The sequence below is a fragment of the Physcomitrium patens genome, chromosome 2 (assembly GCF_059467195.1).
Source record: "Physcomitrium patens ecotype Gransden chromosome 2, ASM5946719v1, whole genome shotgun sequence".
Classification (NCBI taxonomy): Eukaryota; Viridiplantae; Streptophyta; class Bryopsida; order Funariales; family Funariaceae; genus Physcomitrium; species Physcomitrium patens.
In genome coordinates this window covers 183896-325235 of record NC_143411.1, presented here as the reverse complement: position 1 = coordinate 325235, position 141340 = coordinate 183896, and the positions used below count along the sequence as shown (strand labels likewise).

The following is a 141340-nucleotide window of genomic DNA, read 5'->3' as shown; positions in this document are numbered from 1 at the left end:
CATCACCTTAAATGTATAGGAACAATACTGGTACTAAGTCACAAAGCTAGGTTCCTAAAGTAATTGCTGCAGTCTTATTACAAGAATGTCGGCTTGTTTGTCATTTAACAACCACTTATTTACATTGCTTTGGAAACATTAGTTCATATTAAATTAACTCTTGTTACCAATTAATTAATTAATCATCATTTTTTTGTTTTTTATTTTTTAAACAGCCATAATTCTTTCTTAAGATTCTAATTATGAGTATTACAACTAAAAAAAATTCAAGTCCATTCTATCTAACAAGATTGTTGTTTGTTTGTAAAAGATTCTCTAATTTTAATATATTAAAAGTAAGAACTGAAGATTTGGTTTTATACCACCTAAACAATTAGTGGAGTCTTAAATTGTTGAAGTTTAGAATTGATTCAATAAGAAACAAAGCCACATTTATTTGTGGAACACAATGGTCTTTAAGTGGATAATAAATCCAAAGGCAGTTGCAAAAATTAGAAGTAATAAAGCAAAGGATGTAATTTGATTGTTGCAACTTGATTGCAACAAATCCAGAATCCAAGATCTAGTGCAATAATTAACACAATGCCAAACACCTCTTGTCAAATATTAGGATTATTTAGCCTTCTGCTTTTAGGTTTGCGAGAGGAACAAACACCAGCTTCAATTTCATATTTTTTTATATAGCCACCAACAAGAATAAAATGATAATAATTTTGAATATCGAGAATGGAACACTCATAGATCAATCTAGAACCACTCCAAGTGCAACTCATAGCAATCAAAGAAAGTCGATGCATTCAATAATATGCCACAACAACAAGTCCTTTGCAATCTATAATACTCAATATTCTAATGTCTCAATGCATTTAATTTAAGTGTAGAAAATTCATTTAGAAGGTGATTAGTTTTATTTATAGGAAAAAAATATATAATATTAATACATTTATAAATTTGAATGGAAGTCAAAATAGGAGATTGTTTTTTTAAATAGATTATTTAAGCTTTGAGGGTATTACCTTTTAGGATACATATTTGACTCTATAATGGTTCAAAGAAGATATTAGAAGAAGGTAAGGAAAAGGTTCTGACATCAAGTGAAGCTTCTTTAGCCTAGAGTGAAGAAGGAGTTGTGACAAGGTGTCAAGGACATGAACTAAAAGAATATGCATAAACTAATGAAATTCGTATCAAAGAAAAAGTGTCAAAATATAAATAAGAAAATATGTATATTAAAAAGAAATTAGAATGGCTTATTATTAAAAGATAAGAAAATTTAAGACTCTTGAATCTAGACTAGAAATAAAAAAAGAATTGACAAGAGTGAAGAAGGCTTTACTCTTCTCTCTATATATACTATGTAATTAAGAGCTACATAGCAATGTTCTATAGGACCTCCAACATGTGTTGACTTTATAGGACATATGCGTTGACTTATAAGGTAAGTTTTTTTATATGTGTGTCACATAATTAGCTTGTTCTTCAAGTTATCAACATGTGTGGCACATGGTTAACTTATTGACAAAGTTTTTAATATAAAAGTCAACAATGGACACCTATAAAGTCAAAGGAGCATCTATAAAGCTTTTAAGAAGCTCCCTTAGAAGATATTATAGAATTAACTTACTTTTACTAACTTCTATCTACTTCTACATATTTATACAAGTAATTACTAGCTTACATGTGTATGTCTGTGACATTACCTCCCCTTCTAGGGACAAGTTCCACAAGAAGTGGTCATCATATGTTAAAAAAATCTATGATGTGACAAATTGTATTTGCCACATACTTAGAACTTTGTTCTCTTCGAAGATGGTTGATAAGGCCTCTCAACCATCGATAGTATTTCATACAAAGGAAGAAAGACTACCATGTTATTTGATCATTATTAAGGCCTTCATAACTTCCTTCAAATAAAACATTTAGAACACTATCAGAAATTGTTTCTACTTCTAATAAAATTACCAAACATCGAGAGTCTCTTCCAAGGTTGTCATACCAAACGCATTGTATCTCACCATTTATTCAGGGAAAAACATGTAATTCTTAAGGATCTTCATCTTGATTGCATCATCTTGAAGGTTGTGACAATCGCAATGTCTTGTCTGATAAGTCAACAAATGAAGGCTCTTCAATCGAATCCATTGGTTGTTGGTTCTCCATGTCTTTAGCATCACAAATACAAAGAAGCTACAAGCAAGGATTAAAAGTAGAATGTTATCTTACCTAAATCTTATTTCTTTTATAAAAAAGGTCTTCATTTTGATTTTGATGGATGTTATCGATAAAAAGCCTCCACCTTCTCTGCTGTATTTATAAGATTCTTTGTTGGCTCCCATGTACATTCACTAATATTGTATCTACACCAATGAATAAGATATTCCAATTTATTTTAGTGTTGCCTTGAGTCTAAGACTTTTTCTACTTCAAATTCTTCATTATTATTCACTTCTATAGGAAGAAGTGGCACTTATCTTCTTCTTAGTAAGTCCACTATCTTATATTATTCAAGAAGAGATACGTGGAATATTGGATGTATTTTTATTGGCTTCGATAGGTATAAATGATATGCAATTAGATTGATTTGTGTACAAATAGGAAATGGTCTAAGACTACAATAGTCCAACTTGTCATAAGCACGAGTAGTCTTAATATTGCAACAAAGTAACCATACCTTATCACCTACATGGAATGGTGGTTGTTAATCAACTTTGTTTGTCAATCAATTTGAAGATGGAATGTCAAAGATAATTTTATATCTACTTTTAGAATCTTAAAAAGAATTCACCAAAATCTTGATACAAACTGAATTCTCCTATCTGATATAATATCCTTGGGTAATCCATGATAGCAATAGATGTTGTCAAGAAAGAATTTTGTTATTTTTTCACCTGCAATAGATTTTGTATATAGTACAAGATGTACCATTTTGGTAAAACGATCTACTATCATGAATATAGAGTCATAAGAACCTAAGATTAAAAGATTCATGATAAAAATCCATAGAAACAAAAGACTATGGTTGTTTTGAAATGGATAATGGTTGAAGAAGTCCATAAGGTAGATGATGCACAATTTTTGATCTTGAACAAACACCACATGACTGAAAAAAGTCTTTTACACACTTCCACATTTGTAGCCACTAAAAGTCTCTAGATATAAGCTCCAAATTCTTGTTGTATCCAAAATGTCCTACTATTAGAAAGTCGTGACATGCTTTAAGAATATATAATGGTAATTTTTTTTTTGAAATATATAATTGACCTTTAAAATAGAATAGGTTATTTTTGAACTCAAACTTAGAAGTATCTTAGGACTTAAAAGAAGGATTCTTGATATTGTGTACAAGAGGATCAAAAGACATATTTGATTAGATTTGATTTTCAAAGGCAAATCAATAGTCAATATTGATTTCATTACTCTAAGATGAAAATGCTTTAGCTTTAAGAGAATCATTCTTTGTTGATCAAAAGTTGTATCTCTTTCTTTTAGTAAAAGATAAGAACATTCAAAAAGGGCGTCTGACAAACCTTATTATTTTTCGGATTGATATGTGATCTTGAAATCAAATCTTAATAAAGATATGTTCTAATGGGCTTGGCGATAATTTAAAACACATGCTGACATGAAGTACTCAAGATTTTTATGGTCCGTATATATAGTGACTGGATTGGAAGTGCCTTCTAGATGATGATGCCATTCTTGAAATGAATCTATAATTACAAGAAGCTCTTTGTTGTAGATTTCATAATTCATCTTATTTGCTGAAATATTTTTGGAATGAAAAGTGATTGGGTGAAATTTATCGTTTGTTTCCATTTGTAATAATACGGCATCCAAAGTAAAGTCTGATGTATTTATTTCTATAAAAAAATGCCTTAGAAAATTTTATGTGATACAAGATTGGTGCAGAAATAAAGGCTGACTTCAAAGCTTCAAAAGATGCTTCAGCTTCTTTGCTCCACTCAAGTTTGTCTTTGCAAGTCAAACATATAAGTGGATTTTCAAATAAAGAGAAGTCTTTGATAAAGATCCAATAATAGTTAGCAAAGCCCAAAAAATATGAGACATCTCTTATTATTTTTGGAATCTTCTAATTCATAATAGTTTGAATTTTTTTAGGATCCATCATAAGTACACCATTTGAAATGATGTATCTTATGAAGTCAAATTGAGTAGTGTGGAATACATACTTTTCTATCTTAGCATAGAATCTTACATCTCTTAATTTTTATAACACATGACAAATATGAAGTTTATATTCATCTATGTTTTTAGAATAGATCAAAATATCATTCAGATAATAGACAACAAAATTGTCTAAAAACTCTCAAAAAACATCATTCATTAAATGTTGAAAAGCTTTCAATGCATTTGTAAGTCTAAAAGGCATGATGTTGTATTCAAAATGTCCATACCTAGTTTGAAATGCAAGCTTCCATTCATCTCCTTCTTTAATATGTACTAGATTATATAATCTCTATAGATCTATTTTTGTGTAGATCTGAGCTTGATTCAGTTGATTGAAAAGTGTAGATATCAAAGATAGATGATACCTATTCTTGATGGTGATCTTATTGAGTCTTCAATAATCAATACACATCCGCAATGATCTAACTTTCTTCTTCACAAATAAGATTGGAGCTTCTGCTGGTCATTTGGAATGGCATATGAAATTTTTAGCCAAATTTTCTTCAATATATTCCTTGAGCTCAACCAATTCATTTTGTGATAAACTATAAATTGGTCCAAATGGCAGTTGTGCTCCTTCTTGAAGGTCAATTGAATAGTCATAAGAACAATATTCTAGAAGAGTATCCACATTCTTCTTCTCAAATAAATCTTAAAATTCTTAATATTGCCTAGGAATGTCTTTTGAAGTCTTTGCATTATTAGAAAGAAGTGTGGCATAGATGACACAAGGTGATCTTTTTTTTGCAGCATGCAAGAAAGTTCTTGCACATACAAACTTATGTTTAATTGTACTAGACTTATGACTTTCTACTGGATTAATTTCACTCTTAATTATACTTTTAGAGAAGTCAAGAGTATGAGAAATCCAACCTATGCAAGGATTATACTTTTCTAACTATAATAAACCTAAAATGAATGGATTAAATGAAGATCTAATTATATTAAAGATTACGCAATTATTATGATCATTTATTGCTACATCTGTAGGAAGTGTTTTATGAGTAATATCTCCAGGAGACAATGGATGACCATCTAAGACTTCTACATGAATAAGTTTAGTTTTTTATACTAATAGTATTTTATGACTTTTAACAAATTCTTTGTGTAAGGAACAAGCTGAGGCTCCCGAATCTTTCAACACAAAGGCTTTATAATTATTAGGTCCTAAATACACATCTATTATAAAACAAAGAGAGGGTTTTGAAAAGAAAAAAGGACCTTCATTAAAAATTGTATAAGATTCTAGTCACATAATTTTTATTGTAGCTAGATAAATTTACTTTTTGATACATTGTCTTCTATGATAATTCTGCTCCTTATTTTGTGGTTTTGTCCCTTCTTTGAACAATGCTCAATAGTGTGTTTAGGTTCTCTATAATATAAGCACAATCCTTCTTGATGGAGTCAAGTCTTTTCTTACTCAGTAAGAGGTTTAAAATGTACCACATTAATTTTCATATCTTCTACTTCTAAATGTATATGCTGAGGAGATGTTGATATTACCTTCGAATTATAATAATGTTGAGGCCTACTTGTGTGACTTTCATATTGAAATTTAAAAAGTCAATTGTCATACTTCACAGCAAAATCAATTACTTCATTCAATGTTTGAAGATCAAGTAAGTTGAATATCAATTTCTTTACTTCATACTGTAAATCATAGAAAAATTCGCTAATAAGTGTAGCATCATCTTCCTTGATATTAGTTACAAGTTGTCAAAACTATGAAGCATATAATGTTATAAATTGATTGTCTTGTCATAAAAAATGGATCTTATTGGTTGTAACATGATTTGCATCATATTTTCCATACGTGGATCAAAATTTTGTCAAAAATGCCTTCAGATTATTCAATATTAGATCTCATCGTTCAAGAAAAGATGAAAACTATGATAGTATTGAATTTAAAAGAAGTATACTAATGAATCTAACTTGTGATCCTATAATTGGATAGCTTTGAAGTTAAAGTTCAATAACAAATTGTACTTGATTGATAAATTCTCAAAATTTGGATCTTACACCATCAAACTTCTTGGACAAGACAACTCTTGGTTCTCTAATACTTAAAGGATGTTCTATTGTGAGTAGAGGGATATGATTTGGTACAAATATTGAAGCAACTCTAATCATCTCTATATCTTTACTTCTTGCCATTATTGTTGATCTTTGTGGTAGTAAGCTAAGTTGATATATTGCTGTCGTACTGTAAATGCTTACAGTATGTAAAAATTAGTTAAAACATATTATATGTTGATAAATCTAGATGTGTGTTAGAGTGGCTAGTAGATTAAATTAAAAAGAATTGGTATAAGAAACTTTACTTTGTTTCTTTATTTCTTTTGATTTTGACATTAAATATATATTGTTAGGGACATAGTCCTTAGAACCTTCTAGAGACAAGCTTCTAGAACCTTCTAGAAGCAAGTCTCTGGAACCTTCTAGATGCTTCTTAGTTGGTAGAAGATGTTAGGGACATAGTCCTTAGAACCTTCTAGAGATAAGTTTCTAGAACCTTCTAGAAGCAAGTCTCTGGAACCTTCTAGAAGAAATCTCTGGAACCTTTTAGAAGCTTCTTAGTTGATAGAAGTTGCTTGAGAAGCTTTCTAAATAGGAGTATATATTGGAATCGAGGCTGAAGAGTTCTTCAGTCTCGACAACACATCTCTTGGAGCTCTAGCTCACCTCTCTGGTGTTGTTCTTATATTCATCTGATTAATCTAATTCTTGCCAGTTCTTCTTGAACTTTTTGGTAGATATCAAGTCTGTATTCTATGTCCGTGACAGTTTGTCGAGACTTCACTCACCTCAGATATCAGAGCTAGTTTCTTCTTTGTTAGAGTGTGGATTACCCCTTTGCTTGGAAGTGTACTAGCACTTTAGAGGTTGTGGATTATCCTCCTCTAAACTGATACTTCTTTTATTACAATATTGGAGTCTTATTCTTCTTGGAGAGAGTGGATTACCCCTTTTCTTGAAGCTCTTAAGGCATTTTAGAGGTTGCGGAGTACCCTCCTCTAAACCAATATTGTCTTCTTGTAGAGTCATTTTTGTCCTTCTCTTAGAATGGTTGGGGGCCAAGACATTAGTATGATAGAAAGTTCAGAGTCCAAGTTAGATGCTATCATGAATGCCCTCGCTACGTTATCGCAAAGAACTACAGAGATTGAAGGAGTCGTGGCAAGGCTTCATAATGATGGAGCATCTGGGATGGCACAATCTAGGTTGCACCAGCCTCAAACTTCTACACTTGGAGAAGCAGCTTTACCTCAGGTTCGACAAGCACCACTGGTTCTACAACATAAGGAACCTTGAGTTAGCCTTCCGAACAAGTTCGATGGTACACATTCCAAGTTTCGAGGATTCGTCAACCAAATCAGGTTGATAACAGTTTTACAGCCCGAACGCTATCCAACGGAGGAGTCACGTGTTAGACTTGTTAGAACCTTACTTACAGGGCAAGCTCTATCATGGTTTGCTCCTTTGTTCGAGAAACGATCGTCCATACTAAACAAATTTAAAACCTTTTTGGAGGCATTTGCGGAAGCATTTGGTGAACACGACAAGGTTCGATGGGCTACAACAAAGATCCGGTCACTACGACAAGGGATGCGTTATACATCAATCTATGCATCGGACTTCAAGCAATTAGCATGCGACATCAATTGGGACGAAGAAGTGTTGATGAGTCAATTCTATTGGGGTTTAAGGGATGATGTGAAGGATTTGCTGTTAACTCTTCCTGATCCGTAAACGCTCAACGAAGCTATTAGCCAAGCTGTGAAGTGTAATAATCGCTTATTCCAACATCACCAAGATCAACGTTCAAGACAACATATGGTTTGCCACACCCCAACTATGTCGACAAGCAGCGTGAATTCACATTCAGAGGTAGAAGACATGCAAATTGATGCGGTACGTGTCAAATCTCTTACTCTAGAAGAAAAAAAGCGGCATATGGAGGAAGGTCTATGCTTATATTGCGGTGAAGAAGGCCACAAAGTTGGAAACTGCCCCAAGAAGCAAAATCGACGTATTATCAAGATTAGGGGCGAGTTTATTTAGGAAAACGAGGATGCCCAGTCACAATAGGAACCGCACGGCTGGACAGTGAAATATCGCAACAACAATCAGATTCCTTTCTTTCCGCTCAACCTGCCCTTTGTTTTACAATCCTTTTGCTTATTGGCCCTCAGAAACTGAGAACCTTAGCATTATTAGATTCAGGAGCATCTGCTTGTTTCTTAGACGAAGAATTTGCAAAGCGTCATAAGATCCCTTTAGTACAAAAATCCAAATCTGTCTACGTTGAGGTCATAGATGGACGACCTTTATTGTCTGGTAGTGTCACCCATGAATCAGAACCTATAGAAGTGATGTTTAAGGACCATAGTAGTCACATTATTTTTAATATTATTAGAATCCCATCAAATCCTATTATTTTTGGTCTTTCCTGGTTGGAAAAGCATAACCCATCCATAGATTGGAAGTTGCGAAAGATGACCTTTCCCACAAAACCACCCAAGAGCAAGCCTAGTAGAAAATCCCGAATAGAGAAATCCTTATTTATTGGAGCAAGAGCGTTTATAAGATTGTCCAAGGGAGGCACACCATTTGTCATTTATGTGGCTCCAACTACCGGGGAGAAGATCTCGACAGCAAGTATACCGGAGCAGTATAAGGATTTTAAAGACGTGTTTCAAAAAAAAAATATCGACATGCTACTGGAATATAGACCATATGATTGCGCCATAGACTTACAAGAAGAAGCACAACCACCTTTTGGCCCAATCTACAATCTATCGCAAATAGAGTTGGCAGAGTTGCGGAAGTACATCGACGAGAATCTAGCCAAGAATTTCATCCGTCATTCAAAATCATCAGTTGGAGCACCCATCTTATTTGTGAAGAAGAAAGATGGCTCGTTGCGGATGTGCGTGGACTATTGAGGCCTCAACAAGGTAACAAAAAAGAATCGTTACCCGTTACACTTGATTTCTGGTCTCTTAAAACAACTTGGACGTGCAAGGATCTTTACAAAAATTGATCTAAGGGAAGCTTACAATCTCGTATGAATCAAGGAAGGAGATGAGTGGAAGATAGCGTTCCATACAAGGTATGGCTATTTTGAATATAATGTCATGCCCTTTGGTCTTACCAACGCTCCAGCGGTCTTTCAATATATGATGAATGATATTTTTCGAGAGTACCTTGATGATTTTGTTGTCATCTATTTGGATGATATTTTGACATTCTCCAAAAATGAGGAAGAGCATGAAAAATATGTTCGTTTGGTATTGGAGAAACTACGCGAGTGAGGACTATATGCCAACTTAGAGAAGTGTTTATTTCACCAAATAGAGATGGAGTTTCTGGGATTCGTTGCGACTACGGAAGGCTTGAAGATGGACCCCAAGAAGGTAGAAGCAATAGTGTCCTGGGAGGTTCCGAAGACGGTTAGAGATGTACAATGCTTTCTTAGTTTTGCCAACTTCTATCGGATCTTTATCAAGAATTACTCTCAAGTTGCTGCTCCTCTCACTCGGTTGACATGCAAGGATAAGCTGGAATGAGGACCTCTAGCAGAGAAGGCATTTCAAAACCTGAAGACTGCATTTACTACGGCTCCAATCTTGGTACATCCAGACTTTACAAAGGCCTTCTATTTAGAAACTGATGCTTCGGATTTTGCTTTAGGAGCTGTACTTTCACAAATGGGAGAAGACAAGAAGCTCCATCCGATTGCATTCTATTCTCGAAAGTTCTCTGCTGCTGAAATCAATTATGAGATCCACGATAAGAAACTTCTTGCTATAGTGGATTCTTTCCAAGAATGGCATCACTTTCTTGAAGGAGCTGTACATCCAGTGACCGTATATACAGATCACAAGAATTTGGAGTATTTCATGTCGGCTTGAGTTCTAAATCGACGTCAAGTTTGATGGAGTATGTTGCTATCTAGGTTCGATTTTATTATCACTTATCAACCTAGAAAGCAGCAAGGACTATCTGATGCCTTATCAAGGAGATCGTATCTTGTACCAAAGGCTAGAAAAGCAGCATTTGATCAACAATGTATGACATTGTTGAAGCCAGAGCAATTTTAGCTTTGCGCTACTATTATGCCAATTGATGCTGACTTCCTGAATCAAGTACGTGTCGTAATATTGAAGATTTAGTAGCCATTGATATTAAGCAACGTTGTCGTATTACGTGCTTTTCTGCTCCAGAACACGCCGGGTGTCTGGCTGTAGAAGGTAGTATGGAGATTCGTCGATAGTCAAGCAATCTATCAGTTTTGACTGCAAGAATATAAACGACTGCAACAATGTACCGTAAATCTATACGGATGCTCTTCGACTGCTTGTCGAAGTCCTTTTTGTCCCAGCTGGTAGGTCTCTAGACGTTACAGAGAATCCCGAACAATCCAAACTGTTAATCTTCAATACCGCTTTGTACTTACGATCTTATATCCACTGACTGTCTTGTTAGATTAACCCAATAAATTTCATTCACTCCGCATACTCAATCCTATAGACGCCCTTTTAATCCTTCAATCACAGACGTAATTCGATTTCACAAAACAGTCAAGAGTATTCAAACCCACTTCATTAAAAATCTCGATTCACCATTACAATACTGCCTTCAGCAGCGATTGCCTCAGTCTTCCCAAAACTCTACGAAGAAGAAAAATCCAAATTCTCTGTCTTTCCTTCCATGACCCGAAGCATGAAGCTCCTCTCTCTAATCCCTTTGATCTTCAAAAACTTCCAATGAAAACTGAACTAGTAACCTTGCAAAAGCTTGAAAACTAGCTCCCCCCGATTCCCAGAGAAAAAAAAAACCCCCCTCTTCAAAACTATATCCTCCCTAACCTTCTCCTCTGCATTTCTTCAATCTACCGTCTTAGATCCGAAATTGGCTCCCACCGTCAAGCTTGGATCCAAAATTGGCTCTCGCCGTTGTCGTGTTGTAACACGAGTATACAGTGAAAATAAAAAGAAAGGAGAATTTTATTAATATTCAGTTACCTCGAATATTGGGAGCATCGACCAACTCCAGTACAAATACTGAGTGGTCAAGTTCAGTCACTCCGTTACAGTCAGCCGGGGCATACTGAAATGCTCCATTCGATTCCAATAACGGGAGTCAGCAGGAAGAGAAGGACCAATTCACACGAGGGGTTCAAGGAGCCAATTGGATCCAATTTCGATAATCCAATCCGGGTCCTCTTATCCAATATGAGACCTGAATTGGCCGGTCAATCCAATGCAGTCTAATGACGGGAAATCCAGGTCTTACTACGGGTCTTAGCCAATCTGATGCGAGGACCAATTTGACCCAATTATGGGAACATCCAGGTTACTACGGGCATCTTTCCCAATATAGGACCTGAATTGGTCGGGCGACTCAATGTGGTTCCGATTACGGGGTTCGATTTTGTTTCAGGCTGTCCTGTTCTCTGTGCCGTTTCACGGAACGTTGTTTTCGGTAAATGGATTTCTTAAAGGTAAAAACGGAGGAGAAAGCTTGACGGCGAGAGCCAATTTCGGATCCAAGCTTGAGGTGGGAGCCAATTCCGGATCTAAGACAGAAGATTGAAGAAATTAGAGGATAAGGTTAGGGAGGATATAGTTTTGAGGGGGGAGGTTTTTTTTCTTTCAGGGAATCGGGGGGGGGGGGAGTTTTTTCAAGCTTTTGCAAGGTTACCAGTTCGGTTTCATTAGAAATTTTTGAAGATCAAGGGAATTAGAGAGAGGAGCTTCATGCTTCGGGTCGGGGAAGGAAAGACATAGAATTTGGATTTTTCTTCTTCGTAGAGTTTTGGGAAGACTGAGGCAATCGCTGCTGAAGTCAGTGTTGTAATGGTGAATCGAGATTTTTAAATGAAGTGGGTTTGAATACTCTTGACTGTTTTGTAAAATCGAGTTACGTCTGTGATTGAAGGATTAAAGGGGTGTCTATAGGATTGAGTATGCGGAGTGAATGAAATTTATTGGGTTAATCTAACAGGACAGTCAGTGGATACAAGATCGTAAGTACAAAGCGGTATTGAAGATTAACAGATTGGGTAGTTCGGGGTTCTCTGTAACGTCTAGAGACCTATCGGTTGGGGCAAAAAAAGGCTTTGACAAGCAGTCAAATCGCATCCGTATAGATTTACGATACATTGTTGCAGTCGTTTATATTCCAGTAGTCAAAAACTGATAGACTGCTTGACTATCGGTGAATCTCCATACTACCTTCTACAGCCAGACGCCCGGCGCGTTCTCGAGCAGGAAAGCACGTAATATGACATAAGTGGTGAACCCGACGTGAAAGCTTGAGGTAGAAGGTATTGGATTTCGGTTGATTTTATCTTTATTTTTATGGAAAACGAAAATAAAAATTTGGAAGGATTTTTGGGAGAAGTTTCTGGTGGGGAGTCTTCTAAAGGACAAGGTATGCACATGGATCCGTCTATTGCTAGTTTGTTTCAAGCCTTCTCATTGTCAATGCAGCAACAGCAAAGCAATGATCGAAAGGAAGCTTTGGCAACCAAAGCATTATAAGCAGTGGTCAATAAAATTGATCAATTTGATGGGAGGAATATTTCAAGGTATTTAAGATGTTATGTTCGTGAAATGGAATTAAATCGGATTTCTGAGAAGAAAATGGTTGCACTATTTGGACTTGCCACGATACCGGAGATAAGGAACCACATTACATCGATTACGGATCGTTGTGGGAATTCATGGGAGGATTTTTTATATGCATTGAAAGACGAATATTTCTTGGAAGATGCTGATCGCGTTACTAAGAAGCTGTTTCTGGGATGGATTGAACGGCCCAATAAGAATTTGCAAGCAACAGAGCTACTAAGGGAATTTGAGAGGCAGTACTTTCAATTATTGAAGGTAGAAAAATTGACATTGGAGCCGAACAAAGTTGATCTATTTCTTCAAGCTGCTGATGGGGAATTGCAAGAGAAATTAGAACCCCTTCTTGAAGACAAAGAAGAAGATGAAGGATTGACAACGAAGTGGAAGAACGTTGAAGATGCGGTGGGGTTGCTTACAAAAAAAGAAAGGAGGAAGGATAGGAGCAATATTCCAAAAACAGTACAAGCACCCAAAGCTCCAATACGTACAACACCACCAACAATGCCTACAGTTCAACCTTCGACATCCTTGTCAAAGAAAGCAGATATGGGTATGGAAGAAATTATACGAGGAATGCGAGATCTTCAAATCAAATTGGCAAGACTTGAAGAGAATACTTCTATAAACAATTCGAAGAATGTTTCAAAACAAGGATATGTACAAAGATGCATTTGGTGTGATGATGCTTCACACACTAGAAAAGATTGTAATGAATTTAATAATATGATACGACAGGGAATTATTTGCTGGAAAGATGGAAAGATAGCATTGAAAGATAAGGAGGATCTTCTTCAAACCAATTTTGGCAAGGGAGGAATGAGAGCATTGGTTCAAGATTACTTAAAAGAGCATGAAACAATAGTACGAGAAAGTACAAGTTATGGTGCTAGAGTAGATGATGAAATTGGTGGAAGTACGGAAACTACTGAGTTTTGGGCTTCTGCCGTTTCTACAATGCAAGAAGGAAAATTACCTCAAGAAGCGTTATTGAGAACTGCAGCTACAATACGAGGAAGAACAGGTTGGGAGGATCCTGTTGAGTCTCTTTCAGTTCATGCATATATTGCTAAGAGCCAACATGAAGCTTTGATGGAAGAAAAAAGACGAGGAAATTTTGATGATACTAGAGAAGGAAATTCTTTTAAGAGGCAAACTCGAGGAGACAAGGCTCGGGAGGCAGCTTCACAAAAATTGCCTGTAAAAGATACCTCAGCATCACTGGGAGAAAAAACAATGGAGACAAAAGATAAGGGCAAATCAATTGCTTATAAGCTACTTTCTGACATTGAAGCAGCAACAAATTTGAAAGGGGTGTTGGAAGAACGTATATTAAACGCTAAGGTGGAATTCACATTGAAAGAAGTCTTGGAAATTGCAAAGAAGGAGTTTCATGATGTTATCATTGACAGCATTAAGCGAAAGAGGCAATTAATGAGCGAAACTGGAATGAGTCATGCTATTGATGCAAGAATATATAGAGATGAAGAAGAGGTTGATATTGGTTACAAGCAACCAACAAATGAAAAGAATGGATATAATCAGCGAGTACATTTCGAAGATTCTAGTGATAAGGAAATGAAAACTTTGAGCCATTATACTCGAAAGCATTGGGTAAGGGCAACTACTGAGGTATTGGTGAAGGTAGGAGATATAGAAGAACCAATAGTTGCTTTGGTGGACCATGGTTCTGAAATAAATCTCATGTCTAAAGATCTTTATAAGAAGCAAAAATGGCCAATTGATATGGAACATGGATGGGCAATACGAGCAGCTAATAACACACGAGGCGAATTATATGGAGCTTGTCTAGATGTCAAAATTCGGATTGGGGATGTTGCGACGGAGCAACATTTCTTCGTTCAAGATACAACGTCTTATCCGTTGATTTTAGGACAACCTTATATCACGGCAATACGGATGGAAACAAAGGTACTTGACGATGGTTGTGCTTATGCAAGGGTACGGAGCGAAGATGGGAGGAAAGCTGTACAATTTCTAACAGTACATCCTAACCATGAATGGAATCGAGATAGGTTGAGGGAGAAACCATTGTCAAAGATTGTTGAAGGATTTAAGGATTTTGGGGAGGTACCACTGTAAAGCGAGATTATAGAGGTACAAAAGAGGAGGTACTCTCGCGAGATGAAGGTGCCTTTGATGCGAGTTTTATTGGTATATTGGAGAATGGAAATATTATGTATAAGAAAGTTGATGATTTTAAAAGAAAAGAAAGAAAAAGATTATATGATATTGAAGGACAGTTATGCAAGATAGGTACATTATAAGATGATGAGAGGATTTTGGGTGTTTATGAAGAAAATGAACTGGAAGATTCATTGGAATTGATTACATCTATTGGGTTAGGAGATAATGATAAGATTGTTGAGATTCATTCGAGAGAGGTTTATACCATGCTTGAATCTTTTCAAGCACCAGAAGTCACAGTAGAGACGAGATATAAAACGGCAGATAAGAAGGTAAAGCCTGTTGCCGGACCATTACCAGAGGATTCTAAAGAACAAATGGGAGAAGCATCAAAAGAAGCAAGTTTAAGAGATCCAATGAGTATTAGACATCAGTTTACTAAAGAGACTTTTGAAGAATTGAAGATTGGTTCTGATGGTTCTTTATTGCCGGAGGAAATTACTTGCTTCAAAAAGATGTTGGCTAAACAAGGTAGATCGTTTGCCTTCGAATCTCATGAAATTGGGTGTGTGGATCCAAATATTATAACACCTATGGTTATCTTCACTGTACCGCATGTACCTTGGAATCTAAGACCGATTCCAGTACCGAGGACACATTTACCTAAATTGGTGGAACTATTGAAAGAAAAGATAAAGATGAAAATATTAGAACCTTCATTTGCGCCGTATTCTAGTCGATGGTTTACGGTACCTAAGAAGAATAGGTCACTACGGTTTATTCAAGATATGCAGCCGGTGAATGCTGTAACTGTCAGGAATGCAGGAATTGGACCTATTGTGGATGAATTTGCTGAGGCATTTGCTGGAAGGGCGATCTATTCAATGGGTGATTTGTATTCAGGTTATGATCAATTTCAACTTGTCGAAGGAAGTAGAGATATGACAACGATGAGAACACTGCTTGGATTGGTTAGAATGTGCACTCTTCCTCAAGACACGACCAACTCAGTTGTGCATATGATGAATGGGATGAATAAGGTATTGAGAGATTTTATTCCGGAAAAGACTATGCCTTTTCTGGATGATGTTCCTATAAAAGGGTGCAGAGAAGGAGACAAGGATGAAACTTTAGATACGAGGGGATGTCACAGATATGTTGTTGATCATATACAAGATTGTGAAAAGATTTTAACTCGGCTTGGAGAAGTTCATCTTACATTATCGGGTATGAAGTCCGTATTTGGAGTGCGAGAGGTTGTAATTATTGGACATTTATGCGGATCTTACGGAAGAAAACCAGATCCGACTAAAGTTGATGCAATTGGAAGGATGAAAGAGGATTGTGGTTCTTTAACAGAGGTTCGCAGGTTTTTGGGTGCATGTGTATTTTATCGAATCTGGATCCCTCATTTTGCTCACATAGCGGATCCATTATATGAATTGTTACGCAAGGATTACCGATTTGAATGGAAAGAAAGGCATATTCAGACAATGCAAAGATTGAAGAAATTATTGATGTCACCTCCAATATTGAGGAAGGTTGATTATAAGTGCAATAGACTAGTGATTCTTACTGTGGACGCTAGTCCAATTGCCATTGGATGGGCTATGGGTCAAGATGATTCAAATGGGAGTCGATTTGCAGTTCGATTTGGGGCTAAAGTTTTAAGTATTCGTCAACGTGCATATTCGCAAGTCAAAAGAGAACTTTGGGGAGTCGTTTCGGCTATGAAAGCTGAAAAGGACTATTTGATTGGGGCAGTAGTAGTAATTGAAACAAATTGCTTGCCATTGCTTGGAATGATTATTAACTGTTCAACGCCAGATATTGCAATGTTGAGATGGATTGCTTATATTAAGTCACTAAATCCAGAATTTAAGCATATCATTGGAAAGGACAATTTAGTAGCAGACATGCTATCTCGAGCAAGATACGAGAGGGAGGACGAAATGGTTGAAGACATTGATGATGTCGGATTGAAATTCTATTCAATATCAAATCTCAACGGAGAAGACAAGCTATTTCTTGAAGAATCTTATGAAGGAGAATTATTGGATATTGGTCATTATTTGAATACCTTGTCTAAGCAGGGGAATTGGCCTACAGAAAAATTCAAACAAATAAGAAAAAAAGCATATGGATTTTTACTTCGAGATGGATTCTTATGGAAAAGACCGAAGAAAGGAATTGGGATGCCACAACGAGTGATAGGCAAAAGGAAAGAAAAACTAAAAATATTAAAGGAGTTTCATGATAGTTTATGGGCACGGCATAGAGGAATCTGGGCTCCTTTTGCTAAACTCAAGGAACGGTATTGGTGAAAAAATTTGTATCGAGATGTGCTCTCATTTGTTGAGTCATGTGAAATCTGTCAATCATATTCTAATATCCGACACCGAGATGGACTTCATCCTACATATCCTCTGGCTATTCATTTTAAATGGGTTGTTGATTTGGTTATTATGCCGGTTGGGTTATGGCAGATGAGATATTTGGTTTTAACTCGTGAAGATTTATCAAATCAAGTAGAAGGAAGAGTATTGAGGACAAAATCTACAGAGGGGATTTGTAGGTTTTTGCTTGAAGATGTCATTTGCCATTACGGGTACGTACGAAAAATCACTGCAGATCGTGGAGAATTAAATGCACAAGAAGCTCGTAAGTTCTTTGAAAAAATGTGGAGTTAAACTATCACTGACTACTGCTTATAATCCGGAAGGGAATGCGAAAAGCGAACGCGGTCACCCGCCGATTGTGAAAGCATTGGTTAAAGCTTGTAATGGGAAAGTTAAAGAGTGGCCACGGCTTTTGTCATTTGCATTATGGGCTGATCGAACAACACATAGTTCGGTGATAGGATATATGCCAGTAGAACTTATGACAGGTCAAAAACCAATTATGCCGATTGAAGAAAAGGTACTTACTTGGAGTATGCTACCATGGGAAGATGGATTGACAAGAGAAGAACTTCTGGCTATTAGGATTCGACAATTAGAGTAAAGAACGGAAGATGTCCAGATAGCATTGGAAAGGTTAAAAAGAGCAAGGTTACAAAACAAGGCGCGATTCGATAAGCAACATCGATTGAGACCAAAAGCAATCGAGGAAGGTGACTGGGTACTTGTTTATGACAATAGTCTGGATAATCAACATAGTACTTTGTGGAAATTTTCAAAACGTTGGTTTGGACCATATGTTGTAACAACAGTTCATGATAATGCGACTTTCTCGTTACGGGAGTTAGATGGTACCAAATTGAAAATACCAATTGCAGGAAAGCGAGTAAAAATATTTAAACGAAGACACGCAGAGATGAATATGGAAGACCTTATGTCACGGACATACATATAATTACCTATATGAATAGATAAAAGTATGTAAAAGTAGATAAAAGTAGGTTAATTGTGTAATATCTTCTAGAGAAGCTTCTTAGAAGCTTCATAGACGCTGCTTTGACTTTATAGGAGTCTATAGTTGACTTTTAGGTTAGAAACTTGGTCAACAAGTTAGCCATGTGCCACACATGTTGGAAGCTTAAAGAACAAGCTAACTACGTGGTCCATCCATAGAAAACTTGCCTTGCAAGCAAAGGCATGTGGCCTAGAAAGTCAACATATATTGGAGGTCTTATAGAACATCGCCACGTGGCTTCTAGTTAGATAGTATATATAGAGGCAAGAGTGAAGCCCTCTTCACTCTTGTCAACTCCTTTCTTGCTTCTAGTCTAAGTTTCAAGGGTCTCTAGTTTTCTTGTATTTTGGCAATAGCCATTCCAGTTTCTTTCTTAATATACATATTTCTATTTTGTCCTATTTCTTTTTGAGAAAAGTCTCACTTACTCTTTAGCTTTCATCGAGTTCTTGTCCTTGACAGATTGACAAGAGTACACTTACAATATCAGAGCTTTGTCTTTTCTTGATTAAGAGTGGATTACCCCTTTTTCTTGATAAGACATAAGCGCATTAGAAGTTGCGGATTACCCTCTTTTAAACTGATATTGTTCTTAGTATTTTCTTTGTTATCAATTCCTCTCTTCTATTTGTTTTGAGCGTTATTAGACATCTTCTCTTTTCTAAGTGCTACTATGGCAGAGCTTGTTGAAATGAAGAGTGCAATGGCACAGATGCAAGAGCAATTGAGGGAGTTAATGCTTGCGATGCATCAACTCAATTTACCACCACAAGGAGCAACAAGAATGGTAGGAAGTGAAGATATAGAGATGATTGGGGCTGCTTCAACATCTACACCAAACCATGTCCCTTCTCCCAGAATGGAACACCCTTCGAGTGTTAGAGAACCGAGAGTTGCCTTGCCCGAGAAGTTTGATGGTACCAGATCCAAGTTTCGAGGATTCATCAATCAGGTCCAACTAGTAATTGAACTTCAACCCCAGAGCTATCCAACTCCAGGGTCACAAGTTAGATTCATTGGTACACTCCTTTCAGGTTCAGCATTGTCATGGTTTTCATCTTTTCTTGAACGACGAGATCCAATATTGGATAATCTGGAGGCTTTTTTGGCGGAGTTTCGATCCATGTTTGGAGAACATGATGCAATTCGTGTTGCAACCAACAAGATCCGTATTTTGCGACAAGGCAATCGATCAGTAACATTATATGCTTCGCAATTTCGACAACTTGCAACTGATATCAAGTGGGATGATGCCGCACTTGTGAGTCAATTTCTCTACGGATTACAATATGAGGTAAAGAAATTGATGCTTAATTTACCTGATCCTCAAACATTGAGTCAAGCAATTGACTTTGCTGTGAAGTGCGACAATCGACTTTTTGAATTTCGATCCGAGAGTCGTACAAGTGGGCCTCAACGTTACTACAATTCAATGGCAACACCGACGTCTCCTCAACACATACCTTCGGAAGTAGAGGATATGCAAATTGATGCGGTACGTTTCAAACCTCTTACTGAGCAAGAAAAGTCTCGTCGTCGACAAGGAGGATTGTGCTTATATTGTGGAGAACCTAAGCACACTGCTCAACATTGTCCAAAGAAGCGACGTAACTACAAAATGAGGAGTACGACTGTGAAAGAAGACAGTATGTCGGAAAACGAGTACGTCCAGCTACAATAGGGACCGTGCGGCTGGAATCTTGTACAACTTCTAATGAAGGTCCTATCCTCTCCTCAGAACCATCTCCTTGTTTTATAATAGATGTGCGTTTAGGACCTAATAATTACAAAGCCTCTGCCTTGATAGATTCAGGAGCCTCAGCTTGTTTTTTAGATGAAGAATTTGCTAGATGTCATAGAATATCATTAATACAAAAAACTAAACCTGTACACGTAGAAGTTATAGATGGTCGTCCGTTGTCTTCTGGAGATGTAACTCACGAAACACTTCCTGTAGATGTAGTAATAAATGGTCATAGTAGTTGCGTAATTTTTAATATAATTAGATCTCCCTCTAATCCAGTAATTTTAGGCTTATCATGGTTAGAAAAGTATAATCCTCGAATAGATTGGATTTCTCGTAAACTTGATTTTCCTCGGAGCATTAGTAACAGTTCTATTAATCAAGTAAAAAACCATGAGTCTAGTATAGAAAAACCCGCACTTATAGGTGCAAAAGCGTTTATACACGCAGCAAAAGAAGGATCAACTTTTGCTATTTATGCTGCACCTATTTCTGAAAGCGTAAAGACTTCAAGTGGCATTCCAAGTCAATATCAGGATTATCAAGACGTTTTTGAGAAAAAGAATGCAGATATTCTTCCTGAGCATCGCCCATACGATTGTTCAATCGATCTCAAGGAAGGAACTCAGCCACCATTTGGACCAATTTACAGTTTATCGCAAGATGAGTTGGCTGAACTCAAGACATATATTGACGAGAATTTAGCGAAGAATTTCATACGTCATTCAAAATCTCCAGCAGGAGCTCCAATTTTATTCGTAAAGAAAAAAGATGGATCTTTACGAATGTGTGTTGACTATCGAGGACTCAACAAGATCACAATCAAGAACAGGTATCCATTACCTTTGATATCAGGACTCCTTGACCAGTTAAATCAAGCTAAGATCTATACAAAAATAGATCTAAGAGGAGCATATAATCTAGTACGGATCAAAGAAGGAGATGAATGGAAGACTGCGTTTCGAACCAGGTACGGACACTTTGAATACAATGTCATGCCTTTTGGACTCACGAATGCACCAGCTGCTTTTCAACATCTCATGAATGATGTATTTCGTGAATTCTTAGACAATTTTGTCGTCTGCTATCTAGACGATATCCTGATCTATTCCAAGAACGTTGAAGAACATGAAATACATGTTCGTCAAGTATTACAAAAACTTAGAGATGCAGGATTGTACGCCAAGATGGAAAAGTGTGTATTTCACACTACTCAAGTTGACTTTTTAGGATACATCATTTCAAATGATGGTCTCATGATGGATTCTAAGAAAGTCCAAACAATCATGGATTGGAAGATTCCAAAGACTGTAAGAGATGTCCAATGTTTCTTGGGATTTGCCAATTACTATCGGATCTTCATCAAAGACTTCTCACGAGTTGCAGCTCCACTTACACGCTTGACTAGTAAAGATAAATTTCAATGGAATCAAGAAGCGGAAGCAGCATTTGAAGCCTTGAAGACATCGTTTGTCTCTGCACCAGTCTTATATCGTGTTGACTTTTCCAAGGTATTTTTTATGGAAACAGACGCATCGGATTTTGCCTTGGGTGCAGTTTTATCACAAATGGGAACAGATGACAAACTTCATCCGATAGCTTTTCATTCAAGAAAATTCTCAGCAGCCGAGATCAATTATGAGATCCACGATAAAGAACTTCTTGCGATCGTGGATTCCTTTCAAGAATGGCGTCATTATCTAGAAGGCGCTTCTAGTCCAGTCACTGTGTATACAGATCACAAGAACCTCGAGTATTTCATGTCAGCACGCGTGTTGAATCGTCGTCAAGCTCGTTGGAGTATGTCTTTGTCAAGATTCGACTTCATTATCACTTATCGGCCAGGAAAACAACAAGGTTTGTCCGATGCCCTGTCTAGACGTTCTTATTTTGCACCAAAAGAAGGAGATGCAGCTTTTGAGCAACAAAGAACGGTCCTCTTGAAACCGGAGCAATTTCATCTCCGAGCAGTGAAATCAACATTGACTGTTGATTCAACTTTTCTCAAGCAAATCCAGTCCAGTATGTCCTCAGACCCTCTTGTTCATGATATCGAGAATAATTCTTCCAAGTCTCATGATTCTTCTAAGTTCGAGTTCAAGAATAATCTATTATATTTTGAAGGACGCCTATATGTTCCAGAAGGAAAAGCACGTTTGCGTGTTCTTCAAGCACGTCATGACTTTCCAGCAGCAGGGCACTTTGGATATAATAAGACTCTGGAACTCATATCAAGAGATTTTTGGTGGCCACAAATGTGGAAGTCAGTCAAAGACTTTGTACAATCATGTGATATTTGTTCAAGATCAAAAATTCCTCGACATCGACCTTACGGACTTCTTCAGCCATTACCTATACCAGAACAACCATGGTCTTCTGTTTCTATGGATTTCATCACAGATCTTCCAAACTCAAGATCTTATGATTCTATATTTGTGATAGTAGATCGTTTCACCAAGATGGCACATTTTATGCCATGTACAAAATCTATCACAGGTGAAGAAACAGCTAAGCTTTTCATTGATAATATCTATCGCTATCATGGATTACCTAAAGATATCATATCGGATAGGGGAACTCAATTTGTGTCGAGATTCTGGAGGACTCTTTTCAAGATTTTAAAAGTGGACATAAAGCTATCTTCAGCTTTCCATCCTCAAACTGATGGACAAACAGAGCGCGTAAACCAAGTCTTGGAACAGTATTTAAGGTGTACCATCAACTACCAACAAGATGATTGGACAAACCTTCTGCCATTGGCAGAGTTTGCTTATAATAATACGGTACATTCCTCCACGCAACAAACACCTTTCTTTGCCAATTATGGCTATCATCCACGACTTGATACTTTTGATTTTTCAAAAGTTGATAATCCTGCAGCAGAAGATATGGCAAATCGGTTGTCAGAGTTACATGCAATAATGAAGGCGCAGTTGAAGAAAGCTCAAGAACGACAAAAGATAAATGCAGATGTATATCGTAAAGAGCAACCACAACTCAACGTGGGTGATAAGGTATGGCTACTTCGTCGCAATATCAAGACCACTCGACCTTGTGACAAATTGGACTATCGTAGGCTTGGCCCCTTTTCTGTTTCTGAACAGATCAACCCAGTTGCATATCGGTTACATCTACCGGAGTCAATGAAGATCCATCCTGTATTCCACGTGTCTCTTCTTGAACCATATAAGACAGTGGATATACAAGGAAGAAGACAAATGCCACCGCCTCCTATAGAAGTAGATAATAATGAAGAATTTGAGGTGGAAGAGATATTAGACTCAAGGCGGTGCCGAAATAAGCTAGAATATCTTGTTCATTGGCGCGGATATGATATTAGTGAGCGCACATGGGAGCCATCCAGGAATCTAGCAAATGCATCAGCTAAAGTCAAAGTTTTTCATCAACGACATCCATCAAAACCAAGATGAAAACCTCTCTTATAAAAGAGACAAGATTGAGGCAAGATAACATTCAAATTCCTATCCTTGTTTGTAACTTCTTTGCATTTGTGACGCTAATTAGATGGAGAGCCAACAACCAGCGGATTCAACTCAAGAACCTTCGTTTGTTGACTTACCGGATGAGACATTACGATTGTCACAACCTTCAAGACGACGCAACCGAGATGAAGATCCTCAAGAACGACATGTTCTTCCTCGAATAGATGGTGAGATACAACGCGTTTGGTATCACGACCTTGGAAGAGATTCTCGATGTTTGGTGATATTATTGGAGATAGAAACGACTCCTGATGGTGTTTCAAATGTATTATTTGAAGGAAGTTATGAAGGCCTCAACAGTGATCAAATAACAGGGTGGTCTTCTCGCCCTGGAATGGGACACTATCGATGGCTAAGAGGACCCATCAACTATCTTCGAAGAGAACAAAGATCAGAGTATGTAGCAAATACAATTCGCCGCATATTAGATTTTCTCAATATATAATCACCGCTCCTCGTGGAACTCGTCCCTAGAAGGGGGGGTAATGTCACGGACATACATATAATTACCTATATGAATAGATAAAAGTATGTAAAAGTAGATAAAAGTAGGTTAATTGTGTAATATCTTCTAGAGAAGCTTCTTAGAAGCTTCATAGACGCTGCTTTGACTTTATAGGAGTCTATAGTTGACTTTTAGGTTAGAAACTTGGTCAACAAGTTAGCCATGTGCCACACATGTTGGAAGCTTAAAGAACAAGCTAACTACGTGGTCCATCCATAGAAAACTTGCCTTGCAAGCAAAGGCATGTGGCCTAGAAAGTCAACATATATTGGAGGTCTTATAGAACATCGCCACGTGGCTTCTAGTTAGATAGTATATATAGAGGCAAGAGTGAAGCCCTCTTCACTCTTGTCAACTCCTTTCTTGCTTCTAGTCTAAGTTTCAAGGGTCTCTAGTTTTCTTGTATTTTGGCAATAGCCATTCCAGTTTCTTTCTTAATATACATATTTCTATTTTGTCCTATTTCTTTTTGAGAAAAGTCTCACTTACTCTTTAGCTTTCATCGAGTTCTTGTCCTTGACACCTTAATGAAGGTACAGAGATTCCGCAGCAAGAAGATGAAAGTGATTTGGATAATGAAGGTGACGAAGACGAACTGGACAAAGACGTAGGGGATATATTCTGAATCAAACCGCAATTGGATAAATTGGTGCATACCGGAGGATGCACAGGTTCAGAGGGGGTGGATGTCGTGTTGTAACAAGAGTATACAGTGAAAATAAAAAGAAAGGAGAATTTTATTAATATTCAGTTACCTCGAATATTGGGAGCATCGACCAACTCCAGTACAAATACTGAGTGGTCAGGTTCAGTCACTCCGTTACAGTCAGCCGGGGCATACTGAAATGCTCCATTCGATTCCAATAATGGGAGTCAGCAGGAAGAGAAGGACCAATTCACACGACGGGTTCGAGGAGCCAATTGGATCCAATTTCGATAATCCAATCCGGGTCCTCTTATCCAATATGAGACCTGAATTGGCCAGTCAACCCAATGCAGTCTAATTACGGGAAATCCAAGTCTTACTACGGATCTTAGCCAATGTGACGGTGTCGTATTAGGTGCTTTCCTGCTCGAGAACGCGCCGGGCGTCTGGCTGTAGAAGGTAGTATGGAGATTCACCGATAGTCAAGCAGTCTATCAGTTTTTGACTGTTGGAATATAAACGATTGCAACAATGTATCGTAAATCTATACGGATGCTCTTCGACTGCTTGTCAAAGTCTTTTTTTTGCCCCAGCCGATAGGTCTCTAGACGTTACAGAGAACCCCGAACAACCCAAACTGTTAATCTTCAATACCCCTTTGTACTTACGATCTTGTATCCACTGACTGTCCTGTTAGATTAACTCAATAAATTTCATTCACTCCGTATACTCAATCCTATAGACACCCCTTTAATCCTTCAATCACAGACGTAACTCGATTTTATAAAATAGTCAAGAGTATTCAAACCCACTTCATTTAAAAATCTCGATTCACTATTACAACACTGACTTCAGCAGCGATTGCCTCAATCTTCCCAAAACTCTATGAAGAAGAAAAATCCAAATTCTATGTCTTTCCTTCCCCGATCCGAAGCATGAAGCTCCTCTTTCTAATTCCCTTGATCTTCAAAAACCTCCAATGAAACCGATTTGGTAACCTTGCAAAAGCTTGAAAAAACTCCCCCCCCCCCTCCCGATTCCCTCAAAGAAGAAAAACCTCCCCCCTTAAAACTATATCCCCCCTAACCTTATCCTCTGAATTTCTTCAATCTTCCGTCTTAGATCCGGAATTGGCTCCCACCTCAAGCTTGGATCCAAAATTGGCTATTGCCGTCAAACTTTCTCCTCCGTTTTTACCTTTAAGAAATCCATTTACTGAAAACAACGTTCCCTGAAACGGCACAGAGAACAGGACAGCCTGAAACAGAATCGAACCCCGTAATCGGGACCACATTGAGTCGCCCGACCAATTCAGGTCCTATATTGGGAAAGATGCCCGTAGTAACCTGGATGTTCCCATAATTGGGTCAAATTGGTCCTCGCGTCAGATTGGCTAAGACCCGTAGTAAGACCTGGATTTCCCTTAATTAGACTGTATTGGGTTGACCGGGTAATTCAGGTCTCATATTGGATAAGAGGACCCGGATTGGATTATCGAAATTGGATCCAATTGGCTCCTCGAACCCGTCGTGTGAATTGGTCCTTCTCTTTCTGCTGACTCCCGTTATTGGAATCGAATGGAGCATTTCAGTATGCCCCGGCTGACTGTAACGGAGTGACTGAACCTGACCACTCAGTATTTGTACTGGAGTTGGTCGATGCTCCCAATATTCGAGGTAACTGAATATTAATAAAATTCTCCTTTCTTTTTATTTTCACTGTATACTCTTGTTACAACACGACATTCACCCCCTCTGAACCTGTGCATCCTCCGGTATGCACCAATTTATCCAATTGCGGTTTGATTCAGAATATATCCCCTACGTCTTTGTCCAGTTCGTCTTCGTCACCTTCATTATCCAAATCACTTTCATCTTCTTGCTGCGGAATCTCTGTACCTTCATTAAGGTCTTCCATATTCATCTCTGCGTGTCTTCGTTTAAATATTTTTACTCGCTTTCCTGCAATTGGTATTTTCAATTTGGTACCATCTAACTCCCGTAACGAGAAAGTCGCATTATCATGAACTGTTGTTACAACATATGGTCCAAACCAACGTTTTGAAAATTTCCACAAAGTACTATGTTGATTATCCAGACTATTGTCATAAACAAGTACCCAGTCACCTTCCTCGATTGCTTTTGGTCTCAATCGATGTTGCTTATCGAATCGCGCCTTGTTTTGTAACCTTGCTCTTTTTAACCTTTCCAATGCTATCTGGACATCTTCCGTTCTTTACTCTAATTGTCGAATCCTAATAGCCAGAAGTTCTTCTCTTGTCAATCCATCTTCCCATGGTAGCATACTCCAAGTAAGTACCTTTTCTTCAATCGGCATAATTGGTTTTTGACCTGTCATAAGTTCTACTGGCATATATCCTATCACCGAACTATGTGTTGTTCGATCAGCCCATAATGCAAATGACAAAAGCCGTGGCCACTCTTTAACTTTCCCATTACAAGCTTTAACCAATGCTTTCACAATCGGCGGGTGACCGCGTTCGCTTTTCGCATTCCCTTCCGGATTATAAGCAGTAGTCAGTGATAGTTTAACTCCACATTTTTTCAAAGAACTTACGAGCTTCTTGTGCATTTAATTCTCCACGATCTGCAGTGATTTTTCGTACGTACCCGTAATGGCAAATGACATCTTCAAGCAAAAACCTACAAATCCCCTCTGTAGATTTTGTCCTCAATACTCTTCCTTCTACTTGATTTGATAAATCTTCACGAGTTAAAACCAAATATCTCATCTGCCATAACCCAACCGGCATAATAACCAAATCAACAACCCATTTAAAATGAATAGCCAGAGGATATGTAGGATGAAGTCCATCTCGGTGTCGGATATTAGAATATGATTGACAGATTTCACATGACTCAACAAATGAGAGCACATCTCGATACAAATTTTTTCACCAATACCGTTCCTTGAGTTTAGCAAAAGGAGCCCAGATTCCTCTATGCCGTGCCCATAAACTATCATGAAACTCCTTTAATATTTTTAGTTTTTCTTTCCTTTTGCCTATCACTCGTTGTGGCATCCCAATTCCTTTCTTCGGTCTTTTCCATAAGAATCCATCTCGAAGTAAAAATCCATATGCTTTTTTTCTTATTTGTTTGAATTTTTCTGTAGGCCAATTCCCCTGCTTAGACAAGGTATTCAAATAATGACCAATATCCAATAATTCTCCTTCATAAGATTCTTCAAGAAATAGCTTGTCTTCTCCGTTGAGATTTGATATTGAATAGAATTTCAATCCGACATCATCAATGTCTTCAACCATTTCGTCCTCCCTCTCGTATCTTGCTCGAGATAGCATGTCTGCTACTAAATTGTCCTTTCCAATGATATGCTTAAATTCTGGATTTAGTGACTTAATATAAGCAATCCATCTCAACATTGCAATATCTGGCGTTGAACAGTTAATAATCATTCCAAGCAATGGCAAGCAATTTGTTTCAATTACTACTACTGCCCCAATCAAATAGTCCTTTTCAGCTTTCATAGCCGAAACGACTCCCCAAAGTTCTCTTTTGACTTGCGAATATGCACGTTGACGAATACTTAAAACTTTAGCCCCAAATCGAACTGCAAATCGACTCCCATTTGAATCATCTTGACCCATAGCCCATCCAATGGCAATTGGACTAGCGTCCACAGTAAGAATCACTAGTCTATTGCACTTATAATCAACCTTCCTCAATATTGGAGGTGACATCAATAATTTCTTCAATCTTTGCATTGTCTGAATATGCCTTTCTTTCCATTCAAATCGGTAATCCTTGCGTAACAATTCATATAATGGATCCGCTATGTGAGCAAAATGAGGGATCCAGATTCGATAAAATACACATGCACCCAAAAACCTGCGAACCTCTGTTAAAGAACCACAATCCTCTTTCATCCTTCCAATTGCATCAACTTTAGTCGGATCTGGTTTTCTTCCGTAAGATCCGCATAAATGTCCAATAATTACAACCTCTCGCACTCCAAATACGGACTTCATACCCGATAATGTAAGATGAACTTCTCCAAGCCGAGTTAAAATCTTTTCACAATCTTGTATATGATCAACAACATATCTGTGACATCCCCTCGTATCTAAAGTTTCATCCTTGTCTCCTTCTCTGCACCCTTTTATAGGAACATCATCCAAAAAAGGCATAGTCTTTTCCGGAATAAAATCTCTCAATACCTTATTCATCCCATTCATCATATGCACAACTGAGTTGGTCGCGCCTTGAGGAAGAGTGCACATTCTAACCAATCCAAGCAGTGTTCTCATCGTTGTCATATCTCTACTTCCTTCGACAAGTTGAAATTGATCATAACCTGAATACAAATCACCCATTGAATAGATCGCCCTTCCAGCAAATGCCTCAGCAAATTCATCCACAATAGGTCCAATTCCTGCATTCCTGACAGTTACAGCATTCACCGGCTGCATATCTTGAATAAACCGTAGTGACCTATTCTTCTTAGGTACCGTAAACCATCGACTAGAATACGGCGCAAATGAAGGTTCTAATATTTTCATCTTTATCTTTTCTTTCAATAGTTCCACCAATTTAGGTAAATGTGTCCTCGGTACTGGAATCGGTCTTAGATTCCAAGGTACATGCGGTACAGTGAAGATAACCATAGGTGTTATAATATTTGGATCCACACACCCAATTTCATGAGATTCGAAGGCAAACGATCTACCTTGTTTAGCCAACATCTTTTTGAAGCAAGTAATTTCCTCCGGTAATAGAGAACCATCAGAACCAATCTTCAATTCTTCAAAAGTCTCTTTAGTAAACTGATGTCTAATACTCATTGGATCTCTTAAACTTGCTTCTTTTGATGCTTCTCCCATTTGTTCTTTAGAATCCTCTGGTAATGGTCCGGCAACAGGCTTTACCTTCTTATCTGCCGTTTTATATCTCGTCTCTACTGTGACTTCTGGTGCTTGAAAAGATTCAAGCATGGTATAAACCTCTCTCGAATGAATCTCAATAATCTTATCATTATCTCCTAACCCAATAGATGTAATCAATTCCAATGAATCTTCCAGTTCATTTTCTTCATAAACACCCAAAATCCTCTCATCATCTTATAATGTACCTATCTTGCATAACTGTCCTTCAATATCATATAATCTTTTTCTTTCTTTTCTTTTAAAATCATCAACTTTCTTATACATAATATTTCCATTCTCCAATATACCAATAAAACTCGCATCAAAGGCACCTTCATCTCGCGAGAGTACCTCCTCTTTTGTACCTCCATAATCTCGCTTTACAGTGGTACCTCCCCAAAATCCTTAAATCCTTCAACAATCTTTGACAATGGTTTCTCCCTCAACCTATCTCGATTCCATTCATGGTTAGGATGTACTGTTAGAAATTGTACAGCTTTCCTCCCATCTTCGCTCCGTACCCTTGCATAAGCACAACCATCGTCAAGTACCTTTGTTTCCATCCGTATTGTCGTGATATAAGGTTGTCCTAAAATCAACGGATAAGACGTTGTATCTTGAACGAAGAAATGTTGCTCCGTCGCAACATCCCCAATCCGAATTTTGACATCTAGACAAGCTCCATATAATTCGCCTCGTGTGTTATTAGCTGCTTGTATTGCCCATCCATGTTCCATATCAATTGGCCATTTTTGCTTCTTATAAAGATCTTTAGACATGAGATTTATTTCAGAACCATGGTCCACCAAAGCAACTATTGGTTCTTCTATATCTCCTACCTTCACCAATACCTCAGTAGTTGCCCTTACCCAATGCTTTCGAGTATAATGGCTCAAAGTTTCCATTTCCTTATCACTAAAATCTTCGAAATGTACTCGCTGATTATATCCATTCTTTTCATTTGTTGGTTGCTTGTAACCAATATCAACCTCTTCTTCATCTCTATATATTCTTGCATCAATAGCATGACTCATTCCAGTTTCGCTCATTAATTGCCTCTTTCGCTTAATGCTGTCAATGATAACATCATGAAACTCCTTCTTTGCAATTTCCAAGACTTCTTTCAATGTGAATTCCACCTTAGCGTTTAATATACGTTCTTCCAACACCCCTTTCAAATTTGTTGCTGCTTCAATGTCAGAAAGTAGCTTATAAGCAATTGATTTGCCCTTATCTTTTGTCTCCATTGTTTTTTCTCCCAGTGATGCTGAGGTATCTTTTACAGGCAATTTTTGTGAAGCTGCCTCCCGAGCCTTGTCTCCTCGAGTTTGCCTCTTAAAAGAATTTCCTTCTCTAGTATCATCAAAATTTCCTCGTCTTTTTTCTTCCATCAAAGCTTCATGTTGGCTCTTAGCAATATATGCATGAACTGAAAGAGACTCAACAGGATCCTCCCAACCTGTTCTTCCTCGTATTGTAGCTGCAGTTCTCAATAACGCTTCTCGAGGTAATTTTCCTTCTTGCATTGTAGAAACGGCAGAAGCCCAAAACTCAGTAGTTTCCATACTTCCACCAATTTCATCATCTACTCTAGCACCATAACTTGTACTTTCTCGTACTATTGTTTCATGCTCTTTTAAGTAATCTTGAACCAATGCTCTCATTCCTCCCCTGCCAAAATTGGTTTGAAGAAGATCCTCCTTATCTTTCAATGCTATCTTTCCATCTTTCCAGCAAATAATTCCCTGTCGTATCATATTATTAAATTCATTACAATCTTTTCTAGTGTGTGAAGCATCATCACACCAAATGCATCTTTGTACATATCCTTGTTTTGAAACATTCTTCGAATTGTTTATAGAAGTATTCTCTTCAAGTCTTGCCAATTTGATTTGAAGATCTCGCATTCCTCGTATAATTTCTTCCATACCCATATCTGCTTTCTTTGACAAGGATGTCGAAGGTTGAACTGTAGGCATTGTTGGTGGTGTTGTACGTATTGGAGCTTTGGGTGCTTGTACTGTTTTTGGAATATTGCTCCTATCCTTCCTCCTTTCTTTTTTTGTAAGCAACCCCACCGCATCTTCAACGTTCTTCCACTTCGTTGTCAATCCTTCATCTTCTTCTTTGTCTTCAAGAAGGGGTTCTAATTTCTCTTGCAATTCCCCATCAGCAGCTTGAAGAAATAGATCAACTTTGTTCGGCTCCAATGTCAATTTTTCTACCTTCAATAATTGAAAGTACTACCTCTCAAATTCCCTTAGTAGCTCTGTTGCTTGCAAATTCTTATTGGGCCGTTCAATCCATCCCAGAAACAGCTTCTTAGTAACGCGATCAGCATCTTCCAAGAAATATTCGTCTTTCAATGCATATAAAAAATCCTCCCATGAATTCCCACAACGATCCGTAATCGATGTAATGTGGTCTCTTATCTCTGGTATCGTGGCAAGTCCAAATAGTGCAACCATTTTCTTCTCAGAAATCTGATTTAATTCTATTTTACGAACATAACATCTTAAATACCTTGAAATATTCCTCCCATCAAATTGATCAATTTTATTGACCACTGCTTATAATGCTTTGGTTGCCAAAGCTTCCTTTCGATCATTGCTTTGCTGTTGCTGCATTGACAATGAGAAGGCTTGAAACAAACTAGCAATAGACGGATCCATGTGCATACCTTGTCCTTTAAAAGGCTCCCCACCAGAAACTCCTCCCAAAAATCCTTCCAGATTTTTATTTTCGTTTTCCATAAAAATAAAGATAAAATCAATCGAAATCCAATACCTTCTACCTCAAGCTTTCACGTCGGGTTCACCACTTTTTGTCGTATTACGTGCTTCCTTCCTGCTGGAGAACGCGCCGGGCATCTGGCTGTAGAAGGTAGTATGGAGATTCGTCGATAGTCAAGCAGTCTATCAGTTTTGACTGCTGGAATATAAACGACTGCAACAATGTACCATAAATCTATACGGATGCTCTTCGACTGCTTGTCGAAGTCCTTTTTATCCCAGCCGGTAGGTCTCTAGACGTTATAGAGAACCCCGAACAATCCAAACTGTTAATCTTCAATACCGCTTTGTACTTACGATCTTGTATCTACTGACTGTCTTATTAGATTAATCCAATAAGTTTCATTCACTCCGCATACTCAATCCTATAGACGCCCTTTTAATCCTTCAATCACAGACATAACTCGATTTCACAAAACAGTCAAGAGTATTCAAACTCACTTCATTAAAAATCTCGATTCACCATTACAATACTGCCTTCAACAGCGATTGCTTTAGCCTTCCTAAAACTCTACGAAGAAGAAAAATCCAAATTCTCTGTCTTTCCTTCCCCGACCCGAAGCATGAAGCTCCTCTCTCTAATCCCTTTGATCTTCAAAAACCTCCAATGAAAACCGAACTAGTAACCTTGCAAAAGCTTGAAAACTAGCTCACCCCCGATTCCTAGAGAAAAAAAAAACCCCCCTCTTCAAAACTATATCCTCCCTAACCTTCTCCTCTGAATTTCTTCAATCTTCCGTCTTAGATCCGGAATTGGCTCCCACCGTCAAGCTTGGATCTAAAATTGGCTCTCGCCGTCAGATTGACTAAGACCCGTAGTAAGACCTGGATTTCCCGTAATTAGACTGCATTGGGTTGACCGGCTAATTCAGGTCTCATATTGGATAAGAGGACCCAGATTGGATTCTCGAAATTGGATCCAATTGGCTCTTCAAACCCGTCGTGTGAATTGGTCCTTCTCTTCCTGCTGACTCCCGTTATTGGAATCGAACGGAGCATTTCAATATGCCCCGGCTGACTGTAACGGAGTGACTGAACCTGACCACTCAGTATTTGCACTGGAGTTGGTCTATACTCCGAATATTCGAGGTAACTGAATATTAATAAAATTTCCCTTTCTTTTTATTTTCACTGTATACTCATGTTACAACACGACATCGTACCAATGACGACAAGTTCAAGGTGGAGAGAGATCTTTTATACTTTGAAGAGCGGTTGTATATCCCAAAAGGACAAGCACGACTCCAAGTTCTTCAATCTCTCCGCGATTTTCTAGCTGCGAGACATTTTGGATTCAACAAGACCTTGGAACTTATTTCTCGAGATTTTTGGTGGCTCCAAATGTGGAAGGATGTGAAAGATTTTGTCCTCTCCTGTGACATCTGTTCAAGATCCAAGAATCCTCGGCATCGCCCTTATGGACTCCTACAGCCATTGCCAATTTCACGTCGACCATGGTCTTCAATTTCCATGGACTTCATCACGGACCTGCTATCATCGAACTCATTTGACAGCATCTTTATCGTGGTAGATCGGCTTACAAAAATGGCACACTTTGTTCCTTGCAAGAAGACATCGTCCAGTGAAGTCACAGCAAGGCTCTTTCTCGATAATGTGTATCGATATCATGGACTACCAGATGATATCGTATCAGATCGAGGAACCCAGTTCGTATCAAAGTTTTAGAGATCTCTCTTTGAGATACTGAAGGTGGATATCAAGCTTTCTTCGGCTTTTCATCCTCAAACTGACGATCAAATGGAACAGATGAACTAAGTCTTGGAACAATACTTATGATGCAGCATCAACTATCAGCAAGACGATTGGACCACATATCTGTCGTTAGCTGAGTTTGCATATAACAACACCCTCCATGCGTCGACTCAATACACACCATTCTTCTCCAACTATGGGTATCATCCAAAGCTTGATTTATTGAGTCCATCAACAAATAACAATCCAGCAGCTGAAGGATTTGCGCAACAACTATCAGAGCTTCAAAATACGTTGAAGCTTCAATTACAATCCGCTCAAGAATCCTACAAGGCGTCTGCAGATAGATTTCAAAATCAAACACCTACTTTCAAAATTGGAGATAAAGCATGGCTTCTTCAACGGAATATCAAGACCAAGCAACTATGTGATAAGTTGGACTATCGAAGATTGGAACCATTTATCATCCAAAAGCAAATCAATCCAGTGGCATACCGTTTGGAATTACCAGTTTCTATGAAGGTACATCCAGTCTTTCATGTTTCTTTATTAGAGCCTTATCGAGAGTCATCTTTTCCTGAAAGAGTGCAATGTCCGCCACTTAGTATTGAGATCGAGAACCACGAGGAATACGAGGTTGAAAAGGTGCTAGATTCTTGGCGAAGGTGGGACAAGTTGGAGTATCTTGTTCATTGGTGCGGCTACGACATTAATGAGCGAACGTGGGAGCCAGCTGAAAATCTCGCCAATGCGCCATAAAAAGAACATGAATTTCATCAACAACATCCTCCTAAACCTAAGTCGATTCGACAATAGCTTCTTTCTGAAGCTTGCTCACCTAAGAATATAAGAAAGGGGGAGAGCACCACCAAAATTCGTAGTTGATGTAGTTATTTTCTCCAAGATAAAATAGAATTTTTTCAGTAGCCATAGTTTGGTCTTCTGATATAGATAGCCAAGAGATAGATACTATGCAAGTCAGATTATCTCAACCAACTAGTTCACGAAGGCGACCCAGAGATGAAGAACCACCTGCACCACGACGACGACGGAGGATACCAAGTAACCGATCACTGGTGATTGTATTTGAGTTCGAGCTTGCTTACGATGGTCAACCAGAAGGCATATTTGCAGGACAATTTTACAATGAAGATACGGAAGTTCATGCTTGGTCAGAAGTTGAAAGAGTGGGCCACTACCATTGGCTTCAAGGACAATGAATCACTTACCTTGTGAACAACAGTTGGGGTTCATAGCAGACGTTATGCGATAGATCTTCATTTTCTTGCGTTGGTACTGATTGACAACAACATTGCTTCTCAGAGACCTCGAAGCTAAAGGAGGGGGTGATGTTACGGACATAGTCCTTAGAACCTTCTAGAGACAAATTTCTAGAACCTTCTAGAGACAAGCTTCTAGAACCTTCTAGAAGCAAGTCTCTAGAACCTTCTAGAAGCTTCTTAGTTGATAGAAGTTGCTTGAGAAGCTTCCTAAATAGGAGTATATATTGGAATCGAGGCTGAAGAGTTCTTCAGTCTCGACAATACATCTCATTGCTCTAGCTCACCTCTCTGGTGTTGTTCTTGTATTCATATGATTAATCTAGTTCTTGCCAGTTCTTCTTGAACTTCTCGGTAGATATCAAGTCTGTATTCTGTGTCCGTGACATATATATATAGGACCTAAATGATTAGTATGAAGCCTTGGGAGAAGGTAGAAGCCTAAAGATGAAGATTTAAACTAATAGGAGGTTAATTGAGAGGGATGAAACCAAGGCATGGTTGGATGAAGGTAGAAATAAGGATCTTCATCCCCATTGGTCGAAATCCATGCCCAATGGGCTTTTAGGAGGCTACCCGCGACCTTGATAAAGGTTTCGGCGACTTAAAAGAGACCATTAGGAAATCAAAAGCAAGGGTTGTAAGTTTTAGGATTTTGGCTACAATTTTTGTGCAAATTTTATAGGGTTTCAAGTTAGGATGAATAAGTTATAGCCGTTTGAAGTTAAGGTGTTAATTTGAGACCTATTGTTACTCTTTTGAGTTTAAGAGGAGTCTTACGGAAGCTTTTGGAGATCAAAAGGTGCGGCTGCAACGGCAACTTCAAGACATACATCTTTTGCGAAGGAAATTTTTCATTTGGAGTTTACATGAAGGAGTTATAGGGAGTTAAAGACAGCACATTCAAATCAAAGGCAGTAAGTGAACGGTTTTGTTCAAAGTAGTGTTAGGAGCCATAACTTGAGTTTTCAAACGAAATTTTGGCTCAAACTTTGGAAGAATGTAAAAATTTGTGTTAAAAAGCTATTTATATAAGTTTCGTAGCATTTTGACTTATGATTTATGAGATATGAAGAAAATTGCACGGGGGTATATAAAGATTAGGGTTTGAAGCGACTGTTAGGGTTTTGAAGATATCTCAAGATCCGCGACGAATTTGCGGTTGAAATTTGTTGTAAAAATTAATAACAACATATCAGTACTTCATGTAAATTTTGATCTTTTTGGATGGTTGGATCAAGAGTTATAAGGTGTTGAGATTTGGGAGAATTTTCACACAAGGATATACAAGGTTTTAGAGTACTTCTACCATATTTTGGATGTTGTTGGTTATTTAAGACTTAAGTATTTGGTGTAATAGTCCTGAAAGGAAAACTTATATATAAAAAATTAGGATTTCTTTATTTTAAGCTTGATTGAGCAATTAGTGACAGCCAAAAGCCCAGCGCTTTCTAGAGGCAAAACCTCTCTACCTCGACATCTTGGTGCTTCCACTGAGAGTGCCTTAAGGCACTAATTTCCTCAATAAGTTAAAATGGGAGATGAAAATCTACAGTTTGGATTATCAAGATGTGTAGGTGCCCATGATTTATTCAGGGCATTTGCTGAATTTATGGAGGAAAGGCAACAGTTGCATAGAGAAGATAGGAGCACCACTAAGGCCTTATAAGTTGTGGTGGACAAGATTGGGAGATTTGATGGAAGGAATATCACCAAGTTCTTAAGGATTTACATATGTAAAATGGAGGTGCATCAAGTTCCAAAAATAAAGATGATTACTACCTTTGATTTGGCAGTGATACCAGAAATAAGGGAAAAAATGCAAGAGTTGCATGTAGAGGCTATGTTATGGAAGAAATTTGAAGAACTGTTGAAAGATGAATTTTTTGAGGAGGATTCAGAAAGAATGACAAGACAAACTTTTTTGGAGTAGATTGAGCAAAGGCCAGGGAATCAATTTGCTCCAAATGAATTAATCAGTGAATTTGAAAATAAGTTTGGATAATTACCATGACGAGAGAAGCAACTATTAGAAATAATGAAAACTGAGTTATTCTTGTAAGCAGCTGATGAATATTTGGAAGACAAGCTTCTCTTTTATCTGGCAGACAAGACATCTGAGAGTGGTTTTACAAATAATTGGAAGGTAGTAAAAGAGACAGTGGGACTTTTGGCTAAACAACAGAAGATTAAGGCTCATGGTTTAATATCAAGATTGGAGTCAATGCCTACATCTCAAAATCTAGTGCCACTTCAAAGAGTAATAAAGACTGTTAAGGATGACACTCTTGAAGAATTAATTAAGGGTATATGAGATTTGAAGGTAGAAATGACAGAGTTGAAGAAATCCTAGATGGGGCAAACATCAAAGAATAATGTCATACAAGAAAAAAGAGCTGAAGCTATCAAAAAAATGATTGAGTGGAATGATCCAGTTGATGCTATTAGTATTAAAGTATATTTATGAAAAAATAAATGTCATGATGATTTGCATGATGCTATGGTTGAAGAAAAAAGAGGTAGAGCTATTCATGAAGAAGATGTTATTGAGCCTGAAAATAAGAGGAGGTCTCCAAGTAATCAAGAAGCTTATGAAGTGCAAAAGCTAGTGAAGGTGTTTTCTTCTACTTATCCTAGAGATATATCAATATCAAAAGAATGGTGGGAGAAAGACAAAGAGAAGGAGAAAGATGAGACATGGAAATCCAAAGTTGAAGCTATTATAGTGGAGGCATTGGATACTCATACAATGGAAGAAGAAAAAGAAGAAGAAAAAGAAGAAGAAGAAATTGGCCAAGTATCTACTCTTATGTGTGATCCTATGATTAATGATGGCTATAAAGAAGAGCAAAAAATTGGCTCTAGTGAGGCTCAAGAAGAAGTTGAAGAAATAGAAGAGTTTTTCAATGGAAAAATGAAAAATGAGGTTTTACAAATATTTACTGGAATAAATATGAGTAATACGGGAGTTGTTATGGATACAATATGTATCCAAAATCAAGGTGAATTTGAATATGGAGAAGCGCAAGGCTTAACAAAAGGAGCCCAGACCATCCAAATTCAAGAATTCATGGTTGAAGAAATATCAAATGAAAAGATGGTTCACAAGGATACAAAGGTACTTATTTATGCTCATAACTATAACATTAAGTGTCGTAAAGAAAGGAAGATGGATTATTATCATTTATTTTGGAAAAAAGTGAAGCTTAGAGAGCTTGAAGATATGATTTTATCTTTGATTATTCATGACTCTAAGAAAAAAATCATGTTTATGAGACTTTTTGATAGGAGAAAATGGTCTATTGATATCAACAAAAAATAGATATTGAGAGTTTCAAATAATATGGAAGATATGTGAATAGAGGGTTTTAATGGTACTTTAGAATACCAATATGACACATAGAAGAAATTTGCTTAAAGACAATTTGAGTTATACATAGTTGCAACAATGCAACATAATGAAACATATATATTTTGAGAATTAGATGGTACAATGTTGAAGATATCTATAGTTGGAAAGAGGATCAAGGCATTTAAGAGAAGAGATGGCAGATTTATTTCAAGTGATCTTCCAAATTTTAAAACATTTGGTTTAGATTAAGTGGAAGATGGAAAAGAAATGGAAATAATGAAGCAAACAGAGATGGTCAGATTGGCACATGCCGGAGGATGTGCAGGTTTGGAGGGGGTGGATGTCATACTGTAAATGCTTACAGTATGTAAAAATTAGTTAAAACATATTATATGTTGATAAATCTAGATGTGTGTTAGAGTGGCTAGTAGATTAAATTAAAAAGAGTTGGTATAAGAAACTTTACTTTGTTTCTTTATTTCTTTTGATTTTGACATTAAATATATATATAGGACCTAAATGTTTAGTATGAAGCCTTGGGAGAAGGTAGAAGCCTAAAGATGAAGATTTAAACTAATAGGAGGTTAATTGAGAGGGATGAAACCAAGGCATGGTTGGATGAAGGTAGAAATAAGGATCTTCATCCCCATTGGTCGAAATCCATGCCCAATGGGCTTTTAGGAGGCTACCCTCGACCTTGATAAAGGTTTCGGCGACTTAAAAGAGGCCATTAGGAAATCAAAAGCAAGGGTTGTAAATTTTAGGATTTTGGCTACAATTTTTGTGCAAATTTTATAGGGTTTCAAGTTAGGATGAATAAGTTATAGCCGTTTGAAGTTAAGGTGTTAATTTGAGACCTACTGTTACTCTTTTGAGTTTAAGAGGAGTCTTACGGAAGCTTTTGGAGATCGGAAGGTGCGGCTGCAAGGGCAACTTCAAGACATACATCTTTTGCGAAGGAAATTTTTCATTTGGAGTTTACATGAAGGAGTTATAGGGAGTTAAAGACAGTGCATTCAAATCAAAGGCAGTAAGTGAATGGTTTTGTTCAAAGTAGTGTTAGGAGCCATAACTTGAGTTTTCGAACAAAATTTTGGCTCAAACTTTGGAAGAATGTAAAAATTTGTGTTAAAAAGCTATTTATATAAGTTTCGTAGCATTTTGACTTATGATTTGTGAGATATGAAGAAAATTGCACGGGGGTATATAAAGATTAGGGTTTGAAGCGACTGTTAGGGTTTTGAAGATATCTCAAGATCCGCGACGAATTTGCGGTTGAAATTTGTTGTAAAAATTAATAACAACATATCAGTACTTCATGTAAATTTTGATCTTTTTGGACGGTTGGATCAAGAGTTATAAGGTGTTGAGATTTGGGAGAATTTTCACACAAGGATATACAAGGTTTTAGAGTACTTCTACCATATTTTGGGTGTTGTTGGTTATTTAAGACTTAAGTATTTGGTGTAATTGTCTTGAAAGGAAAACTTATATATAAAAATTAGGGTTTCCTTATTTTAAGCTTGATTGAGCAATTAGTGACAGCCAGAAGCCCAGCACTTTCTAGAGGCAAAACCTCTCTACCCCGACATCGCAAGCATCAACTCCCTCAATTGTTCTTATATTTGTACCATTGCACTCTTCATTTTAATAAGCTTTGCCATAATAATACTCAAAAAAATATATCTAATACTACTTAAGACAAGTAGAAGAAAGGGCTTGAAGACAAAGAAAATATTAAGAATAATATCAGTTTAGAAGAGGATAATCTATAACTTCTAATGTACTTATGTCTTATCATAAAAAAGAGATAATCCACTCTTAATTAAGACAAGACAAAGTTGTGATATTGTAAGTATACTCTTGTCAATTTGTCAAGGATATGAACTAGAAGATCATGCATAAATCAATGAAATCTGTATCAAAGAAAAAGTGACAAAATAGAAATAAAGAAATATGTATATTAAAAAAAACTATAATGACTTATTGCCAAAAGATAAGAAAACTTGAGACTCTTGAATCTAGATCAGAAGCAAGAAAAGAATTGACAAGAGTGAAGAAGACTTCATTCTTATCTCTATATATACTATCTAATTAGGGACTACGTGGCAATATTCTATACAACCTCCAATATTTGTTAACTTTGTAGGATACATTGTCACGGACACAAAAATTATCACGCTCACAGAAATACAAGCTTGAGATCTAACAAGAAGTTCAAGAAGAACTGGCAAGAACTAGATTAATCAGATGAATAGAAGAACAACACCAAAGAGGTGAGCTAGAGCTCCAAGAGATGTGTTGTCGAGACTGAAGAACTCTTCAGCCTCGATTCCAATATATACTCCTATTTAAAAAACTTCTCAAGTAACTTCCACCAACTAAGAAGCTTCTAGAAGGTTCCAGAGACTTGCTTCTAGAAGGTTCTAGAAACTTGTCTCTAAAAGGTTCTAAGGACTATGTCCCTAACATCATCCCTTCCTTTAGCTTCGAGGTCTCTGAGAAGTAATGTTATTGTTAATCAGTACCAACGTAAGAAAATGAAGATCTGTCGCATAATGTTTGCTATGAATCCCAACTGTTGTTCAAGAGGCAAGTGGTTCATCGGCCCTTGACGCCAACGGTAGTGGCCCACGTCTTCGATTTTTGACCAAGCATGAACTTTCGTGTCTTCATTGTGAAATTGTCCTGCAAACATGCCTTTTGGCTGACCATCGTAAGCAGGCTCAAACTCAAATACAATCACCAATGATCAGTTACTCGATATCCTCTATCATTGTAGTGGTATAGGCGGTTCTTCATCTCGGGGTTGCCTTCGTGAGCTAGTCGATTGAGATAATCTGACTGGCATAGTATCTATCTCTTGGCTATCCATATCAGAAGACCAAACTATGGCTATTGAAAAAATTCTATTTTATCTTGGAGAAAATAACTACATCAACTACTAGTTTTGGTGGTGCTCTCCTCCTTTCTTATATTCTTGGGTGAACAAGCTTTAGAAGGAAACTATCGTCAAACCAACTTAGATTTATGAGGATGTTGTTGATGAAACTCCTGTACCTTTTGCGGCGCATTGGCGAGATTTTCAGCTCATTCCCACATTTGCTCATTAATATCGTAGCCGCACCAATGAACAAGATATTCTAACTTGTTCCACCTTCATCGTGAATCCAGCCTCTTTTCGACCTCGTATTCCTCATGGTTCTCGATCTTAATACTAGGTAGCGGACATTGCACTCTTCTAGAAAAAGACGACTCTCGATAAGGCTCCAACAAAGAAACATAAAAGATTGGAGGTACCTTCATAGAAGCCGATAATTCCAGACGGTATGCCACTGGATTGATTTACTTCTGGATGATAAATGGTCCCAATCTTTGATAGTCCAACTTATCACATAATCGCTTAGTTTTGATATTCCATCAAAGAAGCCATGCTTTATCTCCAATTTTGAAAGTAAGTGCTTGATTCCAAAATCTATCTGCAGACGCCTTGTAGGATTCTTGAGCGAATTGTAATTGAAGCTTCAACGTAGTTTAAAGCTCTGATAGTTGCTTCACAAATCTTTCAACTACTAGATTGTTATTTATTGATGAACTCAATAAATCAAGCTTCAGATGATACCCATAGTTGGAAAAGAATGGTGTATATTGAGTCGACGCATGGAGGATATTGTTATATGCAAACTCAGCTAGCGACAGATATGTGGTCCAATCGTCTTGCTGACAGTTGATGTTGCATCGTAAGTATTGTTCCAAGACTTGGTTCATCCGTTCCATTTGGCCATCACTTTGAGGATGAAAAAGCCAAAGAAAGCTTGATATCCACCTTCAGTATCTCGAAAAGAGATCTCCAAAACTTTGATACAAATTGGGTTCCTTGATCTCATATGATATCACATGGTAGTCCATGATATCAATACACATTATCAAGAAAGAGCCTTGCTGTGACTTCACTGGACGATGTCTTCTTGCAAGGGACAAAGTGCGCCATCTTTGTAAGCCGATCTACCATGACAAAGATGCTATCAAATGAGTTCGATGATGGGAGGTCCATGATGAAGTCCATGGAAACTGAAGACCATGGTCGACATGAAATCAACAATGGCTATAGGAGTCCATAAGGGCGATGCCGAGGATTCTTAGATCTTGAATAAATGTCACAGGAGAGGACAAAATCTTTCACATCCTTCCACATTTGGGGCCACCAAAAATCTCGAGTAATAAGCTCCAAGGTCTTGTTGAATCCAAAATGTCCCACAACTGGTAAATCGTGGCAAGATTGAAGAGCCCAGAGTCGTGCTGGTCTTTTTGGAATATACAAATACTCCTTAAAGTATAAAAGATCTCCCTCCACCTTGAACTTTTTGTCATTGGCATGCTGCTTGATATCAATGGCAACTAAATCTTCAATGGTCACGACACGTACCTGGTTCAGGAAGTCAACATCAATTGGCACAATAATAGCGCAAAGCCAAAATTGCTTTGGCTTCAACAACGTTATACATTGTTGATTAGACGCTGCTTCTCTAGCCTTTGGTATAAGATATAATCTCCTTGATAAGGCATCGGATAGTCCTTGCTGCTTTTTAGGTCGATAAGTGATAACAAAATCGAACCTAGATAGCAACATACTCCACCGAGCTTGACGTCGATTTAGAACTCAAGCTGACATGAAATACTCCAAATTCTTGTGATCCATATATACGGTCACTGGGTGTATAGCTCCTTCAAGAAAGTGACATCATTCTTAGAAAGAATCTACTATAGCAAGAAGTTTCTTATCGCGGATCTTATAATTGATTTCAGCAGCAGAGAACTTTTGAGAATAGAATGCAACCGGATGGAGCTTCTTGTCTTCTCCCATTTATGAAAGTATAGCTCCTAAACCAAAATCTGAAGCATCAGTTTTTGAATAGAAGGCCTTTGTAAAGTATAGATGTATCAAGATTGGAGCCATAGTAAATGCCAAATGGTGTGCCTTCCTTAGACGATCTTACAAACGCTCTTGCTTCAATGAATAAGGATTTTTCTATTCGAGGTTTTCTACTAGACTTACTTTTGGATGGTTTTGTGAGAAAGGTCATCTTCTGCAACCTCCAATCTATGGATGGATTATACTTTTCCAACCAGGAAAGACCAAGAATAATAAGATTTGATGGGGTTCTAATAATATTAAAAATAATATGACTACTATGGCACTTAAACGTCACTTCTATAGGTTCTAGTTCATGGGTGATACTACCAGACAATAAAGGCCGCTCATCTATGACCTCAACGTGGACAGGTTTGGATTTTTGTACTAAAAGGATCTTATGACGCTTTACAAATTCTTCGTCTAAGAAACAAGCAGATGCTCCTGAATCTAATAATGCTAAGGTTCTCAATTTCTGAGGGCCAATAAGCAAAGGAATTGTAAAACAAAGGGCAGGTTGAACGGAAAGAAAGAAACCTGGTTGTTGTTGCGATATTTCATTGTCCAGCTGCATGGTTCCTATTGTGGCTAGACATCCTTGTTTTCCTGAACAAATGTACCCTTGGTCCTAACAATGCATCGATTTTGCTTCTTGGCACAGTTTCCAACTTTGTGACCTTCTTCACCGCAATATAAGCATAGACCTTCCTCCATATGTCACTTTTTTTCTTCTAAAGTAAGGGATTTGACACGTACTGCATGAATTTGCATGTCTTCGACATCTGAATGTGAATTCACGTTGCTTGCCAATATAATTGGGGCGTGGCAAACCATATGTTGTCTTGAGCGTTGGTCTTAGCGACGTTGAAATAGGTAATTATCGCACTTCACAGCTTGGCTAATAGCTTCGTTGAGCGTTCATGGATCAGAAAGAGTTAACAGTAAATCCTTCACATGGTCCCTTAAACCCCAATAGAATTGACTCATCAATGCTTCTTCGTCTCAATTGATGTCACATGTTAATTGCTTGAAATCCGATGCATAGACTCATATAGAGTGCATCTCTTGTCATAGTGACCGGATCTTTGTTGTAGCCCATCAAACCTTGTCGTGTTCACCAAATATTTTTGCAAATGCCTCTAAAAAGGTTTCAAAGTTGTTTAGTATAGACGATCGTTTCTCAAACAAAGGAGCAAACCATGATAGAGCTTGCCCTGTAAGTAAGGTTTCAACAAGTCCAACACGTGACTCCTCCGTTGGATAGCGTTCGGGCTGTAAAACTGTTATCAACCTGATTTGATTGACGAATCCTCGAAACTTGAAATGTGTACCATCGAACTTGTCCAAAAGGCTAACTTGGGGCTCTTTATGTTATAGAACCAGCGGTGCTCGTCGAACCTGAGGCAAAGTTATTTCTCCAAGTACAAAAGTTTGAGGCTGATGCAACCTAGATTGTGCCATCCCAAATGCTCCATCATTATGAAGCATTGCCACGACTCCTTCAATCTCTGCAGTTCTTTGCAATAATGTAGCGAGGGCATTCATGATAGCATTCAACTTGGACTCCGAACTTTCCGTCATACTAATGTCTTGGCCTCCGACCATTCTAAGAGAAGGACAGAAATGACTCTATAAGAAGACAATATTGGTTTAGAAGAGGGTACTCTGCAACCTCTAAAATGCCTTAAGAGTTTCAAAAAAAGAGGTAATTCACTCTCTCCAAGAAGAATAAGCCTCCAATATTATAACAAAAGAAGTATCAGTTTAGAGGATGGTAATCCGCAACCTCTAAAATGCTACTACACCTTCAAGCAGAGAGGTAATCCACACTCTAACGAGGAAGAAACTAGCTCTGATATCTGAAGTGAGTTCAGTCTCGACAAACTGTCACGGACACAAAAATTGTCACGGTCATAGAAATATAGGCTCGAGATCTAACAAATAGTTCAAGAAGAACTAGCAAGAACTAGATTAATCAGATGAATATAAGAACAACACCAGGGAGGTGAGCTAGAGCTCCAAAAGATGTATTATCGAGACTGAAGAAGTCTTCAGCCTCGATTCCAATATATACTCCTATTTAAGAAACTTCTCAAGTAACTTCCACCAACTAGGAAGCTTCTAGAAGGTTCCAGAGACTTGCTTCTAGAAGATTCTAGAAACTTGTCTCTAAAAGGTTCTAAGGACTATGTTCCTAACATCTTCTACCAACTAGGAAGCTTCTCAAGCAACTTCTATCAACTAGGAAGCTTCTAGAAGGTTCTAGAGACTTGCTTCTAGAAGGTTCTAGAAACTTGCCTCTAAAACGTTCTAAGGACTATATCCCTAACACACATGCCAAGGCAAGTTTTTCTATATGTGTGCCACATAATTAGCTTGTCATTCAAGCTACTAACATGTGTGGTACATGATTAACTTGTTGACTAAGTTTTTAACCTAAAAATCAATAATAGATACTTATAAAGTCAAAGTAGTGTCTATGAAGCTTTTAGAAAGTTTTCTTAGAAGATATTATAGAATCAACTTACTTTTATCTATTTCTATCTACTTCTACATATTTATACATATAATTATTGGCATACATGTATATATCTGTGACACAAGAAAAATCCATGCAAATTTTTGAGAAGATGTTTGTTGAAGACAATTAAGCAATAAGATTCAAGACTAATTCAAGTTTTTTCATGCCATTAACTAGGTTTTCATCTTTTTGTTTTGAAATTTTGAAGGAAGTTAAATCTTGTTGTTGGCTTTTTAATAAGCTTTTATACACAAGAAAGAGAGTTGTAATAAAAGTGATCAAAGCTAATTTGTAGATATGGATTTTGAGGGTTGTGGCTATAGCAAGCAATTAACTTTTTTTTTGGTTTGGCTCTCATTTCTTTTGAAATTTCTTTATTAACTTTAATATTTTGAAGTTTATAGCTTGAATTGAGCTCAATGAGCTTAATTTTGTCTAGATTGAATTAGCAATAAGTAAGGTATAGGTATTTTAGTAAAAAGAGGTTTGAATTTAAAATTAGAGTTAGAGGTTGGATGCATCTTGGTACAAAAAAGGAATTAATCTAAAAATTATACTTAGACTTTGGATTACCTTTTTATATTTTAATTAATTTGAGACAACATTATGCTTTTTTGCAATCCACTTACAATTAAAGATCCCATATTTTTTATTAGGAGGCTCACCCTCTTAACATTGTACCATAATTGATGATGCCATAGCTTCCATAAGGTATACCTTATTAAGGCCATAAAAAAATGACTGATTGTCATCAATATAAGATCTAGAATTTTTAGTAGATTTGGTACTAATTGCTCGATTCAAATAATATCGAATTCTATTCTGAGCTATCTTGGGAGCTTTTATTGTCATTATCTCCTTGAGGCAATTAAAAACTGATAATGTCATTAAAACCAGTGCAAAGTCAATTGAAATGCCAACAGTAAATATTTAGAATCATGAATTATATGACAAAGGTGATCAAATTATTAATCAAGAATATATTGATTGACAAGTAATTTAATAGGAAAAGTAGACATTTGCTTCATAACAAAATAAAAATAATATCTAAATTGGAGTAAACAATGAATATTTTGAACGTCTATAAGAAGAAACAATTTTTGAAGAAGTTGATTATAGGAATGATCCATCAGCAATTACAGAAGGTAACATTTTGAATAATATTGTTCAAAAAAACTAAAAACCTAGTCATGATATTAGAAAGATAAATCTGCAAAAATCAGAAAGAATAAAGAAACCAAATATAGGATTATAAGATTACATTTGGACAATAGAAAAACATGAAAAATAGAAATCCAAAAAATTATGAAGCAATAAATTCTAAAGAGTAAAATGAGGAAATCTAACAAAAAATAAGTACAATCATTAGAAATAATACATGGGATTTAATCAATCAACTAGATGGAATCAAACCAATTGATTCAAAATAGGTATTTTAAGCTAAAATAGACAATAAAAGAAATGTTAAAATATATATATATATATATATATATATATAAAATAAATAAATAAATAAAAACTAGTACTAAGAAGAGATTTTTAAAAATCAAACATTGAATATTTTGAGACATTTTTTCTTGTGGTAAAATGGACAACTATAAGATGTGTTGTAGCACTTATTACTAGAAGAAAATGGAAAATTAGACATTTTGATATCAAAAATACATTTTTAAATGGCATTCTTGAAGAAGAAATATTTATAAAAATTCTTGATGGATGGAAAAATGAAAGCGCAAAAAGAAAAGTATGTAAAATGAAGAAAGCTATATATGGACTTAAACAAGCTCTAAGAGCTTGGTATTCAAGAATAAGTAGTTATTTGAAAAAAACAAAATATCAACAAAAGTAATGAAGATTATAATTTATATTATTCTATTCAAAACAAAAAATATACTTTATTATTTTTATATGTTGATGACTTCTTATTAATAAGAGATGATTATATGAATATTGACAAAATTCAAAAATATTTACAAATGAATATGAAATAACCTTTTTGGATAATATACACACTTATTTAGAAGTAAAGTTTTTATTTATTAAATAAAGAATCTAGATGCATTAAACATAATATATTATAAATTTATTGAAAAGTTTTGGAGTGGAAAATTAAAAATTTGTATCTATATCAATGAATATAAGAATTAAACTTAATAAAGACATGAAGCCTCTACTATGTGATGCTACTTATTATCAATCTTTGATTGGGAGTTTAATTCATCTACAAATAATCAAATTAAATATAATATTTGTAATATACTACTACTCAAGAAATATGAATTGACTACAAGAAGCACATCTTATGGCAGCGAAAAATATTTTAAAATATCTTAAAGGAACAATGAATTGTAGAATTTTTTTTTGAGCTAATGATGAAGAAGAATTACAAACTTATGCTGATGTAGATTTTACTAAAAAATTAGTAAGATAGTTGTTATATAAATTCGAATAATCACCTATTCATTAGAGTGGTAACTTACAAGAAATTGTTATATTATCAATAACAAAAGTGAAATAGAAATTTGTTGCTTTCAAAGACTACTCATAGAATTATAAAAACAAGAAAACAAACCAACTAAACTTTTTAGTAATAACATGAGTTGTATAAAACTTGCAAACAACCCTATAATGCACTCAAGAACAAAACACATAGAGTTGCAACATCATTACATAAGAGAGAAGATGTACAAGCAAAGTATTGAAGTTCAATTTATTCCAAGTAAATATCAACTTGATAATATCTTTACAAAACCACTTAGTGGATTTACTTATCAGCAAAATAAACAAATGGAAGGGCTGCTCCAGATTTTCTACAAATAAGAGTATCTATAGAAACAATTTATATTTTGAAAAGAGGAAAACTAGAGTTGAGGGAGAGTGTTGAAAGATATCAAAGCAACCACTAGTTTTGTTCAAATTAGTCTATTCAAGGATGAATTACTAGATTGTCAAAAAAAAATTTAAAATTGTAGTCAACATAGCATGAGCTGTCAAGATAAACATGAGATAAAATTAAAATCTACTACATGTGTTAAACTGGATTTGATGTATAAATATAGTTCACAAACAAGGTGAATACACTTCCTCAGTAGAAAATATTCTACAGTCTTTCGGCCTTTAAAGAATGTTCTAAATACTAAACCTTGAACTCTTCCCATTCCACTGGATCTAGCTTCCCATGAACGATATACCACCTCTCTGAACTTTAGGCATTCACACACGCACAATCTCGAATGATTAAAAACAAAAACTTTTACGCAGCAATTACATCCTCCAGTCATTTTCACAACTACGAGATGAAGGTGGCTCCTTGAAAATGTGGAAATGGCATATAACACCACAATTCCTACTTTATTTAACAGATAACCCTCAATCTAAAAATATCTGTCGGAGAAGATCTTTCGCCTTCAATTTCCAGAAAAGGAGAGTAACAATATTCTCCGAGAGTGGGAGAGCAAACCAGCAGTGGACAGTAGAATATGGTGAAGCTTCGCAAACCTCTTGCGAACCACCTGAAGTTTTTTGTCCTATTTTGTAACTCCCACAATGTTTTTGCAGATGTAACTTGTGCTGGACTTGACGGTTGAGTGTGATACAATCTATCCTTCGGCGCAAAAGGTCCGATTGAGCCTCGCTTTTGCCACACAGATTCTCTTCGTCGAGACATTCAGTGACGTGTAATACCAATAATACTAATATCCGGTGACGTGTAATACCGAAAATGTGTGTTGTAAAGATCCCACCCACAGATCGATCGACTTTTCCAACACTGAAAGTGCCCAGAGGAAACAAGTCTAAACAGACATTACAAGGTCTCCTCCCTTAACCTATTTAGACAGAACGATAGCAATTACAATATATAAAAAATATACATTTAAATACCGTTTGTAGTAATCCACCTTCATTGGGCACGATCCCCAGGACATCCTGCCAACTCGGTACACAACTTTCCAGTGTAGGAAGTGTGGCAAATTTGCAATGTGGATCACCTCTACAAGTCTCCTTTTACCTCGATCCTTGTGCAACTACATCTTGATGATCAACTGATGCGTGACTATATATATATATATATATATATATACACAAATGTAGATATATAATTCATGTCCCTTCCAGAAAAGCGCATCGGTAATATTTCAACAAGTTTGAAGGAAACCAGAGAGTGTAGTGAATGCCGGCAGGGCCGTGGGTTTGCAGTATTGACAAGGTCTTACGATTTCTCGATCCCAAAACGTACGAGTGCCCCCAACATCTGCACTCTAAAGGCCAGATGGTTGCGAAGGCGTTTTAGTTTCGGCTGCAATCGAGGGATAATGGACAGATTCCTGAGACTGGATGCTGCATATGTACAACAACCCACCACCATTTCACTTGAAGGCTGTTGATAGAGAATCTGAAGCACTGGTGGTCCCAGTCAATGACGCCCAGCTGCTGCGCAACGTATTACTAGTAGCTGACTCTGACCAGTGCGAGTCTTTCAGGAATGTATGGGCAAAAAAGAGACTGTGGGCGTCTGTTCACTTTGCGAGTAAGTACCTGAATTTTGCAGGCTCCTCCCCCTCCCTCCCTCCCGATGCGGCGCTTCGTCTCCATACTTTGCAGCTCCTGGGGCGAGCAGCTGCACAGTAAGCCTGAAGCTTTTGACCCACCTTTCGAAACAGCAGAGAGGTAATTCCCGGGATTGAGGCCATTGCACGTCAGGCATGCAACACTGGCCTTGACTGAGGAGGGAGGGAGGGATCAGGAGCACAATCGTACCAAGTTGCTGTGTCGACAAAGACCAGCTGGTGATGGTAGCCACGAAGAAGAAGGAGGAGCAGAAGACGATGACGATGAGGACCACAAGACTGTCTGTATTCTAGCACCTGCTCCCTCCCAACGTTCCTTCAGACCAAGTCTTGTGAAACGGCTCTGTTTTTTTCTTTTTCTTTTTTGTGGATTTGAACCATTTGAATGCCTTCTTGTTAAGGCACGTTACCACTTATCTAATACTAGGATGTCATGTGCCATGTATATTGAGCCTGGATTGTTTCTACAAGTTTTTTGAGGTTTTTAAAAATTGTTTTACAATGTTTATGAAAAACTTTTACTCACTTCTTTTAGAAATTTGGTAAGTAGAATTTAGTACGGAACCTTTGCCAGAAGCTTTTGCTGTAAATCTTCTTCAATTAATCTTTATAACAGTTTGTGTAATAAGTTCTTCAAAGCTTAAACAATAGTATTCTGACTTTGCAAATGGTATAAATATAGAAAGTAAAAAGTAATTTTTAGTCTAGATGTTGTTTTAATATATCTTTTTAATTACATGCCTAAGGAGTCTTTTATTCTTTGACGTTATAATTAATTTTCTTGAACTGCATATCTACATATAATAAAATGGCCAAACATCAAACTTTACAAACAAAATGACTAAAGACATTTCATGTATTATGAGTTATTACAAATGCAATTTATCACTTTGCAAATCTGGTAATTGTTAATTCGAAATAATAATGTATATATTTATATACTAACACAAAAACATAAAAAATGAAAAACAAAATTCAAAGACATGTGTATACAGGTACAATTCTCATGTTTGTAATAACTGTTAGTGTAGTTTTTATAACATATAATATCAATTCTCTTAATATTATAAAAATTATTATTACTCCAATACATGAATATTTAAAATAACCACAAAATAGTAATATTTAACTTTATTAAAAAATTAATAAATTTTTATTAATATTTTCAAGACTTATCTTATTATTACAAGTGTGGTATGGTTCTTAATTGGATTTTTTAAAGAGAAAATTTTATCTTTAATAAGAAAAACTTTGTGCATTTTCTAAATATTAATGCTAATATTCAATGTTAGGAATATGTTTGATGATTTTTTTATTTTATTTTATTTTATTTTTAGTGAAAATACTAATAAACAATTAAATCTATTGCAACTTTTTAGACAATGTAAAGTGCACATTGTGCATACTTATGGAACTGTAAGCAATTCCAAGCATGTTACGTCTTTGAAGTACATGATAAGACGTTAAAAGAATAAACAACTTTAAAGCACATTTATGAAGAAATTAGATTGTATTTGGGTGGACATGATTCCAATCTTTGGAAGCTATCTTCTACATGAAATGAGAAAAAAAGTTATAATAAAAATATGAAAGTATAAAAAGGCTTTTAGAAAAAAACATGTTGCTTTAGGAATCATTAATATTTTTTTTGTTGATTTTTTGCTTTACTTCTTCTTTTTTAACCGAATTGAGATGATGCACACTTTTCGAGGCTTGAGGTCATTTCGTACGTTGCAGTGACTTGACATCGATTCCATAAATGTAATCACATTATTTTGCACACACTATACAACAAAAATGTAAGTACAGTTGCAAATGTGAAGTGTTTCAAAACAGTTGGTGAAACTCAAAGAAAAGAAGATATAAAACAATCCATTAACCAGGGGACCTGTTAGAGTCATAGAAAATTCAAGTTCATTCGTATTTGCACATAACGTGTCCGGTGAGTTGCGATTGAGCAAATCATGGTAGAAGAAATTAACGCATAATGCTGAAAGACAATTCGATGTGATAAGATCATGGTATTCACGGATTCCAGGTTCAAAATGAATCCAGTGCTATCAGAGCAGGTTATTTGAGAACGCAATTATCGGTCTGTCTTTATTATACAACTTACCAAAAACAGTCATGTCATCCTAGTAATCTACCATTTGATGAGAGATCCAAACAAGAAATGCTGCATAATTGGTACTTTCTCAAGAACTTCCGCTTTGTACATCTTGAGCATGCCGCTATTCACCTTGTTCCATGTTGCCACTGCACTAATATCATCTATGATTGGAGAGTGCTCAGCCAACACACCCTTCTTCACCTTCTTCACAAACTGCACACATCCAAGATACAGATATTCATGTGAGAAATTCTCAAGAATATCTGCGTTGTGTATAGATTTGGGTTTCATGTATTTGTGATCCTTCAGCTGCGCTGACCCAAAAATGAAGGGAAGAAAATGATAGTCGTCCAAACCCCACACTCCATGTGATCCTGCGAGATTCAACACATTCTACACTGTCAGCATACTCAAATGGCCAAACATCAAACTGTTTTAAACAGAGAATGAACATTACCAAAAATCTCACAAAAAACGGAACCTGACAAAGATTAACTCCAGTCCAATGAGATGAATACTATGATTCAGCGAAACCACCCTCTCATCTTGCAAGACGCCTAAAAATATTGTTTTTCTACGTCGTATTGCTACAGATTTACTGACAAAACACAAGAGTAAGCAATCGTTCACGTCCTTTAGACCAACAATATGTCAGTGGAGTGAGCAAGAAGCTGGACATCGGTGTCCTGTACAACACCAAAGAAGCATAGTCTGCACATTTGGTTCAAGTTGTACACCGAACCCAGGGACAAGAACACCTCTTTTGCGGCAGATAGAAGCTTTCTTGTAGACATTTGATTAGATATGTTTAATGTCATGTGATTGGTTATCTTCTCTGAACAAGCATTGCAGTGACGGTACAAAATGCATTAACTGACTGTTGAAGCAACGACATGGTATACCCCAACAAGAGGTCGCTATAGAGTGCAACTTCATGATTCAAGAGCTCCCAGGCTGTGGTTTCTGGATCATCAAACTCCGGGAAAATAAATATGCTGAGGGACGATTTGAATACCAGCTGGCTCAAGCCAATAGGTGGTCTGTAACTTGCGCATGAGGTCCAAATACTTGACGAAGACGCGTGCAACAAGAGCCTGATAGTCGTCCTCATTCACTAACCCTAATCTTGCCAGACAGAGAAGCCACGCCGCGAAGTTGGTCTCATGACCAGTACCATAATCGATCCTTGTTGCGTTTCCGAAGCTGTCAGCAAAGTAAGGAAAAAGCTCCACTACACCCTCCTTCAAATCCTCTGGGAGAATTCGAACCATCAACCCGGGCCCTCGCTCCTCCAGCCATGTCTGCCACTCTCGAAACACGGGGTTTCCATACCTAGCGGGCTGCTGCTTAGGAGGCAATTGATCAATCCACGAGGACATCTCTTCTAATATATTACAAAGTGTTTTGATCAAGGGAGACTCGCGGCAGTAGTCTGACAGCTTCTTCCCTTCCATTGAAGCGCTCAATCCTGCAATAAACCCTAAAAATATTTTCCCTGCTTCCGATTTGTGAAAGTGCTCGATGTCGCTTGGATTATTTATTCGCTTCCTAGGAACTTGAAATGCAATTGGAGGCTGCACAACAGGCACAGGACGTGGTTGCGGCACTGGCGCAAGCGCAGCTAGAGTCATTTGCGGAGCAGGGTTAGGATTGTGCCCCATGTCTGGATGTGACACAGGTGGTGGCATTGACAAAGGGGCAGGCATTCGCATTTGGTCCATTTGAGGAGACGGGGACGGCCACTGAAAACAACTCTCCCCAGAAGCGAAATCTACACTACTGGTGCTCCGCTGCTCAGAATCATTCGAAATCCTGCGAGATTGGTAGCGAAAATCACATCTGAGGCACTGGAACAATCAGGAGCCCTAATAAATCACAGAATCCGCTTCAGTGACGCGTGCACTGAAAATCTTGAGCACGCACAAATCTCTTCCGCTTCCAATCCAAATCCTGCCACTTCTACAAAAAACTGGAATCCACCCAAGTCATGTTACAAGCATGAAAACTCGAAAATTTTCCACACTCCGAGAAAACGAAACTAAACCCAAGTGCAGAGAAGATCAATCACCGTAGGAGCACCGAAAAAAAAACAAACAATCAAACCCCCAAATTGCGATCACAATTCCCAAAAAAACACGAAGAAACTGGGCACAACGCTACTTGTCCTCCCCTCTCCTTGCCATGGAGCCACTTGGTGTCCGCTCCTAACGGATGGTATTCATCCTCTTTCTTCCTTTCGTTCAAAGGCGTGGATGGATGATAAGTGGCCCACAGGGCGGCACTGACCCTTGGAGTCGGTGGTTTCTGCTGTTGATGAGTTTTATTATTGAGTTTGATGATTATGTTTTCTTCAATTGAGTTCAAAATTTTAAATTATTTAAAAATAAAATCGTCTCCGAAATAATTCTTTACAACTTTAACTATGAGTGGACGATTGTGAGTTGTTTTTGCCTTGCATAGGTATTTAAAATGTAAAAAACAAATTAGTATTAGTGGTGTGGTGGGTGAATGTTAAAAAGTTTTTATGAGATTAAACATCAATTGAGGGTTTTGATAGAATAGGTGTGTAAATTCAAAAGGAAATCATGAATGATGGTGTGGGTTTTAGTTACTAAAAAAATAAAAAATACAAAATATATATATATATATATTGTATGCATATAACATACATGCAAAACATGTCTTCAGACATATTGTTTAGTAATGAGATCCAGTTTATTTTATTGTTGATTGAATTGAAATTGTGTATAGTTTTTGACATTGGATGATGTGGTTGCTGATTAATAATGAGGTGATTTGGTTGAAAAGTTTTTTTCCATTTCTTTTTTAAAATTTCATCAAATTTAATTAGAATTAGAATTTTTGAACTTTTAACCAGAAAAACTTAATGATCTGGTAAAAGGACATGTATATAAAAATCTACAAATATAAATATATATATATATATATATATATACACGGAAATGTTAAATAGAAAATTTTATTTTTATGATGGTTAGGATGGATAAGTTAATTTAGCAAAAGCCTGGGTCTATTTAACAGTCTCCTATATGTAAAGGGCACTAATTCTACACTGTTGAATTAAGATTTTTTTATTAGATCCACCACATGCCTCTTTATTCAGACATTTATAAAAAATATCAAATTTATTTTAATTAATTTTTTCTATTGTTTAGATTATAAAAAATTAAATCTCAAAATAAAATCTTCAAAACATCAAATTAAAAGGCTAATAATTTGAACTTTTAACAAAAACATTAGGTGTAAAAATGATGTAAAATAAGAATAAAAACCAATAAATGTTGGGAAATAAAAATATATATATGATAAAAATTTACTAATCATATTTAAGAAAGTATGGCATTCCTTCGCATCATTGTTATTTTATTGTTATTACTCTAATGTACAAAATATGAATTTCTTTAATACACAATAAATCCTCCCGCGGTTCATCATTCATCACACGAGGAACCGCATTCATCCAAGATTGCGATGAATTCCTTCTTCTTGAACGAGGGGCGAATACTCCAGAGGAACGGCATTCATCCGCAGGGAGAGGGAACTGCGAGGACAAGGCTGTCCAGACGCTGCCAAGCTCAATTGCGACATCGAGAGAGGAGGTCGCGCTGCTTTTTTCTGAATCACTGGATCGCCATCGCCAGATAATCGAATTGCTGCTGCAACCCGGCCAGCCAAGCAGATCATTGTTGGGGAGTCCTAAGAAAGTTTTGAGCTTCTATGGTGGATTTGAGCTCATGCGGTGCTCATTCTGGTGAGTGGCGGTGAATCTTTTCTATACTTTAGGGGAATTGAGCGGGGACTTAAATGTTTTTTTGCATTGAATTGAAGTGCACGAGGTTTTCAGGTTTCTAGGTAGAGCGAGGTTGGTTGGTTTTCATTCCAGCTATGTGGGTTCATTTGTGGGTTGAGGTTAACTCAGGTTTTAGACTTGTTTTAAGGGTTCGTTTTTGGGAGAACATGGAGTTTATAACGAGGTTTTGGATGGTTGGTGGCCTAGGTCATGTTAGCGAACGGTTAGAAGAGGTTTTGAGGTTTCGGAGTAGTTTGGAGGAGGGAGGCTATGGCCCCGAAGTGAGATTGGCTGCATTAATTGCAAGTGTGGATGGATGCGTTCTTATTTTCCAAGTGTGGTGTAGTGCAGTGCTGGAGCAGATTCTTTCCCCTCCGTTCTACGCAGCTTAGATTCACAACCTTGTTCCGGGTGCCATATTCTAGAGAATTTTCTGGGGAAAATAACAAACACTCCTCTCTGGGTAGAAGAGATTTGAATAGACACGACCGGTTCAGCATTTAGGGTTGAGGATTCTATTTCTACGGAGCGCTTGTGCAGTCCGATTTAAGGTGGAAGGCCAGGGGGTTAAAATTTATGCTAGCGTTATTGGTGTGACTAGTGTACTTTAAATATAAGGTTGGGCTCTGAATCGTCGAGAAGTTAAAGCATGGCTCAACTAGTAGAGGACTGGTACAAGCAAATGCCCATCATCACGCGCTCGTATCTCACTTTGTCTGTGCTCACCACCGCTGGATGTGCTTTGGAGGTACTCTCACTTTCTGTTTCTATTAATTGTTAGATAGAGTTAAGATGTTTAAACCCAGGAGTTGTCTTGTTCGTGTCTCAGATATTCCCTCGTAGCGTAGCTAAATGCTGGTTTTCTCGAGGATTTCATGGCCAATTCATGCCCATTAGACATCAATGCTCATTGGAGCTGTATGAGGTAGTTTTGACTGCTCATGCACTCGCAGTGGCGTTTACTTACTGCTTGGACTACTTGTATGCAAATGATAGCACTCGATCCTAATAATGTAAGAGAGGAGATTCAAGCCGTTTAAAGATCAATACTCGAGGGATCCCTTCCCGACTGGTTTTTGAAGGCTTTCTTATCATGGAACTGCACTGAATGGTGGAATTGTGACGAGGCAGCTGAGTTTGCTTTGCTGCAATTGTGATGAGGCATTCATCACACATGTGGATGAACGTGTTTTAAGTGCAGAGAACGTGGAGTGTAAAAAGACAGCATTTTAATGATGTGTGCGGACTTTGCACAGGTTATTTCAGCATATGATGTGTACTTGAATTCCACCTTGATCATACACGATTATCAAGTCTGGAGACTCATCACCAATTTCTTTTACTTTGGCAAACTTGGTATTTACCTTCAAGTGTTCGCAATTGTTGCATTTATTATATTTTGTACCCCCACCACTGTCATCTCTTAAGATTGTGTTAGTACTGTTGCACAATGTGCTCTTTAGCGTATTGACATGGTGCCCTTGCAGATTTGGACTTCCTTTTCCACATGTTCTTTCTGGCAAGGTATTGTAAACTTTTGGAAGAGACATCATTTCGTGGTCGCACAGCAGATTTCTTCTTTATGCTCCTCTTTGGTGGAACTTTACTCACCATTTATGTAGTGGGTGGCGGCATGCTCACATTTGCTGCTCCATTTGCGGATATACTTTTCTTGAGCAACTCCCTCACTTTCATGATGGTATGCGCTTACAACCCATGAGTATGTGGCAGAATAGTTGTTCAGGTGGTGCTGTTTAAGAACTACGTCTTCTATTAAGCGTATCCTCATCGTAAATTTCTTAGAACGAAATTATATAATTACTTGTTCATTATTTTATTTTTTAAAAATAAACTCTTCCGACCTTCTAGTTCAATTGATGGTCGTCCCGGTTGATGGTGGAATTAGTCTGTTCTGTAGGAGACATTTGCAAGATTGATAATGTAACTGGGATGACAGGTTTATGTATGGAGTAAGCGCAATCCTCACGTGCAAATGAGCTTTCTTGGTCTTTTCAGTTTCACTGCTCCCTACTTGCCTTGGGTCAGCTACTTTTCTGACCTAGCAGATTCTGGTGCTTTTTGTGTACTACATAGAGGCAGATTAGAAACGGTTTTGATGCTGACATGGTCAATTAGGATGTTCAACTGAGAAATCTGGTAATGAGTAATCTTGATTTAGATTTTGTTCCAAATTTTGTATATCTTCTGCATACTGTGTAGTTTCCCCTTGCCTGCTGTTCGTTGATGTTTGTGGCGGGGTTTGCAGGTTCTTTTGGGATTTTCAGTTATGGTTGGAAGCAGCCCGTGGGTGGACCTTTTGGTAAGTTCGTATATTTTTATTAGTTTTCCAAGTTTTTTCCTGAGTGCTGTAGATGAAGAATTTGCATCATGGTACGCATTTTGCATCCGACAGGAACTTCTCTCTCTCTCTCTCTCTCTCTCTCTCTCGCTCGCTCTCCAGGCTTGTGGCTAGATCTCTATTTTTATGAGTTTACAAGATTGGTTCTGAGAGCATTTGCTGGCTATTCAGGGAATGGCTGCAGGACATGCGTATTTCTTTTTGGAAGATGTATACCCTTTGATGACTGGGCGTCGAATTTTGAAGACTCCTGGCATCATAAAAGCGCTCTTTCCCGAAGAAACAGTTATGGTAGCAAGGCCTGCTCCTCCAGCAGCCTGGGGAGCAGCCCCTTTGGCACCTCACATGGATTAAATCTTTTACGGATTCTTTGTCAAAGTGTCCAACTTCCTTTGTGACGGTTTACATGTATCGCACGGGATTTCTGTACGCTAACTGTGGATTTAACCTATATGGTTCCATTGGTACCGTCGTTCCAACCAAATTTGCCAATACGTCTTTGGCCCCTGCATTTACTATTATTATTTTTCCACCAGGATGAAACCATCCCTAGAGAGTGTTGATCTAGTGTTCACAAGCACGTGCTTGCTTTGGAATGTATGGAAAGTAAGATAATAATACCTCCATAATAACTTTACCAAAGTCTGAAGGTGTTTTTGTAGTGTTTCTTGTCTGTGTATTGCACGAGCAATTGGTTTTTTTTGTGGTCGCTGAGGGCGATGGGTAATAACCGCCGAACCCCCTGTTCTCCTGGTCACCTGAGCCAACATTCAAGCCTGATAAACCCCCCTCCTTGCCAAAGCTACAATGGTTTTTACCACATGGTTTGGCGTCGAGGAAGAGGAAGAAAACTCAACACCGAGGAACAAACATAACTACACACAGAACCTCATGAAAACTGTGGGTGGGGGCCAAGGCAAAGACAACCCAGTGGCCAGTGAGAGACTGACTGACTGAGAGAGTGATCATCGAAATTGTCATGACATGGCTCATTCTGCTGCTTCTGCTCTCTTTTAAATCCCTTTTTGGTTTCATTGTGTGAGAGTATTATTATTATTATTATGGGCAAGGAGGTCCTCCCACCAATATCGTGCTTCCACTTGTCACCACCTCCATGTGGACCCATTCTGGCCCCGCCAATGGCTCCTTTCCAACTCACCTTTTAATATTAAATCAACCCACTACGTGACTTTGTGGTTTGAAATCACGTTATTTTAATTTCTTTTTGTAAGAGGATTTTCTAGAAATCTGTTGAATCAAGCAAAAAATTTTGAATGTCCTCTTTGTTGGGGTGCTAGTATCTTGTATGTATTGTTCGTGGCAACCAAGAAGAACTATAATTCTTTGAATCTTCAAATGTTTGTGATGACATTGTGGTGGGGCAATTTGAGGTTAAGGTGGGTCAATTTGATATTCCCTATTTTTTTTGTATAGTATTTATTTAGAGATATACAACTTGGTTAGAGGGGAGGATGTTACTTCCATTCTCCCTTCATGGATTTGGTTGCCGTTGATCCTTCTTTCTTATTTCTATAAATTTTTAGGTTGTAGATTTTCTGACAAATGTTCCTAAATTCTCTTTCTATGGATTCTGTGCACATTTTTCTCCCTCAAAGAATGAGTGTAAATTTAAAGAAACCACATCTTTCTCATTTACTCACATAATTTTTACTATTTGCAAACATGCTTAAAAACACGTGGACATGGAGAAGAGCACAAATAAAGAGATATGTTTATGTTACCATCGTCTAAATAAACATTAATTTTCCTTTTCACACCATTTAATGGAGATGTCGTTGGTCTTCTAGCACACTAGATTTGTAATCCCACCAAAAATTAAAAGAACATAAACAAACAAACGAACTCTGTTGTATAAAACTTGCAGTGATAAAATAGCTTTCAAATTAACAATCAAATATAAGCAGGTTGATTTAATTGTAAATTTTAATTAAGGTCGATAATAATTACAGTAATAATGAAAAAATGGTATTGATTAAGTAACACAAATCTAAAGACTGAAGAGCTTGTTTGCATGCACAATCTGCACATACAAGAACTCTATTCAATAACTTATTTATATATTTTACTTGAAACCTCAAAAAACCATGATCTTGTTAAATTATTCTATTTTTTTTTGCAATAAAAAGAAGAAATCTTGTATTATTTTTATTATTTTTATTATTTTTATTATTTTTATTATTTTTATTATTTTTATTATTTTTATTATTTTTATTATTTTTATTATTTTTCTTCAAAGTGCTTATTTAAAACAAAACAAATTCAACACTAGAATTATTGAAGCTATACATGTGCTAAAAAATCACAAAAGAGTTTATATTTACAAAAAGTATGTTAACTATATTTTTATTGTATTCACATGTATTCATGTATACACGGTATAAGGTCAAATTGTAATTTAACAGAGCCTTAAAGACGGAATCAAATAGAAGAACATTTACACAAATATGACTTTTTCAGCACTGGACATGAATGTGAGTAGGTTGTAGTTTTATTTTTTGATTATGTTTTCGAATTGAAATCCATTTTGATGCTAAAGAAGACAGATTTGTTAAAAAAAAAAAAAAAAAAAAAAAAAAACTATAATTTCATTTTTATTTATTTGTAAATTGTGAACACTTTTGTTATCCAAAAGTACTTCATGAATTTCCATACCTATACATTCAAAAAGTAACAATACTAATTTTTTCTTCTAAATACACCATTAGATTTTTCATTTTTCATTTTTCATTTTTAAAATGTTGATTGAAAAGAATACCAGCGTATTCTTCTTCGTAAAACTATTAAAATAGTGAAAAATTTGAGATCATTCTCAGTCTCACAAACATCTGTCCTTGGCTACGTTAGGCTTATAAGCCCACATACATTGTGTGCATTTTAACAACATTATCCTCAAAATTACTAAAACCATATATCAACAGAAAACATGCGAATTTGCATGCGGTGACCAATCTAGCAATTGGGGAAAGCAATAATAGTATTACTATGAAAGTGCACTCGCAGCTATAATAATAACAAACCCTCTTTAATGACGTAATAATGGTGAGGTTGTAAAAGGCATGAAGATATAATTGTGAAGAGAAAGAGGGGGTGAGGGGCATCTAATATTAATATATATATATATATATATATATATTCATATAGATAGATAGATAGAATGATAGGTGGTGGTGCCACATCATCTCCACCCAAATAATGAAAGATATTGTCCAATACATCTAGACAAAGGAATAGCTAGCGATAATAGAGGGATGCCAGAGTGATGGGTGCTGGCAGTGTGAATGGGGTCAAGACAGAGTCCAAGACCAATTATGCACACCAACAGGGCATGGAAACGACCAAACATGCACTGGATCACCCCCCCTTGACCGGGCTTCTGCAGTATTAAGGACCTCACTACTGATGGCCGTGGATCTTGCGAAGTCCCACGGAGGAGGGGCCACGCCACCCTATACCCGGGGGTCACGGAATCAGGCGCGTGTGAGATGATCATCCACTGCTGCTGCTGAGTATTCATCCATAAACCTGGATTCGCGTTCATGGATGAAAACGTGATCACGTGTTGGAATTCTCGTTCGTTCATGTTGTTCATCGGTTATCTGCTTTTCATCCACATTCATCTAACTCGCATCTTCATCCGCGTGTGTCCAATTACTTCTTCATTTTTTATTTTTTATTTTTTTGCAGAATTTTTTTTAATTAAAAAGTGACATTGCATTCTGGTTTTTCTTTTATCTTTTATCTTTAAAATTGAACACATACTGTGCCTTCTGGAATTTGGTCATGATAGTAAATATATTGTTATTATGTGGGTTGTTTATAAATTATTGTTTAGGCATTTTATTTGTGTCCTACAATTATATGTACCCTAAATTTAAGTTTCTTTTATAGTTTTTATATATATAAATATTATTTGAATTCAATCATGCTACACCCTATTCAAAAGTTTTGGAGTGGTGGTTTTAGGCAGTTAACTTTAACTCTAATATGTTTATTTATTTATTTATTCGACAGACTTATCTAACTCAATGTTAATTCTATTACCATTCTTTTAACTCAATTGTAAAAAGTTTTCATCCTCACAGTCAGAAATTAAGTAATGAGCAATAAATATGAATAATTGAAGTTCTTGATCAAAAACCTCTATTAATTAGTATTAATCAATATTCCAATGAAGATAGAAATCTGAGTATATTTTTCTAAAATGAATTATCACATAGTAAAGAATGAAAAAAATAAAAGATTGTTGTCAAACTTGTAGACAATTATGTTTTCAAATTTTATAAAAAAAAGAAAATAAAATGATGTTAAATAAAATCACAAACACACCCAGAAATTTTCAACTTCACTTTAAAATTGTCTATTTCTTGCAGTTGACTCTTTAAAATTATTTTTAAATGGTTAACTTGACCTCATGGAACCATTCTTCAGCATTATCTTCATCACTCAAGAACAATGCGTACATATATTTTTTTCAATTTCTCATCTTAGGCATGTAGTTTGCTAGGTCAATATGTATATATATTGCCATTTAAACTTCATCTATTGATTCTTTTGATTCTTTAAATCTTGAAAATGGTCAAACAATATCACAAGATCTAGATGCAATGCTAGTAGAAAGAAGTACAAAAAAGAATAATGACAAGTTGAATATATATATATATATATATATATGTGTTTTCTCCCTCCAGTTTTGTTGCCAAATTTTTTAACTTGGAAACTTCCACATTCATTGAAGTATATCTAAAATTTGTGATTTCATAAACACATTGTTGACTATTTGATTATTCAAAATAGTTAGATCAATTCACATATATTTTTATATTAGTGTTAAAATTTTAAATTCATTAATATTTTAGAAGTTCCTTTGCTCTTATCTTTCTCTCTTCTTCTTTAATAAATAAATAAATATATACATACATACATACACACACATACACATACACATAAATGTTACCCTCAAGTTCAGAACATACCAAGATATTTATCAATTTGTCTGTTTATTCCAAAAATAATAAATAAAGCTTGGTCACCCGAAGCTGACTATATAGTAAAGATGGTGAAAAGGACAAGTCGTAGGGTATCATTCAATAAGAAGCAAGTTAGAAATCCAGAAGGCCTATGCTGATGATGATAATCATAACGACAACAACAACAACAACATCAGAGCGAAACAAAAGGTGAAGAAAAGATCCAAAGCTGAGAATGCGGCTGCAACAGCAAACCAACCAGGCAATACATCTGAGGCCAAGAACTGCAAAGGACCAAAGGACTCAGGCTCCACACCCACACACACACGCACTCCAACACACAACCATGCCAAGCCCAAGTGTAGATAACAAGAGAGGAAGAGGGAGAGGGAGGAAGGGATCTGCAGCAGCAGCACTGGAGGAGGAGGAGGAGGACGACGACGACGACGACGAGAGAGTGAGGAGGAGTTATGCTACCCCAGTGAATTGATGCCTCTGCTACTATTGCTATTGCTGCTACTACTGTTATTCCTGCTGCTGCTGCTACTTCATATATGGAAGATTTTTTAGGATGGGAGCCTCGCAAAGACGCCGTCACGACTGCAGTGGGACCAAAGGGGGGCGCTGCTGGGTGGATGCGTAGAGCCGCTGACAGATGGTGGGGCAGGGCAGGGCAGGGGAGGGAGGGGCCCCGGAAGGATAGCAGAGGGGGCGGGGAAGTGATTGGGAAGCGGGGTGTGCATGCCAGGTGGGGGCCGAGCTGGCACGAGTGGAGGCAGGGCAGGCCGCAGCAGCGCCACCCTCTCGGTGTCACACGGACCGAGATGATGAGAATAGCATATGGTAATTATCTCCCCCACCCGCACACCCCCCGCTTGATGAGTGGGTCTAGTAGCCTCCAGCTCTCTCCTCGTAGCCCCACCTACATGACGACTGCAGTGGCGCCTTGCCAAACCCCCCACCTCATCCCCACCTTTGCCTTGCACACTCCATTCCCTGACTGCTGCCCTCCCTGCTCCCAGTGTATGTATCTCCCACTTCCATCGCTCTAGCTGCCCATGTTTCGTAATGACTGTCACACGCTACTTGGTGCAGCTGCTGCTGCTGCTGCCTCTTTGGAACGGATTTCCTTTCTAGAAGTTGGGATCATACAGTAGCAATACATGATCGTTTTTTTACAAGACAACAACACGTCTGGTTCTCGTAGTTGCAGTGGGGATTTCTGGGTCCCCTAGTGGCATTTGCACCTTGTTGCAGACTAGGGGAGTGGAGGACCAAAAGCAGGTCCAGAATTGGGCGGTTCTGGGCTGTGCAGAAGCTGTGAGGGATTAGCAATACGAAACTTCCGCTTTTTGAAGCGCTAGAAAGTAGTGTCTGTATGCGTCTGATCGATGTTGTAGGGGATTGGAACACGTGTTGAATGGATGCAGTGCGTCGAAGGAGCTGAAGGGAACGGTCAACTGCGTTTGTAGGAGGATTATCTGATTAGCGTAAGGGTAGCAGATTCAGAAGTGGGCATTTCAGTTGCAGGAGATGGACGGTTTTAGTTCTAATATAATCTTTGCGGTACGTCTACGGTAGTGATTGGCCTAGTTTGACTGCCCTTAAGCTGCAGAGGTTCTGTTCGGCGCTCTAGCCCATATTTTTTTTCCGCTGGAGAAGGCGGTAGGAGTTATCCGAGTCGGTCGATTGCAGTGTGCAGCGCTTGCTTGAGGTGGTTGCACAATTGTGTTGTTGATTAGTATCATGGCGATAATGGCGCCAGCACGAGACCAAATGTTAATGAGCTTGATGCACAGCTCGGCATTGCCACTTTCATACTCTACGGACGCGGTTATGCCTTACGCGAGTGATCTGGAGAGGGTTGTAGAGCCAAGCGCTTCTATCCTTTACCCTGCGACTTGGCAAACCCTGCAGGAGATGCAAATCTCTCGGAGCGCCGAGCAGACGCTCATAGCCGGTGCGACGTCTCGTGGGTGCTCGCTTGGTCCGTCGACGCCCAGATCCACCCTTGTGAATAGCAATCGTTTGCTCGCCATGGATAATTCCCCCTCCGCCTCGTCCGCGTGTGTGGTTGGCAACCAACTCAACATCATGGAGGATGCCAGGATTAGGGGAGTGATGGGGAGGACAAGTTTAGCGGGGAATAGTCTGGGTGGTACTCGATCTTGGGATGCGGAGAATATTGCCGTGAATCCTTTTAAGGGCGGTCTCGCACTGCAAGGAGTTGGTGCTTCGGCACCCGCGTTCACGTCGGACCCTGCACTGGCGGAACGTGTTGGGCAGGTTTCCAGCTTTGCTTGTGGGACTGCAAAGTATCCGTACAGTGCCCCGAGGAAAACTGGAGAGATGCCCACAGTGTTCGAAGTGCAGGCATCTAGTAGTCTAGAATCGAAGTGTTTGCCAGCGAGTGCTGCCAGTGTACAGCCGGAGTTGGAAGCCGTTGAGGGAATCACTGAAGCTGCCATGGGACGTGGAACTACCCCCCATGAGCCGGTCGAAGTAACTGTAACAGCTCTGAAAGAGAATCACAACTCTTTTTCCTCTGCAGAGCAACTTGGTGTCAGCCGCGGCGAGTCACCTGTAAAGTTACCCAGTCATGACACTGCTTGCTATCGCAGCAAGAGGAAGCAGCAGGATCCGTCGTCTCCAGACCCTAAGGTAATAATATATCCCCACTTCTTGCACTTTGAAGTTCATTTCTCTTTGCTCATGATAAAAATAAAGATATACGACAAAACAAAGATGATCCCGGCAGTAAGTATACTGCACTAGTGAATTGAACGGCGTTTGGTGGTGGCCGATGTCTAGATTTCGGAGGGTGAGGCGTCATCCAACCCTAAGCGGAGCAAAGGGGAAGCTGATCGAGGTGATAAAGAAACGAAAGAGGATAATACCAAGTCTAGTGAAACGTCAGCTGAGTCGACGGAAAGTCCCAAATCAGCTCAGAAGGAGAAGGAAAATCACAAGTCCAAGGAGTTCTCCAAGCAGGACTATATCCATGTGCGTGCTCGCAGGGGCCAAGCTACCGACAGCCATAGCCTGGCGGAGCGGGTGCGTCGCGAGAAGATCAGCGAGCGGATGAAGTACTTGCAGGACCTCGTTCCTGGGTGCAAGAAAGTTACGGGCAAAGCGGTCATGCTCGACGAGATCATCAACTATGTTCAATTCCTCCAGCGCCAAGTCGAAGTACGTCTAGCCTCTCTCTCTCTCTCTCTCGTTCCTTCCTTCCTTCCAATTCAGGTCTAGCGTGGGAGTATATCTAGGAGTAAATCAGAACTTCGGGATGTTCCATGTCAAGCTTTGATATGCCCCCAATTTGTTTCGCAGCATCTATCAATGAGGCTGGCATCCGTGTGCTCAGGTCACGCGGACATGGCCCTCGAGAGTCAGCTCTTGAGCAACAAGGAGATGCTGCAGACTCAGCTGCCAAGCACTCTCAGTTCTAGTTCCGAGACCAAAGCAGATGCGTTTGGACTGATGCAGCAGCTTGATGCGCGGAAACAAGTAGGGCCAGGCTTTTTGGATGGAACACCTTGCAGGCGTGTCGAGTACCGGTTTTTGGGCTCTGGATTGGATGTGACTGCGGCACCCTTCGCTAGTCTCGCCGACATCACGCGACATACGGTGCCTTCTTTCCACAATTCTGCCACCATCCCTCAGGTGGGGGCTAAACGTGCTTACAGGCAGCTTGTCAGGAACGCTGATGCACCACAGCATTCAAAGATGGCTGTTGTCTTTTAGTTGTCCTAAATAGATAAACAAATACATATTAATTAAAAAAAATAAAACTACTGAGAACGTGAGATTAGTTTCTGACTAGGTGCATTTTTGTAATTGGTGACTGCAGTCCACAGGATGGGATTCCGGGGAGCTTCAAAGTTTGGTTGAGAGGGGTTTGAGCCACCACACCAGTCGGCTTGGAGCGGTTGAAGGTCTTCCCTGGAAATGTCACTAGTTCAATTGGTTCCGTGGTTTTGAGTATTCCACTATATGAATGGCATAAACGCCGCTGAACGCAGAGGGAACTGACCGGATGACGGGTGGGTTATAATCTGTGCAGGTCAACTTCCTGTGGGTCACATGAAGGCCGAATTCTGAAGTAATCTGATTGTTGTGGCCACTGTGATTCACTCTTCGATTTGAAGCCAGCATTCCTAGGAGAGGCAGATCAACTGGATGTGTGCGGTGGGTGGATTCTTTGTCCTCAGTTTCGAGATCATAAATTCTAGCGACATTGCTTTACGAGCCAGTTTCTACTGTATTGCGGGTAGCAGCAGGGCCCGCCGCATGTGATGTCTCACTTCTCAAGAGCTGGTTTTTCCTATTGCAGTGTGCCTGTGTTTTATATATCCTTTATTTTAGTTTTCATTTTCTTTTTATTTTTTTATTTTTTTCCTTCAGTCCAGTTGCTTGAACCTCATCGCATTACCACTCATCTTTCTGAAGTACCCGATGTGGCGATTCTAAGGTGCGGACAGGTCTAGCCCTACAGGGACGTCGCCTAGTGCTCTGAATCAGCGTTGTATAGCATAATTCTTATCCCCCACACTCTACCAAATGTAATGGTTGTTGGTCGTGTACAGACCAGCTGCAGCGAATATATGCTTTAGAGCCGCCTTGTCCAACTCTCATTCGTCTGCAACCTGCTTTCCGTTGGTTTTTCGTAACACAAATTCATTATTTATACCCATCTCTTATTTTACTCATAGACGCATGAAAATTTCCGGCGCAATGAGGTCATTTCATCCCGCACTACTACCAATTATCTACCATCTGGTCTTTGTCCATTTCAAGGAATCCAATACATGATCGTGCTTCTTCCCTTATTAAATCCTGTTCGATAATTTTTTTAATCTAAGTGTCCTTGAGTATGAATGCTTAGGTCTAGTTTATCTTTTTCTCCCCCCCCCCCTCCCCCCTTTTTATTTTTTATTTTATTTAATTTTTTTCCAAGTTGGCATATCAACAAGTTTCTAAACACTGTTCAGTAATATAGCCCAAATGAGCTAGCAATGTCTCCGTATGTAAACCTGATTAATAGAAATTCCAAAATTTATTGTTCCTACTATCTCATGACGTTCATACATCACCTGTTTATCTATTAGTTGGAAGAAATAAACCTGATCTTGTGCTAATTAAAGAAAAATGAAAAAAATGTAAAATTTTCATTGATTTTGGTTTCCGCAAGAATATAATTAAAAGGTGTTTTGACATTTCTTGACAGTGTCTTTCTTAAATGGTTAAAATATGACATATTCTCCTGTAATGTTTATGTTCTAGTTATTGTAAATATACCTTGATCCAATATAAAATACTAGTAAAACTTAATTTTGGATTATATAATAATTCTGGTAAAAATTTGAATTATTGCCAATGTTCTTGCTTATAAGATTGGATAGTATGAATAAAGTAAATTAAAATAAAATAAAAATTCGAACCTTACATTTGCAGAAGCTCTTAATTAATTCTTAAACAAAATAATTTAAATACATCTGTATTTTTTGATAACTGTAATTTTTAAACACTGACATGTGAAACATCATAATTGGTCATGGACTTTCCCTTTATTCATTTTCTACAATTCTTTAAATGATTTAAAGCAGTGATTTAAGAGATACCAAAAATCAATCGTATAAATTCATGTATGTTTTCAACTTTGATTTTTTAGTAGCTCGCGAGGATAAATTCTTGTATGTCTTCACTAAACGTCTTATGTAATCAAAATGTGAAAAATAAATAATTTGAATATGAATTTCAAATTAAATCAGATGACATAACTGATGAATTTTTTCTGTTTCGTAAGTGCAATAAGAACATTCACAATGCTTGTCAGAATTAAGATTCTATTCTACTCTCAATGGTTATTTTATATATCCTTTTTAGTAAATCCAATTTATAATCAAATCAAATATAATACACAAAACACAAAATTGGTGTAATTTTCATGTAATCTTATTTTAATTTTAAACATTATTTTTTAGTTTAGATCTTAATAGTTATTAAGTATAAAAAATATTTTTAAAATCAATATTTCTTATTTTACTCTACTACACAAGTATATATGTGTATGTGTGTATGTATATATATATATATATATATAGAGAGAGAGAGAGAGTGTGTTGCTAATCCCACCACATTTTTTGCTACTACCACCACAACTTACTATCTATTACGTGCCAATATAGTTTTTGCTAATACTACCATTAGTTGCTCTAAACTTGTGTTGTATACCACAATGCAATTTATGAAACACTAAAGTACACATCCATAAAAAATGTGCTCTTTGTCAATTGCAATATATATTAGCAATATTCTATGAAGTGCATTGTAATATGCAACATAAGTTTAGAGCAACTTGTAGCATTATCAAAAACTATAATAAAATGATGTGGATAGGAAGTTATGGTAGAAGTTGCAAAACTTGTGGTGACATTAGTAACACCCTATATATATACACATATACATAAACACACACACATACACACAATGGATGGTGACTTTAAAATAACTTTCTAAAGATTTTTATTTATTTTAATACATCCAAATTAATCCTATCACTTTTTATAATGTATTCATTTAATTTAACATTATTAAAAAATATCTTTTCTAATAAACATATGAATGCCAATTGTGCATATATTATAATCTCCAACTTTGCAACAAATTCTCTCACACAAACACACACACATCTATCTATCTATCTATATACCATATAATATTAAAATGATCTATTTTTAGATTTTATGAAAGTCTTAAGACAACATGTCTTAAATATTTGCTAACTATTTTAAAGACAAAAAAAAATGATAGAATCTTTTGATAAAAAAATAAAATTTTATCTATAAATAAGAACTAGAAAATAATAATGCAACCACATTCATCCATCTTATATGAGACTTGTTATGGTAGTGAAAGAGGTTCCTAGGCACATTACAAAAGAAGGTTGCTTTGGTGCTACCATCTCAACATGACTTGTTTTTTTTTCCTCTTCTTTTTACTTATTTTGTGTTTTGTGTTTTGTGTTTTTTTTTTTTTTTTTTTCTAAAATTTTCAAAAAACATGATAATAGAAGGCAAGCTCCGAATCCATAATCCTTGTCTAACTAGAGCACACATAGAATTGGCAAAAGTAAAAAAAATATTCAATCTAATAGGCACCACAATTACAAAACTATATATATATAAAAAAGAAAAAAAAAAAAAAAAAAAAAAATTGCAACAAAACAAGGCATTGATTTCTAATATGTCAATGTAGAAGATTTATATTTCACCATAAAAAAGAGAGAAGAGTTGAGAATAGTGTTTGGAATGGTGATTGTGACATTAGGCAATAGATTAGGTAAATAAATTGTAGGCCCTTTGCTTGGTGGTGGAGATGCAATTTTGTATGGATCATTTCAATGTATTCTCTATATTGTGTTTGTGGCACCTTTTAAGTATCTTGTATTGGATATCAAGAAGATGTACCTCCCCTCTCTTTCTCCCTCCACTTCCATACGCAACATTGTCTACCACATCAAACATGCTCTATACTTACTTGAAACTTATAATTCAATAAAGGTTGTACCAAATTACAATATGATTACCTCAAAAGAAGGTGCATTAAGGAAGAGCTTAAATTTGAAAAGAAGGCAATAAAAATGGAGAAAAAAGGCTAGAAAGAGGGTAAATAGAAAAGACAACAACTATGCTTATATTATAGTTTCACTGTAATGTTATAATATGCCTATTTAGTGGAAGAAAAAATATTATACTATAGAAGAGCTTAATAGAAAATATGATAAAAAATTACTTTAGAATATATATATATATATATATATATATATATATATATATAAAAGATAGGGAGATAATAAAACATTTAGAATTAATGTTGTTTTTTTTGTAAAAATGACTTCTATTAACTTTGTAGGGCCAAAAACAAGAAGTTTAACAAAAAAAGAAGATTAATAAAAATAAAATTATAGACATCTTAAGATCAAAGTGAAGAGTAGTTTTAGAAATCATTATCTAAAAAAACCCATAGATTGATATTTGGATAAATTTAGTTGTAAACTAGAATTGAAACCAAATTCTAAGATAAAAAATTATACATCCACAACAATTGTTGGCTTTTATTCTAAATTAGACAAGGATATTGGTGAGTATACTTGATAGGATTTCTTTTAAGTATTTATTTTAAATGATTTAAGTAGATAATGAAATTATGAGTGCTTTGAAAAGTCATGGTTGTTTTAGATGACTTTGGTTTTTTGTAGAAAAATAAAAGATTTATACTTTAGATAATTTTTTAAACTTTTTGACAAATCAAGAAGTGAAAGTTTTTAGGCTTATGTACATAGTTGTGTTACATGTGTATTATGAGTTTGAGCTTAAATAGATATTTAAATTAAAGATTATTACTATTTAAGTAAATTAAGGTATCAAAAATTGGATTTTGAAGGTTACTAAAGGTTTTTATGATTTTGGATAATTTGCTTGTTGGATTAAAGTGATTTTCTGTAAGATAAAAATTAATATTTTTTTGAAATTTTTATAAATTTTGAAATTAAGTAAATGGTGTAAGAAAGAGATATTGATGCTAGAAGATTAATATCAAGTTTAGAAAAGAAAGTTGGTCAATATTTAAGTAAATTATGTGTTTTTTTCTCTTAATTGGTATTTTTAATTATCTTTATATTTTTTGTGCTTATTTTCAATTGAAATATGAAAATCCTATAAAATTTAAACTAAAATAATAATTAATTTAATAATTATTGAGGTTTTAAATGTGCTACAAGATTTGATTAGATTTCTTTGGATTTGTTAGGTTTATTTTAAGAACTTGTATAAATTTTATGACATTTAAAAATATATGTTTCCAAATGATAATTATAAACAAGATTCTTCAAATGAAAATGAAACCAAAATATTTTAAACATATCAATATTAATTTGTTTTATCTATCTTTTGTATCAAAATATTATAATATACATTTATTATTTAATAATATATCTTAATACAATAATCATGAAGTTTGTCTTGTCAATAATTTTAATAGGTAAAATTACTCTTGCGATTTTTCAAAGTCACCTCTATTTTTCATATATGTATATATATATATATATATATATAAATAGAGAGAGAGAGAGAGAGAGAGAGAGATGCATACACAAACACACAAACACATAGATGATATTATTTAGGGTTTTCGAATTTCCGATCAAAAAGCAACGAAAAAACAGTAAGCATATTTATAAAAATGCACGTCCATTTATTACGGTATTTCACCATTCCAGTGTGATCCGTCGATAAAATGCTACTCGTGTGCTCCAAACAACCACACTCATGAAAACAACCAGTTTTATTTATTTTTTAATATATATATTAAAAAATAAAAAAATAAAAAATAAAATAAAAAACCTCATAGGAATGCCAAATGACAGATCACTCAAGCCTAAAAGCTTACAATAAACAACAGCTGCTAGAAAGAGAGAACGAGACAGATAGATAGATAGGTATTTATAACACAAGGAAGAGATGTTTGAATCCAATGGAAAGCTGAATAAGGGCAACATGAAAGGAAAGAAGGAAAGAGAAGATGGATCAGAATGAATAAATGTGAGGTTTCCTCTGGATGTGTGAGGTCTGCAGCACAAGCCCCATTTCCCCAGCAATCACAAAAGCTCTGGACATGGAGCAGGAGCAGCATGAGACGAGCCATGGCAATCCCCAGTCCCATCAAAAACAGTTTTCAGGCCCTGGCAGCACAAGACTGTTGCTGCTGCTACTCCTCCTCCTCCAAAGCAGCATAAGCAGCAGCAGCAGCAGCAGGAGCCATGGAGATGCTACCTGTTTGCAGAGAATGGGGAGCTCAGACCAGGTTGCGGATGATCTCGGATGCTGTAGCAATGCCTGCACCTGTGAGGGCGTGCTGAAGCATCTTGTCCCTGGAGAAGCTGCCGTCGCCAACAGATAGGAGGGCTCCCGTCACTGCCCCTCCAATGGCAGCGTTTCTCTAGTCATGTTTCCAGTGACCACGTCGGTTCAAGTGAGTAGCGCCTCCGAATCAAATTGGACATTGACATGGCCTAAACGATGTCTACAGCATAATGAGAGAGACAGAATCGATTTGTTATATAATGCAGGTTGCCTACCCAGTCCTGCTTCTTTGCACAAGCCTTCTTCAAAGAGTATTCCACTCCAGCGTACACACCAGCTACCGCTCCTGCACAACCGGATTGTATGATCGAGATTGAGGTTCCATGTGGAACGATGACGGATACCACATTCTCTCGCAAATTCGGAATTTCTTTTTTAGGTTGTGAACCTCACCGGAAGCCAATCAACCTCTTGTCAAATAAAAGCTTACCCCATTGGAGACCCTCAAAACCAGCTCTCCTCACCAATTTCTCCAAGTCGTTTTTCGTAACTTGGTCTGCGCACCCAACCACAACACAAACACGCTTCTCATTTAGGTGATTGCTAAAAGAACTTTCACCACGTTCTCCTACTTAGGAAAGAATGTGAGAGATGAAGCACTGGGGCCAGCTTTACAACTCACTGAAATTATATCGTTTAGGATTGAATCCTGGAGACACGCAAACTCTACACAGCAAGTGATTCTTTAACCACCTCTTCCATGAAAATGAGGCAAGGATTCATACCGCTCCTCAGGATGCGGAATGTATCTTGCACAGCCGCATGGGCTACACCGACCTGCATGAGAAAAGCGCGTATCATATCAATCTGCATATTTTGTGAAGCTAACTTTCTCTGCTAGGAAAAACATGTTCCTTCTACTCGCAAAGACCGAAGGCATTTCAGGTTCTGACGGGCTAAATTCCGGAGTTCCAATTCTTGTTTAGACAATTTAGGTCAAATTGAACCCTTTGTAATACTCAATTCCAGTTTGTCGACGTGTGACTCTTGGAGACTGTATTTGAACAGAAGGAGGTCACCGACATGAATTATTATCGCTATCTGCTGGCCGCAGAGAGCAATACCAGCAAGAAAACACAATTTATGTCTGTATATAAATATACACGCACACACGAGAGAGAGAGAGAGAGAGAGAGAGAGAGAGTGCAGTTCAACAACTACACGTGTGTTATGCAATGCAACAGATCCTGAAGCTGGATTAGGGAACAGGAACACTCACTCCACCGACTTTGAGGAAACCATCGACGGAGGAGTTGAGAAGCGGATGACCCAAATCCACAATGACGTCCAGATTAGGCTTTTCTACAGCCGCTGACAACCTTGATCGCACCATTTTGAACTCTTTGTAACACAGCGATGGAGTTATTCACCTGGGTAGCCACATGCAGGCACGCAGTGAGGCTTTGCACTTCCGCAAGTAAAGAACTCGTTGGACAACGCTCATGAAACAGAACACCATCATCCCCACCCCTCTTGCAAAGAAACTGGGCGATTCAAGAAGTCGACCCAAGCATGCACAGCAGGAAAGATGCAGACAACAGCCAATCATAGCAACCTAACAAGCCAAACATGGCGGGAATCAACAATCCTTGAAAACAACCATACACACCGGACCGCTCGACTGCCTTCTCCAAACTTGTCAACCCTTACAAACAGGCGAACCAACGAGAGAGAATGAGAGGGGAGGTCGATGTAGAAAATCCACGGCTCCAATATGCCCTCAGCAATCCTCCGAGCTGGAAACGTCACCGAATGCAGCGAAACCCAGAGCTGAAAACTATGCAACGTCGACAACAATCAAAATTGCCAACATCTTCACGATACAGTGCCGGTTAAAAGCTTCCCATACCTGAGAGGCAACAAAGCGATGTTATGTTAATAGTGCAGTGTTGCAAGGTGGCGGCGGAAGAACAGTGTACAGGGATAGTATCGTACAGAAACTGTAAGTGTATGTACACATGCGTATGGATATGAACATGATTTTGGGCCTTCACTGGAGGCTCGGGCATGCCAAGTGGCAAAGGACCTTCTTTTCCTTCTCCGTCCTGTGAGGAGACCCATTCCGAGAGAGCATGCGAGAGGCAGAGGGGATGTGGGGGAACGTGATAACACTACAGACGGTATGTCAGAATGGTCCGACAGTCGGTGAGACCTTCGATTCCATTCTGTTTCCATTCCCTCGTATTCTCCATGGACTTCATGGACTTAAGAAGTTTAGCATGCAGCCTGCGGAAGCTCCACAGTTAGAGCTGCACGCGGAGAGTCCCAGAGGCACTGAGCACCCCCTGCACCTGCAATCCTGCAAGCGGAGGCCACGTCTGTCCACATGACACGACTTTGTTGCGGTACTCTCCCGCTACGTCGGGACCATCGTGGGTGTGTTTTGGTTGGTAGGTTTGGGGGTTTTGGGTGCTATTTCTGGGCTCTAGACGTTGCTGGTGACGCAGCCTGGCAGCAGGGTGCCGCAACTGTCATGTCTTCCTGGCCGTCTTCACCCTTGGGCAGTGTCTGCGGAGCAGGCATCTTCCTACTTTCCGAGCTCTTGGTGCACATGAGCACTAGCGACTTTCGTCGTGGACCCAGCGATTAATCAATGCTGTCGCTTCTGTGATAAGGTCACTGCTTGGGCCACTCCAGCCAATGCCCAGATTCCGGTTGCACCCGCGAGAGGTCAGCAAGAAGCTCGTGTGTATGTCCCACCATGTCCTCAGCAAGTGGCCAGCCTCTATTTATTGGAAAGGAAAATTACCATTTTTAGCAGGTGTATGTGAAGACAATTCACCTATGTCGTAGGATTTTGCTCAAAACGGGCCCCGACAAGACTTCCCGTTTTAAAAGAGTGGTGCCCTAGATCACCGCTCCTCGAATAGTGTCAGAAGTTGTCTAAAATTGAGCGCAATATCAAAACTGAAACAGCTTGCCAGATAATCCTAATTTGTCAAGCCACCCAAGAACAGGAGTGATGTGTGGTCGTGAGATTCCTCAACTGTCAGGTCTTTCCAAAATTTCTCTTGGACCTCAACTGAAAGCATTGTTCTACAGTGTAAACTATGGCAAGGTTAGTCGTGCAGTGCTGCTGTAGTCTCTCCCAGCACAGGAAAGGCACCGAGTGTAACTACACATCGGAATTCGTCACCGCCACGGTTAGAGATGAAGCACCTGACCAAGGCACCTGTCTTCCAAAATTCTTGTGCAGCAGAATTATAACTGAACGATGACAATGATAGCTAGCGAACACAGGCTTGCTGGATTGCTATGCCCCAGTATTACAGTCCACACAACCAAATTAACAACAAAACGATTCCGATAAATCTCTCCACTGGTCCACTGGTCACACTCGATGTGACCAAATCTGGTGGGAAACATGAACGCCAGCTCTGCGGTGACTCCCAAGTGTTAATGCTGTTACCATGTCTGCATCGACATACCACCACAACCAAGCTGCTCCCGACGCACAATTTAACCAAAACTAGATCCAAAAAAGAATAGACCAATTATAATAGATTCTTTTTTGGATCTAATTTTGTTCCATAAGAATCAACACTTGAGAGACATTGGTGGTAAAGAGTGCTTGTTTATTTGTTGATTAAGACTACAATTGAAGGGATGTAATTTGCTAGCACTTGCATATTATCTTTTGTATTCTTTTTACCAAGTTGTATAATTGAAGCCAAAAGAAGTCTTTAAAGATTATATTTTAGATTTTAGGAAAAACAAACAAACAAACAAACAAACAAAGTAAATGAATAGAGATATTCTTTCTATTTGAAGACCTTGCCATTTAACAACTTTATATCCCATTCAAAAAAAAATTAAAAATTATGTAGGAAAGTTAAGATCTTATAGGTGCATGTATTTTTTAGAATATAATTCTTTGATTCAAGTTATTAAATATTTATATTTTTTATTCTAAAAATAAAAAAATCCACCTTTTTTATTGTATTGTTTAAGAATAATTTGAAAAAAAAAAATGTAATGAGATATTAATACAATGATGTATTTTTTTTGATTATATCTTTTAAGTAATCATAGCCAATAATATCCTTTAAAATAAAATAAAATTCCTTCTATAAAAATAAGTCAAGCTCTTGTGTGTGTGTATATGCCACTAAAATTATGCTCTTAGAGAAATAAGATGTTGCAAAAAAAATAAAAAGAATTAGCAATAATTTTTGAATTATATAAAAAAAAATACATTCTCTAATCTTTAAAAAATTATAAGTTATAATATATAACTTAATAGATATTTACTTTAAATTTAAGAACTAAAATTACTATTTAAACTACTAATTAAACTTCTAATGTAGAAAAAATGAAACATATTAGACATAGTTGCAATTCTATTGAATCTTCTTTTGTTTGAGCCCCTTGCATTGTACAAGATACTAATTTTAAATTAGAATGTAATCAAGATCTTATAAAAGGTAGATCAAAGACTTAATTGTTGGATCTATAAGTCCTTTGTTGAATAGCCAAGGCATTAATGCTTCTTAGCACTTTGAATTCATAATGTTTAGCATTTGTGCAAGATGAATGGGATTTTGATTGTAATACTTGACATTATGTTTTTTGAAAAAAAATAGATATATTTAGTTTTTATCTTTGTATTTTTATATAATAAAATAGATTTGTAATATGAATGAAGAGAGAGAAGGGTATATAATTAAATTTTTTACAAAAATTAGAATTTGTATAAGAATAATATTTTAATGATGACTTTATTGTACAAAGGAATGTAAAAATCAACTTACATACATAGAGATATTATACAATCTTTGCAATTTATTTCTTTAAACCTATAATATTTTTTTCTTGAAGATCTCGAAGATGGATGGATATTATTGGATCTTTTGTTTAATACACAAAGAGTAGTGCTTTGGAATGAATGTAATAGATTACTTGTATAATAAAATTTATTACTTCCCAAAACTTGTATATTATAGAAAATATTTAGAATGTCAATTACAATCAAAGTTAACTCTTTATTAGAATGATGGAAGTTGATAGATTGATATTTGGAACCAAGTATTATTATAAAATTTTAACTTTTTTTCTAAGAATAAAAAATAATATATTATTAAATCAATTTTTTAATACTTATTGGTAAGATAATATCTTGGTTTCTATTAGTTTTGATGTAAGTACCTAACACAAGATTGCAATGGTATATTGGTAAAAAAATTAAAACTTCCTATTTTTTTAGCTACATATGTAGAGTTCAGCACAACTAAGATGGCATGAGATAATTCTTTAGACTAGTGACTATACATTTTACCTTATATTATTATAAATCTTTTGAGTTTTATAGAACTAGAATCAATACTAAGCTTAAATTTTAATTTAAGATCTTTCAAAGAAGCACAATAATTAGCTTGTATTATATTTTGGTAAAAACATAATAGAATAGTCTTTGATTTTAAAAGAAGTATTAAAACATTATTTGCATTTAATAGATACATAGTTTTATTCAATCAAAATAATCTTTATTATTATAGATAACTAAGTATATTAATCTAACACAAAATAGTATTTCTCTTTTAGAATTCATTGATGTGCAAAATCACACATGAAAGACATTTGCATTGTATTCATCTTATCTAAGTAGGTCACCTAAGCTAATAACAAGTTTTTTTTTTGATGGCTTTGAATTTATGTAGCATATTTTAAAATTGAATCTAAGTCACAATTCTATTTATATTATATATATATATATATATACACACACACACACACACACACATACATATCAAATTCTAAGTCTTATTCTTAAAAGACATGTATTTCATATAAAATTTTATAAAAATTAAGTACTTCTGTTAGTATAATTATATTTAACAAGAAACTATATATTTAATCTAGGTACCTTTATAAGATAAAAGCACACCTAATTTTTTTATATATAATTGAATAAGAAAAAATTTAAAAACTAAATTCAAGATTTTTTTTGATTATAAATATGTTTATTACTAAAAATTTAAATAAGTAATCAATCTCTTGTTGGAACACACCCATATCCTTTCTAATCAAACAAATTGAGCCATAAAGTAATAAACCTTCAAAACTATAAGAATATTATAAGAATAGTATTTCACCAAAAAGTTCATTATAAATTTTGATGTAATAAAAGAACTCGTATTTCTTTCTTTAATGTATGCTTGTACCTTCTACTTCTTATGGATTGTGTTTATCTTTGTTATGGGTCACTAGTACAATCCTAAAGAACCATGATACAAATTGCTTCATTGATGGTATTTGCAATATATAGAATTTTAAGTAGATAAGGTCTTAACTTGATCCAACTTAAACTTATATATGTATAAAGGTCTATTTTAAAATGGTGGCAATACCTTGATTTAAATAATACTAACCTAAATATAAAGTCGAATGTTATTTTTAAAATATTATCTAAATATCTATATAAATATATATAAATGATAACTAATAAATAAAAATAAAATAACTTTTTTATTTGTGACAACCAAAATTTACAAATATACAATGATAAGATTAAAGTGGATAGATTTTAAATAAAAATAAAAATAAATTTACAACTTTTGTATCAAATCTTAGTTGTAGTAAGTTCAACATTGCTCAATCTACTAATAAGCTAAAAAGCTTAAATTTTAGCACAATCATCTTATAATTTTTTAATAGACTACTATTTTAAGTACCTTATGTCTTTGGCATTACATATATATCATATATATTATCTTTGAATTTTGGATCATCACAATTTAGTCACATTATAAAACTATTTTAAATGTATGTACTATAAAAGAATAAACACATTCTTTAAAGGATTTTTAAATAGTGATTATAAAAAATTGATTATAAATAATGCATGATATTTAGAAATAAGTGGCATTTTATAATATCTTTGATAAAAAAATTTACTAAGTAAATCTTCAAGGTCTTGTTGTGATACAATATAACAAATCAAGACATATTATTTTACAATTTTAGAGAGAAGGGGCGGCTATTTATAAAATTCAAATATAATCATAATTAAAAACTTCAAAATAGAGAATGTATCTTCTAAGGAGAAGATTTAATACAAGGAATTAGATTGTTCTAAAACAACTTTGTCCCTATGCCATATACTAAAAAATTATAAAAAATAAAAAAAACTTTAAGCAATAAAATTATTTGTTAGAGATCACTCTTAAAATTGTCCATCTCATTAACTACTATTTTTTAACTTAGTATGAGATTCTAAATAACCATTAATCAAGAAAGAATCTACTAGCTTCCATTGGATCATGTCTATTTTTTCTAATTATATTCTTTCATCATTGTTCCTACTTTCCAATATGGTATCAATGTCACTAGTTCTAATAATCCTTAGCAACAATCAAAGTTAAGTCTTCCTTCAAAGCTACATTAAAGTTGGTCTTATCTAATCTACATTCACAACAATCATCACTTAAATACACTTAACTAATGGTAGTTGCATCATGGAGAACCTACACCAACAACACATACACAACATCCTATAAAATACCTTATTGTATTCTTGATTTAAATTGAACAATACATTTCAATAAGCTTGATTACTGTGTTTCTAATTCATAATGCTGTATTTTTTGTTGTAAGAAAACAGATAAAAAGTAAAGATAAGCTATATGATGAAACAAAGCATGATATAGAATCAGTGATGAAATTTTTCATCTTCAGCTTGTAGATTTTTGGTGTTTTCATTGCTAGGTCTTCACAATCAACATCAAACTTCTACAAATACATGGATATCCTCACTCATAGTCTTGCAGTGTATGAGTGAGGGTATACATGTAAGAACTTCAATTTTTAAAAGTTGTATTACATTAATGCTAAGTTGTGTAGCAACCTCTTAGAACCTTGAATATGATCCAGAAGATCTCTTGGATGACCTACCCAAAAGCTTTTGTTCAATCAGTCATTAGTCCAACTCTTGCTCTCTCCCCATAGTCCCAACCTGATCCATGTTACTCTTGTTGGATCCAGCTTCATTCTTTTCACATAATATTTTTTGCTTCTTCTGCATCTATTTGTGTACCAAAAGGTGACCTCACAGGAAATCAAAATTTAAACCTAGTGTTTCTGATTATAAACGATATTTGAGGCTGTCCGGCAATTGCAAGTGAAGCCAAAACTGATCCAGCAAAGTCTTCTTGCACAAGTCTTGAGACATAACCCTGTCCTGTGATATCTACAAAAGTGAAACATAATGAGAGTCTGACCATGTGGACACCAAAGTAAGAGAGTAGACATATTATACCTTGGTTCCATTGAAGTTTTGTGAAACAATATCGATAAAAATCTCTAGCCATTACCATGGAGTGCTTCTAGATTACAGAAACCTCAGATGTAGAAATCAATTAGTGAGGCAAAAATAAACAGAGATAAAGACAAAGAAACAATAAACAGAAACAATCATGCAAGTGCGCAATACTCCAATAGAGAGATGTTCTGAAACACTGGGGAGTCCCAAGGCAAGTAACATCCCCTCATTTTAATAAAAAATTAAACATACGACTGTGAAAGTGTAGGTTGATGGATGGCAACGCAAAACCCAAACAATCCCAGCTCAGCCTCATCAACCCCTTGTCCATATACATTGTACCTTCGTACCAGCGTTTGGAGTGGAACCAGGAGCACTATATTTTTCAAAGCAATTTCCACATAGGATAGGCACAACATTGTCAGCAGTCTCACAAACCTTCTGTATATTAGGGACGCACCATCAGCTGCATTATCAAGCTTCCCATGTAGGCTTTCATGAGACTTCGAAGGACAGCAACAAAACCCAAAAATATATATAAATACAATCAATGGATGAGGATGGATGTTCGAAGTGCATGGCAAACATGTGAGGGCTATCCAGCCGCAAGAACGGGACCACCACCGGCTGCTACTATGCCTGCAATGTTTTTCTGTACGTCCACTTCCCCCTGTAGGCTTCCCTGTACATCCTGTTCAAGATTGAAAACACAACGATCACATGAACCTATCTCAAGCATTCTGAAGCTACCTACTTCAATCCAGTGAATAATCTTCTTGCTCTCTTTAGTTCTTTTTTCTTAAACAAGCCTGTGAAACTGCAGTAAAATATTGACCTTACTAGAAACAAGACAAAGTGAAAAAGCGAAGACAAAGAAGGCAGGTAACCTACCACCACTTGTGAAGTGTTTTCTGCACTATGCTGCGAGCCCGCTACCTGGTGCTGCAGTTGCTGCAGAATGATCTGTACCCTCCAAAAACCACCACAGCGACATGCTAGCTCAGCCATTCTGACAATGCTCATCACTCCAAGATAGACAACAGACGAGCTAACTTGCATGAGAAAAGTAAGAAGAGTATTATTTTCTAGTAAACTCAAAAATGGGAACAGACCGGACGGAGAAACCTTACATTTAGTTCGTCCACCTCACAGAGCAGTAAATGTGCTTACTTGTTGTGACTGTAGTATAAGTTGCTGCTGCACTCCAGGGGCAATTGAAAGGTTCTTGGACAGATCTCTCAATACGCCCTGTCAACATTAGACGCAAAGCCCCATCAATACTATTCATGTACTCGACCAAGTTAATCATCTACATAGTTGTGATATCTCATCCTGAATTCTGAAATAAGGAAAGTTTCCTGCAATCACTGACCTTATTAGCCCACATAAGACCACACGCGTTGCATAGTGTGCGAGGCCCAGCAGGTCCTCGTCGCATCATTGGAGTGGACCGCTCCCCAATTCCACAATGTACACAACTGCAGCCATGGAAACAGAAAACAAACTTACTTTCTATCCACAACCCATAAGTACCATTTTGTTTCACAAAGATACTGGAACTCCGACCGCCATGTTCAGCTAATGATCCAAGTAGAACTAACTGTAGAGGAAACACACGAAGGTGTGTAAGGCATTAAAAGCCAGAAAAATCCACATACATGACTTCTGGTTGAACTCCCCCGGCCCCTACAGGCTGTCCAAGGGCTTGGGTACCATCCCAATTAGCAACAGGTGCACCCTCTTCTTGACTTGGCCTCGAAGATGCAAACTGGCCTTTCTTGCGCTGCATCCTGAATACAGTCTTGAATTTGAACTCATTAGAAATAAAGCGCACTGAATGAGCAGTGTTCTCAACACATCATTTCGGGGCCAAGTACCGCAAAATCATCGATTAAAATCTAAGAAAGTTAACTGGATTCAACGATTCGGCTCGGAGTAAGGTTAAAACCCAAGGCTAGTCAATTTTCTGATTTTCAATCCATGAGAAGGTAGGACGTGCATAAATGAAGAACACTTCAAATATTATGCAGATTGTGAACATATTGGTAGAAAACATATTGGATCATCAAAATTAAGTTACCTTTGAGCAACTTCTTTCCGAACAGTGTACCGAATCTTCTTATCATAACACCGCTCTTTGCGCTTCTCCCGAAATCTTGTCAAAGATGCTAACCTTTGTGGCATGTTCATTCGAGCTGGTAAATCCGTCAGCCCCTACATTGGTCAAATTCCCATGCTCTTTTTCAGAATTTAAAACAAGAAGAAGACCTCATTTGATTATTAAAGCTGCACAACTCCACTGGCATTAGCACAGTGTCCGAAAAGCAACGCAACATCAATTTCCCGAAGGAAGATATCATCATCCACCCAACTGCAAAATAAGGTGAGGCACTACATTCTTGAGATACATATTTAACGATTAACATGGAAAAGTCACAAAAGCTCTACCTTGTGATGATGATGGTTATTGGATATGTTGACGCCTGACATGCCCGGAGGTATCTCGCGGCCGCCCAATAAAAGCAGCACAGCCTGGACCTGTAACGCAATATCCAAGTAAAGTTGGCCAATCCAACTTTATCAACTCTTATATGTCCAAAAAGATGCATCAACTGCACGGACATGCGGTAATTACTCGCTGAGACAACACAGAAACAAGTGGGTCCAAACCGCACATACTCAACGCAGAATGCAGAAACATCGGATGAAGAACTACCTTCTCAGGAGGCACGGCATCGAACACATATACTTCACCCTGATAAGATAAGGTGAGCTGGGTGGAACTCTGAGTGCGCACAGTCAGGGGAGCAGGGCCATCATTCGGGTTGCCACCGCCATCAGAATGCATGTTAGCCTCATCCAGACCTTCCTCGTCTGCGGCATCATCGTCATGATCTTCCACTTCAGCTTCATTTTCCTCGTTATTGTGCATCCCGTGCCCGTGATGGCCATGATTACCGTGGGCATGGTCGCCCTCCAAGTGACCCTGGACTCGTTGGTCGACCCTAACATGGCCGTGTCCGTCTGCTTCGCCATGGCCGTGCACATGCATCTCATGCATGGCATGTTGTGCGTGACTTAATCCATGATTCAGGTTGTGTGGATGAAGGCTATGATGTAATTGAAGAGATTGAGGATGCACGAGAGGCTCTGCGTCTGACATCCCTCCTACATGCACTTCCTAAAAGCGCATCAAAAGTCGACGAATGCGCGCCTTGGAATTAATGCTACGAAGGACAAATCCTAACCATGTGATTAGCGATTCAAGGAATGCATCATTGAATATCCGGATGTCAGAATAGCGTAATATCCACTACCATCAGGCACAACCAGTTCTCCATGTGTCATCTCCTCCTCAACAGCGCACGGGCTGGCATCTCTGCTTGACAATCATGCTTCCACCTATTAGACCATGCCAGAATCCGGAAGCCACGATCAAAAATATATGCAAGGCAAGTATTAGCCAAAACTAGCAATTCTCGCTTGCAACGACATGAACATCAAGACCAAGTATCACCGGCGACCTGAGACAAGAATAAATTCTCGCAGGGAAAGAACAAACGCGAAGGACATTGCATACACCCAAACAAGGCAGCGCGCTGCAGATCTCTGCTAACAAGGCTCTTCTGCAAATGCCCTTAAAAACACTAAGATACTAATTTCAACCGATTACTAGAATGGATTAGAACAATATGCTCTAAAAACAAAAGACAGACTTTCATAAGTCTTTATACGAATTGAAGCACAATACCTCAAACAATAATCCCGGCAAGACGTCCGTCTCAAAACTACACTTCTCGCCCTGATCCAACATACACCTAACTAACTATCCAATTCGAATATTAAAATCAGACTACGATTAAAGAGTTGAAGGAAAAATTACAACTTTTGATACTGCCCTTCGTGAATGGTAGCACAGTTCATAAAACATAAAAGGTCTCACGTTGAAACAGAGCGCCAGAAGTTAATCCATAATTGTCACTCAACCCTAAACTACAGCGGAGAACATATGCTTCTGGATATCATATTTCAATCAAAGATTCGACTCAATCCAAAAATAGACCTAACTTTGTGAGCTCACCACAGCATTCTCACTTCACAATCTTCTAGCTCGGCTTGTCTAAAGCCCACTTGGAACACTCTGCAACAATCCGCACTGGAGTCGAAGCGAAGGTGCAAATTGCAGTAACATATAGGCACTACCCACCCTAATACTTTCGTTCTGTTCCTCCAGATATATGGGCATCAATCTGGTCCTCACAAGCATCCCCTTGTAGACGACATAAGTGAAGACTAAAAATTGCCTTTTCTGACATAAGTTTCAGGTCCAGAGAACAAGGAAAAATAAACTGCTTTGATTAACCCAGCACCTGGTGAAGCATCACATACCACCCGCCCCTCCTCTCGCACTCCCTCCCTCCTTCCCTCTCCCTGCCGTAGTCCGAAACCAGCACAACTGAAATCTTTCCTCACAACAATCATGTCCGTCCTTGACATCACAAACGGCGTGGCTCTGAGACGTTCACATCACGGTTTTTTCCCTTCCAGGTGCTACAACCATCCCTGGTAACCTAAACACGTCGCTACGACGCATCTCAAAGCCTAAGCGTTATTCAACCCAAAGCTAAAAAGGACGCAAGGCTGCCCTCCTCCCAAATCAACCAAAAGAAAATTGACGCTGGCAAGCAAAACACGCACCTCAACGCCGAGGCTTCGCCATAGCTGCCGTTCTACTGCTGGAACGATCCCCCTGCCCCTCCCCATTACACATGCACCATGTCCAAATGGGAGGAAGCCAGCCAACCTGTGCACAACAATGCAAACCACTTCACCAGAAGCTGACCACAACCCAACTGGACCGAACGCACCCAAGTGCCAAGCAACACTGCGACAACTCTACGCGGGGGGGAAAAAACCAACAATCTCGCGCGCGAGCACGGATTGCAGACGTCGGACGAGCAAGTTCGCACAAAAAGGGAATGAATAGCGGGCGAAAGGGAAGCAAGGGGAACAAAGAGGATTGATTCCTCTCGCGCTCTCACTCTCTCTCTCTGCCATGCGGCGACGACGGGTCCTCCTCCTTTCCCCGACCTACGCCGGGTCCCTCCACCCGGCCCGCACCCGCTGCCCCCCCCAGTCTGTCTGTGGTGCCATGATCCTTTTCTTCGTGGCTGGGCTGGGCTCTATACTACAGTTGTGTTATGGGGCCCACCTACTCATTCAGCCCCTCGCCCTGCCTGCCTGCCTGCCACGTCAGATAAGTTCGTTCCCCTTGGCCCACATTAGCATTGGGTGCCAATTGTGCGGTTCACAACTGGAAAATTATCCACCTCCATTACGCACTTAATCTTAATTATTCTAATTACTTTTCAAAATTGGATTCTACACTATTGAAGATTCTGTTTCAAATTCAATTTGCATGAGATGAGAACAGTGTGTTTGTTGTACAATAGCAGACCAGTCTGATCACACATGATTATCAGTGCTGTCTAAAGAAACTGCCATTCAGATACCAATCATCGTGGTCATTAAACTAAATATGCAACTACTACCACAAATAAAACATAGATACATACATATGTATATATGTAGTAAATTATTTGCACAAAATCAACTAGTGTAATTTTATTTTGAAATTTTGAAATTTAATGAGATGCTCAGGATATGTACTTTTTTAAAGGAAAAATATCACAAATACCCTTGAAATTTGCCAAAATATCAAGAATATCCTTGTATTCTTGATAATATCAAATCTATTCCTCTCTTTGGTGATAATTGCAAATATGTCTTTCAACATGATAAATTATAATCTTCTTGTTTTTTTAGTTGCAATTGGAGCCAAAAGTGTGTGCCACATGGATTTTGGTGTGACACTTCACATCACATCTTGGGCACCTCACAAAATGGATGCCACCTCTATCGTTGCCAATGTGGGTGCATGTGTAAACTACATCGACTAATCATACAAGAATTTACTTTGGCCTTCTCCTTGGTAATGGTGTGTTTGGTAATGGTGTGTTGATCAAGAACTATGGGTATTCTTGCTACATGCAAGAAGCACAACCAAAAGAGACCATGTCTAAAATAAGAAAAGACACCTCAGCATTATAGATGAGTTTTATAAAGAGGAAGAAATTTGCTAATTGTTTTTAGAATATGTAAAAAAAAAACTTCACAAAAGAGGAATGTGAAAGGTTGTTGCCTCTTGGGAGCTTACTATTCTCTAAAATAGAGAAGTTAGTGAAGTGAGAGACCTCTTTACAAAAAACTCATAAATATAATAAAGGAAATTTGAGCTTTATTTCGAATCACCTAGAGAGTCCTATCATCAATTGTTGCATGTAATAAAATAAGATAGCATCCATTTCATGAATTGTCTGAAATGTAAGGCAAAGTGCCACACCAAAATTTGCATAGAATGCGCTTTGGGCCCCATTTGCAACTAAAAAAATAGAAAGATTATAGCTTATTACATTGATTGGCAAATTTGCAATTTTTACAAAAGGAAGGGGTAGGTTTGATAATATCAAGAATATAAGAGTATTCTTGATATTTTTGCAAATATTAAGAATATTTATGATATTTTCTCTTTTTATAATTAACAACAATAAAATAATTAAATATAACTTAAAGTGAATCATAATAAATCAATGAAAATGCCAAAAATAAAATGATTAATATAGAAGTGAACAAATCATGCCTTTGGTCTAGATTTTTAGTATATATATTTGTGTGAATATATATATATATATATATATATATATATATATGTTGATATTTTTGATTAAAAAAATGTCATATATACTATTTAATGAATTGTAAATAATATTCTTTTAAGTCCTTTAATAAATAATTTATAATTTATTTAAATGATATATTAGTATAACCTAATTATACAATCAAATATAAAAAATAAGTGTGTCTTATTATATAGAAAGTATTCAAGTTTAAATTATTTGCTAAATAAAAAAGATATGCATTTTCTTAGTTTTAAATAAAAGAAATTGAACTTATTATATTTTATGAAATATTAATAAATTATATAAATAAGAAAAAAATTAGTTTTATATATAATGCATAATATTCAATACTATTTTTTACTTCTTTTAAATATTTTATAAAAAATTGATATTATATTTATTTTATATATTTTTAATATATCTAATAATCTAAAATAGAAATATTGAATATTTTATTTGTAGATTGTGATGGTTAATAGCATAGCTAAGCATAATTATAATAAATATAAAGAGAATTTAATATTAAATCCCCAATTGATATTGTTCCACCTTGTATGACCTTCTAGTAAACAACTAGCTAATAATATGCCTCTTTTTTTTTGCACATTTTTTTTTTCTTTCTTTCCTTTAAGAAGAGGTGGTGGTCAAGAGGGAGAAAATGAATATTTTATCAAAGAGCAAGTTGCAAGTTTTTTTTAAAAGAAAAAAAATATATTCACCTAAAAAAAAATGGTTTAATTCAAATTTTTTGTTTTTTTGTCTTTGATTACTTTTGATTATTTTTATTGGCTGCCAAAAATATATATAAAATATTTTTTAATTTATTCTATTTTTGGATCAATATTGAGATTAAATATTGAGCTGCCAAACACACCCTGAGCATAGAAGTGTTCATTTTAGTCAATTTATGTTGTGTGGAGATCACATGGGGCATAGCAATACTAATCAGAGATGTACATTGACAATTCTCTGAGCATATTAACTCATTGTTAACCATGTTTTGGAAAGCGGGATATCAGAAGGGCCTCACCTGGATCCGAGGCGGGTATCAGATCTCCGCACGACGGAACAGCTTCTTCTTCTTCGTCGTCTTCGTTTAGGGCGGAGGGAAGGAAGGGAGGAAGTGTGGACGCGAGGGAGCGAGAGCGAGAGGGAGTGAGTGAGGGATGGAGGGGGAGAGGGCGTTTCCCCATCGATCATCGTGCATGCACCATCCCCGTCTCTCCTCTTCTCCTCTCTCGTGCCGATTCTAATTCTCCACCATGTTCAACCCCTTCATCAGGTGCGTGTATTACTCCTCCGGTCTCCAATCCAATTCGCATCGCATATGGCCTCGTGATCAGCTGGAAGGATTGGAAGCCTGGCTTGTGTGGAATTAGCAATTGGGATCCCTCAATCCCCCTCATTGCGGGCGAGGATTGTTCTTTTTGCGGTCCTTTTATATAATCCAGCAATTTCGTATGGAGTCGACTGTAGTTAACATAGCTTTCAATACTCCTGATTGTGCAACTAGGGGTTCCATCGTTCACCAGCATGGAGTTTGAATTGAATCGTCTTAATTACCCGATGACGCTCTGTATGTCTATTGAATTGTTAATTTTCGTCTTCAATTTCTCTTGTTTTGAACCGTTACGTGTCCTGGAATTATGGACAATCAGGTGAAATCAGATCGAGTGAATTTAGAAAATTGGTCGATTAACACCGAATATGTCAGTGTGTGTAGGGTTTTCAAGAGGGCTTGAACTATCGTGGTATGTTGACAGGATGTAGGTTAGGATTCATGTGCTCTAAGATGGTTTTAGAAGAACGTGATTCCTTGAGTCCTGAGCAGTGCATAAGTTTCTACATGTTTGAGAGGAATTCCGCGGTTGCATTCCCTTGTAAGAATCTCGCGGAGTTGGTGTGCGATGGCTGACACTGGGTTGTTGAATTGGACGAACTTCGATTCTCGAGGTTTGATCCTTGTTTAGGGGTTTCCCCACATGTACCTCGCAATTCATATACCCCCTATTGGAACTAATTTAGGGGATTCTCAAATTAATGTGCAGGGGTGTACAACAGCAGCAACAAGGACAACCATCTCCTCCATCTCAGAGCTGGTACCCGCCCTTCGATGCGGTTCCAGCTAACAGTGGACCGTCACGCTTGCCACCACCTCCTCCAAATTTTGGAGCTTATCCATCTGGAATCAATCCTCTTGCCCGACACCCTATTACTGATGCACGCTCATCTTTAGGAGGCTATTTTTCAAGTCCTGCATCATACTCTGGAGCTTATCCACCACCAACTAGTACATCCGTCCCATCTTCAGGAACACACTCTTCATATGCAGGCGCTTATAGCTCTGTGGCAAGCTTGAAAGACAAGAGGTGAGCTTCTCGTTAGCAGAAATGATTTGGGTTTGTATCTTCAAATAAAAGGTCTTTCTAAGTCTTGGTGACATTTATTATGCCTGGTAGCTCTGAGGTTGATGCAAGGGCGACTGACATCCTAGGAAAGTAACCAAGGAGTTATCGATCCTATTTTGATCTAATCACCACGCGGTGTTCATTAGTGTGATTGACCTTCAAGAATGCCGTTGCTCTTCCAACTTAGAAGATTGGCACTAGTGGTGTTACTCTGTGGGTAACTCCAGTTCCTTATACGCAGGGAATGCTGACGTGTTTTTTGTAGCTTATCCGCTTAATGGTTCTGATTACGATTCTTGATGTGTCCTTTTTTTTTTTTTTTTTTTTTTTTTTGTATGTTCAGTTCAGAAGAGCTAGCCAGATTGCTTAATGACAGAGATGCATACGATGCGTTTCTCCACTCTCTTGATGAAGTGAAACGCCTGGATACGGTATGTACTTCAAACCATGTCTAAGTTTTCTTGGATAAGGTTGTAAGAGTCATTTGTGCCTCAGTTTGTTTCACATATCATTGGATGAGCGTGGAAGCTTGTATTGCATATTTGTAAGAACCTGCATGGACGGAATCTTGCTTTTGAGTGTCTTGTCAAAGGGTTCCTTTGATGAAAGTTTTGAATCTTCGATCGGTGAATCATCTGGAATCTCGTCCTGGCGGCGACAATTTTAAATTCTATATCTTGTTTTAGGATTGGGTTAGCAGGCTCTGTCGTAAGCAGCTGAGTTGGTTTGCATGATTACATCCTCTCATTATATTGTCCTACTTCCTCTCCTGTGGCAATTTGCAGATCAACGCTGAACTGAAGAAGTCCATTGTAGATGAATCAAGTGAGTTTATATTATGAGTTTGGCTGTCGTACTCTAGGATCTTGAAACATTATTTGTCATTTCATAAGCGAACTTGACTTCGATGAACAGAAACGATTTTCATGAAAAGCTGCTTCACTCATGTGCTACTTTTTCGAGCAGAGAACAATTTGGTTAAGGAATCAGAAATTGCTGAACTTCGAACTCAGGTATGATTGTTATGGGGCGCATCATTGCATTACTCGAGCATAATTAGGTGTGTTCTGAATCTGAAATTTCAGACATCATTTGAGCTGGCGGGCTCTGTTTTCTCCTGTCTCCAAAACAGGGTGCTCTTTGTCTGAAATTTTGCATGTGTTTACTTGTGTACCACAGTGCATGATCATAAGGAATACAGAGCTTGCTGCTAGTCGAGAAAGGTTTGAGGAACTTGATAACCGGTATAAGGAGGTGCAAGCCAATTGCTCGCCTTCTGCACTGCTGCACAAACTTAAAGGTATGATTCAAGTCTAAATCTGTCTTTATGCAGTGCAATTTCTTTGTGTCCTCTTTCGAGCGAATGTCCTCTTTTCCCACCGAAGTCTAACCTATGGCTTCGGATGTGCAGATGCTGTAAGTAAAGTTGATGAAGATTCTGAGAATTTGCATTATAAATTTCTGGCCGGAGAAATTGAACTTGTTGAGTTTATTCAAAAGTATCGTCAGCATCGTCTTCTCTATCATAGACGCTCATTGATCCGCCTGGCAGCACTCTCCTCCTCGACTACTCCTGGGTAGTGCCAGCTATAGCGAAATTTTAGTCTACCCATTTATGTATTAGTTGTACAGTGGATTTATGAGTCCCACATTAGGTGAATGATGTTGATTCAGGTTTTCTTTTCACAATGATTGTCGATCGGTTCCCAACGGATACTAGAAGACAACGACATTGCTAATGTTTGGGACGTGTGGCAAACGATTTCAGAATAATATATCTGCTTCTTCTTACCTAAATGAACTTCATTTCAGGTTCAGTTAACCTGGCGGAATTTCAGTATACTATTGCACGTTCAGTCTAAACCTGGCACTGCTGCAGAGCTGGAGGATGAATTTTGAAGAATGCATCAAATAAGGAGTATATGCCGATTCAAAAATCTTTGGAAAAAATATTTAAGGGGTGGAGGAAGATGATTATTTGAATCCTCTACCCAATAAATTCATTTAGCAGAAAGTCTCCTATCATTTTGATGTCACGCTACATTTTGATATTGTCTAATGCACCTAACTTGTCATGGAATCAAATATATGTTAAAATTAAGTTTAAAACTACTATACAATATAATTATATGACCTCAATGTTAACATGGAACTGTATAATTTTCTCTTTTTCTTTAGTTGTAATGCAATAATTATAATGACATTAAAGAAAAAATACATATTGCACAAAATAAAGAGGTTGTTTCTCAAATCAATTTATAAATTTGTTTGTATGTTATTGAAGAAATTCAATCCTATGTATAAAGATCAATAAAAAAAAGTTAACTATATAATTATATATACATGAAACAAAAACAATCTCTCTCAATTATATAAAAAATATACATTTGTCACATATTTTTGTTAATAAATTTCTAAAAAATACACAATTTTTTTCCTACAATTATGCTTTCGACGATAATTGAAAAAAACATCCATCAAATGTAACACTCAAAACAATTTCAATTTCTATGCAAATGACAGAAAAAAGAAAAAAAAGAAGTTTATTTATCACATTCAAATCTTGTTAGTACTATCAATTATTAAACATGTTGTAATGAATAGTACTAACAATACTAATAGTGGAAAATTTTAAAACGTGTTGTGAAATATTGTGAGTACCATTATTTATTATTCTCTTTCTTGCACTATACATTAATCTAATAACATCACTCTTGATCAAAAGATTTATAAGTCAAAACTAATTCAAAGTTCTTCCAATTTTTGCTAAATTTATATGGTTTTCAAATACTTACTTTACATTCCATTCCAAGGGGCTAGGAAAATGATGAAGCACACAGTAAACAACAACAACAATCAACTACATTCCCATTCACCCCGTCACTCCCAGCACAATAATAACATCCATTGAAACGTAAAAGTAATGGGGCCGAAGAAGTGCACGAAGAGTTGCAAAAGTAAAAGGAGAACCTAGAGAAGAATAGAGTAGTTAGAAAATGCACGAGGGACGCGAGGGAAGCGGGGCTTCGATTGAGATCGAGAGAGAAAGAGAAGCCACTGAATGTTGCGAGAGAGAGAGCCCGAATACGGAGCCCCTCCCCCCCGAGCTAGATGAATTCGTAGCAGCAGCAGTAGGGCTCATGCCATTGCATTGCAATGGAACTGGGACGGAGGGAGGGAGGGACGCCATAGCTTCTTCTTCTGCCTTGTGAGCCCGGGTGCACAAGCAAGCTGCGCGTTTATACATGGACTCTGCAGAGCATGCGGGTTTACGATAGCAGCAGCAGCATTGTTGCAAAGGGCGGTGCTGCTTATTCGCACAATGGTGGTTCTGAACCTGTTCTTCATGCTGTTGGAGGAATTGACACTGCAAACTTTCAATGTGCCCGATTGTTCAGTCTATGTACATGTGAGGTGGATTGAAGACTCGTTCGCCGGGAGTTATTCACATAGGATTGTATTTACGGGGCACAGAGGTTCTTGTAGCTGCGCCATTCAGCAACAGGCTGAGTTTAGTGGGGAGAGAGAGAGAGAGAGAGAGAGAGGGGGGGGGGGGGGGGGGTGCTAAAGAAGAAGAAGAAGGTTTGCGCGATACCCACTAGTTGCAATTGTTGTATGTGTGATAGCACAACCTGGTTACGGGAGCGTAGAGAAGAAGTAGGAATATGGTTGTTGACGTAAAGCAAGGTCTGTTGAAGTTGATGACACTCACAGATCAGGGAGCTCGAAGAGTAGTTGAGGACGCTTGAAGCCGCGATCATCGCTGCGAGTGCATGTCCCGCTGAACCCATGCGCTGGATTCGAAGTCTGCCGAGATTTGCACGCGCAATACTTCGTGTAGAGTGCCTCTGTCGAGAATTTGGAACAAGGGGACACTCTCTGGCTCGGTGAGATTAGCAATGGAGGCCATGCGGATTTGCATCTCGTCCCGGCGACGAAAACCATTGGCCCACCCTCCCATGCTCCACCACCTCAAACACACCTTCCTTTCTCCCACTTTACTTCGTGCCAGAAACTCCTTCAATTCCTTGAGCTCTGCGCCCTGTTGCCAAGATAGCATTCGAGTTTACCAGAAAGCAGCGATGACTTCACCTACAGATTGGTTAGGGGGAGAACAAAATTCACTATAGGGTATGTATGAACCCAGGTATGAATTAGGGTTGGGGTAATATACCTGAGCGCCGAGATGGAAGAGACAGTAGTGTAATCCGATTAGGTTCACGAGAACACTCTGCGCAGATGTAAAGAGAAACAAAAACACATCGTAGAGGGCCAGGCCTGTGGTAGACAGCATCATGAGCCCCTTCTGATAGTCGGCCACCTCCACGGATTCGTGTCGTGTCCGGGCCTTGATCAGTTCCACCACCGCTCTTGCTCTCTTCCTCATCTCCACGTGACTGTTTCGGTACGCTGCCTGCCATCCCTGCAAAAATCGTTGCCCGTACAGGCCGCTTAAACGAAACGCTGCGAATTAGTGTTCATTGAACGGCAACGACTTGAGATGAAGGTTTTTAAAAATGGTGGTGGAGTTTGCTAGGACACCAAAAATTGCTACCTCTCCGTGCTGCTTGAACAAGTTGTGTACACTGCAGGGCTTGATGAGCATGCAATCGCAGAGCCGACGCTTGGGACTATCTTTTCCTCGCAGGTGGCGGGATGAGAATATGGCGGTAGCTGTAGAGGTCGACGCCCAACGCTTGTGGAAGAGATGGAACCACACGACGTCCGAAGAGCAGATGGCGTGCCAGTAGCGAGAGCATCTTCCCAGGGAGCAAGTGTCTCGCTCCGACAGGATTGTTACGATTTGGTGAACGACGTCAATTGGAAGGTGGCTCTCTTCATGCCACGACCCCGGATCGTCGAACTCTACTTCCTTGCTATCACCTAATTTCGCGACTGTCTTTGCCATCAACCCACCCCTAACGCACACCCAACTCCTATTCTCACAAGTTTCACTCATCCGTTGCAATCATCTTAACTTATGAAGCTCCGGCCATTCAATCCCCACCATTGGCATAATCAAATTGACTTAACAGTCACAGTCTGCTTCACAGGGAGCTCAAAAGCATCGGTTTTTGCCATAGAATCGCCAACCCTCCAGCCTTTCGCCCCGTGTCACACCTCTACGAATCTCCCTAAGTGGGTTCACCACCTACGCGATCCTCTCTTCTTCCACTCAAATCAACTGCTCACGACGACAATCCAGCCGGCGAGAGAGAGAAGCCAAGTAGCACCTCCACCATGTGCTGCAATGTGGAGTAACTTTTTATCTTGCTGGTTTTGCCAATCGAACAACTGATGAGTGTGCAAGTTCCACCTAGAAGAGTACGATGGCTGCCGACTACACAAACTCCAAACCATTTCTCGTCTTTCACATAATTGATCGCCCAAAGGTCTCTAATAATAGAGAGGGTGTCAAGAGCCGGCCGGCCCAAGTCACCGGTGGGGTCATACTTGTTTCTTATATGCCGCCACTCAAAGCTCACCATCCCATCCGTTTGCGTTCAATAGTGCTAAATGTACAGTAATTTGCAATAGACTTTGTTGGATAACTAACGACTACTTTCTCAGAAGAGTGAAGTATTCTTCAAATTGTGGCGGAAACATTTCAGCTCATTAAGGTGGGCTTAGAGAATATATTAGACCACACAACCCCCTCAGATCAGCAACATCAAGGAGTTTCACAAACAAATAACTTAGGGGATTGCTTTCAAAGAATTCCTCGGCAAACTATCGCCCGAAAATAAGCTTCATTATGAATTCAAGAGGGTGGATAGAATAGAATGGCAGACTAATTCTACAACATCGTTCAAGTATCAACTGATTTTGAGCATAAATGTCTGTCGCCCTGATAATTCACTGGTCCAAGCAGCCACACATTAAAGTTGCAGTAACAGATGGAGCTTCATCCGCGCGACTGCTGAACAACAATATAAGCTCTCTTTCAGTGTGTACGTCTCGGGTCGACAAGTCGAAATGCTCCACAACTGGTGCGACACTACCTAATCTTGATGATTGCCAAGAGGCTGTACCAAGTTCATATCATGGGATCTACAAGTGGATTGGTAGCTTCATACCGTCGAAGCTTAACTGGACATCCAAACCTTCACTCTCCAGCAGTTTTGCAAGGAACGTATTGATTTTGTGGTGGTCCATCGTGTGCATCATCCCTACGATTTCAATACAAACAGTATATCTATCATTTTACACCACATTTAAGCCATAGTAATATCTCTGAGCACTTCATGCCTCTTTCATTTTCCTTAATTAGCATACCTATCTTCAAGTCTCGCCAAAAATATATGTAGATATATACATAAATGTCAGACATTGATATATACCTGTAAAGAGCGTTCGCTTCGGGCGAATTTTCCTTACTTCTTCTAGTGCCTGCCAAGTCATGTGTAGAAAAAAAAAAAGAAAAGAAAAAAAGAAGGTTTTAAGATTAAGAGAAATCTAGAGCTCTTCCTGAAGGTTAACTATAGAAATAACATCAAAGCTTCAGTATGCTTACCGCAGGCATTCCAAAATGTGTCGAACTTGATCGATCCGGTCTCAAGGCATCCTGCAAAGTACTAATCTTTGAGAAGGGTAACCCAACTACATACATGCTTGCTTCCAACTTAGAATTGAATCACAGTCTCGTTTGGAAACATAACACACATATCCCGGATTTTGATGTTTTTTTATACATGTCCACATTCTGCACGCATACATAACTAGGTTCGGGCCAGCAAAGGACACGAACGCTACCAGAATGAGAAGATCGCAGTTTTCCAGAAGTGGATACGTCTCGGCAGGGATCTCGCTTGCATCACTGCACGATGAGGTTACCCCTTTTAGCATCAATTTACATGAAGGTTGTATATTACATCAAAATACTACTGATTGAAAATTTGGTTGAAAAGGGCGAGGCATGCACCTGATGTAACAAACATCACCAATTCGAAATCCAAGAGACCGATAGCCTGGCCCATGCCAGACGGGCAACGGAGTCACCTGGTCGAAACCCAGACACACACTCATAAGCCTGAGCACATCCTTACCAAAGCAGGAGAAAAACAAATAAAAAAATAAAAACCAATAATTGTTTTGAGGGTCTCGAGCAACGAAAGAATCTCACAGAAAAATCATACCTTGAGGCCATGCACTTGGAAGGGCTCTTCACTCATGGGAATAAATTGTAGCTTTGTTACGGCTGTCCCTTTCATGATGACGGTTGTGTCCACCAAGTAGTAGTGAGATTTGGCCATTACCTTCATACAACATAGTAAGTCTTAAGTGAGAACATGCTGAACAATTCTAGCCTACGGGGAGTCGTCACCAGAATCTCACAAATGCAAATACGAAGTAAACAAACCACGGTTGCAGAAATAAATGGAATGTGGTTATATACAGTAATATAGGGTTTAGGTTGATGAACATACCGTTAAATCACGAAGACCCACATATATCGGTATATGAGGTTGTACATTATTGGTCCAATCCCGCAAATCGTCCAATCCTGCAGCGTCAAATCACCGAATCTATTGCAATAGTATAAAACGTCATGCTAATTTTACAGGACTCATCCGCGCTTCCCAACTGTGCTGATGCTTGCAATAGTCACTAGCGACCAGGTGAGATGCTCAGAGACAGAGATATCACAATAGCAAGTTCTGTCCCTTAACTGCATATGCTCAATCCACAGAGTGACTACAAGAGAGCTTCACGTTACTTACCACCGTTGGCGTCAGCATGTGCATGGGTAATAATTACCGAATCTATCTTCCTTATTCTGCACCGAATTACAGTGATGCCCACTTTAGATTGGATTCACCACCTCCATATACGAATTTGAACGACAAAAACGGTAAATGAATAAGCTTGACAAACACTGAAGATTCAACAGCTAGTCGAAATGTGTTTGCATGTATAGATGTTTTGTAGACTCTTACCCATAGTACGGAAACCATTGTAGTGCGCTGTGATAGAAGAATCTGGTAGGTACAAGAACGCTAACATGTTATGGGATGCCATAGAGACTTACAAAAAACCCTTAAAGCAAAGAGCCCTCGCAAACTGAGTCTGCATGTCAAACCAGGTCAATAAGGAAATTCCTAATATGATATGACCGACTGGCAGGTACCGACTAGGGCAAGGCTATGAGGGCAACGGAGGGAAAGGGTACAAAGGAAGGGAGAGTCGTACTTGCCAGCATCAATGAGAATATTATACAAACTTCCGTCAGGAGCCAAATACCGCACTAACAAACTGGTATTGCGGCGCCTGTTTTTGTTGCCTAACTGTGCTGCGGCCAGGCACACCTGTTTGGAGGAACCCGGCAACGCAATCAAGTATCATGAGCTCCAAGCGCTAAATTCAGTCTTCCTTGAAGAAATATTTCACCACTTATCTCTACTTCGTATACTCAACCAAGCATATAAAAGACTACCAATTCCAAATTTCCAACCACAAATTACTCAAGGGTCTGCATATGATGCACACCAACGTAAGCAAGTTTCAACACAAAATGCTCGCTGATCATGCTACCCAAAAACTCGGCTTCATTTCGCGATGTGATCCCCCTCCTACTACAACAACGGTAGTCTCAGAGTACAAGAACCCGAGCGGACTTACAGGGCAAGATTTGTCCGGGTTCGTCAAACAGCTAACTCTAGGTATGCCTTCACTAGTTCCTGTTCCCAAAAATATGATTTCCGAAGTAGTCAGCTCCCTTCCAGCCTCCTCGCTCTGAACCCCTAAGAACCCATCCACAAAGGCTCCCGACTGAAACTCTTTCTGTGCAAATAAACCAGAAAGATAAAGTCAACGTTTTCCAATAGTGAGAAAATGAAAGTAAACACACTAACAATCCCGCAAAGGAAACACCCTCACGAATGTTTGATTGTTCGTCGCAGTCCCACACATTCCACTACTATAAATTGAATCCCACCCAACAAATGCTCCAAATCTCAATTGCCAACCATTCTGCCAGGTCCCCGCCCTACCTCAGATGCGTCCGAAACCACAACTCCCGCGTCAGCCCGTATCCGTGAGCACCATGTTGCATGATGAAATAATTTAGGCCAGCACCCAGCACCCAGCAATCGATTACCACTGCGCGTGCCATTGAAACCCTGCAAGAATGGAAGCAGACACGGAGACGGAGGGACCAAACGACGAGTGCCACTGGACACCGTGTGCAGCACTGACATGGTTTTGAGAGCCGCCATGGCTTGCCCGCTACTCCCTCCTCTCCTAAAATGTAAAATGCGAGCTCCGAAGCTACCCACCTCTGCGACAATACGCATTGCCACAAAGTACCTGCCTGTCCATGTATTGGGTTGGATTGGCCTGTTCTATGCAGCGCCGGGTGGGAACAAGACCGATGCAGAAGGTATATGTTCTCGTCAGATGCTCATCTTAAGATTCATCTTGTGCATTCGTTGCTTTTCCCTCGATCTTTCAACGTGTTTCATCACCTCCACCCGATTCCCACAAAGTGATGCGTGGACGACAGCACTGTGTTGGCTCCCCACAAAACTCGGTGTCTCGTTCAAGGTTATTACAAGACATTAACAGGAAATACGTCTGGACGTTGAAAAGTGGGCATACAATGTTTTATAGTAAAAAAGAATCTTCAGCAAGGCATGGTTCTCACTCAACCATGGCGCTCGCTGCATGTGTCCAAAATGGAAGTGTAATTTTGGAGTCTTCATCTTCTGAAACACTTCCTGAGCATTTCAGACAAGATGAATCCACATGTTCAGTTATTAATGACAATAAAAGGTTGAGTCAGACCAATATTCAAATCCGCTGAGATTCTCGGGGCTTTTCGCGACTATTAAGGTTATGATGTTGTGCACTGCTCACGTAAAATGAATTTACTGGGTTGTACGACAGAACAAATGATCTCTTCTTGATCATCGCCACACAACCGAGGTGAGCAAACGAGCTCAGAGTACCAAAAAGCGCCTTGGCGCAATGTTCGATCATCGCACTTAAAGAAAACAAGTAGTCAATTCCTAGGCGACAACAAACGCTACCACATCGTTTCGAAAAATCTCGAGTCTAAGTCGGACCTACTGCTTAAACGTAAACCAGGCATGCCCAGTCTGCAGGTAAAATCTGCACACCACAATAAATCCAAACTGAGACCCCAGCTCGACATTCACTCCATGCCATTCACAATCTGAAGCCTTCACAGTTAGACGTCACCATCACAATTAGTGTACTATAGAAGTAATCTGCAAGGTCGCTCCTGGACAGGTTTGTGGGACAGCAAATTTATGTAAATGCATCGAAGACCCCAATACACTCATATTTCAAGCGCTAACCGCTTCCGTCCTACAAACTAGGACAGAAAATGCGTCCAACACGAACCCTATTGAGGCTCACAAAATGAGCCTCTCTAAGTCCGAACCCCACTGGAGGCTTTCAAGTCTGCACATCAAGAATAGCCAAGGGCACATGGTCGTGGGATAATAGAGTTCAAAATCTTCATAGCAGAATAGGACATCATGATGGTCAAGAACCATGATACAAGTTTTTACACCGAAAGCTCTGTTGAGTAACTAACTCATTTTGCAAATCTTCTTTAACAAGGGCCAGAGTTCATGAATTTAGAGACTAATGAGCATTCTGAACATTACTTAGTGCAGGCTAGAATTCTTGAGACCAAAAATTCCAATCAAAGCCACAGATGACACCCCACTATTCTAAGATGACGGAAGCAAAGATTAGGTAGTTGGCGTTTCAGCGAAGCTCCTGGTATGGAACTCCTTGTGAGGAGAGGATCTGGCACAAGCTAGAAAACATTTGGGGAGAAAACCTCCAACCATCTCTCATCTACATCGTCATTGGAAACGAGAGTCTCGTGCTGAAATGAATGGTAAATTGTATAAGGCCAGCGTTTTTGCTGCTGTTGTGTACACTTTTGCTGGCTGTGTGTGTGTAAGGCCCCTTGAAAGGGGATGAAGTGACTCCTGTCGTAGAGGGCCGTATCTTGACATTTGATCTGGACTTTCACGTAGTTAGTCATCCATGTAAAATAGTCCGCGAGGACTCCATCACAATTGGGTGTGTTCAATACTCCTGTACAAATCTTCTCGGCGTGACGCAGGGTGTAATACCCCCTTATATCATATCACGCAAGAATGCTCGAATACAATTTCAGTGTGGAAGTCGAGAGTCAAGGTCTTGCAGCAGACCGGTCATTTTTCGACGACGACGGCCCTGACCTCTTCCGCCTGAATAAGAAGTGAGGGAAGTGCTTTCCAGCCCATTCCAAATTTTCTGAGCTCTCCAGGTCCCGACACTGTGAACCACTTTCCAAGCCCACGGGCTGCCTGTCTGTAAAACACGAATAATTCTCAGGTTCAGTGTGAAAATGACCAAGTGAGACATCGCCCTCCTTCGACAGCGGCGTCCAGAGCTGGCGTCGGAACTCTCTGAGTGTTCGTCTTCGCTGCCTCAATTCATTCCGCCGCATAAGTTGCAAGACTTTTAAGTAGTTGCGACAATCATGATCCCTAGAAATGGTTCCTTCCGAGCCGTAAGCGTTGCGGTCGCTCAAAATTTCAAGAGGATGAGGAACGTTGAGGAACGCTCTCTCTGCAGACTGCAATTCCCTCGCTGGTTGTAAGGGTTTCTCATTCTTTGCCCCTGAAATTCCAACCTGGCTCGGATATCTCAAGCTGTACAAACCACTGCCTTCTGGAAGCAAGGGATGCTCAGGAGCCTGGTCCTCCTCAGGCTGCATTATCACCATCTCGCCCATGGGAGCATAGATTAACCTCTGTCATTCAGCACAATTAGGTGATTAGGAAGTCATTGCGGTGGCGCGTGTGTAAGACGAATGTCACAATTTGCATCGACGTGCACAATCAGCTGACCTCTGACTCAGACTGAGCAATCGGCTGCTCCAATGTATGAAACGACCACACAAGTAACGTACCTTAGAGTTCGCTAGTACTGCAAATCCAAAGTGGAACCGAGTTAGGCACGTTACCTGTTGAAGAAGGCACGTGTGATTACGAAATGTGCCACTGACACGCTTTAGGACAACCGTGACGTGGTCAGGATAATCACAAGCAAATGTTCGAGGAACAATATCCATGTGCATGATGATTGACCGGATATGGCTGTGCGGCAAGCCCAGATGAGCAAGCAAGTGATTTCCTCCGCACATGACACAAGGAGAGCCGAACGTGTAGACAGGTAGCATCGCAGAAACTGGTGCTGTGCTCCGAACCACAACCATGAGCGAGAGAAGCATGGCTAAACTACCTCCGAGAGAATGGCCTGTGAACTGAAGCCGGCCATTATCCCCATGCTTCTCCATATGAGCACTAATGCATGGAAGCACCTCCTCATAGAGTCTCTTCGCAGCCTCGTAAATCCCTCGATGCACCATGACTCCTGTGTTTGCCTCCTACATGACGAATCAAGGGGCAGAAAATCATACGATCGAAATCTTGATACTGGACGTAGCCCTAATCATTGAGAGTGCAATACGTAATCTGCCGTCTTCAGCATAGCCATCCAAGAGGTGACAATTTGTGAAGTGCACTTACAGGTTCAAATTGAGTTGGTTCAAATTGCAGGTTAGCTTGCCATGCCGCCAGCGTCTCCGTACCCTGATGAGAGCTAAATTATGGTGGGTGTGAGAAAAGATCTCACCACTCAATTTTCAGACTAAAGTACACTGTGGAAGCACATCTCGAAATCCGGCCACGTCCATAGGTTTCAATCGAATTTCAAACTCTTTTGAGTGAAAGAGAGGCGCTAAGTCATTCGAGATGGCCATACCTGGATACTGATGACGAGTGTGCTTGTGGCGTCATTTTCACACGCAAACCATTCGCACGGACAACCCTGCGGGAGATGCTCTGTTTCTGGTTCTTCTGCGGGAACCCTTGGCGCGGCTCTCAGGATTGAAGCTGCAGTTCTCATGTACCATGGATTCTTAGGTGAGGTATTGGACGCTCCCATGTCCTTGTCAAGAATCCCAGAATCGCCGTCACAATTCTGAGGGGCACCCACATCATCACGAAAGTCACCTTCAATTTCGTCTCCAAATGCTGATGCGTCGCTCTCTGCTTTGGAGAGAAGTAGGTCACAAGCTTGCGCATTACAGGACGCTGCTGTGGCGGCCATGGCGTAACCAGCAGCCGGGTTCAGCGACGCCATGGCCCCTTCATCTATCCTCTCTGTCCTTGCGTGAGCTTCTGTCTGATCATGCTTTCTTCCTCCAGTGTTAGATTTCATCTTTAAGTCCTGCGTGGTGGAGTCCTTGCCATTGCCCGAAGCTGGAGCAGATGCCTTCAACCCGAAGGATGACGTAACCATTCGGAAGTGGTGATGTCTGAGCAGCTTACTTGCCTGTTTCAAATCACACAAAATATCCATCAAGACATGCGAATAGCTCACGTTATTCCGATGCGATTAAACAAGATGCACATGAACAAGCAGGGAGGGTCATGAACTCTTCATCACTATGATTTCAAGATCGAACAAAAAAATTTAAAAAGGAAAGCCGTATTGGGATTCAAGCCATGTCCACTTTGGTTTGGCGATATTTCATATCATGCCAGTACATTCAGAAATGCACAGCTCGAAGTAATTGCGAGGAACAGCGAGAGTTGTGTTTTGGCCACGAAATTCTTACCTCAATGGTAGGTATTCTATACGCTAAATTGCTGATGTGTGCCATTTGCGTGATTCGCTTTCTTTCTGCAGACGGAACACGGTATAAAAACTTGGCGAAGTACTCTTTGTTGCGAGCTATTTCAGTGTGCGGCGTCACTGCTACGTTCCCAGGATCTATCGCTGACTCACTACAACAAGCTCCACAGCGTTGGCATCCACAATTCGATGGAATAAATTGGCAACTCTCGATTTGGGTCGCTGTCGTACTGGTTTCAGCGCTTTTCAGCGCCTCACGATCGAAGTTCTCCCTCTTCCAGAATGACCTCAACTTCACAAAATTCTGTATCAAGGGTCTTGACATGTGTTCAACAGGTTTTACCATCTCCATGCAAGTGTCAGCACCCTCTCCACTAGCTTCAGCTGCTAAGTCCATGAGGTTAGCCATATTGTCGACTGATTGTAAAGGCTCCGAACCATTCACGAGATACTCAAACTCTCCGTCAACATTTTCGGCTGAACCTTGCGTATCTTCGAGAAAGATCTTCGTTGCATCTACATGCTCTTGGAAGTCTATTGATCGTAGAACCTGAGAAGGCTCTCTAGACTCCTCGTCTCCTCCGAATCGGAAAAACTTAAGAGACGACGAAAAGGCTACAACAGGTTGAAATGACAACGATAGTCGGAGTCGATTTTGTGACGATGCACTAGGCGCAATTTTCTGTGCGTGATTATCAAGAAAGTTGCTGTGCAACTTATTGCCAGATGGAGGAACAGATTTAGCACCAGACTGCAATCCGGCTCTTGATCTACACGGAATCTGTGATGGTGAATGCCCCGCAATCACCTTCAAATGTCCACATCCCAAGTCTCGGCAGGACTGCGGATTGTGGAGTGTCTTACATTGTGCAAGATTCATCTCTATCTCTAACCGAACTAACTACGCCAGTCCGATGAATATTCAGCATGCATGCTCCTCCACCAGCGATTGCAATCGTGTCAAACTGCAACACCGATTCAACAAAAACACAGAACGGTTCCAATGTGAAGCTGTACAAATCGAAAAACGATTGCTAAGTTTTGGACAAATTCTGCATGATCCAACCTTATTCCAGTGGAGGGCAGGAACAAAGTGTGTGAGGCAAGTACATAAGACCTAATGAGCCTACTCAACAGTCAACATGTGGCAGCAGAAAACAAGCTTGCCCGGTGGAGATCTGCTTTTGCATCATGTGCGAAGGAATCGACTGGAAAAGCCGAGAAATCTCGTCAGAAACATACGCAAACGGGAACGTATAAACGTAGGAAAATTGTTGTTGCCATTGCTGAGAGGAGGGAGGCGTGCACGCAAGCGATGGAGCATTCTTAGTTGCCACGACTGGCCACGTCCTGCATTCAATCGACGCCATCCGTTCCCCCGTGACGCTCCTGCCCTGTATGGTCGGATGATGGGATGCTTTGGAACTGACGACAAAAGCAACAACGGAGGAGTCACAGTTCCAAATGGTTCATTCTAATCCAGCTGCCATAAGCTTTGTTCTAGACTTCTACTCTAGACCTACAGCCTAATTTCGACCCCCTTCCGTGCTGATCATCGCTTAACCGCAGCGCCGATCCATGCGGCTTATTACCGCCCAGTAAGACCCCCATCTTGTTGAAACCAGTGCTTAAGGAAAACTTGAGAGGGCAGTGCAAGTGAGAGAGAGAGCGAGAGAGAGCGAGAGCCGCACAGATGATGATGATTTTGTGCGATGCTCTACATAGGGTGCAGCTGCAGGTCACGATCCAGCAACTGTAGTGTGGAATTTGCTTAGCGGATTCTTCTCTTCCTCCCGAGCCTGTGAAACGTCGCGTTGTGGCAACACGGTCCTCCACTAGACACTTCTCCCATACTCATTGAGAGATTATTCACAATTCGTCCGTGTACCACCGCTCTGTAATCTTATTGAAAATCCACGATGACGTCACATTCTTACTCTAAGTCAAACAGTGACGGAAAACCCAAAGACAAGACGGAAGTGTGGGTTAGACAGATCAGCATCTACCACAAAATAATTCACATCCAAATATAGTAAAATGTCACAATTTCACTTTTACCGTTCCCTAAGAAGACAAATTTTCACAGACATTATATACCAGTATGCCTACTCTAAGGAATAAGAAGTGTAGAAATCAAACATGCTGTTTTGACGTTCATGCTCACATCCCATCCTTTGGAGGGAAAATCAAAAGCAAGCATCCTCAACACTGAAAAAATGTGCACTACTGTCCGCAGCTGTAACATTATAATATCTGTCTTAAGAGACAAGAATGGCTGTAGGAAGTAAATGATCAAAATCGGTCAAGTCTGACTTAAGAATCATAATGTTCAACCCATCTCGCTGGATTGTCGAATAAACCCTGAGACCATCTACAAGCAACAGATACTATCACACATCCTCCAATATTTCTGTTCTCTGGATTCACAGTTTGAATTGAATTGGACCATAATGCCTACATCTTAGCAGCAATTTCCACCAACTTTCTGAGGGTTAAATATACTAATGCTTTGGTTTCTAGTTACATGTAGAGCTGAACAGAAATCCTAATAATCTGTACCAGATTTTGGCTGGTCGGAAGTTCACCCAACTTCACATAAGACGGTGGGTCGCGACAACATCTTCTTTGATAGATGCAGCGTCTTAGTAACCAATTTCTACAACATTTGAAGTTTTCCCAGCCGGCACTTTCTCTTTCATTCCCATCAGCTCCATTATCCGAGAATCTGGAAGACCATAAAGCCTGTTCACAGATTCAGCAAATTCAACAGCAACTTCCTCTGTTATACGAGTTCCTAATTGGCCCACCACAATGGCCGCAACTCGAGCTGCCAAATACCCTATTCCTTTTAGTTCAGGGACTCCTCGAAGTAATCCATACAGTACACCTGCAGCATAAGCATCTCCAGCACCACAAGTATCTACAGGGACACAGGGTGCAGGTGGAATAAAAACTACTTCTCCTCTCAATCCAATGTATGAACCACGAGCTCCATCAGTGACAGAGACTAGTGGACAAAAATGGTTAAGGTACTTGGTGACCTGCTCCAGTGTTATATCCTCCCCAGAAGCACAAAGAGCTCGAGCTTCATCGGCATTAGCAAACAAGATGTCGGAGCTATGGCGCATAACACTCCTGAAACAAATGCTCCAACCACCATCATTAGACGACCAAACAAATACGTGAAAGACGGGCATATCCAGTCAAGAATTACAGATTTCAAGGTCCTCGTCGAAGTTCTTCAAACCACATTCCAATTTAGTATGAAGCAGTTCCGACACATAATCTCAACACGAGACTACTGCAAATAATGATGATACCGCAAAGGTCATTACCTACTTCTGCATATTACCTGAGCGCCCACTTGAATATACATACTTAAATATACATTATGAATATACTGATAATGCTGGCTCACCAAAATTGTGGTCGGTGTCGGGTTACGCAGGAGACGTCGCTGGCAGTCAATGCTACTAATACACCTTGCCGGCGTGCAGCATCGCAAGCTTGAGCAATCGCCTCAATAGTCTGACTAATTTCCCACAAATAGCCTTCCACTATCAACACTCTAGATTTAGCAATAGCACCTGCCAGTACCGGATCGAAACTCACAGTGGAAGACATTCCCTGCTCACATGATGAAGCACGTTCAAAGCTTCATCAAATGTATTAAATACACGCGACAGATACATCAACTAAGTAAATTATATTCAACCACCAAAGCCCTGAGCGAAAAGGGCTGAAGTTTTTGTACCTGGTAAGACAGCATAGTACGCTGTGCATCAGGTGAGGTCAACACAATGACTGTGCCTGTCGTGCCATTTGCGACAGGCTGAGACAAGAAACATACATTTGCCCGCTGCAGTTTGGCTCTGAACAAGCACGCCGCAAATATAGAATCAAGTTCCTGCATACATTGCTAGAATCTCACCGCTCACAATAAATATCACTCTCCCGGTAGTGCATACTTCGAGTCTGAGAGCTCATTCCTAACCCGCTATCCAATTCCATGATTCGCGACTACAAAGCAGAGATGCAGGGAACAACAGCGATCACGGACAGATTCTTACCTGTAAAAATCCCCCAAAGGGTCGCTGCCCACACTGCCAGTCATTGCAACATTCAGCGCAGGGTTCTGACTGCTGGCCATACCCAACCTAGCGAACACGACCAGGGTGTTAGAAAGAGATCCCCCTGCAGAAAGCTTGTAGTCGGAACCATCTAAAGCGCGCACCACTTTCCCTCTTTCCTCATGATTCACTACCTTCCGAGTGCCTTTCACTAATTTAAATCCTTCCAGGAATTCATCATCTACAGTGCCCGAGAAGTCGACCTGAATACAACAAAGAAACACATTCAGGCAAGGCTTGCTTGGCATCCTGTGCAATCGTCCACACTTAGTTAACAACACAGTTCGTCCGCAAAGAAAGTATTCAAGGAACGAGAGTGATCAAAAAACCAGAAATGGGAGTGAAAGTAGTAGCTACCATAGCTTGGCCGAGCCCAACCACGTCCCAACGCTCCAGAACTCTTTTAGTAGAAATGCCATGGGGTTGCTCATTTCCATTATGAGAACCGCCATTCATCTGCAAAACATGCACGAGCACATTTGAGTACCTTAGGTCGGTAAATTGAAGCTCATCATACACCAGCCAAGTGACACAGAACCGTTCCTGGAACATTATCAAAGGCACCCCTGTAGGTCCTGATAAGCTATACTCGTGGCACACTTGTACAGTGGCTATCTCGCAAGAATTAGCTAACACATAAACAGGATAGGGTGAAAGGTAGCCCGTAGGGAGACCAAAAGCTGCAAGTCACCTTCACTAACGACCAGAAATTATTCTTGGGCACATTCTACGATAGTGCAACCTAAATTATAAGATTGTAGCCAATTCTTTTACGGTATCCGACAATTCAAGAGTCAAATTTCGAGGTTGACTAGAGCGTGGAGATCGGAAGACACAAATTCATCCAATTTCTGCGTTGAGGGTATCGTCCTAACAACTAACACTGCGAGCAGAGCAACGTAGGTTCCAACATTACGGCCAAGACGCTTCTTCTTCATGCTCATGACTACGCAAGTGAAGAAGACATCAAAACAAAGAGCCCGTGGCCCGAAACCTTCATGAAGTTTTCATGACTGCTCACAATTAAGCAGAGAAAAAAAAAACGCTGACCTTCTCAAAGGTTTCAAAAATCCTGGCAGCCCACCTGACAGACAGCATTTTCCAAGCCCTTGTCAACGGCACTGCATATCGTCTTCTGACGTTGCTTGTCGCCGTTGCACGCACACGCCAGCCTCTGAATCATGAACAGAGACGGGTTGCCACCTCGAAGAAAACTTTTCCTACCCCGGGACGCGGGTCGGCTAGACCGTCTGGCACCGAACCTGGAAGACGATGAGGATGATGGAGATTTACACGAAGAGGAGGGCGAAAAGGATGATGAAGCAGCGAGACTAGAGCGCGCCAATGATCCGATGGCACCACTACTACTTTCACGTACTCTAAACGACAACACCAGTCCGAAACAAGAATTGGGTTCTAGTTCGTCAAGAGCGGCAACGCGCGTCTCTCTCGTGATGCAGCTTGAGGAGCAGCGCAACAGCACCCCTGTTGATGATAATGAAGGCAGAATGGCTGTGGCGGCCATCGGGGCCGCCGCCCTTCGCACTTCCCCTGGCGCCCACCCACTTTCACCTGCCAAATCCCCACCCCCCCCCCCTTGTCCACCCTCTCCCTCAAATTGTTCTTTCTCGACTCAAATTTCTCATTGAATACACCGGAATTCATGCACGTGGCATAAAAAAGGAGTGCTTCAGCGTAGTGGAACGGGATGAGCAAGGATCAATGCATGGCGGTGACAATGCGAAGGGGAAGCAGGGCAAAGGGGCAAAGAGGAGGAAGTGGAGGCTGGGAGGAGGAGGGAATGCTCCCGTGAGAGTAGAGGAGAACGATATGAGTGCTCTTACCTCAGGTCTCTGTTTAAAGCACTACTCCCACCCTGCCTCGGTTGATACCCTCTCATACACAGGTGTCGAAGACACTACTCAAGACTTCGCCGCAATTGAAAACGGGAGTGTTTGTGGGTCTAGGGAGGGGGTGGACGACATGTTTGCATGGGTTGCATAAAGGGGGACGGGCAGGGAAGAGGGCGGAAAGAGCGGGCGAAAGGAGCATCCCGGATTTGGGCATCGCTTCACGTGAGGACGATGCCCCCGGTCTGGACCTGGCAAAACCCCCCCCCCCCCCCCCCCCAGCCCTGATTCCCATTGCGTGGTGGGGGTTCCTAGAGTGCCCCCCCCCGTCCCCGTCCCATCTGGAGATGGCCTATGTGCCTCCTTCGGAATCTATGTTTGGATGGATGTTAGGGTGGATGAATTGATAGATGAATGTATTTTGGTCGCTGGATGGGTAGATGGATGATAGTTTCCTTCGCACCGGTGGGGGGTGCCATCTGGCGGTAGCCCAACACGGACTGTTCATTCCGAGTTCACTTCCAACCTCGAATACATCCTCCTCCTCTTTTTCTGTTTTAAAATTTTTAAAACTAAGATATTAGCACATCGTGTGTTTGACCAATAAATTTCGGTTATGAAATGTATTTTCCTCTTATATTTATCTGTGTGATTTTATGTGTGTGTTTGTGTGTAAACAGCACTGAGAATCATGAAACAACAGTAGATTTTAATTGTTGATGACTTTGAAATGACAGTGTAAATCTAGATTCACAAATTATTTGTAATTGTTACGCATTTAACATGATTTTTTACTTTATTTAGAGTAAAATAATAACTCTATAAGCATATATTAGAAAAAATTCACTATGTATTCAGACTTTAGAAAATAATATTGTATTTTATTTTAGAAGTAAAATCAAATTGTAAAAAAGAAATATTCTGAATTAGAAATACTATAAGATTTTTATAATAATTTAATTATAAATGAATTATTAAATTAGATTGAAAAAATTAAAAACTTATAAGATTAGTAAAAAGAATTAATTTTAAAAAAAATTCTATAAATTTTTTTATAAGATTCTAAGGACTTTAATTTTCAATGAAGTAATTAAAATATATGCATCAATTTACAAATTCTTTATAGACATTAATATTAAATTTTATCTTTAAATAATTAGAAATAATAAACATAATAATATAACAATAATATTTTAAGGGACATTATAGAGGGATATCACCCACATGTTAATTGGACATTACTTACTAATATTGATATCTCTTCTATACAAAAATACTAAAATTATTTATTTTCTTATCAAATATAATTTTCACCTACTAAATCTATTACTCTTACTTATATTGCTCTCACTCTTAATTATCATTGCTAGTAACATCTACTAATGTTAAAATTTGGATACTAATATTATCTAATAGATTTTCTATTTTAATATCATCTATTAGATTCTATACAGTATTATCATATTTTAAAGTTGGAATTTGTACACCAATATCATTCACTTGAGATTACACACTAATATCATTTAATGGATGTTGTAGATTAATATTATATGTTACAAATATCTTATCTATATCCTGTTATAATTAATCTACTTCCACTTATAGAAAACATCATCATTTTGCTCTCAATGGTATCTCCAAATTGTTTCTTGACAATAGGTGAGCTTTTGTGTAGGTTCCCACATTGTATTGTGGATAGAACAATCTTTCCAGATGACTTTGTATTGAAGTTGTGGATGTTGTTGTGTTGTAACACAACTATACGATGAAAATATAATTAAAAATAAATCTCTAATTAATATTTAATCATCTTGATTCAATAGTAATTCAAGACATTTTAACATGGTTTTTATAAAAGCTTCTTAGTTTATTTTCTTGTCTTAATAGTAAGTAGATTAAAGGTTGTTTGATAATTTTATCTTCTAGATTATAGAATTTCTTTTACTACCTTAAAAAGACCATAAATTAGTAAAAATAGGATAGAAGATATAAATAATTAATATGGTTGACACTAGGCTCAAGTTGAAGGTAGGATTAGGCTAAAAAAATCCTAGGATAGATTGGATTGATATTCAAGGGTTGACTATTTGTGGAACATGATTGAAATCAGACCTCCAACAACTAAAATAGCTACTTAGAGTAAAATAGGAGATTATTTGAAGATTAATAATTGAGATTTGTGAGCCTAATATTAGAAATATAAGCCATGTTTTTATAGGATTTGGAATGACTTTACAATTCTTGTTCAAAATTAGGATTTGTATTAGTAACTTGGGATTTACATAATATAATTAAAGCTAATACTCTTAACTAGTTTGTGCAATTGGTGTCACATCTATAGTTCAAAATTTAATAGTGCTTAGTTAATTGAATGTGCTAAATTTTTGTAAAATTTTGTGTTAATCTAATGGTGCAATTGAGAGATATATGGGTTTTGGTACAAGAAGATATTGGAAGTTGGTAGTTTGAGGTTGGGTAGAATTTCTATAATATCTTGAGATGTAATAATTGGATTAAAGTGAAATTTGGCATGGTATTAGAAGATTTCAAGATCAAGCTACACACCAATTTTTAATTGAAGTTAATGTGTAAAGAAAGAAAAATCAGTACTAGGACATTTGTATTAACTTTCAAGTTGGTCGCCATGTAATATTAGTGTGGTTTTTGGGTTTTTTTTTCACAATTTGTAAGTTGGATTAGGCTGAATTTTTTAAGTATAGAGAAGACTTATAGTGGCATTTATATGCAAAATTTTGCACCAAGTGGATGGTCAAATTAGGAGTTATAGTTCGCCAAACTCACTAATTAGAATTAAGGCTTGCAAAGAGAAATCAAAATTACCTAATTATAAAAGTAATAAGATAATTAGAGTTTATGCATAATTGAGGTCATTAAGAAGATTATTTTTGAGCACTTTGTAATGGCTTTAAGCACTTTTGAATTAAAATTCGAATTACATTCTTTTCATATAGGTGTCACGGACATACATATAATTACCTATATGAATAGATAAAAGTATGTAAAAGTAGATAAAAGTAGGTTAATTGTGTAATATCTTCTAGAGAAGCTTCTTAGAAGCTTCATTAGACGCTGTTTTGACTTTATAGGAGTCTATAGTTGACTTTTAGGCTAGAAACTTGGTCAACAAGTTAGCCATGTGCCACACATGTTGGAAGCTTAAAGAACAAGCTAACTACGTGGTCCATCCATAGAAAAACTTGCCTTGTAAGCAAAGGCATGTGGCCTAGAAAGTCAACATATATTGGAGGTCTTATAGAACATCGCCATGTGGCTTCTAGTTAGATAGTATATATAGAGGCAAGAGTGAAGCCCTCTTCACTCTTGTCAACTCCTTTCTTGCTTCTAGTCTAGTTTCAAGGGTCTCTAGTTTTCTTGTATTTTGGCAATAGCCATTCCAGTTTCTTTCTTAATATACATATTTCTATTTTGTCCTATTTCTTTTTGAGAAAAGTCTCACTTACTCTTTAGCTTTCATCGAGTTCTTGTCCTTGACAGATTGACAAGAGTACACTTACAATATCAGAGCTTTGTCTTTTCTTGATTAAGAGTGGATTACCCCTTTTTCTTGATAAGACATAAGCGCATTAGAAGTTGCGGATTACCCTCTTTTAAACTGATATTGTTCTTAGTATTTTCTTTGTTATCAATTCCTCTCTTCTATTTGTTTTGAGCGTTATTAGACATCTTCTCTTTTCTAAGTGCTACTATGGCAGAGCTTGTTGAAATGAAGAGTGCTATGGCACAGATGCAAGAACAATTGAGGGAGTTAATGCTTGTGATGCATCAACTCAATTTACCACCACAAGGAGCAACAAGAATGGTAGGAAGTGAAGATATAGAGATGATTGGGGCTGCTTCAACATCTGCACTAAACCATGTCCCTTCTCCCAGAATGGAACACCCTTCGAGTGTTAGAAAACCGAGAGTTGCCTTGCGCGAGAAGTTTGATGGTACCAGATCCAAGTTTCGAGGATTCATCAATCAGGTCCAACTAGTGATTGAACTTCAACCCCAGAGCTATCCAACTCCAGGGTCACAAGTTAGATTCATTGGTACACTTCTTTCAGGTTCAGCATTGTCATGGTTTTCATCTTTTCTTGAACGACGAGATCCAATATTGGATAATCTAGAGGCTTTTTTGGCGGAGTTTCGATCCATGTTTGGAGAACATGATGCAATTCGTGTTGCAACCAACAAGATCCGTATTTTGCGACAAGGCAATCGATCAGTAACATTATATGCTTCGCAATTTCGACAACTTGCAACTGATATCAAGTGGGATGATGCCGCACTTGTGAGTCAATTTCTCTACAGTTACAATATGAGGTAAAGAAATTGATGCTTAATTTACCTGATCCTCAAACATTGAGTCAAGCAATTGACTTTGCTGTGAACTACGACAATTGATTTTTTGAATTTCGATCCGAGAGTCGCACAAGTAGGCCTCAACATTACTACAATTCAATGGCAACACCGACGTCTCCTCAACACATACCTTCAGAAGTAGAGGATATGCAAATTGATGCGGTACGTTTCAAACCTCTTACTGAGCAAGAAAAGTCTCGTCGTCGACAAGAAGGATTGTACTTATATTGTGGAGAACCTAAGCACACTGCTCAACATTGTCCAAAGAAGCGACGTAACTACAAAATGAGGAGTACGGCTGTCAAAGAAGACAGTATGTCGGAAAACGACTACGTCCAGCTACAATAGGGACCGTGCGGCTGGAATCTTGTACAACTTCTAATGAAGGTCCTATCCTCTCCTCAGAACCATCTCCTTGTTTTATAATAGATGTGCGTTTAGGACCTAATAATTACAAAGCCTCTGCCTTGATAGATTCAGGAGCCTCAGCTTGTTTTTTAGATGAAGAATTTGCTAGATGTCATAGAATATCATTAATACAAAAAACTAAACCTGTACACGTAGAAGTCATAGATGGTCGTCCGTTGTCTTCTGGAGATGTAACTCACGAAACACTTCCTGTAGATGTAGTAATAAATGGTCATAGTAGTTGCGTAATTTTTAATATAATTAGATCTCCCTCTAATCCAGTAATTTTAGGGTTATCATGGTTAGAAAAGTATAATCCTCGAATAGATTGGATTTCTCGTAAACTTGATTTTCCTCGGAGCATTAGTAACAGTTCTATTAATCAAGTAAAAAACCATGAGTCTAATATAGTAAAACCCGCACTTATAGGTGCAAAAGCATTTATACACGCAGCAAAAGAAGGATCAACTTTTGCTATTTATGCTGCACCTATTTCTGAAAGCGTAAAGACTTCAAGTGGCATTCCAAGTCAATATCAGGATTATCAAGACGTTTTTGAGAAAAAGAATGCAGATATTCTTCCTGAGCATCGCCCATACGATTGTTCAATCGATCTCAAGGAAGGAACTCAGCCACCATTTGGACCAATTTACAGTTTATCGCAAGATGAGTTGGCTGAACTCAAGACATATATTGACGAGAATTTAGCGAAGAATTTCATACGCCATTCAAAATCTCCAGCAGGAGCTCCAATTTTATTCGTAAAGAAAAAAGATGGAACTTTACGAATGTGTCTTGATTATCAACGACTCAACAAGATCACAATCAAGAACAGGTATCCATTACCTTTGATATCAGGACTCCTTGACCAGTTAAATCAAGCTAAGATCTATACAAAAATAGATCTAAGAGGAGCATATAATCTAGTACGGATCAAAGAAGGAGATGAATGGAAGACTGCATTTCGAACCAGGTACGGACACTTTGAATACAATGTCATGCCTTTTGGACTCACGAATGCACCAGCTGCTTTTCAACATCTCATGAATGATGTATTTCGTGAATTCTTAGACAATTTTGTCGTCTGCTACCTAGACGATATCCTGATTTATTCTAAGAATGTTGAAGAACATGAAATACATGTTCGTCAAGTATTACAAAAACTTAGAGATGCAGGATTGTACGCCAAGATAGAAAAGTGTGTATTTCACACTACTCAAGTTGACTTTTTAGGATACATCATTTCAAATGATGGTCTTATGATGGATTCTAAGAAAGTCCAAACAATCATGGATTGGAAGATTCCAAAGACTGTAAGAGATGTCCAATGTTTCTTGGGATTTGCCAATTACTATCGGATCTTCATCAAAGACTTCTCACGAGTTGCAGCTCCACTTACACGCTTGACTAGTAAAGATAAATTCCAATGGAATCAAGAAGCGGAAGCAGCATTTGAAGCCTTGAAGACATCGTTTGTCTCTGCACCAGTCTTATATCGTGTTGACTTTTCCAAGGCATTTTTTATGGAAACAGACGCATCGGATTTTGCCTTGGGTGCAGTTTTATCACAAATGGGAACAGATGACAAACTTCATCCGATAGCTTTTCATTCAAGAAAATTCTCAACAGCCGAGATCAATTATGAGATCCACGATAAAGAACTTCTTGCAATCGTGGATTCTTTTCAAGAATGGCGTCATTATCTAGAAGGTGCTTCTAGTCCAATCACTGTGTATACAGATCACAAGAACCTCGAGTATTTCATGTCAGCACAGGTGTTGAATCGTCGGCAAGCTCGTTGGAGTATGTCTTTGTCAAGATTCGACTTCATTATCACTTATCGGCCAGGAAAACAACAAGGTTTGTCCGATGCTCTGTCTAGACGTTCTTATTTTGCACCAAAAGAAGGAGATGTAGCTTTTGAGCAACAAAGAACGGTCCTCTTGAAACCGGAGCAATTTCATCTCCGAGCAGTGAAATCAACACTGACTGTTGATTCAACTTTTCTCAAGCAAATCCAGTCCAGTATGTCCTCAGACCCTCTTGTTCATGATATCGAGAATAATTCTTCCAAGTCTCATGATTCTTCTAAGTTCGAGTTCAAGAATAATCTATTATATTTTGAAGGACGCCTATATGTTCCAGAAGGAAAAGCACGTTTGCGTGTTCTTCAAGCACGTCATGACTTTCCAGTAGCAGGTCACTTTGGATATAATAAGACTCTGGAACTCATATCAAGAGATTTTTGGTGGCCACAAATGTGGAAGTCAGTCAAAGACTTTGTACAATCATGTGATATTTGTTCAAGATCAAAAATTCCTCGACATCGACCTTACGGACTTCTTCAGCCATTACCTATACCAGAACAACCATGGTCTTCTGTTTCTATGGATTTCATCACAGATCTTCCAAACTCAAGATCTTATGATTCTATATTTGTGATAGTAGATCGTTTCACCAAGATGGCACATTTTATGCCATGTACAAAATCTATCACAGGTGAAGAAACAGCTAAGCTTTTCATTGATAATATCTATCGCTATCATGGATTACCTAAAGATATCATATCGGATAGGGGAACTCAATTTGTGTCGAGATTCTGGAGGACTCTTTTCAAGATTTTAAAAGTGGACATAAAGCTATCTTCAGCTTTCCATCCTCAAACTGATGGACAAACAGAGCACGTAAACCAAGTCTTGGAACAGTATTTAAGGTGTACCATCAACTACCAACAAGATGATTGGACAATCCTTCTGCCATTGGCAGAGTTTGCTTATAATAATACAGTACATTCTTCCACGCAACAAACACCTTTCTTTGCCAATTATGGCTATCATCCACGACTTGATACTTTTGATTTTTCAAAAGTTGATAATCCTGCAGCAGAAGATATGGCAAATCGGTTGTCAGAGTTACATGCAATAATGAAGGTGCAGTTGAAGAAAGCTCAAGAACGACAAAAGATAAATGCAGATGTGTATCGTAAAGAGCAACCACAACTCAACGTGGGTGATAAGGTATGGCTACTTCGTCGCAATATCAAGACCACTCGACCTTGTGACAAATTGGACTATCGTAGGCTTGGCCCCTTTTCTGTTTCTGAACAGATCAACCCAGTTGCATATCGGTTACATCTACCGGAGTCAATGAAGATCCATCCTGTATTCCACGTGTCTCTTCTTGAACCATATAAGACAGTGGATATACAAGGAAGAAGACAAATGCCACCGCCTCCTATAGAAGTAGATAATAATGAAGAATTTGAGGTGGAAGAGATATTAGACTCAAGGCGGCGCCGAAATAAGCTGGAATATCTTGTTCATTGGCGCGGATATGATATTAGTGAGCGCACATGGGAGCCATCCAGGAATCTAGCAAATGCATCAGCTAAAGTCAAAGTTTTTCATCAACGACATCCATCAAAACCAAGATGAAAACCTCTCTTATAAAAGAGACAAGATTGAGGCAAGATAACATTCAATTTTCTATCCTTGTTTGTAACTTCTTTGCATTTGTGACGCTAATTAGATGGAGAGCCAACAACCAGCGGATTCAACTCAAGAACCTTCGTTTGCTGACTTACCGGATGAGACATTGCGATTGTCACAACCTTCAAGACGACGCAACCGAGATGAAGACCCTCAAGAACGACATGTTCTTCCTCGAATAGATGTTATGAAGGCCTCAACAGTGATCAAATAACAGGGTGGTCTTCTCGCCCTGGAATGGGACACTATCGATGGCTAAGAGGACCCATCAACTATCTTCGAAGAGAACAAAGATCAGAGTATGTAGCAAATACAATTCGCCGCATATTAGACTTTCTCAATATATAATCACTGCTCCTCGTGGAACTCGTCCCTAGAAGGGGGGGTAATGTCACAGACATACATATAATTACCTATATGAATAGATAAAAGTATGTAAAAGTAGATAAAAGTAGGTTAATTGTGTAATATCTTCTAGAGAAGCTTCTTAGAAGCTTCATTAGACGCTGTTTTGACTTTATAGGAGTCTATAGTTGACTTTTAGGCTAGAAACTTGGTCAACAAGTTAGCCATGTGCCACACATGTTGGAAGCTTAAAGAACAAGCTAACTACGTGGTCCATCCATAGAAAAACTTGCCTTGTAAGCAAAGGCATGTGGCCTAGAAAGTCAACATATATTGGAGGTCTTATAGAACATCGCCATGTGGCTTCTAGTTAGATAGTATATATAGAGGCAAGAGTGAAGCCCTCTTCACTCTTGTCAACTCCTTTCTTGCTTCTAGTCTAGTTTCAAGGGTCTCTAGTTTTCTTGTATTTTGGCAATAGCCATTCCAGTTTCTTTCTTAATATACATATTTCTATTTTGTCCTATTTCTTTTTGAGAAAAGTCTCACTTACTCTTTAGCTTTCATCGAGTTCTTGTCCTTGACAATAGGTGAAACTTATTAGGATTTCTTGAATACTTGTAAAATACAACTTCACCTTTCACAACCAAGTGCTTGGTGCATTTCCAAATAAGACAACACATATTAAGATGTAAGTGGTGGATCCAATGCAAAAATTTGCAATGGAAGGTGTTGGATTGTATTTGTAATTATTTAGAATTGATGGTGCAAAAAGACAAGAAGATTGAATTTAAAGTTCTTTTTATAGAGCTTTGGATGGAGCTTCAAGTAGATCTTCAAGTGAAGCTTCAAGTAGATTTTTTATTTGTAGATAAGGTATGTACTTTGATCCAAACATTGGAAATATATTTCAAGCATTTACATTATTTATGCAACAATAAGAGGGCAATGATTGCAAAGAGGCTTTGGCAACAAAAGCATTTCAAGCTACGGTTAACAAAATTGATCAATTTGATAGAAGGAATATTTCAAAGTATTTGAGATGTTATGTACCGGAAATGGAATTGAATTGGGTTTCCAAAAAGAAGATGGTTGATTTATTTGAATTTGCTATAATATTGGAGATAAGAAAATATATTAAATCAATTATAAATCATTTTGGAGATTGATAGGAGATAATTTTGCATGCATTAAAGGAAAAATATTTTTTAGAAGATATTGATCGGATTATCAAAAATCACTTTTGAAATGGTTTGAATAGCTTAATAAGAATTTGTAAGATGTGGAGCTTTTAAAGGAGTTTGAGAGGCAATATTTTTAATTATCAAAGATGGAAAAATTAACTATAGAGCGAAATAAGATTGAATTGTTTCTTTGAGCAACTAATAGAGAATTGTAAGAGAAGTTGAAAATTCCTCTTGAAGATAAAGAAGAAGATGAAGGATAGACAACAAAATGGAAAGAAGTTGAAGATTTTGTGGAATTATTTGCAAAGAAAAAAAGAAGAAAAAATAGAGTTGGAATTCAAGGAGTTAGATAAGTACCTAAAACTCAAGTATCTACTTTACAATTGACAGTACCTATTGTCCAACCTCCAAGGACTACATCACAGAAAGAAGATATGGAACTTGATGAGATTATACATGGAATACGAGATCTTCAAATCAAACTTGCAAGGCTTGAAGAGAAGACTTCTACAAAAAGTTCAAAGGCTATTCCTAAGTAATGACACATGCATAGATGTATTTGATGTAATAATGATTTTCATTCTCAAAAAGATTGTATTGAATTCAATGAAATGGTGCAACAAAGTGTTATTTTTTAGAAAGATGGAAAGATAGTGTTGATGGATACTAGTAATTCTCTTCAAACCAACTTTGGTAAGAGAGGTATGAAAACATTGGTTAAAGATTACTTGGCTATATATGGAATTGTAGCAATAGAAACTACAAGTTAAATTACTTGTTGTATTTTTTAATTATTGTTCTCTCACTACAAGCTTCTTGCTATATACACAAACAAAGTCCACTCTTTTAAAATCTCCATCTCACTAATTATCCTTCTTCATAGATCTTCTCTTCTAAATCATGTATCCTTCTTCTTTTGCAAAGTCTTCAATTGTAGTTTGAGCTTCTTTGAAGTTTGTATAAGAAGCAAGAGAAAGAGTGTTAGTAGCATCATATTGCAAAAATGTATGATCTCATCTTATAACTTTTAAGAAAATTGATAATAATAATTAGAAGACCATTTTTTTAAAAAAATTCCATTAAAGAAAGACAATTAGGAAAATGAATATTAAACTAAAAGTTAATCTAAAGTATGTATAAAATCTTTAATTTGGCAGTTATAGATAATCCTTCAAAATAAATTGATAAATTAATAAATTAATAAATAAAAACTTGAATTACAAAAATTATGGAGATTGTAAGTAGTTGATGATATTAGCTTACAACATTCAACAGATGATACTAATGTACAACATATATTAGATGATATTGGTATACAATATCCAATGCTAATAGATGATACTAATATATAACATCCTATGCCAATAGATAATATTGATGTGCAATATCCAATGCTAATAGCTTAAATCAATATACAACCTCCAATGCCAATGGATGATATTGGTGTGCAATATCAAGTGCCAAAAGATGATATTGGTATACAATATCTGATGCCAATAAATTAAATTGGTGTGTAATATTAAATACTAACAAATGATATTTGAATAAAAAATCTAGCACCAAGAGAAAATATTAGCAATGACAATTAGAAGTGAAAGTAGTTTAGATTAAAATAAGAGATTTAGTGAATTGTAGTTGACAAGAAAAAAAAACTCTTTTTGCACTTTTATATATAATTATTGTTAGTATTAAGGAATGATGTTATCTTAATACAAGAATGATATCTTGCTACTACATTTCTATTTTGAATCAACATTTTATTATTATCTAAAATTAGAATAAAAGATAAATCATGAATTATTTAAATTATAAATATATAAATAGTATAAATGTAAAATGAAATTTTAAACCATGTTCTAAAAATCATGATCAGGGATTAAAGATTTTGGAATGAAAATGCATTTAAATTAGACTTTTTTGGAAAAGGGAAAATTTATAACAATGTTGATTTTAATTAGCATATTAAAGTTCTTTACATAAAAGCTTTATTAAAATTGAAACAAATTGAATTGAGTAGTTTTCAAACAAACCAGCACATGAAAAATGTTTATAGGCTGCTTAATAGATTATTTGAATTTCACACCTTTCAAATTAAAACATTGTGTTGGTTTCAAGTAATTCAACTAAAGAGATTGTTCACCAAATTGTTCACCAAATTTGTTCAACAAATTGAGGCTCAATGAGATTGTCAAGCCATTCTGTTGCATCTTCTAAGACTTAGTTTAGCCCAAGAGTGGCAGGATTACGTCTCCTAGGACTCATATTACTCTTGCAGTAACAAACTCATTGGGTTGAAACACTGCCTGATTCCAAAACTAATCATAAAAACAAAGAAAAATTAGAGAAGAGAAGCAGCAGCAGCAGCAGCAGAAGATGTCGAAGTGTGTATATGATTATTGCTCACAAGTTGCCTAGTAGATCTCGCAGCAAACGCAGACCTTGTGAAGCATCGAATTGCAAAACAAGAGTCGGGCAACAACGTGGAATATATTTGCAAGGATGCCTTGATGACTCTCAGCTTGATTAGTCTCACTTACAAAGAAACAGAATTAGCAGAAGAAAAGAGTATTGCAAAGTGTATTGTGTCATCTCCGGTCATGTAACGGAAGCCTGATGGACTCTGTTGGGTTGGGTGGGGGGGGAGATTTGGCATTCATTTCATGGCGGTGCCCATAATGCAGCACAGTCATCACACGATCAACGCAGGAAAGATGCTGCGCCGATGGCTTGCTGCTGTACGATTCGCAGGAGCACGGTCCTGTGCAAATGGCGGTGGCGGCAACCGCCACTCCGGAAGGGGCTACTATGGTTTCTTTCTTCCTTCCCTCCTTCCTTCCTTCCTTTCCTACGCTCTTCACTTCTTTCTTCCTTTCTTTCTTCCCCAATTTGCGTTGTTTGCAGAAAAGAGAGATCTTGCGGCGGAAATGGGGTCAGGCCGGGGCGCCCATCCCGGCAACCACATGCCGTTGAGATTTTGTTGGATTCGCCGAGACTTGCGCTCCCTCCCCCAGTTCCACGAAGCAGGCTTGTGCAAATATTCTGGGGGACCACTGTGCAAAAATGGAGTGCACGAAGGGATCTGATGTTGCAGGACCGCTGCCTCCGTGGCACTGCTCCCCATCACGATCCCACCCCCCCTTCACTCTTGCCCCGTAAGGCTTGACTCTTGGTATCCCAAGGGCAATGGCGGGCGTCGACAAGCTCTCTCTCTCTCTCTCTCTCTCTCTCTCTCTTCCCCGAGGTGTTGCTTCTCCCGCTAGATTGCCCCGTTGCGAGATCCTGCGGCGACCACACCCGTCCGCGACTTGACGATGAGTTCCTGCTGGCCAGCTGCCTGATTTTGATTGGATGGCGTGCGCACGAACTCATCCAATCAAAATCAGGCGCATGAACAGCAATGGCGTGCATGCACTGCTTCGTATTGCATTCTTCGAGATCAGTTCTGTCGACAACTAGCTAGTGACTGATGAGGACTTCAAGAGGATTGGCCGCTAGGGCAGAAACAGACGAGGGAATTTGCCAGCATTCAGGCCGCTCAATTGCCACTAGGTCTCTGTCGACGCATCGAGTTGCTCGTAGGATTCGAATAATGCTTGCCATTGTGTTGAGATTGGATTGACGTCTTGCTTCACCAGTGGATCCCCACCCAATTTCCCTTCCAAGTGCCGCTCTGGCTTCTCACCCTCGCTTTTTCACGAGCGATGCGTGCCGTGGTTGTCCAACCTGACTGGCCACGTTTCTGTACTTGGAAGCCTGGGCGATGCATATACGCTTCTGTGCAGTGGCAATTTTTCTCGGTCGCGTCTGAAAATGCCGATCGCTGATGAGCTTCTAAACCTACGGGGGCTCTCGTGGCAACCGATCTAGCTGTGGGTTGCGCATTCTGGAGGCAATTTTGACGAGGATATAATTGATTTTCAGAACAGTTGTCGAGATGGGGCTTTGGTTTGATAGATGATGAAGGGGATTCAACGAGTTAATCTGTCATGCAATGACGTTACCGGCGAATAAACGCTGCGTGACGATGGAGCTGGACCATCGCCGCTCTAAGCTCCCGCAACACGAAACACAAGGTCACGCGAATGCCAGTTGGTAGATGTGCAAACCCATTATCTTTGTTTTTGGAAGATTAACTTTCCTTCATCCTCATTCAATCTGAGTAAACTACCACAATTTATTTTATTTTTTGTTATTTATTGCCTACTCAAAGTTTTTAACCTATTTTTTGTTACAAATGTGGCTGAAAATCTAGTTTATGTATATTTTTATAATATTTCTTATGATAAAACCTTCATGTTTATGGACATTATATTAATTTTGGAAGTCTTCATGGTCATCACAAAAGTTTAAAAGGTGCACTAGATAAGCTATTTATAGATAACTCCGTTTTGCAATGTTCAATGAGTATCCTGATTTTAATAGAATTAATGTATTTCTAAAATTTTTTATTGGGAATCAAGTTAATTTTTATTTCAAAATAATTATACATGTAAGAAAATCTTGCGTGATTGATGCAAATAATTCAGCTCCAAGTAATTCTTAATATCATCTTATTTATTTATTTATTTATTTATTTATTTATCTAGTTATCTATATATAAACATATTATATAACCCTTAATTTCCTTCACTTCGACATGTATTTAAATAAATAAGCTTTATTAAAAAATTGGGTAAAACTGTAAGGATTTCAATGATTACTTCAATGATTGCATCATTTTTAGGAACCACAGCCTTTTCACAAAATAGACCAAGTAAGAAGTGAACTATAAACTCATTGTTTCCCACTCATGTTTTAGATGTTACACACCACTTTTGTTAACAATTTAAACCTTGGCTTCTGACTTTCTACTATGATTTTCATTTTTAAAATTTTAGTTTATTATTATTATTTCTATTATTAGTATTTCCATGCTAAGACAAACAACTAAAGCAAGCACCACTTCAATCTATTCATTGATAATCCAAGATTGCATTTGAAATTTTAATCTGTATATCTGATGTGATGAACCGACACAATTGTATATATATAAATATATTTATATATATGTATACATACATTGAAACCTTGGTTTTCTCAAAATTACTTTTTTCTTATGTTTTTGCTAAGCATGTTAATCAGTGTCATGAAAATTTTAAAATGTTAGCTTCATACTTAACATCCTAAAAGTTTGAGACTAAAAAATTTCTGATTTATATCTGCAACACTTGAGTAAAAACAGATTTATTGGTCGTTCTTTCAAAGCCTTTCAGATTTTTTTTTTAAAAAAAAAAAAAAAAAAAAAAAAAAAATTAAACCATTCACCACAAAATTATCCAAACACTTTAAACAGCATACAAAACCTAAAAACCTACATGAAGGATTTGAAAAACTTGATATTTTATGTACGCAAGCGTTACCTTGATTGTTTCAAGAATAGTCTCCAAGAATCCACTGGTGAAAGGGCATTCCATGCTCTGACGATCGAAGCTTCCGTCATTAGCTGCCCAATATCATGAAATAACGTCCTTGTATCAACAAGAGCACCCATTCCATATCAGTTGTGACGAAGACTGAAAACTGCACACACACACACACATATATATATATATATATATATATATTGATATGTATACACACACACATATACAGATTGATGAAAGAACGGAGAGGTTGCTTGTGAGTTCTAAGCTGCACTGTTTTCCGCCTGGAAACAGTTGATTTCCACTTTCATCAATTGCACAATTCTCCTTCCGTGACGCAGATGAATTTTTGAAGACTCCAGATGTTGATGAGAGTTGTGTAGTCTAAATTGTGTCGCAATGAAATATGGAGAAGATAGAATTCTCGAATTTCCCTCCATACCAGCTGTAACCACTTCATGCACAACAGGTCTAATGATGCGCACGATAGTCTTCCATATTGATGGAGATTGAACACAAGACTTCATCTAAGATGAATCCTCCGCCACAGCTATCAAATTCAGACTCGAACATATTAAGATTCATCCATCACGAGCTCTTCTGAATCCACCTTAACCATCAGACCTCCAGTTAATTGTCTACTGCAATCACAACACTACGAGGTGCGGTGCCTTCATTTGACAATTATGACGGAGAACTAATATGTACCAATTGCCTCATCGATCGCTCTGGCTTCAGAGTACATGCATCAGACTCATCTTGATTTCGACCCATATCCAACGTACACGCTTCGCCCTAATATCGTTTGAGATCATTTGGTATCTTCAAACGCGACCCTTCTCGTCCGGCACAAGCAACATCGTCCTGTACATTTTCTCTCTTCCTCCGCCAAGACCCCTCTGCAAACAATATGTTTGCCTTCACACTGCATTCTTCAAACACATTGTGCTCTCCTAGAGTGGGGTCTCCACCGTGAGCCAGCTCAACTGATTGACCACAGAAAAGGCGTTGAGCTGCAAGACGCCGGAATTCATTGTTGCTTTCATGCCTGTCATCAGCTATCACCTTCAAACGCACTGGTGAACCTCCTGACATCAGCTCTTCAAAGACCTCATCACCTCATGTGTACCCTTCGAAAGCCGTTAACCTCTTTAATAATTTTCCGGTAATGTAAATAATTGTTTTCTGTTCCCTTGCTCCTGCTTGCGAGCGGAAGGGTACTCTGTGCAAGCAAGGTCAGCTTGTGGATGTCCTTTATCCCCTAGAATCCTTTATAATTAGAGATGCGACTTGCTTTTGTGCTGATCATACACCTAGTAATCATCAATGATGTTCACGTCATTCACCAGAATTTCTTCAACGCGAGAGTCAGTACTGACACTTTGGTCTTCAGGTTCTGAATGTGGAAAATCAGACAATTCTTGTGAAGCCCAATGCGGTGATGACTTCTTAGGACTGATTTTTTTCATTAACACCTAAATCGCTCTACGAATTTTTCTGTATGAATCATAGTTCAGATTCTAGGACTTGGGAATGAGAGTTTAATAAAAGAAAAACTTGTTCATTCACTAAATCTACATCCGACGGCACGCTCACGTTGACTTACTAGATGCCATTATCTGCACCCTTAGGTTCTGTGTTGGCAATCTGTCCTGAGCTACAGCCATAAAAGACGACACAGGATAGCCTCGCTTGAGCTGAAAATTTGTTACCTCCCATAGAAGATTCCACTTGTGTGTGGGGAAGTACCAGAGCTGCGACATCGCCCTAGTGAAAGTCTAATGACTAGCTAGGCACCTCGGAAAACGGAGATTGCTCATATGTGCCAGATTCGTGTTCCACCGCACTTTCAATCTTGCGGATCTGGGATTGGGCAAGTCGTTGCACAGCTTGAGGCATAGCTGTTCCAATGGCTGCGGATTCTTGTTTCGCCCTCTCTCTTCGAATAGGCGCTTTGGTCAAGTCGTCAGACTCAGCCGCCTTCGCAGCTGCTGGAGAGGCAGTGGAATTACCTCAAGCACATAACTTCCGATGAGGCCCCTTGCTAATAATCTCAGGCTCAATCTCAGCTTCCACATCACATGCATCCTCACCAGTACTTTCCATCTCTTCTTTCACTTCAACCGCATCTTCTTCAACTTTTCCACCCATTCGCGCACTTTTACGATTAATTTTGTTTTCGGAAACAACCAACATTGCAATATGATCTGCTCAATTTCTGGCTTCCTCGCGAGCATTCTGAATCTCTGCAGACGTGCTCCACAGAGCAGGATTTTTAATTTCCCTGCCTAGTGATCTCATCTTGCTTTCGACTTCAGAGGTTCGGGGTAGGGCATAAGTATCTCGAACATCACCTCCTCCTTCAATCTTAAACAACGGAAATTTTTTTACTGGAGTGGTGCACTTGACGCCCTCTACAGTTCTTGCGTTCAGCTGCAGATGTTTAGCGTCCTAACATTTTGGAAGTGGCGATCGATAGATGGATGGCACACTTGGTTTAGAGCCCATACAACCCACGGTTTAGACAAATTTAAACAGAACTTTGTGTTCTGATCTCGTTTGGCAAGTCACGTAAGGTATAGAGACTTCATCATTGGGGCCTCCAAAGAATGAATGTTGCAATGAAGCCTCTGAAATCCAAGCAAATTCTGCTAATCAAACATTGAAGCTGTCTCAGGCGGCAGACGAGGATCTTCTACCCTGAAGTGCTTCTTTCTGTGGTTGCATAAGTGGCACGTCAATCAGAGACGACATATTGATATGAAAGAGTTGCTCGTGCTGCTCGAACTCTGAACCCTATAGCATTGCCATTTGCTCTTGCCGAAGCAAAACAGCATGCAGAGTTGCCTCCATCTTGATGGGATTACGATGCAATGATATGTCCTGTGCTTCAACTAACATCAAGACCTCAACGTTTCGACTGAAATTGAATGAACCGACTTCACATCCAACCATGTACAACTGCTATCATTAACCCTCAACGCCTCTTAAACCTAAAATTTTCATGGCTGTTCACGGTGTTGAAGACTGCAAGGACACGAAGAGACGAATAATGGTGACTAGTTACGCACAATTAAGATTTCTTTGAAATCTAGAAACTACATATCGGTATGTTTTGTAATGTGCCACAGCCAGTCAGCCCATTACTCCCCTGTGCATAATCTACCCATTCGTGTCCACCTTTTTCGATCACTTACCCTGGGGATTTCACAAAAAAAATTGCTAAACATGGGAGCTCTCCTCGTACCATTGACTTGTAAACTATTTCCATCAATGCTCCTCGGACCCTCCACGCACTATGGATATGCTACAGAAACGATTTCCAAAAAACACAAAAAAACAAAAAACACGAAGAGCGTCGATCAAGAGCTACTCAAGACCTCTGCAGCAAAATAGCTCCACGCAAACCAAAATAACTACCAGGATCGGCGACAAACATTGTGATTCTAGTCGGATCATCGAGGCTCCACTCGATCACTTGTTCCCAGATTACAGCACCGGCTCCTACTGACTAGCTCCAGGAAATGTGGCATCCTTCATTTGAGCTGCCAATTTCATTTGATGGCAAGTCGAAACGCGTTGGGGGAAATTTGGGGGGGGAGGGGTCTGTCCTCGTCGCCGTTGACACCTCCCCACCTCGCCCCAATTTCATTTGTTCATCCATCCATTTTCACAAGTCGGATGTTCATCCACTATTGGAACTGTTCTCGGGTTGGCTTCAGAATGGCGGAGAGGGCAACCGGAATGACGCATGCCAGGGAGACATCAGGTTCGCCCTTCAGTTTTAACTTCGCATAGGGGAAAGCTTGACAGCCTCCTTTCTCGCTCCGTTGATGGTGTTCGATGCTGCTGCTTTTCGCTATGGTTCTCAGAAGCCTCTTGATCTGCATTTAGCATGAACCATCGTCTAATCTTGACTTCGGGTTTTGGTAAACTGGCCTACACACAGAGACAGAATTGATGTGTTCTCTAGCAGATTCTCTCTTCCAACTGGCCATTCCATCGTTTCCAATCCTCTCAACATTTCCACGGTGGACTTAATTGCACCTTGCCTTCGGTTTTCTGACAGGAGTGTAACCGCATCTAGGTCCAATAATTTGTCTCATTACAATGAAGATTCACGAGTTACCGAGCCAGGATGTTGAAACTCCTACAGATGAGATACTCCACACAGCTGAAGAAGTTATGCATGACATCGAAGCAGCGTCTCCATCATCGTTAAGCTCTGAGAATGTGCAAAAGCTACGGAAATGTCTCGAGAATCTTTCAGCTGAATTTTCGGAGGAACAGAGGATCCTGGCTTGGCGACTGAGTTACCGTTTGTGGAATTGTAGCGTCGACATAGTGAACAATCTTGAGGGTGATCAGGAACTTAGCGAAGACCTAGCAGAACTTCGTCAGGTTGCATGTGACCTGTTAGCTACTGCAGGTGCCGTAGGAAACGCTCACTCCAGTTTCGTGAGGATTGCAATGTTCTTTTCCAAGACTGGATGTGCATGGCACAGAATTAGGAAGTTCTTAAGAGCATCGGTGTGTTTTGAGAAGGCTTTTGAGCTATGCTTCAAGCAAGAGGAGAGAAACTCGTCCCAATCTTCTGACACGAGAGAACAGATTAATTTCTTCTTTGAATTGTTTTTATCACGAGCAAAGACCGTTTGGGAGCTTGGTGGACACACACTTGCTTGTAGTCTGCTGGGAAGAGCCCGAGGTTTACTTCCCACGATTCCTGTCAACCGCCATGCAGAATTGGCTGAGCAATATTTACAGTTCGGGAAGTCTCTTCTGCTGAAGGATGACACCGATTCACAGTCCGAGTCCATTCGGTACATGGAGGCCGGTTTAGACATATGCTCGGAGGCTCTTTCGGACTGCCATGAATACCATGATGCTGATAAGACAAACTTGGAGAGGCTGAAACAACGAATCCTGCGTAACCTGGCAGCTGGCCAGTTGCAGAACGAGAACTATGAGAGTGCACTGCGATGTGTTGATGCTCTGAGGCAAACATCGGATCATTCGAGTACATCGTATTTCGCAATTAGAGCTTTAGCAAAATTAGGAAGACAAGATGAGGTTGAGCGTGAGCTCTTCACGCTCGTTGGTCATGCCAGGGACCGGGTTGATGTCTGTGTCTCAGCACTCGACATAGTCATTGAAGAGTGTGATAAATTTGAAGCTGTTGAGAAGGCATTTTTCATTCTCTTGGAGCACTTTGGTCCAAACAGAGGGCAGCTCCCAGCAAAAGTACTTGAGAAACTTCTGAGGCAGGATCCAGCTGCAGACACGAGTTGCATTAAGCGAGTGGAACTGGCTTTGAAAATCGCCTGTGAACAGAAGATTCTGACGGCTGTCGTGGCAGAAATTGAAGGTCTAGAATTGAAAGATAGACGAAGGCAAATCGCACAAAAGCAGCAACAATTCATTCACGCGCTTCTGTGGACCAGGTAAGATCCATCACTGTGCTAGATTAAACTTCTCATTTTTCTCCCATGTGGTGTAGGATCCAATATCTCAGAAGGTGAGTGCTAAAATATAGGACAGTTGAAATGTTTCAGCAAGTGTGTTCAATTTCCGTGATGTGTGGGGTGAAATGCTTGGAACAACCAGTTGCGTCTAATAGGGCTAGGTACCTACCTCGCCAAGAACATATGCTCGTTGTGATCTCTGGCTCGATTAGACGACGTCCCACTCACAGACGGTCTGGCAGTGGCTCAGAACATTTTAAAGCAAAGATGTACAAAACAAGCATTCGACTTTTTGAGGCTTCCATGCTGTATATTGTCCGCGACGGCGAAGGTTCAATGCTCGAGGCCAAGTCACTCCGCGTTCTCTGTCTTTGCCACATGGCTCTATCTCAATTCGAACGAGCTGCAGAGGTTATTGATAAGGCAGAGAAGGTATGCAATCCAGTGTTAAAAACACAGCCTACATGCAACAAATAATTTCGAAGTATCCTAGGTAATTTTCAACCTTGACATTTTCATCAGTGTCAATACCACCTGAAGGTTTGAAGAAGTTTAAGAGGCATTACCAGTACAGCTACTTCTTCATGGTTGTAGCCCGACACAGTAATAATATGCCCCCGAATGTATCTATCGCTTTTTACTGACTTTCTTACTTTCGATGAGCTTCACTCACAGATCGATCCAAGTATTGCCAGCATATTTCTCAAGGTGATCAAACCCTAAATTTCGAAACTGATCGGGAAAAGTTGCTCACAAAATAATGTAATTTGATGATTCTGCTGTCTGACCCAATCCAAACGACTTAAGAAGTTCATTTATCACACAGTATCTTATGTAATTGCAGTTAAAAATAGGATTGCAAACGAGAAATGAAGCAGAGGCTTGCAAGGAAGTGGAGAGGATGCTGAAATGCACCGACTTTGAACCCGAGTTCTTGAATCTTGCTTGCCACGAGGCCATAGCTTGCAAAACAATCACAGTTGCAGTTGCTGCACTAAGCAACATGCTGAGCTTATACTCTTCGGACAGGGTCATGGTCACGGAAGAGGTTGTTGTGCTCAGAAACCTAATCCTGCTTCTGATCCAGGGAAAAACCAAGCGCTCTGACATACTATGGCACTTCAAGTACGCCAATAAACGGCTGCAAGAACTAGGATATGAAAAGTTCTTTGGTACTGGGAGCAGCGGGGAACGAGAAGCAAAATGGTATTCAGGAGCATCTTGGAATCAGGCTATGGAATGTGGAAAAGAACAGGATTGGAAGTCTTGTTTCGAATTTTACGCAATATCCTCAAACTTTTACTGTGTACTACCCCCGACCCCCGGTAGTCTCCGGTCCGTCCAAACAGCTTTGCTTCTCTGCGTATCGGCTCTGTTAACAACGGATGACGTGAACGAGACCGAAGTTATACACATTGCAACAACCTACTTGGATAAATGTCAGGAGGTATGTTTTATCACGCATCGAAAGCTACTCCTTTACTGAAAGAATATGGATTCGTGACATCAGTGTCATTCCACGTCCACTGCTGCAGGTGCACAAGAAACTTGTGGCCATCGACGACTCTGGGAGCAAAACCGACGGAAGCTTTGGTATATACCTGCATCTACTACAATTCGAACTCAAAGGAAGGGCAAAAGAAGATGCAGAACAACTGAAAATTTTAAAACAATGCAGCAACATGCCAGGGTTCACAGCTGAACATTTTTTCAAAATGGGCCTTGAGGCTTCAAGGAGAAAAGAACCTAGTATGGAGGTTGCGTCGGCCGCATTTCGCATGTGCCTGACCTTAACACTTAGCGCTCCTAATGCAGATTACAAAATTGTTGCTGCGTTAGTGAGAAAGATGATCAACCTCGCAAATGCTCGCTGCAAAGATGGCCCAGAGGTTAGCCCAATCTCACCAGGTTTCCAAGCATGCAGCATTAACTAGACTGCACGCCTTCCTTTAAATTGCGTTGCTCATTTTTTGCAACTGCCTCTCATGAGCCATGTCGTATGTACTTGAGGCAGGTACTGGACCTCTACAAACAAGCACAACAAATCCTTTTAGGATTGGGTAACAATTTGTACCCACAAGACGAAGCTCAGTGGTTGGTATCTACTGCCTGGAATAGAGCAGCCCTTTATCTTAAGTTGCTGAAATACGACAAGGCTGAAATATGGATGGGAGTAGCTCTAGAGCTGCTTAAGCACGTGCCTACTATGGAGATTCACAGACCTTCTATGATGGAGAGCTTAACCGAGCTCTTGCAGCAAAAAGCTTCCACACAGAAGGCAATGTAGGTCTTCATGATCTATTCCTATGATTCAGTTTGCCCTCACAACTTTGTGCCAGAGTTTCGTCAAGCGTTATTTCTTAACAGGATAAGTCTAGGCTAAGCTTACAACGCTGCTACGACTATTCGTTTAAAGCAAAGGCGTTCTGACCTCCTAGATCAGTGATATAGGCAGCAGACTTACGTACCAAGACAATTGTAGTGCTTGATGATCGTCCATGGCACCAAAACTACAACTAGCAAAACTTGCAACATTCGTTGCCAATAAAATTTCACGGTATTATCCCACTACCCGTAATGTTTGCTCCTCAGCTGCTATAAAACAAGGCCTCAGCACTCTCCTCGTTCGATTCCACCACAAAAAGTACAGATCAAAGGTCAGAGACTTCAACTAGAAAGACTATTACTTGCTTCAGTTATATCATTCCTGAGCCCTCGAAAAAAAATCTTCCTGCATCAAAGGTGCTGCTGGTTCAATTGTGCCACCGTACACCTGTGCGAATTACCCAAAGCGAAATACTAAAAGAATTCCAAATCGTGTTCTCGAAAATGAGTGCTGCTCTCCAAGACAGAGCCAGACACTCACTTGGACAAATCAGATTCGTCTACTTTATCCGCCCGCAAAGTTATCTTCTCCACATAACCTGCAAAATCAGCACAAAGTTTCTTTCAGGTACTGCACCCTGCCCTTGTCTTCCTCACTCATTGTAGAAACAGAAAAGGAAAATAAAACTTCAGAGTATGCAGGGTATTCTTTTCAAAGTTATTCTTTTCATACACGTAAGGATCGACTAGTCTGAACAATGCTTGCATCAGTAAGCAAGAGACTCAATCCTTCCTGATGCTGCTTGCAGTACTGCACGCAAAGGAGTTTAGGGCTAAGGCTAGTTCTACTAATCCACAACTCTCGGTTCGCAGACAAGAGACAGAGAAGTGAGCAGCAGCACAATTGGAATCACCCCAGCATGGATTGATGACGCACAGGAGAAGGAGGAGAATGGTGAGAATGAGATACCTATGCCTAAACAAGCAATGCACTTGCTTATTACTTCTTTGCCCCGTTTCCTGTAAAAGCTCACCTCCCCTGTGCCTTGGCATCTTGAACACTTCGCCGTCCATTGGTACACGGGATTCTTACAATCCTGAAATCTCAACACAAGTTCGGCTTCAATCGAAGTTGACCAGCAAGAAACCTAAATGCCAAAATCTGAGGAAGCCTTGCGAATTGTCCGTCGGGGGACAAAGACATGCTAATGCATGTGGGGGTGCATCGAAACTGGTCGATGATTGTGAGAGGAAACGTAAAGTTGCAGACAGCAGGGAACCGGAGAGCAAAAGAGAGGAAACCAACCTGTACTTCGGGGTTACAATTCACCATTGCATCTCTCTCTTTCTGGGTGGCGGGTTCGGTCCCTGGATAAGCCAAGGGCAGAGACAGCGGTGAGTCACTACTCAAAGCACTTTCATTGTGTTTGGGCCACTTCTCCTTGGCCCCGGCCTTCACTTGTCTCTCTGGTTCTCCTTGCGATCCTACCCGCAATGCCGATGTCGAGGGCCACTGAAATGCAGACAAATCTGGCTGATTCGGGAAGGCAGGACTCAAAGCCGCAATCAATCGGTGCGTCCTCGTTTGCTTTGTCCCTCTACCTCTAGCTAACTGCGATGTCACACGCTCGTACAGAGGCGTCCCTGTACGACCCAGCGGCAACGCTTGCCTGGTTCCCAACACATGATGATTTGAAGCAACGCCATACATCTGTTTATCTGCTGCCAAAACTCACCCCGAATCCTGCACACACCACCTCCACACTCACTCTCTCTCTCCACTTTCGGTGCTCAACTTCGTCACCGTCCGGCACAGAGATTGCATCGGCATGGGATGTCCGCTAGTATCGCAGCAGAAGTCAGTGGTGTCTCCGATGGAGGCAGGAGAGACAGGTGTGGTACTTGACGGGAGCTACACGAGGGACAGCACAGGAAGACGCTTGCTGAGGCGCCCCTACGTGGACACCAACAACTTGTAAGCAGCTGTGACGGAAGGGGGAGTCTGTGCGCGGAGGATGGGGCCATGAAAAGAAGCATCGGCAGCAAAGCAGACAGACAGCCCCCGTGGCCCTCGTAGAATCGTGTCGCAGAAACCTCCTTATTCAATCGACTGGCTCCGCCATCGTGGGCCGTCAGATCGCAGCTGCAGTCAGATGCGATATCGACCGTAGATTGGATTACTGGGAACGAATGGAGGGAACGGAGGGGAACCACGGAGGCCGGGCAGTTTGAAGGGCGGTAAGTTGGGAACTCAGAACCCATTCCTCGTCGAGCCCGCACTGATCCACATTCATACATGGGTGCCGAATGTTGTTCAGGGGCTGCCTCTCAATCCCACTTTTCAACCATCACTCTTGCTTCAAACAATTTTTTTTCTTTTTTTTTTCCTTTTCTGTTATCATACACAACAGCACTCAATGTGCATGATACTCTTGTTTCCAGGAAGAATTCTTGCAACTCATTAAATATATTATAAAAAATATATATTGCATAGAACCAAATTAAAAAAAATTAGAAATACTTTTAAGAATTTTACATTATATTCATATACAAAATAATGATAAAAATATATATATATATATATATATAATTATATAAAATATTTATATCAATAAAAAAATAGTTTAAATTAATGGGATTTTATTTTTATGACAAAAAAATAGTTCAACTTTAATATGATAGTCTTAAAACTTTAGTAATGCACAAAATATTTTGGTTTTGAGTTTTTTATATATAGAGAGAGATCAATCAAATTCTATTATTTTTTTTCTATGAAAAATAATTATATTATTAAATCAAATTTATATAAAAGTATATAAAAAAGGTATATCAAAGAGAGATATATCTTATACATAGTAAACTTGAATTATTTGATGTTGTAAATTTTTATTTAATCTTATCATTAATATTTTTAATTTTTTTAGAAGTATAAGCTCTAATTAAAATAGAACTAGAAATATTTGCAATAGAACTCTTGATAAAAAAATATAAGATAAAATTTGTATTAAACAGTGGAAATTGGAAAAATAATTTAAGTTACAAACTTATTGTTGAAAATTAGTAAGATCTTATATAGTTGCCACTATATAGAGTTAAAACTATAATAAGTTTCTAATAGTCAAAAGATAACAAAAGATTAAAAGATGTTACTATGATGGCGGCTGAGATAAGAGGAATCTAGGATTTAATTGGATATAAGAAAGAAAGATGAAAATGATTAAGTTCATCTACAATCAATGTAAACTCTAGCTATAAATAAAGAGTGTTGGAAGTGAGAGTCATCTTATTCCTCACTTCATTTTGTGTACAATCTTGTTGATGCTAAGTGTTGTAGCCTCTAAATTCTCTCTCTTCAATAGATTATGGGTCCACTCACATTCCTTTGTGAGTTTCTTTGAAGTTTTATGAAGTCTTTGTTGTTGTTTAGAGTAGATAATATTATTATTGTTGATGTTATAATTTTGAAACTCCTAACTTTTAGATTCAAATCTAGATTTAGATCTTTATTTGCTCTTACCTGTTGTTAAGTATATCTTTGATTCAAAGTTTGATTTGCACCTTATGGTGTTGTTAAAGAACATTAGAATTATTTTTTCTTATTGATTAAGATCCTTAATAGACTAACTTTATAGTTTCATGTATTAAAAGACTTTAAGGTACTTAAAAGATCTCTTATGGTGTCTAGACATGATTTGTGAGCATAAAAGTAATAGAAGATTGGCAAATCTAATTTGATATGTTTATATTGATCATTGAACTTGTAAGGGGTCCTAAAAGTGAAGTTTAAAGTGTTTTGAGAGTAAAAATACTAGTTTATTCACAAAGAGGCATTCTAAGATTTTAATATAGTAACTCCTTCTTGCTGATTTTGAGAGCTTTAGGACTATTTCACTTGATCTTTTTTTATACATCTCTTCTTTAAACATAGCTTCAAATAAGGATGAAGGCTTGAGAGCAATTGAAAAGTTTAGAGGTGAGAATTTTTACCATTGGAAGGTAAAAATGGAGCTTTTATTGGCTTCTTTGGACCTATGGAATATTGTAGATGAAAGTGAAGAGCTTCCAAGCATGCATGTTGATACAAAGGAAAAAAAAAGACTACAAATATTGTAGAAAGAAGGTCTTTGGATTGATTACATATAATATGGATAAAACCAACTTCTCTCATATTATCTCTTGTAAAGGACTAGGAGAAGCATGGAAGACTCTTTATAATATCTATAAGAGCAAGAACTTAGCTAACATCATCTACACAAGGAGGAAGTTCTTCACATTTAAGATAGAAGAAGGTGAAGACCTCATGGTTTACATCAACAAGGTGAAGGCACTTGTAAATCAGCTTGCAATTGTTAACAAGACCTGGAAAAAAATAGATGTTGTCATGATTCTATTCATGAGCTTGCCAGAATTCTATAACTACTTCATTGTAGCTTTGGAATCCATCAAGATGAAAGAACTTATAATGGACTATGTGACAACAAGACTTAGCCATGAAGTAACCAAGAATAAAAAAAAAAAAATCTCAAAGTGAAGATTCAACACTCTATTCACTACAAGGTAAGGGCAACTATTCAAATTAATGAAGTAATATCAAAACTTGCTTCATTTGTGGCAAAGAAAGATATTTTACTCGAAATTGCTACACAGGCAAAAAAATAGAAAAAAGATAATGCAAATAGTGTATAAGATGAATTTGAAGGAGAAGATTATGTATTCATGGCAACAAACAAAATCTCTATGGCTATCATATCAAAATGGATTATAGATTCATGTTGTTCCAAGCATATGACACCTAATAAGTATTCATTTGACACTTATAAGGCTATTTTAGCATCAAATATAATTTTGGCAAATAATGGCACATATGAAGCCATTGAAATTGATTCTATTATAGTAGAGGTTATTGTGTACGGAAAAATCAAAAGGATCATATTCAAAAATATTTGACTTGATTTAAAACTAAGACAAATTGAATATATGGCATTTTTGCCTTGGCCATTTGAACATGAAGAGGATGGCAAAGCTTAAGTCTATGATAAGTAGTTTAGATCTTAGCAAAACAAGCCAAAATGCAATACAACTTGCATGTGAAGGATGCATATAAGGCAAACAACAAAGGATCTCATTTCCAAGTGGCATAGCAATACTTACTACAAAGTTATTGGAGATTGTCCATTCTAATATATAAGGACATATAAAGAATACAAGTATTAAACAAATAAGGTATTTCTTCATTTTTATTAATGATTTCTTAAGAAAAATTTGGATTTATATTCTTAAAGCAAAGAATGAGTGCTTTTCAAAGTTTAAAGAATTTAATGCACTTGTTGAAAAACAAAGTGAGTACAAGATAAAAGTATTATGTAGGGACAATGGGGGTGAGTACATGTCTAAGCAATTTGATGTTTATTTGAAGAATGAAGGAATTGCTAAACAAACAACAACTCCATATATTCTACAACAAAATGGTGTTGCTAAAAGGGCAAATTGAACCATTATAAAGATGGCAAGAAGCATGTTTTATGCTCAAAATCTTAATTATGAATTTTAAGCAAAAATTGTGGTAAATACAATATATATAAAGAATAGGTTTCAAATAAGTGTTCTTACATCAATGACACGACAAGAAGCTTGGAATGGAAGACAACCTTGCATTTCACATATTAAGACCTTTGGATGCATTGCATATGCAAAGTTACTAGATTGTATGATGTCCAAATTTGATGCAAAAGGTATAAAGTTTTTTTTTTTTAGGATATTGTGAAGGTACCAAGACATATAGGTTAATGTGTTTAGACACCAAAAAGATCATCAAAAAATCATAAGATTGAATTTTTAGAATATAAAAGTGCTTGTGAGTACTTGAAAATGTGTCTAAGTGGGAATAATAATGTGTTTGTGGATAAATCTCCAATTTCAGCAACAAAAGAAGAAGATGAAGAAGATGAAGATGATAAAAACGTGAATGAAAATAAAGAGGCAAAGAAGATGAAAAAAAGGCCTTGCAAATTCCAATGACCAACAATGAAGATGTTAAAGATTATGATGATAATGATGATGATGAAGAGTATCAACCTTTAAATAAAAATAGTCAAGCTTTAAGAAAAAAGAAGCTTAAAAGTGAATTTGGAGTGCAACAAGTTGAATCTTCTTCAAATGAAAGAAGATATCCCTTGAGAAAAAAAAGACCTTGTGGCAAATGGTGGAAGAACCATATCTTTCTTGAAGTAAGTGAAGAATATACAAATGTTGCTTTTTTTGTTGATCCATTGTCTTTGTGTGATGCTTTAAAGTTCTAAGATACAATGAAGTAGAAAAAGGCTATGAAAAAAGAGTACCAATCTCATATGAACAATGGTGCATAGGAATTGGCACCTCTTCAAGCAAATCGATCTAGCATTAGTTGTAAGTGGGTATTTAAGACTAAAAGAGATGCAATGGCTATAGTGGTGAGGCACAAAACAAGATTAGTTGCCAAAAGATATTTACAAGTTACTGGAATTGACTTCAATGAGACTTATGCACACATTGCCAAATTCATTATTATTAGGACCATTGTAGCAATTAAGGCAATAATAGATTTGGAAATACACCAAATGGATGTGATGACGGCCTTTTTGAATCAAAAATTATAAAAAGACATCTACATAGATCAACCTCAAGGATTTGCACAATAAGGCAAAGAACACCTTATATGCAAGTTGAAGAAATCCTTATATGGATTGAAACAATCACCAAGAGTATGGTACCAATGTATTTATACATTTTTTTGTTAATAAGAGATTTGTAAGGAGTGAGGCTAAGTCTGTTGATATTGAGTTCTTATCAAAGAAATAAATCTAGAAATTATCATAGGATAAAATATATTCATGCTTGATTTCAAATACATTGATACTAGACTATGAAGAAAGCTTATTAACTTACCTTCAAGCTCTAGAATTCAAGGTATTGCTACTGAAAGAATAGATATTAATTGGAACAATTCAGTTTATAACTTTAATGACTATATAATGATTGATCTACTAGGACATATTATTATAGACATCTACCAATACATTATGAAGGAATATAAGCTGCAAAGCTATAGCTTGTCTTCTGTATCAGAGAAGTTCACTAGAAATAAGAATGTAGAGTTATCATATAAAGAAGTATTCAACTTGTATAAGAAAGGTGATAAGGAATATATCGAGACTATTGCAAGATATTGTATAGTAGATTTATTACTAATAATTATATTATTTGATAATATGAATATATGGGTT

The 141340-nt window shown here is 38.4% G+C and overlaps 12 protein-coding genes and 2 long non-coding RNA genes across 47 annotated transcripts; 4 read left to right on the top strand and 10 right to left on the bottom strand.

The window, feature by feature from the left end:
- Positions 1–50082: 50082 nt before the first annotated feature.
- On the bottom strand, positions 50083–51086 carry LOC149989619 (uncharacterized). Its single transcript, XR_016506693.1, has 2 exons — positions 50797–51086; positions 50083–50598 (listed from the first exon to the last, which is right to left on the bottom strand). It is a non-coding gene; the product is annotated as an uncharacterized LOC149989619 (long non-coding RNA).
- Positions 51087–52898: 1812 nt separating this feature from the next.
- LOC112279163 (uncharacterized) lies at positions 52899–55061 on the bottom strand. The gene is made up of 2 exons (XM_024513330.3): positions 53954–55061; positions 52899–53312 (listed from the first exon to the last, which is right to left on the bottom strand). The coding sequence occupies exons 1-2, from the start codon at positions 54657–54659 to the stop codon at positions 52972–52974; spliced, it is 1047 nt and encodes a 348-aa protein (XP_024369098.1). The 5' UTR covers positions 54660–55061; the 3' UTR covers positions 52899–52971.
- A 1487-nt stretch (positions 55062–56548) lies between these two features.
- On the top strand, positions 56549–59750 carry LOC112292931 (derlin-2). 3 transcript variants are annotated; one of them, XM_024541948.3, is made up of 7 exons: positions 56549–56710; positions 57101–57497; positions 58006–58105; positions 58237–58448; positions 58707–58790; positions 59016–59069; positions 59280–59750. In XM_024541948.3, exons 2-7 carry the CDS (start codon positions 57399–57401, stop codon positions 59460–59462), a joined length of 732 nt encoding a protein of 243 aa, XP_024397716.1. In that variant the 5' UTR covers positions 56549–56710; positions 57101–57398; the 3' UTR covers positions 59463–59750. The 3 variants fall into 3 exon arrangements, with proteins under 3 accessions (XP_024397716.1, XP_024397724.1, XP_024397728.1); XM_024541956.3 differs by having other exon boundaries at positions 57096–57497; XM_024541960.3 differs by having other exon boundaries at positions 56957–57497.
- A 5222-nt stretch (positions 59751–64972) lies between these two features.
- LOC112275955 (uncharacterized) lies at positions 64973–68724 on the top strand. The gene is made up of 5 exons (XM_024506783.3): positions 64973–66757; positions 66908–67285; positions 67427–67759; positions 67947–68031; positions 68160–68724. Exons 1-5 carry the CDS (start codon positions 65843–65845, stop codon positions 68195–68197), a joined length of 1749 nt encoding a protein of 582 aa, XP_024362551.1. The 5' UTR covers positions 64973–65842; the 3' UTR covers positions 68198–68724.
- Positions 68725–73423: 4699 nt separating this feature from the next.
- LOC112294820 (outer envelope pore protein 16, chloroplastic) lies at positions 73424–76414 on the bottom strand. 8 transcript variants are annotated; one of them, XM_090256382.1, is made up of 7 exons: positions 75955–76414; positions 75629–75868; positions 75239–75389; positions 74745–74796; positions 74450–74515; positions 74235–74305; positions 73424–74095 (listed from the first exon to the last, which is right to left on the bottom strand). In XM_090256382.1, the coding sequence occupies exons 3-7, from the start codon at positions 75350–75352 to the stop codon at positions 73952–73954; spliced, it is 447 nt and encodes a 148-aa protein (XP_090112508.1). In that variant the 5' UTR covers positions 75353–75389; positions 75629–75868; positions 75955–76414; the 3' UTR covers positions 73424–73951. The 8 variants fall into 8 exon arrangements, with proteins under 8 accessions (XP_090112508.1, XP_090112509.1, XP_090112510.1 ...); XM_090256383.1 differs by having other exon boundaries at positions 75996–76318; XM_090256384.1 differs by having other exon boundaries at positions 76046–76318.
- A 6048-nt stretch (positions 76415–82462) lies between these two features.
- LOC112278936 (GATA transcription factor 24) lies at positions 82463–87407 on the bottom strand. Of its 8 annotated transcripts, none has more exons than XR_002968843.3 (9): positions 86975–87407; positions 84993–85655; positions 84725–84814; positions 84357–84490; positions 83935–84066; positions 83649–83754; positions 83407–83524; positions 83168–83239; positions 82463–82967 (listed from the first exon to the last, which is right to left on the bottom strand). XR_002968843.3 is itself a non-coding variant. In XM_024512867.3 (9 exons), exons 2-8 carry the CDS (start codon positions 85437–85439, stop codon positions 83193–83195), a joined length of 1041 nt encoding a protein of 346 aa, XP_024368635.1. In that variant the 5' UTR covers positions 85440–85655; positions 86975–87407; the 3' UTR covers positions 82463–82967; positions 83168–83192. The 8 variants fall into 8 exon arrangements, 6 of the variants coding, with proteins under 6 accessions (XP_024368635.1, XP_024368631.1, XP_090112498.1 ...); XR_016506675.1 differs by lacking the exon at positions 86975–87407 and adding an exon at positions 86358–86707 and having other exon boundaries at positions 84993–85678; XM_024512867.3 differs by having other exon boundaries at positions 83168–83246; positions 83447–83524.
- Positions 87408–89725: 2318 nt separating this feature from the next.
- LOC149989618 (uncharacterized) lies at positions 89726–90209 on the bottom strand. Its single transcript, XR_016506668.1, has 2 exons — positions 90047–90209; positions 89726–89891 (listed from the first exon to the last, which is right to left on the bottom strand). It is a non-coding gene; the product is annotated as an uncharacterized LOC149989618 (long non-coding RNA).
- LOC112272742 (vacuolar protein-sorting-associated protein 37 homolog 2) lies at positions 90134–93438 on the top strand. 3 transcript variants are annotated; one of them, XM_073532183.2, is made up of 8 exons: positions 90134–90298; positions 91065–91385; positions 91768–91855; positions 92210–92249; positions 92391–92437; positions 92604–92724; positions 92836–93001; positions 93237–93438. In XM_073532183.2, exons 1-8 carry the CDS (start codon positions 90279–90281, stop codon positions 93244–93246), a joined length of 813 nt encoding a protein of 270 aa, XP_073388284.1. In that variant the 5' UTR covers positions 90134–90278; the 3' UTR covers positions 93247–93438. The 3 variants fall into 3 exon arrangements, with proteins under 3 accessions (XP_073388284.1, XP_073388283.1, XP_073388282.1); XM_073532182.2 differs by having other exon boundaries at positions 92340–92437; positions 93243–93438; XM_073532181.2 differs by having other exon boundaries at positions 92340–92437.
- Positions 93439–94063: 625 nt separating this feature from the next.
- Positions 94064–96785, bottom strand: LOC112272736 (uncharacterized). Its single transcript, XM_024500804.3, has 4 exons — positions 95980–96785; positions 95599–95847; positions 95137–95466; positions 94064–94910 (listed from the first exon to the last, which is right to left on the bottom strand). The coding sequence occupies exons 1-3, from the start codon at positions 96382–96384 to the stop codon at positions 95182–95184; spliced, it is 939 nt and encodes a 312-aa protein (XP_024356572.1). The 5' UTR covers positions 96385–96785; the 3' UTR covers positions 94064–94910; positions 95137–95181.
- Positions 96786–97142: 357 nt separating this feature from the next.
- LOC112272730 (putative hydrolase C777.06c) lies at positions 97143–101800 on the bottom strand. Its single transcript, XM_024500790.3, has 12 exons — positions 100415–101800; positions 100044–100205; positions 99615–99730; positions 99362–99403; positions 99146–99201; positions 98852–98928; positions 98561–98680; positions 98347–98423; positions 98178–98241; positions 97939–97989; positions 97766–97814; positions 97143–97594 (listed from the first exon to the last, which is right to left on the bottom strand). The coding sequence occupies exons 1-12, from the start codon at positions 100715–100717 to the stop codon at positions 97476–97478; spliced, it is 1236 nt and encodes a 411-aa protein (XP_024356558.1). The 5' UTR covers positions 100718–101800; the 3' UTR covers positions 97143–97475.
- Positions 101801–101883: 83 nt separating this feature from the next.
- On the bottom strand, positions 101884–106322 carry LOC112272704 (phospholipase A1 PLIP2, chloroplastic). Of its 2 annotated transcripts, none has more exons than XM_024500748.3 (5): positions 105076–106322; positions 104217–104789; positions 103982–104044; positions 103417–103839; positions 101884–103203 (listed from the first exon to the last, which is right to left on the bottom strand). In XM_024500748.3, exons 1-5 carry the CDS (start codon positions 105970–105972, stop codon positions 102598–102600), a joined length of 2562 nt encoding a protein of 853 aa, XP_024356516.1. In that variant the 5' UTR covers positions 105973–106322; the 3' UTR covers positions 101884–102597. The 2 variants fall into 2 exon arrangements, with proteins under 2 accessions (XP_024356516.1, XP_073388281.1); XM_073532180.2 differs by having other exon boundaries at positions 103363–103839; positions 105076–106203.
- A 979-nt stretch (positions 106323–107301) lies between these two features.
- LOC112272717 (uncharacterized) lies at positions 107302–111033 on the bottom strand. Of its 5 annotated transcripts, none has more exons than XM_090256344.1 (7): positions 110307–111033; positions 109580–109678; positions 109163–109425; positions 108847–108964; positions 108511–108719; positions 108134–108227; positions 107302–107834 (listed from the first exon to the last, which is right to left on the bottom strand). In XM_090256344.1, exons 1-7 carry the CDS (start codon positions 110745–110747, stop codon positions 107613–107615), a joined length of 1446 nt encoding a protein of 481 aa, XP_090112470.1. In that variant the 5' UTR covers positions 110748–111033; the 3' UTR covers positions 107302–107612. The 5 variants fall into 5 exon arrangements, with proteins under 5 accessions (XP_090112470.1, XP_090112471.1, XP_024356546.1 ...); XM_090256345.1 differs by having other exon boundaries at positions 107302–107817; XM_024500778.3 differs by having other exon boundaries at positions 107302–108227; positions 110273–111033.
- A 19043-nt stretch (positions 111034–130076) lies between these two features.
- LOC112294579 (TPR repeat-containing protein ZIP4) lies at positions 130077–134464 on the top strand. Its single transcript, XM_073532179.2, is given in 6 exon segments — positions 130077–131732; positions 131996–132185; positions 132429–132461; positions 132598–133236; positions 133238–133642; positions 133768–134464. Coding segments are annotated over 6 exon segments (2874 nt in total). The 5' UTR covers positions 130077–130398; the 3' UTR covers positions 134041–134464.
- Positions 132636–136139, bottom strand: LOC112278726 (uncharacterized). Of its 11 annotated transcripts, none has more exons than XR_016506645.1 (6): positions 135385–136139; positions 135049–135175; positions 134222–134677; positions 133659–133778; positions 133500–133559; positions 132636–133363 (listed from the first exon to the last, which is right to left on the bottom strand). XR_016506645.1 is itself a non-coding variant. In XM_024512395.3 (3 exons), the coding sequence occupies exons 1-3, from the start codon at positions 135787–135789 to the stop codon at positions 134616–134618; spliced, it is 594 nt and encodes a 197-aa protein (XP_024368163.1). In that variant the 5' UTR covers positions 135790–136139; the 3' UTR covers positions 133846–134615. The 11 variants fall into 11 exon arrangements, 1 of the variants encoding a protein (XP_024368163.1); XR_016506646.1 differs by having other exon boundaries at positions 132636–133360; XR_016506647.1 differs by having other exon boundaries at positions 132636–133354.
- Positions 136140–141340: the final 5201 nt, after the last annotated feature.

Bases quoted from the DNA above. Each gene is read 5' to 3' on its own strand.
- LOC112275955 (XM_024506783.3), top strand. From the start codon at position 65,843: ATGGCGATAATGGCGCCAGCACGAGACCAAATGTTAATGAGCTTGATG. The intron at 67,286-67,426 runs GTACGTCTAGCC...TTTGTTTCGCAG, and splicing joins TCCTCCAGCGCCAAGTCGAA to CATCTATCAATGAGGCTGGC. The intron at 68,032-68,159 runs GTCTTCCCTGGA...TAATCTGTGCAG, and splicing joins TCGGCTTGGAGCGGTTGAAG to GTCAACTTCCTGTGGGTCAC.
- LOC112272704 (XM_073532180.2), bottom strand. From the start codon at position 105,972: ATGAATCTTGCACAATGTAAGACACTCCACAATCCGCAGTCCTGCCGA. The intron at 104,045-104,216 runs GTATGGCCATCT...AGCTCTCATCAG, and splicing joins CACTCGTCATCAGTATCCAG to GGTACGGAGACGCTGGCGGC. The intron at 103,204-103,362 runs GTACGTTACTTG...GCTGAATGACAG, and splicing joins CAGTACTAGCGAACTCTAAG to AGGTTAATCTATGCTCCCAT.
- LOC112292931 (XM_024541948.3), top strand. From the start codon at position 57,399: ATGGCTCAACTAGTAGAGGACTGGTACAAGCAAATGCCCATCATCACG. The intron at 57,498-58,005 runs GTACTCTCACTT...GACTTTGCACAG, and splicing joins CCGCTGGATGTGCTTTGGAG to GTTATTTCAGCATATGATGT. The intron at 59,070-59,279 runs GTAAGTTCGTAT...CTGGCTATTCAG, and splicing joins GCCCGTGGGTGGACCTTTTG to GGAATGGCTGCAGGACATGC.
- LOC112272736 (XM_024500804.3), bottom strand. From the start codon at position 96,384: ATGAGTGAAACTTGTGAGAATAGGAGTTGGGTGTGCGTTAGGGGTGGG. The intron at 95,848-95,979 runs GTAGCAATTTTT...CGATTTTTGCAG, and splicing joins TGTTCAAGCAGCACGGAGAG to GGATGGCAGGCAGCGTACCG. The intron at 95,467-95,598 runs GTATATTACCCC...TCTTGGCAACAG, and splicing joins TCTTCCATCTCGGCGCTCAG to GGCGCAGAGCTCAAGGAATT.
- LOC112294820 (XM_090256382.1), bottom strand. From the start codon at position 75,352: ATGGTGCGATCAAGGTTGTCAGCGGCTGTAGAAAAGCCTAATCTGGAC. The intron at 74,516-74,744 runs GTATGAATCCTT...TTGGGTGCGCAG, and splicing joins ATTCCGCATCCTGAGGAGCG to ACCAAGTTACGAAAAACGAC. The intron at 74,306-74,449 runs GTAAGCTTTTAT...CCGGTTGTGCAG, and splicing joins TTTTGAGGGTCTCCAATGGG to GAGCGGTAGCTGGTGTGTAC.
- LOC112272742 (XM_073532181.2), top strand. From the start codon at position 90,279: ATGTTCAACCCCTTCATCAG. The intron at 91,856-92,209 runs GTATGTACTTCA...GGCAATTTGCAG, and splicing joins AAGTGAAACGCCTGGATACG to ATCAACGCTGAACTGAAGAA. The intron at 92,725-92,835 runs GTATGATTCAAG...TCGGATGTGCAG, and splicing joins ACTGCTGCACAAACTTAAAG to ATGCTGTAAGTAAAGTTGAT.
- LOC112278936 (XM_024512863.3), bottom strand. From the start codon at position 85,439: ATGTCAGACGCAGAGCCTCTCGTGCATCCTCAATCTCTTCAATTACAT. The intron at 84,815-84,992 runs GTAGTTCTTCAT...ATTGCGTTACAG, and splicing joins ATGCCGTGCCTCCTGAGAAG to GTCCAGGCTGTGCTGCTTTT. The intron at 83,755-83,934 runs GTATGTGGATTT...CCATGGCTGCAG, and splicing joins GGAGTTCAACCAGAAGTCAT to TTGTGTACATTGTGGAATTG.
- LOC112272717 (XM_024500758.3), bottom strand. From the start codon at position 110,747: ATGGCCGCCACAGCCATTCTGCCTTCATTATCATCAACAGGGGTGCTG. The intron at 109,679-110,306 runs GTGGGCTGCCAG...CATGTTTTGCAG, and splicing joins TGGAAAATGCTGTCTGTCAG to ATGAATGGCGGTTCTCATAA. The intron at 109,426-109,579 runs GTAGCTACTACT...TGTTGTATTCAG, and splicing joins TTGGGCTCGGCCAAGCTATG to GTCGACTTCTCGGGCACTGT.
- LOC112272730 (XM_024500790.3), bottom strand. From the start codon at position 100,717: ATGCGTATTGTCGCAGAGGTGGGTAGCTTCGGAGCTCGCATTTTACAT. The intron at 98,424-98,560 runs GTATGATTTTTC...GGTTTCGACCAG, and splicing joins TCCAAGTGCATGGCCTCAAG to GTGACTCCGTTGCCCGTCTG. The intron at 97,990-98,177 runs GTAGCGTTCGTG...AGTACTTTGCAG, and splicing joins ACTGCGATCTTCTCATTCTG to GATGCCTTGAGACCGGATCG.
- LOC112278726 (XM_024512395.3), bottom strand. From the start codon at position 135,789: ATGTATGGCGTTGCTTCAAATCATCATGTGTTGGGAACCAGGCAAGCG. The intron at 135,176-135,384 runs GTTGGTTTCCTC...TTGAGATTTCAG, and splicing joins ATTGTAACCCCGAAGTACAG to GATTGTAAGAATCCCGTGTA. The intron at 134,678-135,048 runs GTATCTCATTCT...CTGATTTTGCAG, and splicing joins CATTGCTTGTTTAGGCATAG to GTTATGTGGAGAAGATAACT.
- LOC112279163 (XM_024513330.3), bottom strand. From the start codon at position 54,659: ATGGACCAAATGCGAATGCCTGCCCCTTTGTCAATGCCACCACCTGTG. The intron at 53,313-53,953 runs GTATTCAAATCG...TGAATCTCGCAG, and splicing joins CTATTGGCTTGAGCCAGCTG to GATCACATGGAGTGTGGGGT.